The sequence below is a fragment of the Mustelus asterias genome, chromosome 8 (assembly GCF_964213995.1).
Source record: "Mustelus asterias chromosome 8, sMusAst1.hap1.1, whole genome shotgun sequence".
NCBI classification, from domain to species: Eukaryota; Metazoa; Chordata; class Chondrichthyes; order Carcharhiniformes; family Triakidae; genus Mustelus; species Mustelus asterias.
In genome coordinates, this window is record NC_135808.1 from 128189346 (window position 1) to 128333524 (window position 144179).

General features: G+C 45.2%; 1 protein-coding gene across 3 annotated transcripts; it reads left to right on the top strand.

The window, feature by feature from the left end:
* Positions 1–2358: 2358 nt before the first annotated feature.
* On the top strand, positions 2359–79113 carry gipc2 (GIPC PDZ domain containing family, member 2). 3 transcript variants are annotated; one of them, XM_078218949.1, is made up of 6 exons: positions 2359–2728; positions 52062–52247; positions 64706–64886; positions 74632–74744; positions 75324–75405; positions 76851–79113. In XM_078218949.1, exons 1-6 carry the CDS (start codon positions 2657–2659, stop codon positions 77000–77002), a joined length of 786 nt encoding a protein of 261 aa, XP_078075075.1. In that variant the 5' UTR covers positions 2359–2656; the 3' UTR covers positions 77003–79113. The 3 variants fall into 3 exon arrangements, with proteins under 3 accessions (XP_078075075.1, XP_078075077.1, XP_078075076.1); XM_078218951.1 differs by lacking the exon at positions 2359–2728 and adding an exon at positions 49551–49569; XM_078218950.1 differs by lacking the exon at positions 2359–2728 and adding an exon at positions 51877–51933.
* Positions 79114–144179: the final 65066 nt, after the last annotated feature.

Here is a 144179-nt window from a genome sequence, read left to right on the forward strand (position 1 = left end):
CCGTTCACCCTATCTATGCCTTTCATAATTTTATACACCTCTATTAAGTCTCCCCTCATCCTCCGTCTTTCCAGGGAGAACAACCCCAGTTTACCCAATCTCTCCTCATAACTAAGCCCCTCCATACCAGGTAACATCCTGGTAAACCTCCTCTATACTCTCTCCAAAGCCTCCACGTCCTTCTGGTAGTGTGGCGACCAGAACTGGACGCAGTATTCCAGATGCGGCCGAACCAACGTTCTATACATCTGCAACATCAGACCCCAACTTTTATACTCTATGCCCCGTCCTATAAAGGCAAGCATGCCATATGCCTTCTTCACCACCTTCTCCACCTGTGACGTCACCTTCAAGGATCTGTGGACTTGCACACCCAGGTCCCTCTGCGTATCCACACCCTTTATGGTTCTGCCATTTATCGTATAGCTCCTCCCTACATTATTTCTACCAAAATGCATCACTTCGCATTTATCAGGATTGAACTCCATCTGCCATTTCTTTGCCCAAATTTCCAGCCTATCTATATCCTTCTGTAGCTTCTGACAATGCTCCTCACTATCTGCAAGTCCTGCCAATTTTGTGTCGTCCACAAACTTACTGATCACCCCAGTTACACCTTCTTCCAGATCATTTATATAAATCACAAACAGCAGAGCTCACCGGCCTATAATTTCCCGGGTTATCCTTCCTACCCTTCTTAAATAATGGGACCACATTAGCTATCCTCCAATCCTCTGGGACCTCACCTGCGTCCAGTGACGAGACAAAGATTTGCGTCAGAGGCCCAGCGATTTCATCTCTTGTCTCCCTGAGCAGCCTTGGATAGATTCCATCAGGCCCTGGGGATTTGTCAGTCTTTAAATTCTCTAACAAACCTAACACTTCCTCCTTTGTAATGGAGATTTTCTCCAACGGTTCAACACTCCCCTCTGAGACACACCCAGTCAACACATCCCTCTCCTTTGTGAATACCGACGCAAAGTATTCATTTAGGATCTCCCCTACTTCTTTGGGTTCCAAGCATAATTCCCCACTTTTGTCCCTGAGAGGTCCGATTTTTTCCCTGACAACCCTTTTGTTCCTAACGTATGAATAAAATGCCTTGGGATTCTCCTTAATCCAAGAACATTTTGTGACCCCTTTTTGCTCTTCTAATTCCCCGTTTGAGTTCTTTCCTACTTTCTTTGTACTCCTCCCGAGCTCCCTCCGTTTTTAGCTGCCTGGACCTACCATATGCCTCTCTTTTCTTTTTGACCAGTCCCTCAGTTTCCCTGGTTATCCACGGTTCTCGAATCCTACCCTTCCTATCCTTCTTTTTAACAGGCACATGCCTGTCCTGTAGCCCAACAACTGTTCCTTAAAAGACTCCCACATGCCAGATGTGTCTTAAGTTTGCAGTTGGTAGTTTATCCACTGACAATTTCAGGGAAAACACAGTAAGAAGTTTAACAACACCAGGTTAAAGTCCAACAGGTTTATTTGGTAGCAAAAGCCACACAAGCTTTCGAGGCTCTAAGCCCTTCCACATCAATTTCAGGGAAGACAGGCGCTCTTAGCCATGTAATCATTCCATTTAGAATAAAACTTTTATAGTAGTTTTGAATACACTATGCAGAAGACATTTGAAGAAATCTGTTGTAAAGAGAGAACCTGAATATCCCCAAGCAATTCATGTCCCAATTGATGTGCAGTCAAGCAGACAAACAGAGAGGCAGTAAATCAATTACTTGCTTTTTTGGCACTGGTTGAGGGAGGAATGGTGTCTCGATCATCAATACATCCACATGGGATTTTACCTGCCCATCCAAAGAGGAGATCTTGATCTGAAACACAGCACTTCCAATAATTGCAACCTGAATAGTCCATTGTTGAAATGAATCCTGAGGTAGGGATTGAACCAACAATCTAGGCTTTTGCTTCACTGAAATGGTGAGGAATGCTGCACTGTCTCGTAGATGGGACATTGAAACAAGGCCTCGCTGACTCTCTTGTGAGGATGTTGAAGACTTCAGGGAGTATGTGTACACTATTAAGGGCATTCTCATGGTGTCCTGTGTCTTGCCATTTAACTCATTGCTGTTCTTAGGGTGTATATGTACACAAGCTAGCTGCTGAATTTTCTACATTACTACAGTAACTGCACTTCACAAATACTTCATGGGCTGTTTAAAAACTTTGTGAAAGATGCTGCAGTTTGTTCTTTCAGAGTTGGGCTTTATTTCAGACATGGAAATGCTCAGTATGCATAAGTGGAATTTTATTTGGTCAAAACTCCTTTGGGAATACTGATATACGTACATCCTGCATTTCTCTGCCACATGGTTCACTTGAAGAGCTGTCCATGGGCGTATCTCACATCCTCTCTGAATCTGTAACCCCATCTGGCACATTCAGTTAATAATTGTCATTTTCTTTATCCTATTTTTGTTTAACTCAAAGTTTAGGCTCTAGTATTTGTATTAGATTGCAACTTGTTTTGTGCTCTTCCTGTTGAATCGAGCCACGAGTCCCTACATTTGCAGTATAATATTGCTGAAGTTGTCGTCATCGAGGAACAGCTTTTGGTTTTTAAACAAAATTGCTGTCAGTTGATAGTGAGTGGTGCAATTGGGAACTGGCAGATGGAAGGTTTTGTACACCAAAATCAGGCTGCTACATGGACGATGAGGGAAATCCTCTGCATCCTGTTTCTAAGGAAAAGATTTTGTGCCTGGAACTTCGGATAACGGTCAGCTCTTACTACTTAGACTTGAATATTACACTGATCCTGTTTAAGCTTTGTTTGTCCTGCTTGAAAACCTTTTATTGGATTGTAAATGAACAGTGTAATAGCTTTTTCTTGGAGATCTTGTTTTCCAGCTCTTGTCAAATTTTATTGCAAGTTGAGATCTTAAATATTCAGCCCCTTTTCCTTGTGTGCCTTGTATTTCCTTGTACTTTTAATAATTGCAAAGTCCAATCGAGCATGCTCAGGAAAGGAGAAGAAATGCAGATGTAGTGAGTAATGTAGTATTTATATGCTGCCTAGCATCAATATTTAGATAGAGGTTTTGGAATGTGACGCTGCTGACTCACTTCATTCATTCTGGTTGAAGCAAACAGTATAAATGCATTTAAGGGCAAACATTAAGGGTAAGCATTTGGGAGGAAGAAATAGATGGTTATGGTGAGATAGGTTTAGTTAAAAACAGATGGGAGGAATACATGCAAGCGCTTGGACTGTTAGGGCCAAATGGCCTGTTTCTCTGCTGTACATCTTATGCAATCCAATGAGATTCATAGAAAATCATTATGTAGCAATATTAGATAACAATGTTTTTTTTTGCTTTTACTTCCTTGTGGTATTTCATATAAGCCCTAGCTGGATTGGCAGAAAAGACAGTGGCTGGAAAATGCCTTCAAAGAAATAGTATTGCATTCAGTGTCAACATGTATCATTCCCTTGAAGCGGAAAGGTTGGGCAAATAAATCTGGAGCACTCTGGGTCATGAGAGATAGAGCTGAAGATGAAAGTACAATGGAGAATATAGAAGGCTGAATGTAGAAGAGTGAGAGTCCTGTTTGCTTCAGTCTAGGCAAAGACTTCATTTTAAGATATTTCTGCCTGTGCAACTAACTCTGCTAAGCTTAAAAATTGGTTTCCAACTTGCCTATATGTAGAATCAGATGGCTAAAGGTTAGCTAGAAATTGACTGCATTCTTGAAGGGTACACAATGCAGACAAACACATTTTTCATAACAGCAGCTGCAAGGAATGTTTTCCTAGACTGAGAGCGCCTGCAAAAAACGTTTCCAATAATGAGAAAAGAATTGAAATATAGTTTGGATTTTAGTGTGTGTTTTCAGTTTGTTTTTGAAATCTGTTCAATGTGTTCAAGCTCGGTGCAGGGGCTGGCAGTAGAAGCCAGTCTCCCAAGTCCCCTTTCTCTTTTTGCTTCTGTCATGTTAATTTTTTAAAAGTTCTGTTCAATAAAAGAAAACCATTTAAAAACTCATATCAATGCTGTCCCATGGCTGTTCAAATGAATAAATGGACCCAACAAAGGGCCAGAAAAAACTGAAAAGGAACGCATGGAGGGAGCAAGAAAAGAGACTCCCAAGGTCGTCTTTAAACATGTAAATAATGAAGGGATGTTTAAAAGAAAGAGTAGGGCACATTGGAGATAAAAAAGGAGACTTGCATGTGAAGGCAGGAGAAATACTGCAAGTATTAAATGAGTGCTTTGCATCTATCTTTACAAAGGAAGAAGATGCCCCCCTAAATTGAGGTGAGGGGGGGTAACTGGTACCCTTGGGAATTTGTGATTGAGAGGAAGGTGGTGTTTGGCTATTTTTACTTAAAATTGATAAGGTACCACAACTGGATGAAAGGCATCTAAGGATACTGAGGGAGGTGAGCGTGGAAACTGCAGAGGCACTGGTGGTGATCTTCCAGTCTTCCTTAGACATGGGTGGTGCTGGGGAACTGTGAATTTTGCAGCCTTGTTCCAAAAGGGGTGCAAGGGTAATGTCAGGAACTACAGAACAAGCAGTTTGACTTCAATGTTCTTCAGGGAATCGAGGGATATGGACCATATAGAGGCGAGAAAATGTTAGGTTAGAGAGGCATGTGTCGGCACAGACTTGGTGGGCCGAAGGGTCTGTTCCTGTGCTGTACTGTTCTTTGTTAGGAAAATATCTGGAAATGATAGTTTGGGGGAAAATCGGGAGTCACTTTGACAGGTGCAGGATCATTAAGGAAACCCAGCACAGATTTATTAAGGGAAAATCATGCTTAACTAAGTTGCAGGAGTTTTTGAGAAGGTAACAGAGAAGGTTGATAAGGGCACCACTGTTGATGTGGTGTACATTATTTTCAAAAGGCCAATGTAACACAACAGACCTGTGAGCAAAATTTTAACTCATGGAATAAGAAGAAAAGTAGGCACTTGGATAAAAAATTGGCTAAGTGACAGGGGACAGTAGCGATTAATAGTTGTTCTTCAGATTGGAGGAAGATTTGTCGTAGAGTTCCCTGTGGTCAGTGTTGGGACCCTCACTCTTTCTGATGTATATCCATGATGTAGACTCTTGTGTGCAGGTTATGATTTCACAATTTGCAGATGATACGAAGATTGGAAACATTGTTAACAGTGATGAAAGTCTTGAACTTCGAGAGGACATTGACATACAGGTGGATTGGGCAAACGAGTAGTAGATGAATTTTACTTTGAATAAGTGTGAGTTGATTCATTTTGGCAGAAAGAATGTGGAGAGAAAGTATAAAATAAAGGGGGAAACTCTCAAAGGGGTGCAGGAGCAAAGGGACCTCTGTAATTGTACATTTTTGACTTGATTTATTGTCACATGTATTGTGAAAAGTATTGTTTCTTGTGTGCTATACAGACAAAGCATACCGTACGTAGAGAAGGAAAGGAGAGTATATAGAATGTAGTGTTACAGTCATAGCTGGGGTGTAGAGAAAGATCATAAATCATTGAAGGTGGCAAGGCATGTTGAGAGAGCAGTTAATAAAATGTATAGTATCCTAGGTTTTATTAATAAGGGCATATTTTATATGTTTCTATAGATGTAGCTCTTGGGGCTAAATGGATCAAACAATATGGGGGGAAAGTGGGGACAGGCAATTGAGTTGGATGATCAGCCATGATAAATTGCCTCCTTGTATTTTGTATGTTTCTATTGAATACAAGAGTAAGGTGGTCATGTTGAATTTGTATAAGGCACTAGTTAGGCCTCATGCTGCACTGGGTCCAATTCTGGGCACCATTCTTGAAGAAGGATGTGAAGACATTGGCGAGAGTAATGAGGCAATTCACAAGAATGATTCCAGGTATGAAGAATATCAGCTTATGAGGCTAGATTGGAGAGGTTGGATCTGTTTTCCCTGGAGAAAAGTAGGATGAGAGGAGACCTGAGGTATTCATGATGCCGCAGTGTATTTGCAGTATTGCGTGCAGTTCTGGTCACCACATTACCAGAAGGACATGGAAGCTTTGGAGAGAGTGCAAAAAAGGTTCACCAGGATGTTGCCTGGACTCGAGGGTGTTGGCTATGAGGAGAGATTGAATAAACTAGGATTGTTTTTACTGGAAAGATGGAGGCTGAGGGAGAGCTGATAGAAGTCGGCAAAATTATGAGAGGCATAGGCAGGGTGGAGAGTTGGAGGCTTTTTCCTAGGATGGAAGTGTCAATTACAAGGGGGCACAAATTTAAGGTGAGAGGGGAGATGTGCGGAAGAAGTTACTCATGCAGAGAGTGGTGGGTGCCTGGAACGCGCTGCCAGAGGAGGTGATGGAAGCCGGCACATTAGCAATATTTAAGAGGCATCTGGATGGGTACATGAATAAGGAGGGAACAGAGGAATATGATCCAAATACGGGAAGAAGGTTTTTTTTGTTTAGCTCGGGCATCATGATCGACACAAGCTTGGAGGGCTGAAGGGCCTGTTCCTGTCCTGTACTTTGTTTTTTATATGGACAGGGTAAATAGTGAGAAACTGTTCCCTCTAGGAATACATCTACTAAAGGGCACAGATTCAACAAAGGGCAAAACAGTGATGTGAGGAAAATCTTTTTCACCCGGGGAGGGGGTGATTGGAGTCTGGAATGAGTTTCCTGAGAGGGTAGCGAAGACTGGTTCATAGAAATCATAGAAACCCTACAGTGCAGAAGGAGGCCATTCGGCCCATCGAGTCTGCACCGACCACAATCCCAACCAGGCCCTACCTCCACATATTTACCCACTAATCCCGCTAACCTACCCATCTCAGGACTCTAAGGGGCAATTTTTAACCTGGCCATCCTTGGACTGTGGAAGGAAACCGGAGCATCCGGAGGAAACCCACGCAGACACGAGGAGAATGTGCAAACTCCACACAGGCAGTGACCCGAGCCAGGAATCGAACCCAGGACCCTGGAGCTGTGAAGCAGCAGTGCTAACCACTGTGCTCCCGTGCCGCCCCAATCGAGGTATTCAAAAGGGATTTGGATAGCTATCTGAAAAGAAATAATGTGCACGGTTAAATTGATAAGGTGGGGAGTGGGTTTAGGTAGAATGCTCTTTTTCAGAAAACAATGCAGACTTGATGGGCTCAACGGCCTCCTTCTGAACTGTGAAGGTTGAGTTGTTCCTACCTGTGCATTCAAGGGTGGTCAAGGGTTGAGTTTAAAATCCTGTTTTATTTGTGACCTCTGGTTGAACTTGGGTGTACAATTGCTGTCCAACAATGAGGATATTGATGGGTATTTGGCAGCAGTGTCACCAGATTCAAGACCTGGTTAAGGTTACTAATTAAAATACAGGTTCAGTACTTTGCTATTTCAAACAGTGCAAATGCAATGCATCATTGGGTTACTCATTCATTGGCCTCTTGTTTTGAATGTCAACAGTGTTTTTGGATGTCTTTTAATTAGGATGGTGGATGGCTCTCACCTCAGTCAATAATGTTAATGGTTGATCTAGTGAACAGGTCTGTTGACCAAAATGATGTGGGGAAATTGATTTTTGAGTCACCATTCAGACTGCATGTTTTGCATAAAAATGTTTATTCTCTTAGGTTTGTAAGGTTTATTTGAGGTGTTTAAAATTAAATTTATTTTTTCTGGTGGGGGAATCCAAAACAGAACAAGAGTACACCGTCTTAAAATGAGAGGTAGGCCATTATGAATTAAGATCAGGAAGCACTTTACTTTCCCACCCTCTCCAAAAGAAATTACGTCCTCAGACTGTTGGAATTTCCATTACAAATTGCCTGATTTTTTATTAAGGCAATGTTATTAAGGGGTATCAGTCAAGGCAGCATTTGACTGAGTGTGGCACCAAGGATCCCTAAAATAAAAGCCAAGTACTGTAGATGCTGGAAATCTGAAATAAAAACAACTTTAACTCTAAAGAAGAGTTGTGCTGACTCAAAATGTTAACTGTTTCTCTCTCCGCATATGCTGCTCAACCAGATGAGTTTATCCAGCATTTTCTGTTTTAATATCTAGCCCCATTGATTAGGATCAGGGGTCATACTCAGCACAAAGAAAAGTAGTTGTTGGGAGGTCAATCATCTCAGTCCCAGGGGATCGCTGCAGGAGTTTCTCAGAGTCATGTCCGGCTGAACCATCTTAGTTGCTTCATCAACGGCCTTCCTCCATCATAACACGAACATTTGCTGCTGATTGCGCAATGTTCAGTATCATTTGCAACCCCTCAGACATTGAAGCAGTCCGTGTGCATATGCAGCAAGACCTGATGAACATTTCAGGTTTGGGATCATAAGTGAGGGCTGAAGAATAAATGCTGGTCTTGTCACTGATGTTTAATCATCCCGTGAAGGAATAAACAATGAAAGAAGTTAATGTACAGATCAGCCATGATTTAATTGAATGGTAGAACATGCCAAAGAGCCAAATGACTTGCACAAAAACGGAAAATGCTGGAAAATCTCAGCAGCTCTGACAGCATCTGTGGAGAGAGAAATCCAGCATCCGCAGTATTCTGCTTTTATCATAGTGGCTCTATTCCCTCTTCACAGATGCTGTCAGACCTGCTGAGATTTTCCAGCATTTTCCGTTTTTGTTTGGGATTCCAGCATTCAGAGTATTTTGTTTTTATCAGAATGACTTGCATCTGTTTTTATATTCCTATCCTGCAGTTATTTATCTCAGTCATTTTCTATCCCAGTTTGTTTACACAGCCTGGCTCCCATCTAAGTTGTGTGAGCTACCCATATATTTACTCGTGCTTGTGCAATTTTGTTTAACGGCTGTCTCAACCATTGGGCCTGTGATTACCTGTACTTGGTGTTTAACAAGTCTCCAGATGTAACCCACACCTGGACGAACTAAACCTTGCATTGTGCCGCTGGATCCTGGGAATGTCTTGGAAATTTTATATATTCATTGTTCAGTTTTACTGGAATCTTGGTGATTTCACTGCTACTTTTGAGCAATCTGTTTCAAACATTTAGCTTCAGTAATGTTTCAAATTTCCCCTTTCCTCTTGCCACTCCTCTGCACTACCTGCCGTAACATGTATTGCAGCATCTTTGTGGAGACCTGCTTATTTTGGAATAAGTTGCAGATTAAAATCAAATATGCTTGAAATGACTTATCCATTGAAAGCACATCTCTCCTGACTGTCTCAAAAGTGACAATCTTATAGTTCCATGAGGAGCAACCCTACCAAAACTGTCCTAGCTGTTACCTGTACCTCCATTAATTACAGCTGATCTGCAGCACTACCATCCACCTCTTTGCCTGCATAAGTCCTTGCCAACTTTGTCCTTTGAGTTTGATTCTATTTGAATGTAAGTTAGGGTGACCTAGGTGTCATCAATCACAAGTCAGTTTAACACTTTATAAAGTGATCCAAGCAATGAACTTCAAATTATGGTTGAAAACAAAGTCACCGTACTAAATCAAAAAATAATGTTTCCTATATCCCTGACACACACTGCAGTTACTCCGGTGCTCAGTGGTCATGGCCTCGATGGACACTGCATGCCCCTTAGGTAAGGATATCCGGGTGCCTTGGAGGGAAGATGGGTAGCAAGATTGAACTATCCCATTGGTTGCATTCCACTTGGACCCTAATCACACACCACATCGTCAGCAAAAGGCTGGATGACTTTTGTCTTTACGATGGAATCCATCTATGGCTTTGTCCCATTTTTACCTCTGCGAACTTCTCTTAGCTGGCCATTGCTGTTTACTCATCTGACATTTGAAAGTCATTCATAGCTACAGTACCATGATTGACCTTTTTGAGCTTTCTGGCCTCTGGGATGTCTCTTCTCATCCACCACCACATTCCCTTTGTCATGTCCCTCTACAGCCTGCTTTCGAATTTCAGCTGCGGCACAAGTGGATGGCATTGCTGCCTCACAGCGCCAGGAACTTGGGTTTCACAGTAACTTCATTGCAGTGTGAATGTAAGCCGACTTGTGACTAATAAATAAAAATAAATGCCTCGACTGTCACCACCTAACTTGTATTCACCTGGCCCCCCCTTGCACTGTGGAAACTTTTTTCTGTGTGTGAGGAGAGCTCTTGAAACAAATAACTGTAGTCGGGACAAAATCTAGGATTATTCAGAAACCATGTGGCCCCTGGATTCTGACACGATTAGCTGATCTTTTTCTTGTGACATTTCTTTGGTCATGCTTAGAGAATGGATCCGTTCATGAGCCAGGTGTTGAGAGAGAGGAACCGGTTGGATCAGTACAGTTTGTTGTTGCATTAATTGAGTTGAATGTCAGTCTAGAAGCCAAGTTTATTCTGTGAAAATCCTGAAACTGGATAATATTCTCCTGAGGTTATTGATCCCACTTTAGTTCACTTGTTTTTGCCACTTCCTGATGTGCAAATCAGCCTGGCTTATAATATGGAATGGTTTTGGCAACTGTTGCATACGTGTGGAATTGGTGCTAATACGAAGTCTGGACTGAGGATGTTTGCAAAATATCCTGATCCACTGGTAATTGTAACCTCTATGGATGTCTTGGAGGTCAATGATGTGCGATACCATCAGTGTAAACCATTAATTAAAATATTGGGTGACACGCTGAAGGATTTCACTGTCCCTGATGGCAAATGTGGTTTAGTTTATAATATTCAATATCCATTGTAAATAGTTTCTGTTTATTTACTCGATTAAACTTTTCACAATTTTAATCATCTCTAATAAATCCTCCTCTTGGTCTTCTCTGTCTTAAGGGAACCACAGTAAGAAGTCTCACAACACCAGGTTAAAGTCCAACAGGTTTATTTGGTAGCAAATACCATAAGCTTTCGGAGCGCTGCCCCTTCGTCAGATGGAGTGAAAATCTGTTCTCCAACAGTGCACAGAGACACAACATCAAGTTACAGAATACTAATTAGAATGCAAATCTCTACAGCCAGCCAGGTCTTAAAGGTACAGATAATGTGGGTGGAGGGAACATTAAACACAGGTTAAAGAGATGTGTATTGTCTCCAGACAGAACAGCTAGTAAGATTCTGCAAGATCAGGAGGCAAGCTGTGGGGGTTACTGATAATGTGACATAAATCCAACATCCCGGTTTAGGCCGTCCTCATGTGTGCGGAACTTGGCTATCAGTTTCTGCTCAGCGACTCTGCGCTGTCGTGTGTCGTGAAGACCACCTTGGAGAACGCTTACCTGAAGATCCAAGGCTGAATGCCCGTGACTGCTGAAGTGCTCCCCCACAGGAAGAGAACAGTCTTGCCTGGTGATTGTCGAGCGGTGTTCATTCATCCGTTGTCGTAGCGTCTGCATGGTTTCCCCAAAGTACCATGCCTCGGGACATCCTTTCCTGCAGCGTATCAGGTAGACAACGTTGGCCGAGTTGCAAGAGTATGTACCGTGTACCTGGTAGATGGTGTTCTCACGTGAGATGATGGCATCCGTGTCGATGATCCGGCACGTCTTGCAGAGGTTGCTGTGGCAGGGTTGTGTGGTGTCATGGTCACTGTTCTCCTGAAGGCTGGGTAGTTTGCTGCGGACAGTGGTCTGTTTGAGGTTGCGTGGTTGTTTGAAGGCGAGAAGTGGGGGTGTGGGGATGGCCATGGCGAGTTGTTCGTCTTCATCAATGACATGTTGAAGGCTCCGGAGGAGATGCCGTAGCTTCTCCGCTCCGGGGAAGTACTGGACGACGAAGGGTACTCTCTCCACCGTGTCCCGTGTTTGTCTAAGGGAACCACTCAGTTTCTCCATGTCGCTTAAAAATATCATCATTGGAGCCATTTTGATAAGTCTCTTACACTTTCCAAAGCCCTGATGCCAGTTGTGAACTGTGATACCCAGAATTGGTGGCAATACTTCAGCTGGGCTGAACTAGTGTTATATACAGGTTTAGCTTAACTTCCTAGCTTTGGTACGGGTGGCACGGTGACAGTGGATAGCACTGCTACCTCACAGTGCCAGGGACCTGTGTTTGATTCCCGGCTTGGGTCACAGTCTGTGTGGAGTTTGCACATTCTCCCCGTGTCTGCGTGGGTTTCCTCCAGGGTGCTCCGGTTTCCTTCCACGGTCCACGGATGTGCAGGTTAGGTAGATTGGCCATGCTAAATTGCCCCTTACTGTCAGAGGCCCTATTTATAGTGTACAGGTTGTGGTTTGTGACATACCCGCACATGTCCAGATGAAGGTGAATGCATGGGGGGTATGAGGCTGGGGCCTGGGTGTGATTGTGGTCAGTGCGGACTCGATGGGCCAATTGGCGGCCTCCTGCACTGTAGGATTCTATTTTTTAAAAAAAGCCCAAGAGGCGATATCCTTTATTAACCTGTCCTGCCACCTGTAAAGATTTGTTCATGAGCACTTGCAGATCGCTGTGTATTAAAATCATACCACTTAGCATGTATTGTCTTCCTTCATTCTTCCTACCAAACTGCATCACCTCAGGCTTTTCTGCACAATCTACTTAATATTAATATTTAATCTTGGACGATTCATATGAAAAGTGCAGTTCTATTTCTTGATTACACCTTATTTCATCTTGACATTTATTTTCAATACATATTCTCATTTTGCCAGTTTCTCTTTTCAAATGTCTCATAGTCTTCAAGTTTTTTTATTAATTAGGAGATCACTGCAGGAAGCAGGGCTTGGGACCTTTGGTATTTATCATGTATGTATGAATGACTTGGAAATGGGTATAGAGGCAAAGGTTTTCTATGTTTGACAAACATTTAAGCAAATGGACAGGCAGGAAAAGTCCAGCTGCTTCATCCAGCCTGCCTCACATATGACGAGAATCATGAGTAAATACTTATACAATCAACCTACCCAGTGTAAACACTTCCCTGTGGCCATGTAATCTCCCTAGAGGAACAAAGAAAAACTGGAAGGTATCCCAACAAGGCAACAGGCTAATCAAATACTGAGGGCCTGGATAGATTTGGGAGCTGAGTTTGTGGGTATGGTAGATTCTTTTCATTTGAACAAATGCAAAGAGAGTTGGGAAGGACAAACAATGGCAATATAAGCTCAATGGTTTGCTTATATAGCCAATGATATTTGGGAGCTACTGAGAGATACATTACTGCTTCCACAGATTGAATTATGGCTTCAGCAAAGGCAGTACAGAGGATCTCTGGCTGTATCTAAGGTAGTCATGATGTGGAGATGCCGGCGTTGGACTGGGGTAAACACAGTAAGAAGTTTAACAACACCAGGTTAAAGTCCAACAGGTTTATTTGGTAGCAAAAGCATTTTGCTACCAAATAAACCTGTTGGACTTTAACCTGGTGTTGTTAAACTTCTTACTGTATCTAAGGAACAGGAAGGGGTTGAGTTTGTACAGAGTGCTGACCTGGCCTCACCAGGAGTACATTGCCCAGTTCTGATTGCTGTATTATGTGAATGATATCCAAATATTGGAGTATGCAGCAAAGGGCAGCTGAATTGAAAGTGGGGATTAGGCATGAGTTATGAGAAGAAGCTGGAATCTTTTAGGCAGGACAAGATAAGCCTCGGGCGAAATATTCACATCCTACCTAAAAAGCACAGGAAAGACAAATGTCACATGGGAGATTACATTGAGTCAGACTTGTATTCCATGGAAAATATAAGATTAGAGGGTGATTTGATTCAATTTTTTAGAATTTTGAAAGGAATCAATAGGGTAGATTGAGAAATGTTCTTCTGCAGGCTTAAATCAGTGGGACACAACCTTAAAGTTAGAGCCATATCATTTAAGAGAGAACTTGGGAAATATTTTTTTCCTGAGAGGAGTGGTAGTAACGTGGAATGTTTTCCCCACAAAATTTTAAAATCTATTCATGTTTGCTAGCTAAAAGTATTAATAGTTTTGACTGTCCTCTGAGGAAAGATTGAGAAGACTGAGCCTATATTCGCTCGAGTTGAGATGAATGACAGGTTATTACATTGAAACATGCAAAATTCTTAAGGGACAAAAGAGGGTAGACGGGGGGTGGGGGGGGGGGGGGGGGAGTGGTTGGTGTTATAGAAGCAGGTGGGAGACAGTCTTAGCCCTAAAATGAGGGGCTGGCTATTTTAGGCTTGAAATGAGGAGGAATTTCTTCACTGAGGGTAGTGGCTCTTCGCAGTCCTCTGTCCCAGAGGGCTAGGGAAGCTGAATCATTGAGCATGTCCAAGACAGAGATTGATTGATTTCGAGATACTAATGACATGAAGAGATATCAGGAGAGTGTGGGAATTTGGTGTTGAGGTAGACAATGAACCATGATCCAGCTTAATGGCAGAATCGGCTGAAGGGCCTACCCTTGCACCTGCGTTCCTATGTTAAGGGATATAGAGCTAACTGGACTTAAGATCCAGTTGAATAGCAGAACAGGTTTGAGGGCTGGATAGCTTGCTCCCATTCTTATGTCAAGAGTGGTGACTATACGGAATTGATTGCCAAGGCAGTAAGTGAGGTCTGGTTGTATCAACGAATTCAAGAGTTGCATAAGTACAGTATGTGGAAGAAAAATTAATATAGCCATCATAAAGTAATGGTCTCTGGGAATGACCGATGGGAATTCAGTTGTCTTTCCCAATCCTGGGCATTCTTATGTTCCTGTGTCCCTTGGTTTTCTAACTAGTCACTACATGTTCTACAAATAGGGTGGCACAGCGGTTAGTACTGCTGCCTCACAGTGCCTGGGACCCAGTCTATGTGGAGTCACTGTCTATGTGGAGTTTGCATGTTCTCCCCGTGTCTGGGTGCTCCGGTTTCCTCCCACAGTTCAAAGATGTGCGGGTTAAGTGGATTAGCCATGCTAAATTGACCCTAGTGTCAGAGGGATTAGCAGGGTAAACGTGTGGGATTACAGTAATAGGGCCTGTGTGGGATTGTGGTCGGTACAGACTCGAAAGAGTTTCTTTCTGTACTGTAGGGATTCTATGATAAATGCTAGCGTAAGATGGTGTCCTGTGCCAACATGGCCCCCTTATGTGATTCAGTCCCACTCATTCACAATATCAATCCACTGTCTGCCATCTGTTACGTTCCCACTTTTGTTAGTATAAAGGAGCATTAGGTAACCCCAAAGAATAAAGCAGGCACTCGTGGAGCTGTGTCACTCAAAATACCTCAAACTGTTGGTGGTTTCATTATTTGCCAATGTTTGCACAGGCAGGCTAACTATTCCTGCAATTTAAGGCAGTGGGAATGTACTAAATGGTGGGTAGAGCTCAGTGGCTGCATTCTGTGGTTCTGTACACAAGGGCATTTTGATATCGTTTGCTGTAAGCTTGTACAAACATGTAATTAATTTTGAATTGACATGCCATGACGTTCTGCATTCAATCTATACATCTTATTTAAAAATGCAACCCAGTGGTGAGATTGTGGCAGTGCTCAGATTAAAGTTCTGTGTCTGATTGCACAACCTATTAAAATATGAGTTGTATTGCACATTTCACAATTTGAGGTTTTCCCAAAGTGCTTCAGAGCCAATTAAGTGCTTTTTGAAGTATGATAGTGGGTGAAATTTAATATCTGAGCACTTGCTCTAATTTTTAGGTTTTAGCTGATTTCCCCTTCCTAGTTTTAGTGGAAATTTGAGGCTGCTTTTCAAACTAGGTGGACACTCTTCATTTTGGGCCTGAAAGCATGTGTCAACTTGGAGAGGGGCTTAATAGATGAACGCAATCCTGTCCTTCGCTTAAATTCACGTGGATATATTTTCAGCAGGATCACGATCTGGAGAAGAAATCCTTGCTACTTTTTAACCCTATCAGCACAGTTTGTTATGGCACCACACCAGTACTGCATGTAACGCCAATCCTGCACCATAGTTGACACTAAACTTCCCCTAGAAATAGGCTTGCCACTCAGTTGTGTTAAAACTGCTTGCAGTTCTTCAATAAGAGGGTCCTTTATCAGCATTGAGTCAAAAGCTTGGAACTCTAGGTGTTTTCTATAGGCCGCCCAATAGTAACAGAGATGTTGAGTAACAGAGATGTTGAGGAACAGATGGGGAAACAGATCCTGGAGAGATGTAGGAATAACAGAGTTGTCATGATGGGAGATTTTAATTTCCCAAACATAGATTGGAATATCCCTAGGGCTAGGGGTTTGGATGGAGAGGAGTTTGTTAGGTGTGTCCAGGAGAGTTTCCTGACACAGTATGTGGATAAGCCTACTAGAGGAGAGGCTGTACTTGATCTGGTGCTGGCTAATGAACCTGGACAGGTGGAGGATCTCTCGGTGGGTGAGCATCTTGGGGATAGCGATCATAATTCTATCTCCTTCACGATAGCATTGGAAAGAGATAGGATCAGGCAGGCTAGGAAAGTGTTTCTCTGGAGTAAAGGGAAATACAGTGTCATCAGGGAGGAAATTAGACGGGTAAATTGGAAGGAGGCATTCTTGGGGAAATGTACCGAAGGAAAGTGGAGGATTTTCAAGGAATGTTTGTCTGGAGCTCTGCATGACAACGTTGCGATGAGACAGGGGGGTGTTGGTAGGGTACGGGAACCGTGGTGCACGAAGGTTGTGATGAACCTGGTGAATAAGAAAAGAGAGGCGTACAGAAGGTTCAGAGAGCTAGGAGGTGTTAAGGATTTAGAGGAGTATACGGGATGTAGGAAGGAGCTTAAGAAGGAAATTAGGAGAGCGAGAAGGGGTCATGAGAAGGCCTTGGCGGGTAAGATTAAGGAGAATCCCAAGGCTTTCTACAAATATGTCAAGAGTAAAAGGATGAGATGTGAAGGCATAGGACCCTTAAAAGGTGAAGGGGGAAAAGTTTGTGCGGAACCGTTAGAAATGGCGGAGCTGCTTAATGAATACTTTACCTCGGTATTCACGGTGGAAAGGGATCTGGGTGGTTGTACTGCTGGTTTGCGGTGGACAGAAAGGATCGAGCATGTGGACATAAAGAAAGAGGATGTGTTGGAACTATTGAATGGCATCAAGGTTGGTAAGTCGCCGGGACCGGATGGGATGTACCCCAGGTTACTGTGGGAGGCGAGGGAGGAGATTGCGGAGCCTTTGGCGATGATCTTTGCATCGTCGATGGAGACGGGAGAGGTTCCGGAGGATTGGAGGGTTGCAGATGTGGTCCCTATATTCAAGAAAGGGAACAGGGACAGCCCGGGAAATTACCGACCGGTGAGTCTAACCTCAGTGGTTGGTAAGTTGATGGAGAGGATCCTGAGAGACAGGATTTATGATCATCTAGAGAAGTTTAGTATGATCAAAAGTAGTCAGCACGGCTTTGTCAAGGGCAGGTCGTGCCTTACGAGCCTGGTTGAGTTCTTTGAAAATGTGACCAAACACATTGACGAAGGAAGAGCGGTGGATGTGGTCTATATGGACTTCAGCAAGGCGTTCGATAAGGTCCCCCATGCAAGACTTCTTGAGAAAGTGAGAGGGCATGGGATCCAAGGGGCTGTTGCCTTGTGGATCCAGAACTGGCTTGCCTGCAGAAGGCAGAGAGTGGCTGTGGAGGGGTCTTTCTCTGCATGGAGGTCAGTGACCAGTGGAGTGCCCCAGGGATCTGTTCTGGGACCCTTGCTGTTTGTCATTTTCATAAATGACCTGGATGAGGAAGTGGAGGGATGGGTTGGTAAGTTTGCTGACGACACCAAGGTAGGTGGTGTTGTGGATAGTTTGGAGGGATGTCAGAAGTTGCAGCGAGACATAGATAGAATGCAAGACTGGGCGGAGAAGTGGCAGATGGACTTCAACCCGGATAAGTGTGTGGTGATCCATTTTGGCAGATCCAATGGGATGAAGCAGCAGTATAATATGAAGGGTACCATTCTTAGCAGTGTAGAGGATCAGAAGGACCTTGGGGTCCGGGTCCATAGGACTCTTAAATCGGCCTCGCAGGTGGAGGATGCGGTCAAGAAGGCGTACGGCGTACTGGCCTTCATTAATCGAGGGATTGAGTTTAGGAGTCGGGAGATAATGCTGCAGCTTTATAGGACCCTGATTAGACCCCACTTGGAGTACTGCGCGCAGTTCTGGTCACCTCATTACAGGAAAGATGTTGAAGCCATTGAAAGGGTGCAGAGGAGATTTACAAGGATGTTGCCTGGATTGGGGGGCATGCCTTATGAGGATAGGTTGAGGGAGCTTGGTCTCTTCTCCCTGGAGAGACGAAGGATGAGAGGTGACCTGATAGAGGTTTACAAGATGTTGAGAGGTCTGGATAGGGTAGACTCTCAGAGGCTATTTCCAAGGGCTGAAATGGTTGCTACGAGAGGACACAGGTTTAAGGTGCTGGGGGGTAGGTACAGAGGAGATGTCAGGGGTAAGTTTTTCACTCAGAGGGTGGTGGGTGAGTGGAATCGGCTGACGTCGGTGGTGGTGGAGGCAAACTCGTTGGGGTCTTTTAAGAGACTTCTGGATGAGTACATGGGATTTAATGGGATTGAGGGCTATAGATAGGCCTAGAGGTGGGGATGTGATCGGCGCAACTTGTGGGCCGAAGGGCCTGTTTGTGCTGTGGCTTTCTATGTTCTATGTTCTATAACTCTGTACCTGCCAGGATTGTGGAAGTACCTTTTACCAAATGGACTGCATCAGTTCAAGAGCAAGAATCATGACCAACTACTCGAGGGCAACTATAGATGGGCAATATGTTCTGGGCTTGCCAGTGATGCCCATTTACAGAGAATTACTACATAAAAAAGGGTACAACTAATGTTTCTATCTCACAGACTAAACGAGCTCAGTCAGTATAGTCCAGAGCACTTGGTTGCTTCTGCTTTGGTTGTGTTGGCATCACAGAAAATATCCATATTCTGCCAACATTTATATGGTGGTGCTTGTTAAAGCAGAAATGATCTGTTGAGATGAACTTATAAATGAAAATAATACGAACAAGAATAGCTATTTGCTATTTTGACATTAATGTGAGGGTATGATGTCTTACTCGGTGTGATTCTACTGGCTCACCGGAAAGCTTTGATCAAAATACATTTTATTTAACTCTAACAAATGAATTAGCTTAACTTTTTAACAATTGGGAAAACACTTAAGACAAGATACAATTCTTAACTGCTGACCTTTGAGTTCCAATTCAAGCAATATTCCTCTTATAGACTTAAGCCCCCTCTTTAAAATTAGTCAGCAAAACACAGGCTTACTAACTTGTCTCAGGTTAACAGACCTAGAGCTCTCGGAGAGGCCTTTTCAGAGAGAGAGAGAGAGCCACTGTTTCTTTCTGGCAGTCCAGGCAGTATTTCTTCTCTGCAATCTTAGCTCCTCCCATTAACCACATGACTCTATCCCTGTCATTCAACCTAATCAAAACTCTACTGAGACCCTGGGGAAATGTAAGTAAATACAAATTTATTAGCTTAGCTGAAAACAAACACTCCAAGTGTAAAATTAGTTTGTGCTTCCAGCTACCAATTTAAAAGATTTCTTGGACAAATTGGCACCTTGCAAACCAGATCTGAATTCTAAATATACCCCTTACAAGAAACATGACCTGCATGTGTACAGTTTTGGTCCCCTTATTTGAGAAAGGATATACTGGCACTGGAGTGGGTGCAGAGCAGATTCACTAGGTTGGTTCCAGAGTTGAGAGGGTTGGCTTATGAGGAGAGACTGAGTAGACTGGGGCTATACTCATTGGAATTCAGAAGAATGAGGGCAGCTCTTATAGAAACATAAGATTATGAAGGGAATAGATAAGATAGAAACAGGGAGGTTGTTTCCACTGGCAGGTGAAACTAGAACTAAGGGGCATGGCCTCAAAATAAGGGGAAGCAGATTTAGGACTGAGTTGGGGAGGAACTTCTTCACACAAAGGGTTATGAATCTGTGGAATTCCCTGCCCAGTGAAGCAGTTGAGGCTACCTCGTTGAATGTTTTTAAGGCAAGGATAGATAAATGTTTGAACAGTAAAGGAATTAAGGGTTATGGTGAGCGGGCGGATAAGTGGAGCTGAGTCCACGAAAAGATCAGCCATGATTTTATTGAATGGCAGAGCAGGCTCGAGGGGCCAAATGGTCTACTTCTGCTCCTAATTCTTCATGTTCTTGTATATTTCTTAAAGGCACAGTATCATCACACCATGTTACAAGCATGTTATACATTTATTTCTTCAAGGCACAGTATTATCACACCAAAGATTTTGAATTTAATGAAAGGAGTCATGGTGGAAAGGAATGATTGGTGTAGATTTAATTAAGCATTGGGTAGAGGAGCAGCATTTTAAACAAGTTTGTGTTTGTTATCTCATGATTAGCCCAAACTCAGATGTGCAGAAATCTGATATTGTGGATTTTTCGAGTTCCTTTCACACTTGAAATGTAGTTAGCATAACAAGAATTGTGTCCAGCTACCATTACACTTGCCTAAATTATAATTTGAGTGTTATCTTTTTCCTTCTGTACACATCTGTTTGTTAATCTGGCAGCAAGTGTTCTGTTATGTACTGTCACCATTGATGAATCAGCCCATGGCATATGTTAGTGCACCCACCCTCTCCACTGTTAGGCTCCATTCCACCCCATGCAATCCCAGTATGAGTTCTAAGACTTGGTTGAAAACAGTAAGAACCCAAAACTAATTTATTCTGTGGTTTTGCAAAAATTCCTCCATCTTACTTGCAGACACTGATTTCTTTTTTTAAGTACCAGTTCAAAACTCCCTTTTATTAAAGGGATTACTCGGGGGGGGGGGGGGGGGGAGGCTAGAGAAAATTACTTCAGTGCAGGAGAGATAGTATAGGAACGGTGATCCGAATGATCCTTGCGGAGACTCAAACTGCCTGACTTCATTTCCTCATCAAATTCCCTCAATCATAAGATCATAACTTCCTGTTGCCTATTTAAAATTGTGTTTAAAACAGGATTGTTCCCAGAAACCTGCTCTGTTTAGCTTTTTTTAAATAAACTACATGTTTTTAAGTGGCTTAATGGAAGGAAATACCAAAGACTCAACTTGTGTGGATCAATTTTCAATTGTGAATGCCGAGTTCTCGCATGTATAAATAAAATAGCAAGCCATTGCAGGGGTTTGATACCACGTGGAGAAATTACTATTTGTACCCAGTGTGTGTGAAATTGTTAACAATAGGTTGTGTAATTAAATCAGTGAAGCTTTGATAGTTGCCTGATAGTGGTAATCCTATAAGGATATTGACTTCCATCTCCCACCAGTAGACATTACCCTTCTTTTGTTTTTCTGGTCAGAATGATGAACTCCATTATTGAGGGTGCTACTCTGTGCAGATTATTTACTTCATTCATTTCATCATGTAAAAACAAATAATTCTTAGGATATGAGTGTCGCTTGTAAGACTGGAATTTAATACCCCACCCTACTTATTAGGCTTTTCAGATAGCAGTTATGAGCCAACTGGTGTGAGATTGCAGTCATGTAGACAGACTGGATAAATATGAAGGATCCTTTCACAAAGGATATTAGTAAGTCAATTGATTCTCCTAACACGCCCAAGGTTTTGACCTTGAATTTTGTCCTGGTGAAGGACAAAGTAGAAAAAAAGCATTTTTCTGTTTTCACCTTGTAGCTCAGAACATGGAAGAATGATGTCCATGAGCACTGAGCAATCCGACCAACTGGAGTATCTCCTGCTCAGATAAAGGCCCCAAGAAGGCAGTAAGATGAAGTTAGGTGACACTTGCTTGTTTTGTAATGTGTTCAGAGAGATTTAGGCTGTTGAATCTTTCACACTGATCCTGGAATGAACACCAACAGCAGAGTAAAAGCTAACTCAAAGGGGAAAATCCAGGAAAAATGCTTAGCATCGGAGGGGAGGTGCAATGATTTAAGCGATTGAATTTTTTTTTGTGTATCTGAGAGAATGCGATGACACTTGAGAGAGTGTGTGTTAAAGGGCAGATTTCTGGAAAGGTTTTGCCATCATTTGATTTTAATAAGGGACCTTTAATAAGTTGAGCAGTTAGACAGTTACACATGGTCTAAAATCCAAATCTCTTAACTATATTATCAGTTGGAGATATTTAGTGAAAAAGAAAGTGTGCCTTTCCTTTAATCAAGTTTGGGTTATTAAAATAAAATTCACGTCGCCAAAGGGAACAGATTATTTTGTTGCTGCAAGCTTAACCACTGATTGCAAGTTAAAGTTTTTACCTTCACTCCTATGGCTAATAAGAGACGAGTACACATATCCAAAGAGGCTGGAAAGGTATTGATACCGAAACCCAACTGAGTGGCTGTTAAAACAGTCTTCAAAGGAGGCAACTATTTGCGCATCCTTAATTTTTCCAACCTCTTTGGATACTTTAAACGGGCATATTTGTAGTCTCCTTTTGGCAGTTCGATGGACTGGGTTTGTGAATGTGCTCTTAAGTTAAATTGCTTTTGATGAAGGAAGCAAAGGAATCCATTGCCTCTGTTGACAAGCCCCAGGCCAACCCTTGAGCAGACTATAGAAATGAGGTCAACACAGCGAGCTTTTGCATAGAGTTACATTGGGCTGCTTTGGTGCTGCAGACTTCCAGTCCAGCTGCTCCCCGCTAGTGTTTATGCTTCACATGAGCCTCCTCCCATCCCCTCCATCTTGCATTATCAGCATGTTTTTTTCCGATTTCTTTCTCCCTCGTCTTTCTCTGGCTTCCCCTTAAATGCATCTCTGCTCTTTGCCTCAACTGCTACTCCTGGCAACAAGTTCCACATTCTCACCGCTCTGGGAAATACATTCTACCTGCATCGTCGAGTTGTTTCGTTGGTGATTCAGATTTGTGGCCCCTAGCTTTGGAAACATTTGAACCTCTCTACTTTAGCAAAGCCCTTCATAATTTTAAACCTCATTCAGCCTTTAAATTAACTAGATTTCCTAAAATAGTGAGTAATTGTAAAAGACAATAGACTTGGGGATGTCAGTGCGAATCTCTTCAATTGGTTTGTACTGATATTTGTATAAATTCCATGTGAGGTCAGTCAATATGTCATACTGACGGGTTGTCTTTCCATATTTGGGAAAACTGGAATGCTCCGGGTCACTTGAGGGTGGTTACCTTGGTTACAGTTGACAGGAATGGCTAGAATGAGTGTAGCTGTTTAATTTCTAAGCTGTCAGCAACTTTAGGGAAGGATGGCTCTGGTTGAGTTATTTTGCATTTGTAACAAATTCCACATCTCGTATCTGAGGTAACGCATCACATTCTATTTTGGGTAATATATGCACTTTATGCTTGTCAAGGTGAAAGATGTTTGCCTTAGAGAATGGAATTTTTAAAAAATCCGGTTTCTTGAGTACTTCATGTTGGCATCAAGTTTGCATGCGCACACTCTGATATGACCACAGGGTGCAAGGCAAATCTCCTATTCAATTGTATCTCAGTTTAACTGTGAGCAGTTTGGGACCCCTTAGTTAAGGAAAGATATATCTGGTATTGGAGGCAGTCCAGAGGAGGTTTACTAAGTTGATCCCAAGTATGGAGGGATTTTCTTATGAGGAGAGGTTGAGTAGGTTGGACTTGTACTCATCGGAGTTGAGAAGAATGACCTTATTGAAACAGACAGGATTCTCAGGGGGCTTGACAGGGTAGATGCTGAGAGGTTGTTTTTCCTTATGGGAGAGTCTAGGACCAGAGGGCATAATCTCAGAGTAATGGACTGCCTATTTAAGAGATGAGGAGGAATTTCCTCTATAGGGTTGCAGTGGCTGGGTTGTTAGCGATATTCGAGGCTGAGATAGATTTTTAATCAGCAAGGGAATCAAGAGTTATGGGGATAAGGCGGGAAAGTGGAGCTGAGGACTATATCAAATAAGTCATGATCTCATTGAATGGTGGAGCAGACTTGATGGGCTGAATGGCCTACTTCTCCTACATCCTATGATTTTTTACATTTTCTCCACCAGGTTTAGAGCAAGTGTGTATTTGATATCTATGAATTGTCAACTCGGGTTGAGAATTTGTCACTTGTGAAACAGACTAACATACCTAAATGATGACTGTGCCACACCCTTGGTGATTTGGTCAGCTTGAATCATGGTACACCCATTGCAAACCTTAACATATTTAAGCATCTCTTCTGACTGGGAATCTAGAGAAAAGTGTTTGTGTTGATTAATCACATATGTTTTTAAAAAACTACCATCGCTTTTGTATATGTAACTTTGTGTCCAGAGTTTAAAACTGCAAAGTGAGATTCCCACTGAAGCAAAAAGAAGATGCTCCCCTCTTTTTGCCCTCATCTTTGTCTCTTTCTTTCTCCTTCAAGGAATCTTTTTATTGTCTGCAGTTCTTTTAATCTCTGGAGCTGGAGTATTGGTCTCTGGCCCAATTATTTTTCTTTCACTCGGTATAGCAGTGTACAAGAGCAATATAGGCAGAGGGAAATACATAATGGCCACGGAATGGATTAGGGAAGGATAGAATCACTACAGTGCAGAAGGAGGCCATTCAGCGCCTCAAATCAGCACCGACTCTCCAACAGAGCATCCCGCCCATGCCCACCTTCTGCCCTATCCCCACAAGCTTGCGCATCCACCCTACCAATCCTCTGTCCTCCACATCTTGTGACATTAAGGAACAATTTAGCACGGTCGGTCCCCCTAACCCAGACATTTTTGTGACTGTGGGAGGAAACTGGAGCACCCGGAGGAAACCCACGCAGACACGGAGAGAACATGCAAACTCTACACAGTCACCCAAGGCTGGAATTGAACCTGGGTCCTTGGCACTGAGGCAGCAGTGCCACCATGTCGCCCCAAACAATGATGCCCAACATGGGTCATTATGAAAACAGCGAAAGAATTTTTTCAAAGGAAAGCAGCTGGTGAGGCAAGGAAAAAAGGTAGATAAGAAAGCTTGAGGGTGAGTTGCAGAGGTAGTAAATTAATGGGTGTAAGAAGCAAAGGTGCAATCAATAACCCCAACAAACTTCTGTGTTTGCGTCTCAGCAAAAGTGACCTCACCGCGCTAGATATAACCAACATGACCACGATCGGTACAGGGTTGCTGGTGTCCCTTGCCCTTCTCATTCACCATCTTATCAGTACTCCGAAGTGATCTCATCACACAGATGGGCACGAAACATGACCACTGACACATTGGATGCTCCCTTAACTTCCTGTCCTGGCCATGGGGGATAATTGACAACCTCCCAGACAGAAATTGTTTCTCCACTGCGTTGCATTGTGGAAAAGTGGGGCTGAAATTGCCATCATCTTTTCACCAGCTCCTGATATTTGCAAACTTGCTGCTCTCCTCTGGGACTTGGAGTGAAGATGTGGAGATGCCGGCGTTGGACTGGGGTAAACACAGTAAGAAGTTTAACAACACCAGGTTAAAGTCCAACAGGTTTATTTGGTAGCAAAAGCCACACAAAGTGTGGCTTTTGCTACCAAATAAACCTGTTGGGCTTTAACCTGGTGTTGTTAAACTTCTTACTTGGAGTGAAAGCAGCTGCTGAAAAGATTCAACCCACAAAGGACACCCAGGACTGGTGTCAGAATTGATCTTTGCCTCTCACTGGCCCTGCAAACTTTGAACCACTTTGCCTCTCCTATAGTCATTTCTCCATAAGCCCTCCACCTTCATCCTGCTGTCTTGTAACACTTCACTCTTGTTCACTGTGTTGGGTGCATGTATGCCGTACAATTAAGCTCAAGTCCAGCCTTCACTTGGGACAATTAGTTCCTTGACTTAAACCATGAACTTGGCATCTAATATGTCTTTTTCAAGCAAGGTAAGGTTTGACAAGTCTGTACAATCTGGGCCAAATGGCTCGTTTGTGTGTTGTAAATACTGTCTAGTTTGGGTAATTGCCTAAGAATCTAACACCAATGTGTGGATACTTGTTAATTTTATTGGGGAGAGGTGGTTTCTGTTCTCCTGTCCCCCCTGCCAAAGTTCACTTTCTTCCCATGTGGAATCCTGGGTTAGCCAGCGTGTGGAATTGATTCCTGACTTGAGCTGAGCTTTGTGTAGAATCCGGCCTTGCTCTTCACTGCCCATTTGGGGTGCTTCCAAGTAGCAAGTGGCATGCGATGAGATAAAGGACTTTGAAGTAACTGTGAGCTGAATTTGGGGTCATTCTCCCCATGTCTGCATGGGTTTCCTCTGGATGTTCCACCCAGGTTTCCTCCCACAAAGATGTGCAGGTTAGGTTGATTGCCTATGCTAAATTGCCCTTCAGTGTTAGAGGGTCTAGCAGGGTAAATAGATGGGGTTAAAGGGATAGGGCCTGGGTGGGATAGTGATCGGTGCAGACTTGATGGGCCAAATGGCCTCTTCCTGCACTGTGTAAGGGTTCTATGATTCTAACTATTGTTTATTCACTTGCGACCCACAGCTCGGAGCTCGCTGACCATTCTTGTGGCTGCATTTGGTGAGCATCAGTGGGTTTTTGAGGGCATCAAACCTGGTCTCTCTCCACGACCAAGACCTGTATTCACTCACTCACTTTTAACTTCAGGAGTTCCAGGGAAGTGATTTGCGGAAAAACACAGGCATTCTCCCGTACCCCACTGTCTTTCTGGATATGGTCATTCCTGACACCAGAGTACAGAACAAACATCAAATCTGCTATTTTCACCTGTCCCAGTAAAACACGCAGTTAGAAGTATAGAATAGTATCTTTATTTTAATCTTCCTGATGCAACTATGACTCGAGGTGTTAGGTTGGGCGAAGCAGTGACGTGCATTGTAAATGCTTCTGCAATCTCATAGTGCTGCAAGTGTTCCAAGCTTGATCTTGATAGAACCGAATGATATGTAATTGATGAATCATGCCTTTAGTTTCCATTGACCCTTGTAGATAAAATAGGTTGGAAAGCAAAGTGTCATTGTGCAGCTCTGCTGGTACATGTTATCTACAGCGTACCTGAATGGTCTGAGGTGGCTGTTCACTTCTTTGCTGGATATTGGAATGACCAAAATGTTATCGTATTCTGGCATTGAGCACATAATAAAAACTGATGCTTCGGTGCAGTGCTGAGGGGCTTCTGTAGATTGAAGGTGCTGGCTTTGGGATCAAGATGGTAAACTGTATGCCCCCTAAGGGCCATAAGAGATCATGGGTCTTCAAAGGTGGGTGGAAGAGTTCTCCTAGATGCCTGGTCAGTCGTGGTCACCCAATACCTAAAGCCTCTCTGGTCAAAGAACAATACAGCACAGGAACAGGCCCTTCGGCCCTCCAAGCCCGCGCCACTTCCTGGTCCAAACTAGACCATTCTTTTGTATCCCTCCATTCCCACTCCGTTCATGTGGCTATCTAGATAAGTCTTAAACGTTCCGAGTGTATCTGCCTCCACCACCTTGCCCGGCAGCGCATTCCAGGCCCCCACCACCCTCTGTAAAATAAACTATTTGTGGGAGCTTGTGCTCAAATGAGTTGCTGCATTTTAAAAGTTAAAGCAGCAACTATACTTGAGAAAAACCCTTTAATTGGTCTAAAATGCTTTGCATTGTGAAAGGTGATCGAGAAATGTGAATTTATTTCTAGAGGTAATGTATAAAAGGATCTGTCTGCATCATATTATGTTTTTCCTAGTAATCAAGAAATTGGCTGATCATAAGAGTGCACAACACTTTGGGCAGAATTTTCTGATCCCACTTATCGTGGATTTGATGGCTAGCAGGAGTCAAACAGGCGGAAACCCATGGCATAAAATTGTGTCGCAGTTATCGCAGTGATGGTTTAATGGCAAGTTGGTCTTCCTGTCGGCTGGGTGAATTCAATTTGCATTGATTTGCATCTCATGAGTGCTCGTTAAAACAGATGCCTAAAACAGAGAAGGTCTCATCAGACCTTCCTATCTTGCGTCACTCCAGCGTGAAATTACATTGGTCTAAAACCCGATTGCTGAAGTGTGATGTGTACAAGACAGTTCTCAGTTTGTATGAGACTTCAAAGTGAGTGCAACAAAGCCTTTCTGCCATAGTGCTGTGTTTCTCCTGATTCATTGTACACCGCTTTGCCAGGGCAGTTCTGCCATCCATCTCCATGCCGAGCTAGTCTTCATGGATAGCACTATGCTGCTGGACCCCTGGAACCTCCTATCTCACCGTGTTGACTGAGTACAGCACCTGTGGTTGTGGAGTAGAAAGGTTTCCTTGCCTCTGCTGCCAGACACCAGTGTCTATCTGAACAGAACTGTGCTTTGGGACTCGTGCAGCTTCCATCGCAAAGGTCCAAAGTTCGACCAGGGGTGGAATGCGAGCTGAGGCCTGAAGAAGACAAGGGTGGCAATGTGGAAGGAGGGATGGTGGGGGGTGGGGAGTGTGTTGGGCAAAAGGTGATGGCAGGCAGAAGGGCAAGGAGGTGGGTGAAAGCAAGCCATGGAAGGCAGAGAGGGAAGACTGAAACAAGGGAAGATGTGCTGACAAAACTGCAAGGGTAGAAAGTGGGTGGGGGGCAGATCCAAGGCTATCACATCATTGACTGGAAGTTGATGCACAAAGACTCCAGATGTGGTGAGTAGAGGTCCAATTGGGGTATTGGTGCATTGCAGGTGATGGGCTCGGGGTGGGTGGTTGAATTGAGGAATAGACTTATTGAGGCTGCTAGCTTTTCTCCTCTGGGTTGCTCACATCCTGCATGGTCTGGTGAAGATAGGTGGACTGGAGAGAGTGAGATGAGTATGTTGGATTGGCGTTTAAATATGGTGTGGGAACCTTCGAACCTGTTCAGCTGACGGCAGACAGACAAGCCAGCTCTTCACCCGCCCAGAGATCTGGAGGGGATTTGCCTATGTGTAATTAATGAGGTTTAAGGCGCAGAATCTGGCATGTGATTCCACTGTTCTGGCCAGTGGGAAAGGTATGTTAGAGTTGCCCACCACTGCACTCAATCTCAAAATAGGAGAATTCCACCCTTTGTGTTTTGTGGGCTCCTGAGGTGCATTCTGTTCAAATGGTGTGTAAAAGTGTGACCCTGAGGGTCTAAGTATGTCCCTGGCAACAGCACTGGGAATCATCCTCTCCACACCCACAAAATTGGAACGGGGCAAACCAGGGAGTAAGAAATGTAAGCATGAATGGAACTGGATTTTGTGGCCTGGATTGGTGAAGGTTTGTAGGGCAAATACATGTGGATTTTTGGTTACACCGCTTGTTGTTTTGATTTGATTTGATTTATTATTATCACATGTATTAACATAGTGAAAAGTATTGTTTCTTGTGTGTTAACACAGACAAAACATACCGTTCATAGAGAAGGAAAGGAGAGTGCAGAATGTAATGTTATAGTCATAGCTAGGGTATAGAGAAAGAGTAACTTAATGCATGGTAAGTCCAATCAAAAGTCTGACGGCAGCAGGGAAGATGCTGTTCTTGAGTCGGTTGCTATGTGACCTCAGACTTTAGTATCTTTTTCCCAATGGAAAAAGGTGGAAGAGAGAATGTCCGGGTGTGTAGGGTCCTTAATTATGCTGGCTGCTTTGTCGAGGCAGCGGGAAGTGTAGACAGTGTCAATGGATGGGAGGCCTGGTTTGCGTGATGGATTGGGCTACATTCACGACCTTTTGTAGTTCCTTGCGGTTTTGGGCAGAGCAGGAGCCATACCAAGCTGTGATACAACCAGAAAGAATGCTTTCTATGGCGCATCTGTTATGTGAGAATGACAGGGAATCTTAACCAGGTATCTGTGAACGTCCCTTAAGTTGGCTGGTTTTATATGGTAATTTCATGGAGCATGACCATTGATTTTCATGATGTCTGGGTGGGTGTGGGAATCTGGAAACAGATCATCCAGGATTGCTGCTCCTGACTCGAGTGATTCCTGCTGGAAAATCTCAGCATGTTTCGGTCAGAGTGTCTGTGCTACTCAGTTCCTTTGAGCCATGAGGTGGAGGTGCTGGCGTTGGACTAGGGTGGGCACAGTAAGAAGTCTCAACACCAGGTTAAAATCCATCAAGTTTATTTAGAATCACAAGCTTTCGGAGCATTGCTCATCTGATGAAGGAGCAGCGCTCCGAAAGCTTGTGATTCCAAATAAACCTGTTGGACTTTAACCTGGTGTTGTGTCAGTGTTTTAGATATTTAGTTTCCAGGTTTGTTCATAAAGAATGGCCCCTCAGATGAGGTTCTGGAGGGGAGGTGGCATCTATTCTCCAACGAGGATTATATTGCCCAAATGAGAAGGGGGGGAGGGGGAATTAAATAAAGATGCATCAACTCTCCCTGGATGAATTCCCTCCCTCAACTTCTCTCCTGCTGCTCCTTAATAACCCATCTCTTTAACTGTGTCCCAATGCAATGTTGCCTCATGTGGTTCAGTGTCAAAGTTTGTCTGAAGTGTCCTGTGAAGTTCCTTGGGATATTTTACCACGTTAACAGCTCAGTATAAATGATTTTAAGAAAGCGTTGCCCATTATTAAAATGCAAGTGAGTTGAATTGCTAGCTTGTACAAAGATCTTGTCACCTGTGTGGGGAATTTATGCAAATTTCAACGAACTTTTAATATACACTCGCAATAAACATATTAGCCAAATAAAATTTGAATGTGGAAATGCAGGTATCTGTTCTCAAACATGGCAATTTAATGGTACCTTTCATTACATTGCGCAGCAAACAGATGCAGGAGGGAGGTCAACCGTTGAAAAGCTGTCCTATGTCTTGCCTTCCATTGTGGGCAGCAAGTTCTGCATATGCGTATTAAATTCAGCAGGTTCACAAAGGTGTTTGTTAAAAATAAAGTTTTCTTGACCAAGGTTGAAGAGCTGAAAAGTCAACCTGACCTCTGTTTTTGCACAAATGCTGCCTGACCTGCTGAATGTTTCCAGCCATTTATTTTGATTTGATTTCCTTCATATGCAGCATTTTCTTTGCTTGCCTCCAGACCAATGGAATGTTCACCTTCAACTCAAGGTTTATAAAGGGGGACTGCAATGCAGAGGTGGGGTGGAGCAGGGTTTGAAATGTGTATACTTCAATGCCAGGAGTATTCGCAATAAAGTGGGTGAACTTGCAGCGTGGATCAGTACCTGGGACTTCGATGTTGTGGCTATTTCAGAGACATGGATAGAGCAGGGGCAGGAATGGATGCTGCAGGTCCCGGGGTTCAAATGTTTTAGTCGAAGTAGGGAAGGAGGTAGAAGAGGGGGAGGGGTAGCATTATTGGTCAGAGATTGTATCACAGTGTCAGAGAGGAGGTTTGATGAGGACTTATCTGTTGAGGTAGTATGGGCGGAGATTAGAAATAGGAGAGGAGAGGTCACCCTGTTGGGAGTCTTTTATAGACCTCCTAAAAGTTCTAGAGAGGTTGAGGAAAGGATTGCGGAGTCAATCCTGCTTAGGAGTGAAAGTAATAGGGCAATTGTTATGGGGGATTTTAACTTGACTAATATTGACTGGAATTGTTATAGCTCTAGCTCGTTAGAGGGGTCAGTTTTTGTTCAAAGCGTGCAGGAAGGTTTTTTGACTCAGTATGTAGACAGGCCAACTAGAGGTGAGGCTATATTGGATCTGGTGCTGGGAAATGAGCCAGACCAGGTGCTAGACTTGGAAGTTGGTGTGCATTTTGGTGATAGTGACCACAATTCGGTTACGTTCACCTTAGTGATGGAAAGGGATAGGCATGAACCTCGGGCCAGTGGTTTTAGCTGGGGGAAGGGTAATTATGAGGCTATTAGGAGAGAATTAGGAAACATAGGTTGGACTAGGAGATTACAGGGACTGGGAACGTCCGACATGTGGAGTTTTTTCAAGGAGCAGCTACTGCGAGTCTGTGATAGGTATGTCCCTGTCAGGCAAGGAGGAATTGGTAGGGCTAGGGAACCGTGGTGCACCAAAAAAGTTTCTTTGTTGGTTAAAAAGAAAAAGGAGGCTTATGTTCGGATGAGACGTGAGCACTCGGGTAGTGCACTAGAAAGCTTTAGATTGGCTAAGAGGGAGTTGAAGAGCGAGCTTAGAAGGGCTAAAAGGGGACATGAGAAGACTTTGGCGGATAGGGTTAAAGAGAATCCTAAGGCGTTCTATAGGTATGTCAAGAACAGAAGGTTGGTTAGGGCAAGTTTAGGGCCAGTTATAGATGGCAGAGGGAAGTTATGTGTGGAACCGGAGGAGATTGGTGAAGCATTGAACCAATATTTCTCTTCGGTGTTCACGCAAGGGGACATGAATATAGCTGAGGAGGACACTGGGTTGCAAGGGAGTAGAATAGACAGTATTACAGTTGATAAGGAGGATGTGCAGGATATTCTGGAGGGTCTGAAAATAGATAAATCCCCTGGTCCGGATGGGATTTATCCAAGGATTCTCTGGGAGGCAAGAGAAGTGATTGCAGAGCCTCTGGCTCTGATCTTCAGGTCGTCGTTGGCCTCTGGTATAGTACCAGAAGATTGGAGGTTAGCGAATGTTGTCCCATTGTTTAAGAAGGGGAACAGAGACTTCCCCGGGAATTATAGACCGGTGAGTCTCACTTCTGTTGTCGGCAAGATGTTGGAAAAAATTATAAGGGATAGGATTTATAGTTATTTGGAGAGTAATGAATTGATAGGTGATAGTCAGCATGGTTTTGTGGCAGGTAGGTCGTGCCTTACTAACCTTATTGAGTTTTTTGAGAAAGTGACCAAGGAGGTGGATGGGGGCAAGGCAGTGGACGTGGTATATATGGATTTTAGTAAGGCGTTTGATAAGGTTCACCATGGTAGGCTTCTGCAGAAAATGCAGATGTATGGGATTGGGGGTGATCTAGGAAATTGGATCAGGAATTGGCTAGCGGATAGGAAACAGAGGGTGGTGGTTGATAGTAAATATTCATCATGGAGTGCGGTTACAAGTGGTGTACCTCAGGGATCTGTTTTGGGGCCACTGCTGTTTGTAATATTTATTAATGATCTGGATGAGGGTATAGTTGGGTGGATTAGCAAATTTGCTGATGACACCAAAGTCGGTGGTGTGGTAGACAGTGAGGAAGGGTGTCGTAGTTTGCAGGAAGACTTAGACAGGTTGCAAAGTTGGGCCGAGAGGTGGCGGATGGAGTTTAATGCGGAGAAGTGTGAGGTAATTCACTTTGGTAGGAATAACAGATGTGTTGAGTATAGGGCTAACGGGAGGACTTTGAATAGTGTGGAGGAGCAGAGGGATCTAGGTGTATGTGTGCATAGATCCCTGAAAGTTGGGAATCAAGTAGATAAGGTTGTTAAGAAGGCATATGGTGTCTTGGCGTTTATTGGTAGGGGGATTGAATTTAGGAGTCGTAGCGTTATGTTGCAACTGTACACAACTCTGGTGCGGCCGCACTTGGAGTACTGTGTGCAGTTCTGGTCCCCACATTACAGGAAGGATGTGGAGGCTTTGGAGAGGGTGCAGAGGAGGTTTACCAGGATGTTGCCTGGTATGGAGGGGAGATCCTATGAGGAGAGGCTGAGGGATTTGGGATTGTTTTCGCTGGAAAGGCGGCGGCTAAGAGGGGATCTTATTGAAACATATAAGATGATTAGAGGTTTAGATAGGGTGGATAGTGATAGCCTTTTTCCTCTGATGGAGAAATCCAGCACGAGGGGGCATGGCTTTAAATTGAGGGGGGGTAGTTATAGAACCGATGTCAGGGGTAGGTTCTTTACCCAGAGGGTGGTGAGGGATTGGAATGCCCTGCCAGCATCAGTAGTAAATGCGCCTAGTTTGGGGGCGTTTAAGAGATCCGTAGATAGGTTCATGGACGAAAAGAAATTGGTTTAGGTTGGAGGGTCACAGTTTTTTTTTTAACTGGTCGGTGCAACATCGTGGGCCGAAGGGCCTGTTCTGCGCTGTAATGTTCTATGTTCTATGTTCTATGTTCTAAGGAGGAGGAGTGATAATTAAGTTGCGTCAAGCTCTGGTTTGACAGCATCTGGAGAATTTTGTTTGGTTCATGGGCACTGGATCCAAGGAAGAATATATTAGCCTTGGATTAGATGTTGCAAAGCTTCACCAGAATCATACTGGGGCTAAATGGGTTATTTGTGTATAAACTGTGCTTGTATTCCCTTGACAGTAGAAGATTGAGCAGTAATCTAACTGAGATATTGAGATTATTACTGTAATTATAATTGTTCTATGATTAAAGAATTGAATAGGATAGATCGAGGGAAAGGTGGGAGGGAGTTAGGAACAAGGATCTTAAAAAAGCGAGGCTAGTTAGGTGTTATGTCAAGAAACACGCCTACACACACGAGGTGGTGGAAATCCTGACACAATCTGCCACCAAAATGCTGTTGAGACTATGGGGTCAATTGAAAATTTCAAAACTGACATTTTTTGTTAGTTGAGGATGTGAATGGTCCTGGAACTAAGATGGGGTTGAAACACCTGTCAGCCAGGATCTACATAAATGGTTTTCAGGTTTGGGGCTGAAAAGGGCCAGAAGGTAGGTTTTTTTTTGTTCCAAAACTTGACCGCATCAGTTTTGGGAGACGTGCATATCAGGAGCTTGCGTCACCAGTAAAATAAATAGCATCCTACTTGGTGGTAACTTGAATTTGATATCTGCCCTAAGGTTGTAAAGAAAGTGTTTGGGAGTGTCTGTAGTTTGATATCTTTGGGTTAATTTATCTGAAGACTGTAGAAAAATGCCTTAAAATGGTATTATAATCACAATAGTCTACTTCTCCATGTCTAGTCAAAAGCAAAATGTGTAACAAAGCCTTTTGTGCAGTTCTTCATTCTCTCGTTGAGGCAGATTAGATAATGCACAGCTACCAAGAATTTCCATCTGGGTTTCATGTTGCCCTAATGTGGTTGGGTAAATTAATATGTACTTAATACTTTCATTTGGGTGGGGGGTTGTAAACTAAATCTCTAAATCTGTAGTTGAAGTATAATGAAGCTTTATTATATTCCTCTACCTAAAAGCCTTTCCACACTCTCCTTTCTCCCCTTCCCATCTTATTGCCATTTGCCATGCATTTTTTATTTGAGAAAAGGTGCTTCAATAAATAACTGTTGTGTGTGGGGCAATCAAGTTGATTAGGAGTTGCACAGAATGAACAGGGACTGTAACATATTCCACAATGGATATGACAAAACTAAAAGTTTAAAATTTATTTATTAGTCACAAATAAGAACATAGAACAGTACAGCACAGAACAGGCCCTTCGGCCCACGATGTTGTGCCGAGCTTTATCTGAAACCAAGATCAAGCTATCCCACTCCCTATCATCCTGGTGTGCTCCATGTGCCTATCCAATAACCGCTTAAATGTTCCTAAAGTGTCTGACTCCACTATCACTGCAGGCAGTCCATTCCACACCCCAACCGCTCTCTGCGTAAAGAACCTACCTCTGATATCCTTCCTATATCTCCCACCATGAACCCTATAGTTATGCCCCCTTGTATTAGCTCCATCCACCCGAGGAAATAGTCTTTGAACGTTCACTCTATCTATCCCCTTCATCATTTTATAAACCTCTATTAAGTCTCCCCTCAGCCTCCTCCGCTCCAGAGAGAACAGCCCGAGCTCCCTCAACCTTTCCTCATAAGATCTACCCTCCAAACCAGGCAGCATCCTGGTAAATCTCCTCTGCACTCTTTCCAGCGCTTCCACATCCTTCTTATAGTGAGGTGACCAGAACTGCACACAATATTCCAAATGCGGTCTCACCAAGGTCCTGTACAGTTGCAGCATAACCCCATGGCTCTTAAACTCCAACCCCCTGTTAATAAAAGCTAACACACTATAGGCCTTCTTCACAGCTCTATCCACTTGAGTGGCAACCTTTAGAGATCTGTGGATATGGACCCCAAGATCTCTCTGTTCCTCCACAGTCTTCAGAACCCTACCTTTGACCCTGTAATCCTCATTTAAATTAGTCCTACCAAAATGAATCACCTCACATTTATCAGGGTTAAACTCTATTTGCCATTTTTCAGCCCAGCTTTGCATCCTATCTATGTCTCTTTGCAGCCTACAACAGCCCTTCACCTCATCCACTACTCCACCAATCTTGGTGTCATCAGCAAATTTACTGATCCACCCTTCAGCCCCCTCCTCTAAGTCATTAATAAAAATCACAAAGAGCAGAGGACCAAGCACTGATCCCTGCAGCACTCCGCTAGCATCCTGCCTCCAATCCGAAAATTTTCCATCGACCACCACCCTCTGTCTTCGATCAGACAGCCAGTTACCTATCCAATCGGCCAACTTTCCCTCTATCCCACACCTCCTCACTTTCATCATAAGCCGACCATGGGGGACCTTATCAAACGCCTTACTAAAATCCATGTATATGACATCAACTGCCCTACCTTCATCAACACACTTAGTTACCTCCTCAAAAAATTCTATCAAATTTGTGAGGCACGACTTGCCCTTCACGAATCCGTGCTGACTATCCTGGATTAATCCGCATCTTTCTAAATGGTCTTAAATCCCATCTCTAAGGACCTTTTCCATCAATTTACCAACCACCGAAGTAAGACTAACCGGTCTATAATTACCAGGGTCATTTCTATTCCCTTTCTTAAACAGAGGAACAACATTCGCCATTCTCCAGTCCTCTGGCACCATCCCCGTGGACAGCGAGGACCCAAAGATCAAAGCCAAAGGCTCTGCAATCTCATCCCTTGCATCCCAAAGAATCCTAGGATACATTTCATCAGGCCCAGGGGACTTATCGACCTTCAGTTTATTCAAAACTGCCAGGACATCCTCCCTCCGAGCATCTATTTCCTCCAGCCTATTGGCCTGTAACACCTTCTCTTCCTCAAAAACATGGCCCCTCTCCTTGGTGAACACTGAAGAAAAGTATTCATTCATCACCTCGCCTATCTCTACTGACTCCATACACAAGTTCCCACTACTGTCCTTGACCGGCCCTAACCTCACCCTGGTTATTCTTTTATTCCTCACATAAGAGTAAAAAGCCTTGGGGTTTTCCTTGATCCGACCCGCCAAGGACTTCTCATGTCCCCTCCTAGCTCTCCTAAGCCCCTTTTTCAGCCCATTCCTTGCTAACTTGTAACCCTCAATCGAGCCATCTGAACCTTGTTTCCTCATCCCTATATAAGCTTCCCTCTTCCTTTTCACAAGACATTCCACCTCTTTCGTGAACCATGGTTCCCTCACTCGGCCATTTCCTCCCTGCCTGACAGGGACATACCTATCAAGGACATCCAGTATTTGTTCCTTGAAAAAGTTCCACTTTTCATTAGTTCCTTTCTCTGACAGTTTCTGTTCCCAACTTATGCCCCCTAATTCTTGCCTAATTGCATCATCATTACCTCTCCCCCAATTGTAAACCTTGCCCTGCCGTACGGCCCTATCCCTCTCCATTGCAATAACAAAAGACACCGAATTGTGGTCACTATCTCCAAAGTGCTCTCCCACAACCAAATCTAACACTTGGCCTGGTTCATTTCCCAGTACCAAATCCAATGTGGCCTCACCTCTTGTCGGCCTATCCACATATTGTGTCAGGAAACCCTCCTGCACACACTGCACAAAAACTGCCCCATCCGAACTATTTGACCTACAAAGGCTCCAATCAATATTTGGAAAGTTAAAGTCCCCCATGACAACTACCCTGTGACCCCCACACATATCCATAATCTGCTTAGCAATTTCTTCCTCCACATCTCTATTACTATTTGGGGGCCTATAGTAAACTCCTAACAACGTGACCGCTCCTTTCCTATTTCTAACCTCAGCCCATATTACCTCCGTGTGCAGATCCCCCTCGAAGTGTCTTTCCGCAGCCGTTAAACTATCCTTGATTAACAATGCCACTCCTCCACCTCTTTTACCAGCTTCCCTACACTTAGTGAAACATCTATACCCCGGAACGTCCAACAACCATTCCTGTCCTTGTTCTACCCACGTCTCCGTAATGGCCACAACATTGTAGTCCCAAGTACCAATCCACGCCCCAAGTTCATCTACCTTGTTCCGGATGCTCCTTGCATTGAAGTAGACACACTTCAACCCACCTTCCTGTCTACCGGTACCCACCCTTGACCCTGATACCGTCCCCAATACCTCACCACCCTCACTGACTTCTGGACTACAACTCCTTTTCCCACTCCCCAGACAAATTAGTTTAAACCCCCCTGAAGAACCGTAATAAATTTCCCTCCTAGGATATTGGTGCCCCTCTGGTTCAGGTGCACCCCGTCCTGTTTGTACAGGTCCCACCTTCCCCAGAATGTATTCCAATTATCCACGTATCTGAAACCCTCCCCCCTACACCATCCCTGCAACCACATGTTTAACTGCACTCTCTCCCTGTTCCTCAACTCACTATCACGTGGCACCGGCAACGTACCAGAGATGACCACATGTTTTGTCTTGGCTCTCAGCTTCCAGCCCATCTCCAGAAATTCCTGCTTTAAATCCCCATCCCTTCTCTTACCTATGTCATTGGTACCAATGTGTACCACGACTTGTGACTGTTTCCCCTCCCCCTTCAGAATCCAGAAAACACGGTCCGAGACGTCACGGACCTTGGCATCCGGTAGGCAACATACCATCCGTGAGTCTCTTTTTTGCTGCCACAGAACCGCCTATCTATCCCTCTCACTAACGAGTCCCCAATAACTATTGCCCTCCCGCTCTGCCCCTTACCCTCCCGAGCCACAGAGACGGACACAGTGCTGGAGATCCCCTCACTGCGGCTGACCACTGGTATGTCATCCCCCTCAACTGTATCCAAAGCGGAATACTTGTTGCTAAGGGGAATGACCACCGGGGATCCCTGCACTGACTGCTTCCTCCCAGCCCCTCTCACCATTCCTCGGAGTAAGTGTATTCCTAAAGCTTCTGTCTATGGCCACCTCTGCGTCCCTAATGATCCTAAGTTCATCCAACTACAGCTCCAGTTCCCTAACACGGTTTTGGAGGAGCTGCAGATGGGTGCGCGTCCCACAGGTGTAATCAGCAGGGACACTGTCGTCGTCCCTCACCTCAAACATAGTGCAAGAGGAACATAGCACTGCCTGCACACCCATCCCCTCTAGATACCTTGCCAGTACCAGGTAGAAACAGCAAAAATGAATTAAACTCACCCCTGCTCGTCCTTTCTGCCTAAGCCCTGTGAGCCAAAGCCTTATAGCTCACACTCTGCTTCCCACACACTACACTGCCCACTCCCGACGCTGCCCGCTCTATACTGCAGCCTACCTTTTATACTTCGCGCGCTTAAAAAACCCTTCCCAGACTCCTTAGCAGCCCACTTCCAGTTTTCACTTTAAACTTAAAATACTACTGCAAAAGTAAAGGCCAAAAAAAAACACACTCACTAGCTGACTAATTAAATAAATAAACAATTCAATTAATCTCTCACCAGCACTGCTGCCTCCAATCACTCCCTCTCAGCTTGCTCCAGTGGAACAATGAGGCTTATGTTAACACTGCAATGAAGTTACTGTGAAATTCCCTTAGTCATCACACTCCGGCGCCTGTTCGGGTCAATGTACCTAATAAGCACGTCTTTAAGACTGGGAGGAAACCGGGGCACCCGGAGGAAACCCACGCAGACACTGGGAGAGCATGCAAACTCCACACAGACAATGATCCAAGCCAGGAATTGAACCTGGCTCCCTGGTGCTGTGAGGCAGCAATGCTAACCACTGTGCCGCCCCAAATCAGGGCATGAATTAACAAGTGGGATAACAACTGAGGGCCAGTGACAAGAAAATAGTTGATGTAAACTTTTGTGAGCCCAACTTGAGATATTTTTCAAAATTGAAAATATTTGCAATTTATCAGTTTAAGTTTATTTATTAGTGTCACAAGTAGGCGTAGATTAACATTGCAATGACGTTACTGTGGAAAATCTCCAAGTCACTACGCTTTGGTGCCTGTTTGGGTGCACTGAGGGAGAATTTAGCATGGCCAATGCACCTAACCAGGACATTTTTCAGACTGGGAGGAAACCAGAGCACCCGGAGGAAACCCGCGCAGACACGGGGAGAACCTGCAGACTCCGCGCAGACAATGACCCAAGCCGGTGCAGTGAGGCAGCAGTGCTAACCACTGTGCCACCGTGCCGCCAAGGTATCAATGACCTATAACTGAGGATACAATTGAAATATTGACTTGTTTTGTTTGAATTATTAGTTAGATGCATTCTGATTAAACGTAACTGTTTTTAAATGGGGTTATTACAATACCCACCACTTGCAGCACCCATGTTTATCACAAACAGGAATCCGTAACTTTGCCAAGAGGGAGAACATGCTTCACAGCCGAACCAATCGTTTTAAGACGTGCACATTTTTGGTTGCACAGCAATCTTAAAGGTTCTGCACAGTGCATTAATGGGCCGTCCACGATGAAGGGAAAATAGATGGAGCATTTGTGTTGACCATTTGCTATCACCATTGAAGACAATTGCAAAGACACTGTTGACATCACATTAAGTGGACTGGGTGGGCAATTCCATAAACTTTAGCACCTAGTTAAAGTGCTATTTAAGTGTTAACTATTTACTGGGGGATCTGAGATCTGGGTGAATATCTTGTTATGACATCCAGGAACAGCTGAATGAAGCTGCCTGGGGTTTCCACTTTCAATCTGCTACAGTTATTAACAGCTGATGACAATTTCAGTCATCTTCAGCCAGCTGTTTACTAAATACAGCCTGATTGTTAGATCAATTTGATGTGCATTGATTGGAAAAATTCCACTATGTGCAGGTTTTCTTTAGGGTTGTCACTCGCTGCAAGAGGGGGCTGATACTCGCACGAAAACTCTATAAAAGCGGCTTGTGTTTGTTCCCAAAAGGCTTAAAACTGATGAAACAAGAAGATAGGATACAATTTTCGCCTGAAGCAATAGGTGATCTCAATCTGCCTTTCATTGCAGACATGGCATGTCCTGTTTCTCCACTTTCTGGAAGATGGCCAGTTAGTGATTGGTAGTCCATCTTGACAGTGAGTTTACTGGGCATTCTGAATCTCTTGCTGTTAAGATTGCCATCAGTATGAATAAATATTGGGTATTTTTGGAATCCCGTTTTCTTAATGTTCAGATTAATAATTGTGATGAAGTGTGCCCAGGTAGCCCTTTGGTCAAGGGATTCTTGTTCTGGTCCAGCTAACTGGAGCTGAGGCTGAAGCGTGCAACCTCAGAGCACATTCCAGAGCGATTGGAAAAACGCTTCCCTGTTTTGTACATTTTTCTTGCATAGATTAGGAAAAGTTAACTTTCTAGCTGCGAGTTTTTACCATCTGGATAAGAATGGTTCGATTAAGCAGACGCAGCATGGATTCATGAGGGGAAAGTCGTGCTTGACGAACTTGTTGGATTTTTATGAAGATGTGACTAGTGCGGTTGACGGAGGGGAACTGGTGGATGCGGTGTTTTTGGATTTCCAAAAGGCGCTTGATAAGGTGTCTCACAAAAGGTTGCTGAAGAAGATTGGGTCACACGGAGTTGGGGGTAGGGCGTTAGCGTGGATTGGCTATCCGACAGGAAGCAGAGAGTCGAAATCAATGGGTGCTTTTCTGGTTGGCAGATGGTAACTAGTGGCGTTCCGCAGGGATCGGTACTGGGGCCTCAACTATTTACCATTTATATAGATGATCTGGAGGAGGGGACTGAGTATAGGGTAACAAAGTTTGCAGACGACACAAAGATAAGTGGAAAAGTGAATCGTGTGGAGGGTGTAGAAGGTCTGCAGAGAGATTTGGACAGGCTGAGTGAGTGGGCGAGGATCTGGCAGATGGAGTATAACGTTGACAAATGCGAGGTTATTCACTTTGGAAGAAATAATAGCAAATTGGATTATTATCTAAATGGAAAGAAATTACAACATGCTGCTGTGCAGAGGGACCTGGGGGTCCTTGTGCATGAGACGCAAAAACCCAGTCTGCAGGTGCAACAGGTGATCAAGAAGGCAAGTGGGATGTTGGCCTATATCGCAAGGGGGATAGAATATAAAAGCAGAGCTGTCTTGCTGCATCTGTACAGGGCATTGGTGAGGCCGCAGCTGGAATACTGTGTGCAGTATTGGTCCCCTTATTTGCGGAAGGATATATTGGCCTTGGAGGGAGTGCAGAGAAGGTTCACCAGGTTGATACCAGAGATATGGGGTGTTGATTGAGGAGAGACTGAGCAGATTGGGTTTGTAGTCGTTGGAATTTAGAAGGCTGAGGGGGGATCTTCTAGAGACCTATAAGATAATGAAGGGGCTGGATAGGGTAGAGGTGAAGAGATTCTTTCCACTTAGAAAGGAAGCTAGAACTGGAGGGCACAGCCTCAAAATAAAGGGGGGTCAGTTTAGGACAGAGTTGAGGAGGAACTTCTTCTCTCAGAGGGTGGTGAATCTCTGGAATTCTCTGCCCACTGAAGTGGTGGAGGCTACCTCGTTGAATATGTTAAAATCACGGATAGATGGATTCCTGATCGGTAAGGGAATTAGGGGTTATAGGGATCAGGCGGGTAAGTGGAACTGATCCACTTCAGATCAGCCATGATCTTATTGAATGGTGGGGCAGGCTCGAGGGGCTAGATGGCCTACTCCTGCTCCTATTTCTTATGTTATGTTCTTTTCTGGTACATGTGCTAGAAAGAAGACAAATGTGCATTTTGACTGTCTCCAGAGTGTTTGTGTTAGATGGTTATGCAAGCAAAAAGGCAACCAATGTTACAAATACAGCAAGGCTGCATAAGCATGCAAATGAACAAATGACTTAATGTCTTACTTTTGATTACTTTTTTTTTGAGTTGTACCACAGGATATCTCTGTTTGATATCCTATCTGAAAGATTGCATCTATCTGCACTGCCTGGAAGTATGAGCCTAGATTGTGTGTCAAAGTCCATAACAGGGCTTTAACTTTGATCTAAAATGAGCGCGTCATCATCCGAACCAAGGTGACGATCCCAACCCTTGTGTTTTCTCTTAGCCTATGGTTTGATGCCATGTCATTTGATTTATTCCTCAGTGACCATACAGATTTGGTTGTTTTGTACTGTGGCGGAAATTCATGCATCATCATGATGCTGTGCTGTGAACAAGCATTGAACCTGTGGATAATCATCTGTAGTAATGGAGGGATGACCAAACATTCATGTGTAGTTGTGAGTTTTAAAGTTTGTAAATTGCACTTATTGCACAATTGAAATCTTGAAAACGCGAAGGAAGATGAATGCAATGTAATAATCAGCAAGTTTATTAAGCTGACTGACCAGCCTGTGAAGTGGAGCTTCAGCTCGAGTCGTCAAGGAAATATTTGAATCATTTGAGAGACGGATGGATGATATGACGGGCTAATGCTATGTGTTCTCTCAATGTTATGGCTTTCATAGAATCCCTACAGTGCAGAAGGAGGCCATTGGGCCCATCGAGTCTGCACCTACCACAATCCCACCCAGGCACCATTTCCGTAATCCCACATATTTATCCTGCTAATCCCCCTGACACGAGGGTCATTTTAGCATGGCCAATCAGCCCAACCCGCACACCTTTGGACTGTGGGAGGAAACCGGAGCACTTGAAGGAAATCCTCGCAGACAAGGGGCGAACGTGAAAACTCCACACAGTGACCCGAGGCCGGAATTGAACTTGGGTCCCTGGCGCTATGAGGCAGCAGTGCTGACCACTGTGCTGCATGTTTGGATGGGTCAAATGGCTTTCCTCATTCTGTGATCAGTCTCTGATCTTCCAGTCAACCATAGAAACATGGCATGTTGACTTGGGTAATATACCAAGAATATGATGTGCTTTTGAGTTGTAGCAAATTTTCTTGTTGTTGAACTTCATTACTTTAGGAATGGTGCGCATTCCTGAAGTGTGAACTTCAGCATTATTTTTAAACTAGCAGCAGGTCTTGATAAAGGAGCAAAAGCTATTAAGTCCTAGGTGATGAATATGATAGGAACGCAGTGATTTCTTTCGGATGGATTTTTACAGGTTGTGTGATGTAGAATTGAACATTTTTCCATTTAGATAATTTGCCTTTCTGTTTTTCTTTCAGCCAAAATGGATAACCTCACATTTATCCACATTAAACTCCATCTGCCAAATTTTGGCCATTCTCCTAGCCTATCTATATCCATCTGTAAAATCTTTATCTCCTCTTCACTGCCTGCTTTTCCACTTTTTTTATATCACCAAATTTTGCTACGTTACAATCTGTCCCTGCTTGCAGATCATTTATATAGATTGTAAACAGTTGAGGTCCGAGGACTGACCCCTGCTAGTTGCGTTTTGCCAGCCAGTGAAGGACCCATTTATCCCAACCCTCTACTTTTTGGCAGTCAGTCAATCCTCAATCCAATCTAGTACTCTACCCACAATCCAAAGCTCTGCAACAGGTCATCCAGACTCAAAATGTTGGCTCTATTTTGTCTCCTCCAGCATTTTTCTAAGTTGGTTGTTGATGGAATAGCTTTTGCACTGAGGTACATGTTCTGACTATCCAGACGTTTCTCTGTTTGCTATCTTACTACTGTTTGCATTAATATCGCATATTTCACAAATATTTGCATGCACTTGTCTACCTTTCCTGAATCTTATTTGGGCATCTAACTTCATCGTCATTCTGCTGCGTAGGCAATTTTGCACACTGCTCTCACGAAGCAATATCTGCATCAGTGCCTCTTCTGATATTCTACCCTTCAAATAGTTCCTGGACTTGACTTGCTACAACTGTCTCTAAATCTGGACAAATGTTGGCTCCACCTTCCTTCCTTCAGTTGTCCCACGGTATCACTGACTTGAATTCTGGACTTGCCCTTCAGGTTTCCATGTGTCCTACATAACGGGACACCCAAAGTTCTGCTTCAAAGATGTTTACAAGTGTGTTTACTGTACTTGGGAGTCACTAGCGGATGACACAGGAAAATGGTGACACCTTCTGTGGTTTCAAGTGCACAACCAGTGGCCTGGCAACAGGCATCAATGCCGAAAACAATAACAATGGCTAGCTTCACGTATGGTACTTGTGGCAGAACTTGCGCCTCAAGGTTTATCCTCTTCGACCATCAGCAAAGGTGCACCATGTGAAGATGCCTAAAGTGAAATGGATTCAGTTGCTTTGTGTCCATCATCCTTTGTAGATGCAAGAATGTTAGAAAATTAGGCTTTGGAGTTTTCAGCATCCATTCACATGTACGTTTTTGTTGTCGCTCCAGACTGGGACCCATTACACTATTTCCACTTTCTTCTGTGTTTATACTTTCTTTACCCTTCCTAGCCCACTCTCTCTTATCATGGGGCTTTTCACTTTTCTCCTCTCAGATACTCTGTCCTCCCTAATGCCTCCCCAACCCTTTAGTGTGCCTCATTTTCCCTTGGCCTGATCCAGGTTCGACTCCATCTTAAGTGCACAGCTTCCCTCAATGCCCCTTAGAGTTTTCCTGCGGGGCCCATTGAGACACTTGATGCTCCCTCATTACTAGCAACCACCCAACTGCCCCATCCCACTCCAGCTGAACTGCTTGCCCACTGTGCCCCTGGGTGATAATCTTGTCCATCTCCCTATACAACATGCCCCTCCCACTGGTGATCCTTTGGACTCTGCTGACATGCCCCTCTCTTTATCACGCTCCACAATTTCTGTTCACTTATGAACAAGGGCCTCGTCATCAATAAAATTATTATGTATAATTGCAAACATCATGATCTTGGGGCGATGACATCTTCTCCATAAATGAAGCCTCCCAGATTAGAACGTGCTGGAAGAATTTGTCCCAGACTTTTTGGCAGTAGGTCATGAACGTTGAATCTGTTCCTTGTTCCACCGATGTCTGACCCGCTGAGCATCTCTGAGCATCATGTTTTTGTATTAGAACATCACACAGTTACTAAGTTTCTAAATTTTTAAGGTTAACTTGAACTATGTGACAACAGAAACAAACGACAACAAACTGATCAAAACTAATCGGTTAAATATAAACGCAAATAGTGGATGTGTTGAAAAAAGCTTTTAGCTTAATGCGGGACCAGTATCTGCACTGAAGGAGAGAGAACTCTATATAATAAATAACAAAGCCAAGGTTGACAAAAGAAATGAGATAACAAACCTGAAAGAAGGACATGATAAGAGTACAGAGAATAGTGTAGATACAGCGGACTGGGAGCTGTATCTTGTACAATATGTAACTTTAAAAATGTGAAGAGTTGCAAAATGGAATATGAAAAGAAAGCTGAGAAGGATTAAAAGATTCACTCAGTTTTTCTATTTCCTTGAGAGGAAGTCAAGTATAATCTGGGTTCTTTAAAGACATACTTGTAGGATTGTAACTGAAAATAAGGAAATGTCAGATTTGTTGAATCGCGACTTTCCTCTTTCACAGAGGAAAAGGATCATGTCCCTGACGTTCGAGGGAAACTAACACAAGAACTTGACAAAGTTAACAAAAGCAAGAAAACAGTTTGAGAAAAAAATGGCTGTATGAAAGACTGGCACATGCCCAGAAACTGATAAAAGGATAGAATAAAGGAGGCTGGTACGTTAGCTGTGATTCTCCGTGGTTGTGTCACTTCAGATTAGCAAATTGCAAATGTAGCTCCATTGAATAAGGAGGTGAGTGAGACATCCAAGAAATTATGGACCTGTTTGTCTCCACATCTTTTGTGACTCTGGAATCTAGGACAAGGGGACATAATCTTAATGTCACAGACCATTCAAGAGAGAATTTAGGAAACATTTCTTCAGTTCGAGTGGTAGAAGTGTGAGTTCTATAAAAAGCAGTAGGTGTTAGCTAGTTACAATTGAGATTGATAGATTTTTTGCTAGCCAAAGGTATGAAAGTATATTGAGTTATGTCACTTGAATGGATGATGAATGATGATATAGCCGTGAATACAAAGAACAATACAGCACAGGAACAGGCCCTTCGGCCCTCCAAGCCCGTGCCGCTCCCTGGTCCAAACTAGACCATTCTTTTGTATCCCTCCATTCCCACTCTGTTCATATGGCTATCTAGATAAGTCTTAAACGTTCCCAGTGTGTCCGCCTTCACCACCTTGCCTGGCAGCGCATTCCAGGCCCCCACCACCCTCTGTGTCAAATATGTCCTTCTGATATCCGTGTTAAACCTCCCCCCCTTCACCTTGAACCTATGACCCCTCGTGAACGTCACCACCGACCTGGGCAAAAACTTCCCACCGTTCACCCTATCTATGCCTTTCATAATTTTATACACCTCATATTAAGTCTCCCCTCATCCTCCGTCTTTCCAGGGAGAACAACCCCAGTTTACCCAATCTCTCCTCATAACTAAGCCCCTCCATACCAGGCAACATCCTGGTAAACCTCCTCTGTACTCTCTCCAAAGCCTCCACGTCCTTCTGGTAGTGCGGCGACCAGAACTGGGCGCAGTATTCCAGATGCGGCCGAACCAACGTTCTATACATCTGCAACATCAGACCCCAACTTTTATACTCTATGCCCCGTCCTATAAAGGCAAGCATGCCATATGCCTTCTTCACCACCTTCTCCACCTGTGACGTCACCTTCAAGGATCTGTGGACTTGCACACCCAGGTCCCTCTGCGTATCTACACCCTTTATGGTTCTGCCATTTATCGTATAGCTCCTCCCTACATTATTTCTACCAAAATGCATCACTTCGCATTTATCAGGATTGAACTCCATCTGCCATTTCTTTGCCCAAATTTCCAGCCTATCTATATCCTTCTGTAGCTTCTGACAATGCTCCTCACTATCTGCAAGTCCTGTCAATTTTGTGTCGTCCGCAAACTTACTGATCACCCCAGTTACACCTTCTTCCAGATCGTTTATATAAATCACAAACAGCAGAGGTCCCAATACAGAGCCCTGCGGAACACCACTAGTCACAGGCCTCCAGCCAGAAAAAGACCCTTCCACTACCACCCTCTGTCTTCTGTGACCAAGCCAGTTCTCCACCCATCTAGCCACCTCCCCCTTTATCCCATGAGATCCAACCTTTTTCACCAGCCTACCATGAGGGACTTTGTCAAACGCTTTACTAAAGTCCATATAGACGACATCCACGGCCCTTCCCTTGTCAACCATTCTGGTCACTTCAAAAAACTCCACCAGGTTAGTGAGGCATGACCTCCCTCTCACAAAACCATGTTGACTATCGTTAATGAGTTTATTCCTTTCTAAATGCGCATACATCCTATCTCTAAGAATCTTCTCCAACAACTTCCCCACCACGGACGTCAAGCTCACCGGCCTATAATTACCCGGGTTATCCTTCCTACCCTTCTTAAATAACGGGACCACATTAGCTATCCTCCAATCCTCTGGGAGCTCACCTGCGTCCAGTGATGAGACAAAGATTTGCATCAGAGGCCCAGCGATTTCATCTCTCGTCTCCCTGAGCAGCCTTGGATAGATTCCATCAGGCCCTGGGGATTTGTCAGTCTTTATATCCTCTAACAAACCTAACACTTCCTCCCTTGTAATGGAGATTTTCTCCAACGGTTCAACACTCCCCTCCGAGACACTCCCAGTCAACACATCCCTCTCCTTTGTGAATAACGACGCAAAGTATTCATTTAGGATCTCCCCAACTTCTTTGGGCTCCAAGAATAGTGGAATAGGCTCGAGGGGCTGAAGATTCCGGTGAGTAACCTGCAGACCAAGGCCCATGATGCAGATGTTATCGAAGTTGAGGTAAACAAAAAGTGGTTATTCCTTTGCCAGTCTGCAGCAACCTATGCCTCCTAAATCTCGCCTAATCGCATCATAATTTCCTTTCCCCCAGCTATAACTCTTGCCCTTCGGTATATACCTATCCCTTTCCATCGCTAAGGTAAACGTAATCGAATTGTGGTCACTATCACCAAAGTGCTCACCTACCTCCAAATCTAACACCTGGCCTGGTTCGTTACCCAGTACCAAATCCAATGTGGCCTCGCCTCTTGTTGGTCTATCTACATACTGTGTCAGGAAGCCTTCCTGCACACATTGGACAAAAACTGACCCCTCTAAAGTACTCAAACTATAACTTATCCAGTCAATATTTGTAAAGTTCAAGTCCCCCATAACAACTACCCCGTTACTTTCGCTCCTATCCAGAATTGGTATTTATCGGCAGTGAGAATCGGTATTAATCGGCCTTTGTCAGCCCCCATGACGGGCCTCTCTGTGCGAGGGCAACACTGACTGAAATCACTTGTCACCAAATGACTCATTGCTGTTGTGTTAAACATGGATGAATAGATCAAGACTTTATAATGCACAAAACCAAAGATGACTCCATGTGGGAGAGGATCAGTCTTTGGTCAGTGGAGAGTGCTCTCGCCTCTGAACAGAGGATTATTGACCCAGGCCCCATTCCAGGGACGTAAGCATGCAGTCTAGGCTGCCACTCCAGGGTAGTACTTTGGGAGTGCTACACTATCCGAGGTGCCTTTTTTTTTTTAGAGGCCTCGTCTGCCCTTTTGAATGGTCAAGGCACTATTTCGAGAGAACGGAAGAGTTCTCTCCCATGTCCTGGCTGATATTTATCCTTCAAGCAACACGAATGAAAACAGGAGTATCTGGTCATTATCGTGTGGCTCTCTGTGCAAATTAATTGTGTACAAGTTAGCTGCCATCTTTTTACGCATAATGCAATCACCATTCTTCAGAGGTAGCTCTGAATCACTTGGGGATTTCCTGAGGTTCTAAAAAGTGCTGTGTAAATTTCTGTGTCTCGATCGTTGTGGATGCAGCCCTCAGTAGGTTTGGAATCTTTCTGGCCAATAAAAGAAATTCTATACCAGACAACATGGAACTATTCCGTTAGCTGCCTGACGCATGCCCCGTCATTCTGAATTATGGTCAGCATTACGAGCTATGCGATTGGTATGAGTTTACATTTTGAAGTAGTGTATAAATATTGCTAGCAGTGATGTGTGTGTCTGGGCTAATTTATGTTCAGCACAAGTCTCTGGTATGTCAATTTCTGCACGTCGGGTTTATTCTTTGGGCAGCATTTACACACTCTGCTTATCTGGTTAGACCTGCAGAGCCACAGTAATGTGGTTGACTCATAACTGCCCTCTGAAACGGCCTAGCAAGCCACTCAGTTCAAGGGCAATTAGGGATGGGCGATAAATGCTGGCGGCATCCACATTCCAGGAAAGAATAAAGAAAAATAAAATATGAAAGTGGCCAAGTCTGGGATCCAAAGCAGCTCACTGTAAACTTAATTAGATGAAATTTACCAAACCATCAGGCAAATGTAACTGCGATGAATTAGTCACTGTAGACATTTTCATTGCTTCCGGGGAAGGTGAGGGGTCCTTCCCACCTTAAATCTGCTCCCCATTTTATCCTGTTTGTCCAGAATTATTCTCTCCACTTCAGTTAACCGATGTAAATAAAGAGCAGTGGGAGGAAGCTCAAGCGAGGCATACACACTGGCATGAACCAAACATTGGAATGATTTCACTTCTGACAGTGCGCACCTCCTCAGTACTTCACTGGAGGGTCAGACTCAGTTTGTGTGTTTAAATTCTGGAGTAGCACTTGAACTCCGAGCATTCAGCCTCTGAGGCAAATGTGGGCAGCACGATGGCACAGTGGTTAGCACTACTGCCTCACAGCTCCAGGGACCCGGGTTCAATTCCGGCCTCGGGTCACTGTCTGTATGGAGTTTGCACGTTCTCTCCGTGTCTGTGGGTTTGCTCCGGGGTGTTCTGGTTTCCTCCCACAGTCCAAAGATGTGTGGGTTAGGTGGATTGGCCATATTAAATTGCCCCTTAGTGTCCCGGAATGTGTAGGTCAGGGGGATGAGTGGGGTTGTGGGGATAGGGCTTGGGGTGGGTTTGTTGTCGGTGCAGACTTGATGGGCCAAATGGCCTCCTTCTGCACTGTTTCTATGATTCTGTGCCACTCTGAGGCTCCGTTAAATCAATACTATTGTGCTATCTCTTGTTTGATAATTTATCACCTCAACTAGTTGTCATCATCCTAAATACCTCAGGTGTTCTGGTCAGTGACAAAATCAAATTGGGGAAGATTCATTTTGAAAGGAAGAGCAAGGAGAGGCGATATTAAATAAAGGTTACAATTCTTAAGGAAATGCAGGAGCAAAGGGACCTTGAGATCTATGTGTACAAATCATTGCAGGTGGCCAGACCATTTGAGAAGGTGATGCATAAGGCATTTGGGATCCTGGACTTGCGTCATAGCAGCATAGAGTGGGGAGCAAGGTGGGAATATGGAACTGAAGCCACAATCAGATCAACCATGATCTTATTGAATAGCGGAGCAGACTTGAGTTGCAGAATAGCTGACCCCTCTTCGTTCTTTTCTAAAAGGTGTATGAAATACTGGTTTGGCCTCAACTGGAGTATTGCGTCCAGTTCTGGATACATTGGCATTAAAGAGAGTGCAGGAATGATTTATGTGAATGGTTCAGGGTGAGGGAGTTCCGTTATCTAGATAGATTGGAGAAGCTGAGCTGTTTTCCTTTGAGAAGGGAAGATTAAGAGGAAACTTGATAGAGACATTCAAAATCATGAGGGGCTGAACAAAGAAAGATGGAGAGACGGGGATGAGGATTCAAAATGAATCCTCCCGAATTTCTTTCCATTAAAAGAAACATCAAGAACCAGAGGACACCAATTTAAGATGAAAGTAAATTACTGTGGATGCTGGAAGCTGAAACCAAAAGAGAAAATGCTGGAAAATCTCAGCAGGTCTGGCAGCATCTGTAAGGAGAGAAAAGAACTGACGTTTCGAGTCCAGATGACCTTTGTCAAACTCTCTCCAATTTAAGATGATTGACAAGAAAAGCAAAGGCAACCTGAGACATTGTTTATCCAGTGAGTGGTTCCAACGTAGCATGCACTGCCCGAGGTGTAATGCAGGCTGCCTGAATTGAGGCGTTCAAAAGAAAATGAGAGAATTATCTGAAAAGGAAAAACTATTTCAGGACAATGGGAAAAGGGCAGGGGAGTGGGGTTAATTGAGTTGCTTGTGCAAAGAGCTTACATGATCACGACGGACTGAACAGCCTCCTGGCACCACGCCACATGAGATATTAGGAAACCTGACCATAATCTTCGTTATAAAGGTAGGCGATACGAGCTGCTCGTAAGAGAGAAGGTGGAATGGTTTAGTGAGGGAATTCCAGATCTTGCCACCTAGAGGGCTAAAAACACCATCAGCAATGGTGGGATGAAGGAATTGGGCAATGCACGAGTTGAAAAGGCTGAATGGGTTGGAATTTGTTTTGTGACTTTCCATAAATTCTGTAAATAGTCAGCTTGTGAGTGACCGGTGTCATCCTGTCTGATCGATTCCCCTGTTTTCCTATATTCACCGTCGATGTTTTTTCTTGCACACAGATTCTATTCTGCACATTGAATACGCACAGAATTGACATGGAAAAGCTCCTTGGGGGACAGATTGGCTTGGAAGATTTCATTTTTGCGCACACAAAAGGTCTGAAGAAAGAAGTTGATGTGTTTAAAGCGGAGGATGCTCTGGGGTTAACTATAACTGACAACGGGGCAGGATTCGCTTTCATCAAAGTAAGTTTCAATCCTATGTCTGTGCAAGTGGAGAAAATGGCACTTGGGTTTGCAACCGAAATATTGCCAAATTGTTGCAGCCTTTTCCCTGTTGGTTTCTGTTGTTTTTGCCTGATTAAAGCAAATGCAAATTTTACCACTGTTGTTAGCAATGTAATTAGCGAAGTTGAAACTGTTTTTCCACTTTCATTTTCTATAATTGTTGAATAATTCTGTGATCTTTGAAAAGAATGTGAGGATGCTGTCATATGCAAATTATACACCATCCTGACTTGGACATATATCATTGCTCCCTCATTGTTGCTGGGTCAAATCCTGGAAGTTCCCTCACAGCAGCGTGGAAATGGCTTCATTATACAGTCTGAATTGTTCAAGAAGATGGTTCATCACACCACCTTAAACCTGACGAGGGATGGGAAATAGATTTGGGTATTGCTGGTGGCACCCATATCTAGGGAATCCAACTTAAAAATGGATGAAATTAGGCAGTGTTGATCCTACTGTAGAACTTGCACAGGCACATGATGCCAATAGTGTTCTCTTTCTGTAATTCCTGTCGGTGTATCACCCGCATTCATTGATAAGGTTATTAGTTTGGTTTGATAATCAATCATCTCAGTCCCAGGAGATCACTGCAGGAGTTCTCAGGGCAGTGTCCTAGGCCCGACCACCTTCAGCTGCTTCATCAATAACGTTCCATCCTAAGGCCAGAAGCCGGGAAGTTCACTGTACCATTTGCAACTTCTCAGATACTGAAGCAGTCCATGTCCGAATGCAGCAAGACCTGGACAAGAGCCAGGTCTGGACTGACAAGTAACACTCCTGCTGCACAGGTACCAGATAATGATCATAAAGTTTATACGTTTATTTATTAGGCTTACATTAGGCTTACATGATAACACTGCAATTAAGTTGCTGTGAAAATCCTCTAGTTGTCACACTCTGGCGCCTGTTCAAGTACACAGAGAATTTAACATGGCCAATTAACTTAACCCACATGTCTTTCAGAGTGTGGGAGGAAACCGGAGCACCCGGAGGAAACCCACACAGCCACGGGGAGAAAATGCAGACTCCACACAGACAGTGACCCAAGCCAGAAATCGAACCCAGGTCCCTGGCACCGTGAGGCAGCAGTGCTAACCACTGTGCCACCGTGTTACATCAACAAGAGAGAATCTAACCATTGCCCCTTGACCTTTAGTGGCATTACCATTGCTGAATCCCCCACTATCAGAATCCTGAGGGTTACCATTGACCAGAAAATGAACAGGACTAGTTAGATAAATATTTTGACCACAAGAACAGGTCAGAGGCTAGGAATCCTACGGCAAGTAACTCCCCAAGGCCTGTCCGCCATTTACAAGGCATAAGTCAAAAGTGTGATGGAATGCTCTCTGCTAACCTGGATGGGTGCAGCTCCAACAACAACACAAGAAGCTCGACACCATCCAATATAAAGCAGCCCACTTGATTGGCACTCCATTCACTCCCCCCCCCCCCCCCCCCCCCCAGCACCGACGCACAATGGCAGCAATGTGTACCATCTACAAGATGCATTGTGGGAACCTGCCAAGGCTCCTTCGATAGCACCTTCCAAACCCACAACTGCTACCATCTGGAAAGACAAAGGCAGTAGATAGAAGGAAACACCGGCACTTGGAAGCTCCCTCCAAGTCGCCCACCATCCTAACTTGGAAATAAATCCCCGTTCCTTCACTGTCGCTAGGTCAAAATTCTGGAACTTCGCTCACAGCACTGTGGGTGTACCAGCACCACATTGAGTTGAAGGAGGCAGCTCACCACCACCACCTCAAGGGAAATTGGGGATGGGCAATAATGCCGGCCTAGCCAGCGACGCCCACATCCCATAAATGAATTTTTAAAATCCCCACTCAGTAAAATGGTTAGTCTTTTTTAAACGGTCTTTACAAAGTTTAAGTACTGCAGACCCTGGTGTGCTGGGAGCAAAGGAGCGTAAAAGCCTATTCCACGTGTATATATTTGACGTTTTACCGATTTGCATTCAGATCCACCCTGAGGTGACAGTGATAAGTAAACATTACGATCTTGGGAAGGCTGTTTGCGTGCTTTGTACTTGTGCAAAGGTCAGAGAACTTTATTTAGCTTAATGGTGGTAACTCAATGCCAAGCAAATCTGTACGGCAGCGCCTTTCCTGGTTGGATATAGAGTCATTTTTACTGCATGATGCCCTGGACTAGAAAGTTCTCTGGGTTTAGCTGTCTACGGCGCAGCTTAGATTACTCATTAACTTTTGTAACCACTGCATTTCAGAAATGTAAGCTATGAAGCTAAGAAAGTTTGAGATTGTATGGGAATCTCGGAGTGAAGATGAGAACATTTTTTTTTTAAATGTAGTGAGTTCAGGTAATCGGGAATGTGCTGCCTAAAATTATAGTGGGAGCACAGTCAATAGTAGCACAGTGGTTAGCACTGCTGCTTCACAGCGCCAGGGACCCGGGTTTGATTCCTGCTTGTGTCACTGTGTCTGGAGTTTGCACGTTCTCCTCGTGTCTGCGTGGGTTTCCTCCGGGTGCTCAGGTTTCCTCCCACATTCTGAAAGACGTGCTGGTTAGGTGCATTGGCCCGAACAGGCGCCGGACTGTGGCGACTAGGGGTATTTCACAGTAACTTCATTGCAGTGTTAATGTAAGTCTTACTTGTGACTAATAAATAAACTTTAACTTCAGTGACTTTAAAAAGGAATTAGATAAAGACTTTCAAATTGGAAGTTTACAAGGCTACAGGGAAAGAGTAAGGGAGACTCGTTGCATAGCTCTTTCACAGAGCTGGCACAAGCACGATGGGCTGAATGGCCACCTCCAGTGCTATACTTTTCTATGATAAAACTAAAATTTAAAAGGCCGGTATTTGATGTAGATGGAAAATACATTTTCATTGTGCTAATGGATTGGGGATAAACTAATACTCAGTTCCAAATGAAGGAACTGGAAATGAAATGTTGGTTTCCGACAACTGGCCTGGAGCGGAAGGGAAGCGTCAAAAGGGTTGGGTGTGGGTATGTATGTTTCCAAAGGCAGCCTACAAAGTAAAAAAAAACGCCAGCCAGGAGGTCATTGTGCAGTGCTTATTCTGTCAACAATGTTGGCAAAGGGGAGGAAGTCATTACTGCTCTGTGTTTGCCCTGGGTAATGACCTTTTTTGTGTCCTTTAGTTAGAACAATAATTTTGCTACCTAAGTTAAGTAGTCGAATGGATTAGGGTGTTGGAGGATGCATGTTGTTAGTTTCCAGAGTAACTGAGAAGGTTCACAGAATTATAGGTAGATATTCACAAATTTATTAAGCATATGAAAACCACTGGACAAAGATGCACTTCACAAACAGCACTTAAGAATCTACATGTTTCCAGTGAAATCACCGCAGGGGAGGTCTCGGTGAATTCAGAGGTCTTTCCCTTTTTGGCAATCACTTTCCAGGTTGTTTCTTCACAATCCTGTTCTGTTTTAATATTACATAATGTTCCTTTTGTCAATGACTTCAATTTCACTCAGCAGTGTCTATCAATCCTGAATTTGAACTTGGTTACAGAACTACCAAAGTCCTTCTAACACTTATGTGCATTTTTTACTTCCCTAACACATTGAACTGTATACCTTTTGACAGGTGTCATCTTTCAGGACACCCTATGTATATAGTTGTTCATGTCAATACAGCCTCTGAAACTGTCATAACTCATGTCCCTCAAGTTAAAATTCGAATGATTTGGACAATGGCATTCCATCCAGGTGCCCACTTGTGCCGCCCTCCCTCAGTTTCACACAATCTCAGCAGAGGCGGCAGGGAGACTTCATTGAGGGGCATTCTGGGAGAAGTCACTGCAGTCACCCTGACTGTAGAGTGGGCAGAGGAAAAGCCCCTCCAGAGACAAACAGGAGAAGAACATCCAGTAGAGACGGCAGAGAGATTTCACCGAAGATTAGCAGTCAGTGACGAGTGGAGTTCCACAGGGATCTGTGCTAGGACAGCATGTGCCAGTGAGGCTAGAAATAGGAAGATAGTACAGCTCAACCTGTGGCTATACAATTGGTGTAGGAGGGAGGGTTTCAGATATCTGGACCATTGCGATCTCTTCGGGGCAGGTGGGACCTGTACAAGAGGGACGGGTCGCATCTAAACTGGAAGGGCATAAATGTTCTGGCCAGGAGGTTTGTTCGTGTCACACGGGAGGATTTAAATTGGTTTGGCAGGGGGATGGGAACCAAAGCAAAGGTGAATTAACTGAAAGGAAACCAGAGAGTAGGGCCAGTAAGACTCAGAAAGAGCAGGCAAGGTGTGGTTGCTAATCAAAGAGGGTCTGGTGGACTCAAGTGCATTTGTTTCAATGAGAGAAGTGTAACAGGTAAGGCAGATGAACTTAGAGCTTGGATTAATACTTGGAACTATGATGTTGTTGCTATTATAGAGACAAGGACAGGATTGACAGCTTAAGGTTCCAGGATCCAGATGTTTCAGGCGGCATAGAGGGGGATGTAAAAGGGGTGGGGGAGTTGCACTAGTTAAGGAGAATATCACAGCTGTACTGCGGGAGGCACCTTGGAGGGCTCACACAGCGAAGCAATATGGGTAGAGCTCAGGAATAGGAAGGGTGTAGTCACAATGTTGAGGGTTTACTATAGGCTGCCCAACTGCCAGTGGGAGATAGAGGAACAGATATGTAGGCAGATTCTGGCAAGGTGTAAATGTAACAGGGTTGTTCTGGTGGGAGATTTTAACTTCCCCTATATTGACTGGGACTCACTTAGTGCTGGGGCAGAGTTTGTAAGGAGCATCCAGGAGGGCTTCTTGAAACAGAATGTACATAGTCCAACTAGGGATGGGGCCGTACTGGACCTGGTATTGGGGAATAAGCCCGGCCAGGTGGTCGACGTTTCCGTATGGGAGCAGTTCGGGAACAGTGACCACAATTCAGTAAGCTTTAAGGTACTGATAAAGATAAGTGTAGTCCTCAAGCTAAGGTGCTGAATTGGGGAAAGGCTAATTACAGCAATATTAGGCAGGAACTGAAGAATGTAGTTTGGGGGCAGATGTTTGAGGGCAAATCAACATCTGTCATGTGGGAGGCTTTCAAGTGCAAGTTGATAGGGATTCAGGACCGGCACATTCCTGTAAGGACAAAGGATAAGCTTGGCAAGTTTTGGGAACCTTGGATAACGAGAGATATTGTGAGCCTAGTCAAAGAAAAAAAGGAAGCGTTTGTCAAGGCGAGGAGGCTGGGAACACATGAAACAAGTGTGGAATACAAGGAAAATAGAAAGAAACTTAAGCAATGTGTAAGGAGGGCTAAAAGGGATCACGAAAAGTCATTGGCCAGCAGGATTAAGGAAAATCCCAAGGCTTTTAATATAATGAGCAAGAGGGTAGCCAGGGAGAGGGTTGGTCCACTCGAGGACAAGGGAGGGAATCTATGCGTGGAGCCAGAGGAAATGGGCGAGGTATTAAATGAGTACTTTGCGTCAGTATTCACCAAAGAGAAGGACTTGGTGGATGATGAGTCTGGGAAAGGGTGTGTAGATAGTTTGAGTCATGTTGAGATCAAAAAGGAGGAGTATTGGGGTTCTTGAGAAGCATGAAGGTAGACAAGTCCCCAGGGCCTGATGGGATATACTCCAGACTACTGAGAAAGGCGAGGGATGAAATTGCTGGGGCCTTGAGAGAAATCTTTGCATCCTCACTGGCCATGGGGAGGTCCCAAAGGATTGGAGAATAGCCAATGTTGTTCCTTTGTTTAAGAAGGGTAGCAAGAATAATCCAGGTAATTACAGGCAGGTGAGCCTTACGTCAGTGGTAGGGAAATTATTGGAGAGGATTCTTCGAGACAGGATTTACTCCCACTTGGAAATAAGTGGACGTATTAGTGAGAGACAACATGGTTTTGTGAAGGGGAGGTCGTGTCTCACTAACTTGATCGAGTTTTTCAAGGAAGTGACGAAGATGATTGATGAGGGTAGGGCAGTGGATGTTGTCTACATGGACTTCAGTAAGGCCTTTGACAAGGTCCCTCATGGCAGACTGGTGCAGAAGGTGAAGTCGCATGGGATCAGAGGTAAGGTGGATATAGAACTGGCTCAGTCATAGAAGTAGTCTGTTTTGCTACCAAATAAACCTGTTGGACTTTAACCTGGTGTTGTGAGACTTCTTACTCGGTCATAGAAGACAGAAGGTAGCAGTGGAAGGGTGCGTTTCTGAATGGAGGGCTGTGACCAAGTGGCGTTTCTCAGGGATCAGTGCTGGGATCTTTGCTGTTTGTAATATATATAAATGATTTGGAGGAAAATGTAACTGGTTTGATTAGTGCGTTTGCGGCCAACACAAAGGTTGGTGTATTTGCGGATGGTGATGAGGACCATCGGAGGATACAGCAGGATATAGACCGGTTGAAGACTTGGGTGGAGAGATGGCTGATGGAGTTTAATCCGGACAAATGTGAGGTAATGCATTTTGGAAGGCCTAATACAGTTAGGAAATATACAGTAAATGGCAGAACCCTTAAGAGTATTGATAGGCAGAGGGGTTTGGGTGTACAGGTACACAGATCACAAAGTGGCAACACCGGTGGAGAAGTCAGGAAGGCAGACGGCATGCTTGCCTTCATCGGCCGGGGCATTGAGTTTAAAAATTGGCAAGTCATGTTGCAGCTTTATAGAACCTTAGTTAGGCTGCATTTGGAATATAGTATTCAATTCTGGTTGCCACACTACCAGAAGGATGTGAAGGCTTTGGAGAGGGTACAGAAAAGATTTACCAGGATGTTGCCTGGTATGGAGGGCATTAGCGATGAGGAGAGGTTGGAGAATCTTGGTTTGTTCTCACTGGAACAATGGAGGTTGAGGGGCGACCTGATAGAAGTCCATAAGATTATGAGGGGCATGGACAGAGTGGGTAGAAGCTTTTCCCAACGTGGAAGAGTCAATTACTAGGGGGCATAGGTTTAAGGTGCAGGGGTTTAAAGGAGATGTATGAGGCAGGTTTTTTTACACAGAGGGTGGTGGGTGCCTGGAACTTGTTGCCGAGGGGAGGTACTGGAAGCAGATACGATAGTGACTTTTAAGGGGCGTCTTGACAAATACATGAATAGGTTGGGAATGAAGGGATATGGTCCCCAGAAGGGTAGGGGGTTTTAGTTCAGTCGGACAGCATAATCAGTGCAGGCTTGGAGGGCCGAAGGGCCTGTTCCTGTGCTGTAATTTTCTTTGACCCCAACCGTTCACATTATATATTAATGATTTGGAAGAGGCAACTGAATGTATTATCTCCAAATTTACAGATGATACAATGTTGGGTGGGAGGGTGAGCTGTGAGAAGGATGCAGAGATGTTTCAGCGTGATTTGGATAGGCTGTGTGTGTGGGCATCTGCATGGTGGATTCAGTATAATGTGGATAAATGTGAGGTTATCCACTTTGGTAGCAATAATAGGAAGACAGATTATTACTTGAATGGGTGTAAATTGAGAGAGGTGGATACTCAACGAGACCGTGGAGTCCTCAATCATCAGTTGCTAAAAGCAAATGCTCAGGTACAGCAAGCGATAAAGAGGGCAAATGGTATCTTGGCCTTCATAGCGAGAGGATTTGAGGATCGGGATGTTTTGCTGCAGTTGGTGAGGCCGCACCTGGAGTATGGTGTGCAGTTTTGGTGTCCTTATCTGAGAAAGGATGTCTTGGCTACAGAGGGAGTACAGCGAAGGTTTACCTGTCTGATTCCTGGGATGGCAGGTCTGTTATATGAGGAGAGACTAAGTCGGTTAGGATTATATTCACTAGAGTTTACAAGAGTGAGAGGGGATCTTAGAGAAACTGAAAATTCTAACAGGGTTGGACAGGGTAGATTCAGAATAAATGTTCGCAATGGTGGGGGAGTCCAGAATCAGGGGTCATAGTTTGAGGATAAGGGGTTAACCTTTTAGAACTGAGGTGAGGAAACATTTCTTCGTCCAGAAGAATGGTAGTGAATGTGTGGAATTCACTACCACAGAAAGTAGTTGAGGCCAAAACGTTGTGTGATTTCAAGGAGAAATTGGATATAGTTCTTAGGGCTAAAGTGGCCAAGGGATATGAGGGGAAGGCGGGATCAGGACATTGAATTCGATGATCAGCCATGGTCAAAATGAATGGCGGAGCAGGCTCGAAGGGCCAAATGGCCTACTCCTGCTTCTAGTTTCTATGTTTCTATCTCGATTGACGTTGGGAAGGTTGGACACGAATCTGCGTTGTTTGGTTGAGCACTGTTGGACCCTTCAGCCGGCCCTACTATCTGCTTGTTCTGCATCTTTCATGGGGAGATGATGGCCTAGTGGTGTTATCGCTTGACTATTAATCCAGGGGCTCAGCTAATGTTCTGGGGACCCCGGGTTCGAATCCCGCCACCCCAGATGGTAGAATTTGAATTCAATGAAAAATATCTGGAATTAAGAATCTACTGATGACCATGAAACCATTGTCGATTGTCGCAAAAACCCATCTGGTTCACTAATGTCCTTTAGGGAAAGAAATCTGCCGTCCTTACCTGGTCTGGCCTACATGTGACTCCAGAGCCACAGCAATGTGGTTGACTCTCAACTGCCCTCCAAGGGCAACTAGGGATGGGTAATAAATGCTGGCCGGCCAGCGACACCCATGTCCAACAAATGAATTTTAAAAATCACTAGTTGCCTGTCGGGTTGGGTCAGTGAGTTGGATAGATAGAGAAATAGGGGGAATTTTAAACTCCTACCAAGGTAATGCCTGAATGCAAATTGATGAAATTGTGTATTATTGTTTGTTGGGGCCTGTCCACAGTGATAACATTGTGAAGATGTACTGCATTGCCATCTAGTGGCAGTGAGAGGCCATGTGCAGACTATTGTACAGCCATCTCTCAGCTGGCACTTCAAATGCATTCCTAAAAAAAAGTGCAAAATGAAAACATGCAGAAAACAAGAATGAGTAGATTAGGATCCTGACCTCCAATTTTTATATTAAAAACCTATTGGCTTCCATGAACCTAACTGGCCAAAAATCCTGTCCACGATGTTGATGGTGGAGTTTCACCGATGGTAGTATCATGGGGAGATGGTTAGATTATCTCTTGTATAGAATGTATGGCACAGGAATAGGATAGCCAGTATTTATGTTACCCTTGAGCTTCTTCCCATTTTTCCTCTAAATCCATTATCTTAACCCTTTATTCCCTTCTAATATGCTCGTCTAGTTTTGTCCTATAAATGTCTTGTCGAGTTTTGTCCTCGCACTGCTGCCTCACAGCACCAGGGAGCCTGGGTTTGATTCTCAGCTGGGGTCACTGTCTGTGCAGAGTCTGCATGTTCTCCCCGTGTCCTTTAAATACCTATACTCATCACTTCTGCCACCCGAGTGGTAGAACCCGAAGGCACAACCTCCGAGTGAAGGGACGCTCCTTTAAAACTGAGATGAGGAGGAATTTCTTCAGCCAGAGGGTGGTGAATCTGTGGAACTCTTTGCAGTAGAAGGCTCTGGAGGCCAGGTCACTGAGTGTCTTTAAGACAGAGATAGATAGGTTCTTGATCAATAAGGGGATCAAGGGTTACGGGGAGCAGGCAGGAGAATGGGGGTGAGAATCATATCAGCCATGATTGAATGGCGGAGCAGACTCTGGGCCAAATGGTCTAATTCTGCTCTGATATCTTATGGTAACTAGTTCCACATCCTCAGCACTCTGGATATTTTTCAAGTTTCTGTTGGAGATGCTCATTGCCTGGTTCTTGTGTCTTGCGAATATTACCATCCCAGCCTGAATATTGTCCAGGTTTAGCTGCATGCACTCAGAGACTTGCTCCAGAATCTGAAGAGTTATCAATGAGTTACCAATACACCATGTAATCATTAGTGAACATCCTGCTCCTAATCCCCTTTCCTCGAGGGATGGTCATTGAAACAGCTGAAGATGGTTTGTTTCGGAAGATTGTTTTGGAAGATGTTTTGGTTTCAGATAAAGCTCGGCACAACATCGTGGGCCGAAGGGCCTGTTCTGTGCTGTACTGTTCTATGTTCTATGGTTGAACCGAGGATGGTGTTCTAGGGCTGAGATGATTGCAGTCTGACAACCACAATAATTTTATTTTGTGCTGGGTATGACTCCAACCAGTGGAGATTGCTTCTCCAATTCCTGGAATCCTGGAAGGAGGCCACCTGTATTTGGTCCTTTCAGGATGCACCGGCTCTCCGTAGGGTTGATTTACTGAATGCCACTTTCCTGAACTTCTCCAATCCATCTGCATCGTTGAAGTTCCTCAGCACTGGGGCCATTCTTGTCAATCTTTTCTGCATCTCTCTAATGCCTTCAAATCTTTCCTCAAATGTGACACTCAGAACTGGACTCTTCACTTCAGTTGAGGCCGACCCAATGTTTGCGATGTATAACTGCCCTGCTTTTATATTCTGTGCCTATATAAGTGAAGCCGTGGATATTATATTCCTTATTAGCCAGTCTCTCCGCCTGTCCTGCCACCTACAATGATTTATACTCAAAAACATACAGGCTCCTCTGTTTCTACGCTCCCTTTCGAATTGTACCCTGTATTCTATGTTTGTCCTACCAAATTGAATTACTTCATGCCTCCCTGCATTTAATTTGTGTCACTGGCCTGCCCATTTCACCAACATGTCTACGTCCTTTTGAAGTTCTACACACACTTCTCTCCGTTTACAATGCTTTTAAGTTTTATAAATGTTGAAATTGTGTCCTGTACACCAGGACCTAGGTCATTAATGTATCAGGAAGTGCAAGGGTCCCAACACTGAGCCATGGCAAACACCATGACAAACCTTCCTCCAGTTCATAAAACATCCATTAACCAGTACTATTTCCTGTCACTCGAGCTAATTTTGTATCCGTGCTGTTACTGTCCCTTTTACTCCATGACCTATAACTTTGACTGCATATCTGTTTTGTGGCACTTTATCAAATGCCTTCTGATCACCCCATCAAGACATTATCGTCAACAATCATCTCTGTTCCCTCATCAAAAATCTCAAAGCCAGTAATTCCATGCTGGCTTTTAATAATTAATGCACATTTGCCCAAGCGGCTATTAATTTTAATTCTAAATTGTTTCCAGAAGTTTCCTCACCACCGAGGTTAAACTGACTTGCCTTAGTTATTGGGCTCATCTTCAAATGCGTTTTTGAGCAAGAGTGTGCTCCTCTAATTCTGGCCTCTTGTGCATGTCCAGTTTTAGTTGCTCCATTATTGGTGGTTGTGCTTGCAGTTGCCTAGGCCCCAAGTGCTGGAATATTCTTCTCCACCTCTCCAGGGTCAGCGGACAAATTAGACCTTGCAAGGTCACAAGAAGTCCTGATAAGCAAAGACAAGTGAAGGGATCAAGAAAGGTTGTCCCCATTTAATATTACTTTACCTTATTGCCCTTCTGTAGAATTCCTACAGTACACAAGGAGGCCATTCGGCCCATCGAGTCTGTACCAACCTCAATCCCACCCAGGCCCTATCCCCATAACTCCATGCTTTTACCCAAGCTCGTCCCCCTGACACTGAGGGGCAATTTAGCATGGCCAATCCACCCAGCCCGCACATCTTTGGACTGGGAGGAAACTGGAGCACCCGGAGGAAACCCACGCAGACATGGGGAGAACGCGCAAACTCCACACACACTGACCCAAACCAGGAATCGATCCCGGGCCTGTGGTGCTGAGAGACAGCAGTGCTAACCACTGTGCCGCCATGCTGTCCTAGGATCCTGGGTTGAACAATTGCTGGCGTCAGAGAGAGTGGAAAAATAATAGAGTTTGATTGGAGGAGCAGTGAGCGTGGGAGAGACAGAATCTATGAAGTGTTGCCCCTTCAGTCACAGATTGTCTCTTCCGCTTGCTGCTCCAATTCTTCCAATCACTCTTATTTCCCTCCCACTCTTGCTGCCCGTTCTGAGACACAATTAAGTGGAGCAGCGAGGGAGGGTACCTGTTTGGAGAAGCGGGAGCTGTGAGCATGGTTGAGACAGGAGAAAAGATATTAAATGTGGCTCTGCCTTGCCATGAGAAAATCAGAAAGAAAACATGGTACACTGGGCAGTACTTCCATCAGCCAAGGCATCAGGCAGAACATCAACATCATCAATAATCAACCATCATGTTGCCTTCCTAGCCTGAAGATTTCATAGAAAATTATTCCAACTGAAAATAATGCATCCTTATTGAAGACAACAACTTGGTGGAGCGATGGAAGTTGGAGTTACACAAGAGGCTTTCATTGGAGGAGCATAGATATCGCAGAGGGTTGTATTTATCATGAAGGAATAACAAAAATGTAGCAGATTTATTGGGTCTGTTAGCACCCATAAAGCTGCGTTTTTGGTGCAGACTTTTGGAAATAAGTTCTTGCTGCTTTTCCCTCGCTGTGTTTGAGCATGTTCTCACTCTCTCTCTCTCTTTTTGTCTCCTTTTCCAGCGCATTAAAGAGAACAGCATCATCGATCGAGTTAAAGTAATCCTCATTGGCGATCACATTGAATCGATCAATGGTCAGGGTGTGGTAGGTTGTCGACACTATGAAGTGGCCAAGATGCTGAAAGAGTTGCCGAAAGGCCAAACATTCACAATGAAACTGGTAGAAACTACAAAAGCATTTGGTAAGTAAAAGTAAAGTATAAAGTTTATTTATAAAGTTTACTTATTAGTCACAAGTAGGTTTACATTAACACTACAATGAAGTTACTGTGAAAAATCCCCCAGTCGTCACATTCTGCCGCCTGTTCGGGTACACTGAGGGAGAATTTTGCATGGCCAATCCTCCTAACTATTATAGAGCATCTTCCTATTTTCAATCTATATTCTGAGTCTTTAGCGGGTATGAGCAAGCGTGGGTGATGTCATTGGTAATGCGGGCATTCGTGGGCTTAAGTCTTACCATGAGGGACCTGTGTTAACTAGCTGCCTCCAGTTCTGAGTCCATGTTTACTGTATTTTGATATTTTTGGAAGTTGACTTATCACAATGCGTTTGACAACCCTTTTGTGGCCAAGTTACAGCATTTTTTTGATGATGAGGAGAAAATGGCAAACTAAAAGGAAAAGAAAAATCCGAGGTTCAGCATGGCACTATGACGATTTGCAGAGTAAGCCGCTAGTTTGCAACGTGAGCAGCGGTCGAAGGTTCTGATTGGCGGGTTTGAGAGTCCACCGACAAAGAAGTTAACATCATGACTATGTTCAGGACTGTCAGTGAGTTTGTGCAAGAGAATGGGGACTGGACTGAATATGTGCAACGGTTGGATGCTCTTTGTTGGCAAGTAGATGCCTAAAAGCACTCAATTCCTCTGTGTTTGGGGTGAAGACTTAGAAGCTTGTGAAGAATTTGGCAACCCCACGGAAATTGGGAGTGTTCTATCCCCCCAATCCTGTCCTACCTCTCTTTGCCCATTTAACCTGATCTGAAATAATATGCCAACTTTACTTGTTAGTAATCTGTCTTCAGTGGCCTATCAATGTAGAATAACGTTAAAATGTTTAAAAAGATCGCAGCTGTAATAATAGAAAGCTTAGCCCTTAGCAGCATAAAGTGTTGTGAAGCATTTACAAATTAATTTCCAGATTGAGTTGTTTGCTGAGGAGCTGTGGTTGGAAACACTTCCAAGTGTCTCGTTAAATGTATTTTCAGAAGATTTTAAACATATGGTGATCTGGCATAGAATGTAACTTAACATGACCATTTTGAGCCAACCCCCCCACAGCGCACGCGTGCATGCACACACACATAGCAACTTTTTCCATTGCCTAATTTAACATGGATCTAATCTGTCTAAAACTTGAAAGATTTGCACTTAAAAGAGAACAGATGACAAGAAACAGCTGTTAAATCTCAGCAGGTCTGACAGCGTCTGTGAAAATAGAATAGTGCTAATGTTTAGCATCTATATGACTTCCAACGTTTTCTGTTTTTGTTTGACTCCAGCATCCACAGTAATTCGCTTTTTTAAAATTGACTTGCTGGAAAGCTATGAATTAGCCTTTAATGTGGTTTAATTAGGGATTTGGCAGATTACAACATCTTCCAGTAAATGCGTATAAATTCAGTGTTGCCTGGCAAGACGTGTTAGGCATTGAAGTTTCTTCGATATACCAGGTGGCTATTTTGTTGAATCAGGTGTGTCTGTTGGACTTGTATCCTGTCATACTGCAGTGGTCTACTGTGAATAAAATTGTAGAATGGGGATGTAATTAACAAATGGATTCTGATATCACTGAATGAGATTGTGTATTTTGGTGTGAAAAAATGAGGCGGCCCCATATTTGGGACGAGTGTAAATATATAGAGGTGCAAAAATAGGGCGGCATGGTGTCATGGTGGTTAGTCCTGCTGCCTCACAGCACCAGGGACCCGGGTTCGATTCTGGCCTTGGGTAACTGTCTGTGTGGAGTTTGCGTGGGTTTCTATGCCAGATTCTATGCCAGATCACCATATGTTTAAAATCTTCTGAAAATACATTTAACGAGACACTTGGAAGTGTTTCCAACCACAGCTCCTCAGCAAACAACTCAATCTGGAAATTAATTTGTAAATGCTTCACAACACTTTATGCTGCTAAGGGCTAAGCTTTCTATTATTACAGCTGTCTGCGTGGGTTTCTTTAATTTAACTAGTTAGTTAATTTCATCTTTGGGTAATTTGTCCTGTTTCCAAAAGAGCAGAGAGAGGATGTTGGGAGACAGTGGGCAGGAGGCAAGTGCACGTATTGCTGCATTCTGTAAATAAATGAACTCTCAAAAAAAAATTTGTATCTAATTTCATATTTCATTCACCGTGTGGCTTGGGGTCTTTTTTATCATACATGACCTTTTCTCGTACGTGATCATAAGGGCAGCATGGTGGTACAATGGTTAGCATTGCTGCTTCACAGCACCAGGGACTTGAATTCGATTCCAGTCTTGGGTGACCGTACGTGCGGAGTTTGCAAGTTCTTCCTGTGTCTGTGTGGGTTTCCACCGGGTGCTCCGGTTTCCTCGCATAGTCCAAAGATGTGCGGGCTAGGTGGATTGGCCATGTTAAATTGACCCTTGGCGACCATAGATGTGTAGGTTAGGTGGATTAGCCAAGCTAATTGTGTGGGTTTATGGGGATAGGACAGCGGACTGGGACTGGGCAAGATGCTCTTTCGGACAGTCGGTGCAGACTGAAAGGGATGAATGGCTTCATTCTCTACTGTAGGGATTCCATGGAAAAGATCTAATCACCCATTAGAGATTCAATTTAATACAGTCATTTGAAAAGCACTTGAGAGGAAACTGGATAGACACGAGAAAGGAATGAGAGATAATGCTGATGACATCAGATGCAGAAGGGTGGGGGGAGGAGCAGATACGCTGATATACACTAGTTGAGCCAAATGACTTGTTTCTGTGCTGCAGTCTCAGTATAGTTCGTGACTGATCCATAACTGCAGATATTAGAAAAAAATGACTTCAGTTTTAGACTTGGAAGAATGATTTGCAGGACAGTCTCTGAGCAAGCCGGAAGTGATGGAATCCGAGAGGGAGCCTGAAGTCATCATCACCAAGGGAGACCATGTGAAGATAGAGGGAGTGATAGCTGAAGAGTTTCAGAAGAATTAGAGTTTGCAGGATTTGGATAGCTAAAGAGTCAACCTCTCGAGGAGCTGAGGTTTAAGTGAGAAATCGGAGGCTATGTTCTGGGTGATTCATGAATTTGGGTGGAATATTTGGTGCTGCACTACCTTAATTTTAGGCTGATTTGAGTTTGAAATATAAACCGAAAATACTGAAAAGTCCATTCAAAGGTCTGACAGCAGCAGCGAAGAAGCTGTTCTTGAGTCGGTTGGTCCATGGCAATGAGGACATAGTAAGGTCTATCTTAATGCAGGTTGCCTAGGGTTCAGACCAGGAGGGGAGAGATGTACCTCTTGCCATTCCCAAGCTGCTTGTTGGTGAGTAGGGTGTTCAGTTAATCTGAACCTGCTGTCAAAATGTTCCACGTTAGAAACCAGTAACAGGGATGTTGAGGAGCAGATAGGGAAACAGATCCTGGAGAGATGCAGTAATAACAGGGTTATCGATATGGGAGACTTTAATTTCCCAAACATCGATTGGAATATCTCTAGGGTAAGGGGTTTGGATGGGGAGGACTTTGTCAGGTGTGTTCAGGAGGGTTTCCTGACACAGCATGTGGATAAGCCTACAAGAGGAGAGGCTGTACTCGATCTGGTACTGGCAAATTGTGCCTCCTGGACTTGCACAATTTCACAAGCTGTACTGTCTGGAGACAATACACATCTCTTTAACCTGTGTTGAATGCTCCCTCCACCCACATTGTCTATACATTTAAGACCTGGCTGGCTGTAGAGATTTGCATTCTAATCAGTATTCTGTAATTTGATTTCTGTCTCTGTGCCCTGTTTGAGAACAGAGACCACTCCATCTGACGAAGGAGCATTGCTCCGAAAGCTTATGGTATTTGCTACCAAATAAACCTGTTGGATTTAACCTGGTGTTGTGAGACTTCTTACTGTGCTTACCCCAGTCCAACGCCGGCATCTCCACATCTTGCTTGCAGAAGGCAGAGAGAGTGGTTGTAGATGGGTCTTTTTCTGAATGGAGGTCGGTCACCAGTGGAGTGCCCCAGGGATCTGTTCTGGGACCCTTGCTGTTTGTCATTTTCATAAATGACCTGGATGAGGAAGTGGAGGGATGGGTTGGTAAGTTTGCCGACAACACGAAGGTTGGTGGTGTTGTGGATAGTTTGGAGGGATGTCAGAAGCTGCAGCATGACATAAGATGCAAGACTGGGCGGAGAAGTGGCAGATGGACTTCAACCCGGATAAATGTGTAGTTGTCCATTTTGGCAGCTCAAATGGGATGAAGGAGTATAATATCAAGGGTAAGACTCTTAGTAGTGTAGAGGATCAGAAGGACCTTGGGGTCCGGGTCCATAGGACTCTTAAATCGGCCTCACAGGTAGAGGAGGTGGTTAAGAAGGCGTATGGTGTGCTGGCCTTCATCAGTCGATGGATTGAGTTGAGTCGGGAGATAAAGATGCAGCTATATAAGACCCTCGTCAGACCCCACTTGGAGTACTGTGCTCAGTTCGGGTCGCCTCATTACAGGAGGGATGTGGAAATGATTGAAAGGGTGCCGAGAAGATTTACAAAGATGTTGCCTGGATTGGTTGGCATGCCTTATGAGGATAGGTTGAGGGAGCTTGGTCTTTTCTCCTTAGAGAGACGAAGGATGAGAGGTGACCTGATAGAGATGTACAAGATGTTGAGAGGTCTGGATAGGGTGGATTAGAAACATAGAAACATAGAAAAACTACAGCACAAAACAGGCCCTTTGGCCCCACAAGTTGTGCCGAACATATCCCTACCTTTTAGGCCTACCTATAACCCTCCATCCTATTAAGTCCCATGTACTCATCCAGGAGTCTCTTAAAAGACCCTATTGAGTTTGCCTCCACCACCACTGACGGCAGCCGATTCCACTCGCCCACCACCCTCCATGTGAAAAACTTCCCCCTAACATTTCCCCTGAACCTACCCCCCAGCACCTGAAACCTGTGTCCTCTCGTAGCAGCCATTTCCACCCTGGGAAAAAGCCTCCGAGAGTCCACCCGATCTATGCCTCTCAACATCATATATACCTGTATTAGGTCTCCTCTCATGCTACATCTCTCCAAGGAGAAAAGACCGAGCTCCCTCAGCCTATCCTCATAAGGCATGCCACTCAATCCAGGCAACATCCTTGTAAATCTCCTCTGCACCCTTTCAATCTTTTCCACATCCTTCCTGTAATGAGGCGACCAGAGCTGAGCACAGTACTCCAAGTGGGGTCTGACGAGGGTCTTATATAGCTGCATCGTTATCCCCGGACTCCTAAACTCAATCCCTCGATTGATAAAGGCCAGCACACCATACGCCTTCTTAACCACCTCCTCCACCTGCGGGGCCGATTTTAGAGTCCTATGGACCCGGACCCCAAGGTCCTTCTGATCCTCTACAGTACTAAGAGTCTTTCCCTTTATATTGTACTCCTTCATCTCATTTGACCTGCCAAAATGGACCACTACGCATTTATCTGGGTTGAAGTCCATCTGCCACTTCTCCGCCCAGTCTTGCATCCTATCTATGTCCCTCTGTAACTTCTGACATCCCTCCAGACTATCCACAACCCCACCAACCTTCGTGTCGTCGGCAAACTTACCAACCCATCCCTCCATTTCCTCATCCAGGTCATTTATGAAAATGACGAACAGCAAGGGTCCCAGAACAGATCCCTGGGGCACACCACTGGTGACCGACCTCCATTTAGAAAAAGACCCATCTATACCCACACTCTGCCTCCTTTGGGCAAACCAGTTCTGGATCCACAGGGCAGCAGCCCGTTGGATCCCATGTCCTCTCACTTTTTCTAGAAGCCTTGCATGGGGTCCTTATCGAACGCCTTGCTAAAATCGATATAAACCACATCTGCCGCTTTCCCTTCGTCAATGTGTTTAGTCACATTTTCGAAGAACTCCACCAGGCTTGTAAGGCACGATCTGCCCTTGACAAAGCCATGCTGAGTATTCTTGAGCATACTAAACCTTTCTAAATGCTCATACATCTTGTCCCTCAGGATCTTCTCCATCAGTTTACCAACCACTGAAGTTAGACTCACCGGTCGGTAATTTCCTGAGCTATCCCTATTCCCCTTCTTGAAAATAGGAACCACATCTGCAATCCTCCGGCACCTCTCTCGTCTCCATCGACGACGCAAAGATCGTCGCCAGAGGCTCTGCAATCTCTTCCCTCGCCTCCCACAGTAACCTGGGGTACATCCCATCCGGACCCGGCGACTTATCTATCTTGATGCCATTCAAAGATTCCAGCACAACCTCTTTGTTAAAGTCCACATACTCAATCCTTTCAGTCCACCGCAAGCCCGCAGTACATCCACCCAGGTCCTTCTCCTCTGTGAAAACCGAGGCAAAATACTCATTAAGCACCTCTGCCATTTCTACTGGTTCCGTACAGACTTTCCCGCCTTCACCTTTTATAGGCCCTATTCCTTCACGTCTCATCCTTTTACTCTTCGCATATTTATAGAACGCCTTAGGGTTTTCCTTAATCCTACCTGCCAAGGCCTTCTCGTGACCCCTTCTGGCTCTCCTAATTTCCTCCTTTAGTCCCTTCTTACAAGCCGCATACTCATCTAGATCCCTATCTCCGCCAAGCTCTCTGAACCTTTTGTATGCATTCCTTTTCTTCTTGACCAGGTCCCGCACAGCTTTCGTGCACCACGGTTCCTTTAACCTACCAACTCCTCCCTGTCTGCTCGGAACGTTGTCCTGTAGAACTCTAGACAGACATTCCTTGAAAAACTGCCACCTCTCTTCAGTACATTTCCCCGAGAATACCTCCTTCCAATTTACTCCTCTAATTTGCTGCCTTATGTCTTCATATTTCCCCTTACTCCATATAAACGCTTTCCTAGCTTGCCTGATCCTCTCTTTTTGCAATGCAAACCTAAAGGAGATAGAGTTATGATCGCTATCCCCAAGATGCTCTCCCACTGAGAGATCTGACACCTGTCCAGGTTCATTGGTCAGTATCGGATCAAGTACATTCTCGGAGGCTTTTTCCCAGGGCTGAAATGGCTGCTACGAGAGGACACAGTTTTCAGGTGCTGGGGAGTAGGTGCAGAGGAGATGTCAGGGGCAAGTCTTTCACTCGGTGGTGGGTGAGTGGAATCGGCTGCCGTCAGTGGTGGTGGCGGCAAACTCGATAGGGTCTTTTAAGAGACTTCTGGATGAGTACATGGGACTTAATAGGATTGAGGGTTATAGGTAAGCCTATATATAAGCCTAGGTAGGTAGGGACATGACCGGTGCAACTTGTGGGCCGAAGGGCCTGTTTGTGCTGTATTGTTTCTATGTTCTAAACCACCAACTGATTGCAAGCCTGCAGCTCACAAAGGAAACAGTGGCTGAGGTTAGACAAGAGTGATATACAATGAACAATATACCAGCCCATCTGGGATTGATTTGTTTGTCTGCTTTCACACATGCTGTGAATGATGGTGTGCTCTTCTCCTTATTCATACATCAGCAATAAACTGCACAAATCTGATTTAACGGTGACTGCCGTGTGGTTCTGTAGGTGGCACTTTCTTGTCTGAATCTATTCCACAGATTTGCGAATACAATCCAGGCTGACACTCCCAGTGTCGTCCTGTCAGAAATCCTTTCTTTTGGATGAAACTTTAAACCAAGGCCCGTTTACCCTCTGAGGTGTACAGAATAAAACTTGGAATTTTTCTTGATGTTCGGGACAATATTTTATCCTTCGATCAAATCACTTTAAGAAAAGCATTATGCATTTGTTATCATAGTTATGGAACTTGTTCTTCAGTGCAAGCAGTACTGATATGTGATGGCCCTCAAACCTGACCACTTGGTGGTGCTATGCAGAATGATTTGCCAGTTCCAATTCTCTCTCCTATTTGATTCACCAGGTGAGTATTCTGTTAGTAAAGGGAATCGAGGAGAGTCATGAGACAAGAAATTCATAAGATATTGTAGGTTAGCAATGTCAGATTCTCTGATCACGAGCCTGTGGCATATCTTGAGATATTTCACTACATTTAAAGTTGTTATGAATGCAGGTTGTAATAAAATTGGAACAACAATCCAGTGGTTCAAAACGCACTGTGGCACTTTTTTGCCGTTGAAATCACTGAGTCTAGAAGATCTTCCAGTTTTGGTGAAAGGTCACAGGCCAGAACCATTAATTTGGTTTGTCTGTAGATATTGTCTGAGGCTGAGTGTTTCCAACATTTTCTGTTCATGCCTCAGAATTTGAGCATAAATCAAAGTATAACTGCACTTTCACACATCTCTCACTGCCTAACACAATATTCTGCCCAAATCTATGGAACTCTTTGGAACTTCTGTGGAACTCATTGCCGCAGAAGGCTGTGGAGGCCAGCTCACTGAGTGTCTTTAAGACAGAGGTAGGTTCTTGATTAATGAGGGGATCAGGGGTCATGGGGAAAAGGCAGGAGAATGGGGATGAGAAAAATATCAGCCATGATTGAATGGCGGAGCAGACTTGATGGGTCGAGTGGCCTAATTCTGCTCCTATGTCTTATGGATCACCCAAAACATAGTTTCTCTATCTCTTGTTTTTTGCTTGTAGCTCAGAACCCTCCTGACAATCCGAGATTGACACAGCTGTGCATTCAGAGGCATTACGCTATCATCCCCCACTGCCTTCAAATGTCCTCTATTTGTGACGACGGCTTCAGTCTCCCTGCCCTGAATTCCATCATGTCCTCCCTGTTCAATCAAATAAAAATTCAGATTTGGAAGAAAGTGATGTATTTCCAATATCTTCAGTGAAAGACCAGGCACAATCTACACTTCATTATATTGTGTATATAGAACTGAAACAGACTATTTTGCCTGTCTGATCCATGCTGTGCCTATGCTCCTGCTTCTATCCCTTTTCTTCTAATCTTAGCATAATCTTTTATTCTTTTCTTCCTCACACGCTTACTGAACTTCCCCTTGAATGTTTCCGTGCTCTTAAACTATACTACTCCTTGTGGTGGCAAACTCCACATTCTCACCATTTTCTGGAGAAAGACCTTTCTCGATTTCTTGTGGGATTTATTAGTGATTATCTTAAATTTGTGGTTCTAGTTTTCATCTCCCCTTTGCCTCTAGCCCCCCCTCTCAAAAGTGTAAACAACTTCTCTACATCAATCTTATGAGAACCTTTCATAATGAAGTACTGGATTAGATCACCGTTCAGCCATCTCACTTTGATGGCATAATTTGGCCAGACATTTCTGACAGATGATCTAAGGTGGCGTAATAATGCAGGTCTGCCGTATCCATTCTTTCTGGCCATTTCTCAGTCACTCGTGATTTTGTTCTGTGGAAATTGGTTGCTATTTCACCCTATATTTCAGTGACTTGTAATAACTTGGCTTTCATAGAATCATAGAATCCTACAGTGACAGTGACCTCAAAGCCGGTAATTGAACCCGGGTCCCAGGGCGCTGTGAGGCAGCAGTGCTAACCACTAGGCCATCGTGCGGCCTTTGAAGCATTTTGGGCTGCTTTAAGGATGTGGAAGGCCCTATCTAAATGTGATTTTTTTTTCTGTCACTGTTCTGTCTTTCCCTTTCTATGCTACACAAAACCTTTTGAGGGTGTTACGATTTGACATTATGTAAGATGTGATGAGTAGATGAATGAAGAGCTGTGACCAGTTCTTGCTGTAGTTTAGGAAATGTAACTTGCGTTAAAAGTTGTATTTGCCCCATTTTGTGACATTTGGAGATATTATCGGTGAATTTAGCTTTCTTTCCTTTTTCTCAGAAAGCATTGAGCCAAGATCACGAGGAGGAAGACCTGGTGGTGACAACAAAATTGGCACAGGGAGGGGTACACTACGATTGCGTTCAAAGGGACCTGCAACTGTTGAAGAATTGGTAAGTGCTACAGAGCTGAATAAGTTCCTGAACAGGATCTAAAAATTTAGACTAAAAGCAGAAGATGTTGGAAAGGCCCAGCAGATCCGGCAACATCTTTGGAGAGGGAAACAGACTTAATATTTTGAGTCCGTGTGATTCCCGAAGGTGATATGGAATCGAAGTTTAAAGTTTATTTATTCATGTTACAAGTAGGCTTACATTAACACTGCAATGAAGTTACTGTAAAAATACCCTGGTTGCCACAGTCGACGCCTGTTCGGGTACACCTGAGGGAGAATTTAGCATGGCCAATGCACCTAACCAATGCACCCTTGGACTGTGGGAGGAAACCGGAGCACCTGGAGGAAACGCACGCAGACACGGGGAGAATGTGCAGACTCCGAACAGACAGTGACCCAAGCCAGGAATCGAACCTGGGTCCCTGTCGCTGTGAGGCAGCAGTGTTAACCACTTTGGTTGTCCTTGACTAGTTGTATCATTATAATGTGAAGATCTCTGGTTATTTATGATAAATTTGTTGATCGCCTTGCAGTTCGTTGTTAACTAACTTTTATACTTGAACTGTTTTATCAACAGCCCACTGAATTTGAAGAGAAGGCAATCAGCAAAGTCGATGACCTATTAGAAAGTTACATGGGTATAAGGGACACAGAACTAGGTGAGTTTATTATTTTTTGCAAGCATGATATTTGGATTTATAGAATTTTATCCAAAGTGCTTCTTTCTCATGGCTGCCTGTACAATATGCTCTTCAAACTCCCTTCAGGATTTCAGGGCAAAAGTGTGAAATTCCTTGTGCCCTATGTCCACTTGGTGTGGGAACACCTAGCAGTACAAATTTTCTGCTTAGAAATTGGATTATTTAAGGCACATAATGAACTGTCTAAACAAAGAGAGAATGAAGAGTCCTTTAACTTTCCCAGCTCCTTTGTAAATTTGTCCTGAAATTCATGTGAAGATTGTCACCCGATTTCATATCTGGCCCGTCAGTGACTAAGATTACCCTAACTTTTGATCATTGATTGAAATGAAAATGGCCTTTAAATGAAAATGGCCTTGTAAGTAGCCCCATAATAAACAGCATATTGGATAGGAGAGAAATATTCAGAAATTAGCCAAGTATTCTATGCATCTTTATCGAACTGCTTGTTTGGTGGCTTGAATTGTTAAGCAACACTGGGAAAGATTACCATAGTAAGAAGTCTCACAATACCAGGTTACCATTCACAAGGGTGCGGCCCTCTAGAAGAATGATCTTTCAATTATGAATGAGTTTAGTGTTGGGAAACACCACAAATGGAAACATTTTTGCATTGAGCCTGAGGGTCAGAAATATACGATACTCACCAATAAATTCAATAGAGAGTTCGGGAGAAACCTCCTTCCCCAGGGAGTGGTGAGAATGTGGAATTCGTCACCACAAAGGAGTAGTTGAGGTGAAAATCATAGCCGCTTTGGAGGGAAAGCTAGATAACTACACAAGGAAGGACATAGGTTGGAAAAAGTAGATTGGGAGGAGGTTTGTGTGGAGCTTAAAATACCAGTATAGACCAGATGGGCTGATTGTTTGGACAGGAATGAATTGCTTGACCACTACAGAGAGTATTAAGGGTCAGACGTCCTCTGCATTCCCAAGAGCTTTAGTTTTGGAACAGTCTGACAATCATGCCAGCAGTGCAGGCTCCTCTATAACCATCTCTGGATGTTTTATCCCACTGGCAGGTTAGACCTCTCGAGCTGGGGCACTGTCAGGTCAGAGTGGTTCTGGGAGACCTGAACCTTGTGCTCGAATGGCTTCAGGGTAAGCACTCAGAGCAAAGCCCTCTGTTCATCATCACTTAACCACCCCTCCTCTAACCGGCAAGTCAATATTTCTTCACGTGGTCTCACCTGGAAGGAGCTCTGAGGGAAGCACTTGTACTTCATCAGTGTCTGCTACCAAAAGTGGGTTTAGTGGCATCGTCGTTGTCTGAATCCTGAAGGGCATAGCTGCCAGATTGAGTCTGCATCCCGAGCCAACATCTTGTGAAGTAGCACGGACATTTTATACAACCGCTTAAAAGTGCTACAATGCAAATTGTTAATCTGTACTTTTTTCCCCAGCTTCGACCATGGTTGAGGTTGGAAAGGACAAGAAAAATCCCGATGAATTTGCTGTCGCACTTGATGAAGCTCTTGGAGACTTTGCTTTTCCGGACGAGTTTGTCTTTGACATTTGGGGAGCGATAGGCGATGCTAAGAAGGGAAGACTTTAGTGCCAACACTTCTATAGGGATCTTTGGGCGGTGGAGCTGTTTCCTTTTCGATGTCAAATGGACAATTAACATTGTAGCCTGAAAATGGAATTAGTTTTAATTGAAATGATTGAATCAACCCTGTGACTTCTGACCATTTGTGCTACTGCAGCCTAGTTTTATCGAGTGCTTTTGGTTTTATAAACTCTGAACAAGAGGATGGTAATCATAAATGTAAGGCCATGTAAAGACACAGCCAATGAAATTGAGCACCCCCCGACACAGCCAAATTGAGCATCCCCCATCCCCCACCCCATCCCCAAATATAGGTTGTTAGGGAAGAGAAAATGGTAGAGTTGCCTTGATCAGCCCTGGCACTTTTTCCAGGAGTGTGAACGACTTGAGCAATTTGCCACCTCTATTTCTCCACGATGTCTGCTGGAGGGCAGCATTTGATGGAAATATAAAGGAAAGTGAGTGGGGTTGAGGGATCAAAATGTTCTCCTCCCTGTTAGGAACTGAGAAGCACTTAGAACCTGATTGACCATTTGCCAAATTGCCAATGGGTAGAGTGTAATAAGGGAGCAGGGAAGATTTTAATTCAATATCCACGTCACCCGAACAGTTAAGCAACAGATGCTGTTCCTCAAAATTGGATTGTGTAAAAGGGAGCCTTTGAAATTTATGGCACTCTGGTTTAGTGCCGGTGGTAGTAATTTGAGTGATGAATGAAGGGTATTGTACGCTACAGCACATTGCCTGTGTTACAGTTCCCTGTTGCAATGAGTAAGGATGGCAATAACATCGACCATAGCTGTATAAATTATATTGGACCAAAGATTTTCTAAAGAATATTTGCACGCTCCAATTGCTCAATCTAAATAGGGTTTTTGGGCCTAATATATCTTGAGTCAAAATATACATAATTTCAAACCAAAAAGTGTTTTTATAACTACTATGGGTTTTTATGAAAACTTAAATTTATGTACCACAGTGTGCCTAATGCCATGCCACAGTGTTTTATAACTAAATTACTAATTTGAAATGTGGTACTAGGATGTCACCTAATCAGAAGTTTGCTAGGGTTTTAATTTTAAATGTAGAACCAATACTTCCTAATTTGAGTTCATTTAATCTGTAAATACACGTTGCCTATTGTCTTGTGTGAATGCAAGTTGGAGTTTACTGCAATGGTTCAGCTTCTCTTTAACCTGGGACAATGTCCTTTGTCTGGCAGCTGTTCCCCAGTCCCCAACTTCCATTCACTTGAAAACATTTCGCTAATCCCAGTGATACAGAGCGCTTGGGAAACTAGCCAGAACTACTTAGAAGAATCATTATTATATAAATTGTTTGGTGAGTCGAGCTATATCATTATTTCACCCCCCCCCCCACCACTGTTTAGAGCATTGCATTTTTCAATGCAGTACATAACCAGATTTAATTGAGATTGCACCATACATTGGATGTCTATCATCTTCAGCATTTATTTATTTAAGTTTTTTTGTTGTGCATCAGGGTGGATTTGTTAATGTTGCTATACTTTTCAATGGGATATAGGTGCTTAATCCATTTTGTATTGCTATAACTATACAATTGCTTCACTTAAACACTTACCTCAGAAACCTTTCCCAGTGGGTCATTCAACCTTAGTGTGCCTTGAGTCTCGCCAGATCCTAAATAAAGTTAAAAACCAACGTTTCTATTAATTTGTATCTTGAGCTGCTGATGCCAGCAGATTCTTTTGGGTGTTTAGGGCCATGCACAGCAAGAAATTTGAGCACAAACATGGCTTGACTTGCTCGGAGGTTGCTTATGGATCACCGCTTGAACGCCTCTGTTCTATGGGACCGGTTTTTCTTTGAAATTCACCAAATTTCTTCTGCACTTTCATTTCCAGAGGCAATAAAGAAAAGAAATAACATTAAGCATTATTCATAAAGGGTGATGCACATTGGAAAATAGACATTCTGCCATAATTGTACTTCAAAATGCCAGTATGGGTTATAATGACTACTTTGCCTAAAACAATGCATCTGTGTGAACTACTGAAAATTAGAAGTGAGATCTACACTACATCAGGTGAAAGCCTTCTGTAAAGATTGTTTTCTATTAAAGATTTTTTGAGAAACGCTCGTGTTGAAAGTATTGTGATGAATGGAACAGGCATGCTGCTGTCAGGTATACTTCCGTCTTATTTTTGCTTTTAATCCCCTTGTCTCGCATTTATCGTTTTCCACATTCATCACAGTGGATGTTCATTCCAGGGGAATAAGATCTTCCAGCATTAGGCACTCCCAGGTCAGCAATAGTACAGTGCAGAGTAAAGTCTGCTCTCTTCCTCCCCAGTAATGTGCCTCAGTTCCATATTTGCACTTCCACCAGCATTGATGTGCCATGTTTCTCATTGCTGTTTTAATGTCAAATTGGGTCAGCTTTGTCCATGGGCCTGTTACAACGATGGAATGAGTTGAGACCACCCAACCTCATGCTTTGTAGACCTCTCTTGGTCCATCATTTTGGATTTGATTCAAATATCCGAGATTGAAGACCAGTACCCAATCTACTGCATCACCTCATGCCCTCATCCTTTCTAAAGAGAGCTTATACTTGTATGGTGCTTTTCATGTTATGAAGCACCTCCCTGTTGCTGAAGCGCAGTCACTGACATGTCTGCAAATGTGACATTACAGCTAGCTCAAACAAACACCCACAATCACTAGGATAAGTGACCAGACAATATGCTGAGGTGGTTGAAGGATAAATGTTGGTTGGATTATAGTCGGCCTAAAGATTATTTTGAGGATTTCTTTCTACAAGCTGAAGTATCCGTTATCCGTGATTGCAAGTTGCACAGTTGGTTGGAGATTTTTCCTGTAAAATTAATGAAGTGGAGGGAAATTCACTGAGATGTTTGAGTTTTATTAATGTAGTTACCTTACTGAATCCAGTTAAGTTGGAGCAAAACAATCGCCAGTAAGTGTTAATTCATCTGCAGCGATCCTACATTTGAGTGTAACACATTTAAGCATGAGTTTACTCTTTAGCCTGTTAGCATCTTGGCAATGTAAGACAACAGGCCATTCAAGTGGTCAATACAAAATGGAAAGCTAGATACACTTTATAAGGTGTGGGGAGTAGGTACAGAGGAGATAAAAACATAGAAAACTACAGCACAAAACAGGCCCTTCGGCCCCACAAGTTGTGCCGAACATATCCCTACCTTCTAGGCCTACCTATAACCCTCCATCCTATTAAGTCCCATGTACTCATCCAGGAGTCTCTTAAAAGACCCTATTGAGTTTGCCTCCACCACCACTGATGGCAGCCGATTCCACTCGCCCACCACCCTGTGTGAAAAACTTCCCCCTAACATTTCCCCTGTACCTACACCCCAGCACCTTAAACCTGTGTCCTCTCGTAGCAGCCATTTCCACCCTGGGAAAAAGCCTCCGAGAGTACACCCGATCTATGCCTCTCAACATCTTATACACCTCTATTAGGTCTCCTCTCATCCTACGTCTCTCCAAGGAGAAAAGACCGAGCTCCCTCAGCCTATCCTCATAAGGCATGCCACTCAATCCAGGCAACATCCTTGTAAATCTCCTCTGCACCCTTTCAATTTTTTCCACATCCTTCCTGTAATGAGGTGACCAGAACTGAGCACAGTACTCCAAGTGGGGTCTGACGGTATTATATAGCTGCATTATTATCCCCGCACTCCTAAACTCAATCCCTCGATTGATAAAGGCCAGCACACCATACGCCTTCTTAACCACCTCCTCCACCTGCGGGGCCGATTTTAGAGTCCTATGGACCCGGACACCAAGGTCCTTCTGATCCTCTACAGTACTAAGAGTCTTTCCCTTTATATTGTACTCCTTCATCCCATTTGACCTGCCAAAATGGACCACTACGCATTTATCTGGGTTGAAGTCCATCTGCCACTTCTCTGCCCAGTCTTGCATCCTATCTATGTCCCTCTGTAACCTCTGACATCCCTCCAGACTATCCACAACACCACCAACCTTCGTGTCTTCGGCAAACTTACCAACCCATCCCTCCAGTTTCTCATCCAGGTCATTTATGAAAATGACGAACAGCAAGGGTCCCAGAACAGATCCCTGGGGCACACCACTGGTGACCGACCTCCATTTAGAAAAAGACCCATCTATACGCACTCTCTGCCTCCTTTGGGCAAGCCAGTTCTGCATCCAGATGTCAGGGGTAAGTGTTTCACTCGGAGGGTGGTGGGTGAGTGGAATCGGCTGCCATCAGTGGTGGTGGAGGCAAACTCGATAGGGTCTTTTAAGAGACTTCTGGATGAGTACATGGAACTTAATAGGATTGAGGGTTATAGATAAGCCTATATATAAGCCTTGGTAGGTAGGGACATGACCGGCGCAACTTGTGGGCCGAAGGGCCTGTTTGTGCTGTTTTTTTCTATCTACTATGTTAATGTTGTAAGAAATTCCATTCCTTCCCTCTTGCACCAGGAATTACAAGAACAAAATGTACACAACATGGTTGACTCAATCTCAGATTAATTTGTTTATTGGACTCTTTGAATTCCCCCAGCATAAACTCCTCTGTGATTTGGTCGGAATTGACAACACTACCTCACAGTACAAATCCCAATAAAAGGTTGGCAGAGATTTACAAAATACTTCAATGCAAATCCATTTACCATTTGACTGGAACTTAGACAGCTGGTTGCTACGGGTGTTGTGTAGGCCTGGATGTGAAGGTGACCGGTCTCGCTCATCTTCCTGCCGACAATGTTCACTATGATGATTTATATCTCACTATCACAGGCACAGTTCTTTTTGATTTGATTTATTGTCACATGTATCAACATAGTAAAAATACTGTTTCTTGCGCGCTATACAGATAAAGCATACTGTACATAGAGAAGGAAACAGAGTGCAGAATGTAGTGTTACAGTCATAGCTAGGGTGTAGTGAAAGATCAACTTAGTTCAAGGTAGGTCCATTCAAAAGTCTGACAGCAGCAGGGAAGAAGCTGTTCTTGAGTCAGTTGGTACGTGACCTCAGACTTTTGTATCTTTTTCCTGGAGGAAGAAGGTGGAAGAGAGAATGCCCGGGGTGCGTGGGGTCCTTAATTATGCTGGCTGCTTTGCTGAGGCAGTGGGAAGTGTAGACAGAGTCAATGGATGGGAGGCTGGTTTATGTAATGGATTGGGCTACATTCACGATCAGCCATGATCTTATTGAATGGCGAGGCAGGCTAGATGGCCTACTCCTGCTCCTATTTCTTATGTTCTTATGTTTATGTTCTTATGATATACCTATCAATGCCAAGCAGAAAATAAAAAAAACATTGTGACACTATTACAACTGGTGCCAACATTATATGAAAACCTTTCTTGCATTTACCAAGTTAAATGTCAAATCTAAACACCAAAATTAGCTTACTGTAAAACATGCTTGTAATTGCAAGACGTGAATTTAGAACATAGAACATAGAAAAGCTACAGCACAAACAGGCCCTTCGGCCCACAAGTTGCACCGAACATATCCCTACCTACTAGGCTTACCTATAACCCTCTCTTACTAACTTCCATGAACTTACCCAAAAGTTTCTTAAAAGACCCTATTGAATCCGCCTCCACCACCACTACCAGCAGCCGATTCCACGCACCCACCACCCTCTGAGTGAAAAACTTACCCCTAACATCTCCTCTGTACCTACTCCCCAGCACCCTAAACCTGTGACCTCTTGTGGCAACCGTTTCAGCCTGGGTAAAAGTCTCTGAGAATCCACTCTATCAATACCCCTTAACATCATATACACCTCTATCAGGTCACCTCTCATCCTCCGCCTCTCCAAGGAGAAAAGACCTAGCTCTCTCAACCTATCCTCATAAGGCATGCCACCTAATCCAGGCAACATCCTTGTAAATCTCCTCTGCACCCCTTCTATGGCTTCCGCATCCTTTATGTAATGAGGCAACCAGAACTGGGCACAGTACTCCAGGTGGGGTCTGACCAGGGTCCTATACAGCTACAGCATTATCTCCCGATTTCTAAACTCAATTCCTCTATTGATGAAGGCCAGTATTCCATACGCCGCCTTAACCACAGCCTCCACTTGCGACGCTGCTTTAATTTCACAATCTTTTGTCATTCATTTGCTCTCCTTTAGCGACACATAGTTTGGATTGGCATCATTTTGTGTTACAATCTGTTATGTTTCCTGCTGTGTGCCAAATGAGAGCAATATATTTAATGTTAGAAAGTGACTACATACTTTACAAAGATTGTTTTGGGCACAGGTTGGAGATAGTATCAACACAAAGCTTTACTGCCACAATTAGATTGAAATATTTCTCCTTGACTGTTTATGATGCCTAAATGCAACAGACTGTCACTATTATGCCACACACTATCTTAATTGTAAGAAGTCCAACAGGTTTATTTAGAATCGTGAGCTTTCGGAGCGCTGCTCCTTCATTAGGCGACTCCACTTACCTGATGAAGGAGCAGCACTCCGAAAACTTGTGATTCCAAATGAACCTCATAGAAGAATCATAGAATCCGTACAGTGCAAGAGGAGGCCATTCGGCCCATCAAGTCTGCACTGAGCACAATCCCACCCAGGCCCTATCCCCATCACCCCACATATTTGCCCTGCTAACCCCCTGACACTTAAGATCAATTTATCATGGCCAATCAACCTAACCAGCACATCTTTGGACTGTAGGAGGAAACTGGAGGAAACCCACGCAGACTTGGGGAGAATGTGCAAACTCCACACCCACAGTGACCCGAGGCTGGAATTGAACCCGGGTCCTTGGTGCTGAGAGGCAGCAGTGCTAACCACTGTGCCACCCCTATTTCAAGTCCCCTGTTGGATTTTAACCTGGTGTTGTGAGACCTCTTACTGTTCCCACCCCAGTCCAATGCCAGCATTTCCAAATCACAATCTTAATTGCGAACTGGATTCTCCATTGCTTCATGGAGGTAGATTAAGACCACAGTGTTCAGCAGATATTTGAAATTAAGTGCTCCGTACGTAAAATTAACCTTGTATGTGCGATAACTTGCATCAAAATTACACACACATTAAAAAAATGAATGTATACTGTATTTGAGGAGAAATTAGGCTGGGTGCAGGTGCAAACTTGTATAGATTTTCCTGGTTGTAGCTTGTTGTAAAAATAACAGACCAAGACTCCCAAATGGCAGAGGAACTGCCGCAGCCTCTCCATTGAGGATTTGGCCATCTCGCCCAGCATCACTTTCTGATGGCAACCAGAGATCCAACATGCAGCAAGGCACTGCTTTCGGTCCTCTCCCAACACCCTTCCCCCACTGCGAGATCAACCACGGTGTGAGCACACATTGGGGCCGCCGCTTCCACAGCAGCAACCTTGGCCAGCAACCTTGGCCAGCCCCATGAACTGCGGCACTCCCAACACAAACTGCAGGCGTCACTCCCTTTCACCTTTCAAATACTCCTTTGGAGATAAGTTTCTGTGTTGTAAGAAATAACCAGCGTGACTGCATCCCCCGTTGAAGGGGTCCTGCAGAGATAGTTGGGGCTTGTCAGGTGGCTTGATGCAAGGGCACATACACGGGAGTGCCGGTGGGCACGGCACACTTGCACTTTCTCACAGCACATCAGTGTGCCGTGGCACAACAGTCATGAACCACTGGTTTACACAACAGAAAACGTGATCCACTCTCCCGCTGAGGGATATCTGACTCCAAGGATGACTGAGGTATGAATGTTCCTTTAACTCCTGGCAGGAGCTAATTGTGCTATAGAATGGCAGTTACCCTGTGTTGATGATAATGGCGTGCTCAGTCTCTTGATAAGCCAGAGTTTTGATTAGCTCACTCCTCTGTAAAAGTTAACCCCTTAACTGTGTGGTTCACTTGTGTGTGGTTTTGAGGTTTAGCTATTTGATTTGATTTATTGTCACATGTATTAGCATACAATGGAAAGTATTGTTTCTTACGCACCATTTGATGAGATTTGATTTATTATTGTCACATGTATTAACATACAGTGAAAAGTATTGTTTCTTGCGCGCTATACAGACAAAATATTCCATTCATAGAGAAGGAAACGAGAGAGTGCAGAAGGTAGTGTTACAGTCATAGCTAGGGTGCAGAGAAAGATCAACTTAATGCAAGCTAAGTCCATTCAAAAGTCTGACACCAGCAGGGAAGAAGCTGTTCTTGAGTCGGTTGGTACATGACCCCAGACTTTTGTATCTTTTTCTCGATGGAAGAAGGTGGAAGAGAGAATGTCCGGGGTGCTAAGGGTCCTTAGTTAAGCTGGCTGCTTTGCCGAGGCGGCAGGAAGTGTAGACAGAGTCAATGGATGGGAGGCTGGTTTGCATGATGGATTGGGCTACATTCACGACCTTTTGCAGTTCCTTGCGGTCTTGGGCAGAGCAGGAGCCATACCAAGCTGTGATACAACCAGAAAGAATGCTTTCTATAGTGCATCTGTAAAAGTTGGTGAGAGTTGAAGCTGACAGGCCAAATTTCCTTAGTCTTCTGAGAAAGTAGAGGCGTTGGTGGGCTTTCTTAATTATAGTGTCGGCATGGGCAGCACAGAGCACAGTGTTCATAGAGAAAGAAAGGAGAGGGTGCAGAATGTAGTATTACCGTCATAGCCAGTCATAGCTAGGGTCTAGAGAAAGATCAACTTAATGCAGGTAGGTCCATTCAAACGTCTGATGGCAGCAGGGAAGAAGCTGTTCTTGAGTCGGTTGGTACGTGACCTCAGACTGTTGTATCTTTTTCCTGATGGAAGAAGGTGGAAGAGAGAATGTTCGGGGTGTTTGGGGTCCTTAATAATGGTAGCTGCTTTGCCGAGACAGCGGGAAGTATAGACAGAGTCAGACCACATGAAGGATTGGGCTACATTCACGACCTTTTGTAGTTTCTTGCGGTCTTGATATTCTTACAGGTCACTTGCAAAGAGTGGAAAAGGGAAAGAAAATAGACTTAATTCTTGGCAGATGCTCCTTCAATACTTCAATGCTTAAAATATGAGTGCGCACATCACAGCATGGATTAAATTAAGACCCATTGCCATGTGGAGATACTTTACACAATGTCTGACTCAGTTCTGGGACTTTGTTGGACCCCTCTCAGTTGGAGGGGGATCTGCTAGCCTGGAGCCTTCAAAGTGGGGTCTGTATTTTCCTGGATATAGTTCAGCTGCAGTTTTCTCTCTTCCATTTCTGATTCATGCTGACTTGACATGCTGACAGGGTGTGTGTTGATTGCCTCCTTGGCAAGGTTGGGAAGGAGGTGGGGAGGATGTGTAGAGAAAGATTAAACCTTCACTTTGTCTTGCATATACTCCTCAAAGCTATCCTCATTTAGACCCATGGTTGTAATTTTATATTTGGAGGAATTGAGAGGGGGCTTTGAAAGGGCGGGGGAGGTAGTCAGGAGCCAAGATGAGTCAGCCAAAACGGTGATGGCTAAGCAAGACTCCGTGGTATTGAGATAGAGGGAACAGAATCTTAGGGATGATGCATTTCATGGAGGATGCAACCTGGCCAAGAGGGCATGGTAACAGTAAAGGTGACTAAGGAATAAATGAGAAATTCAACAGCAGCGGCGCGGTGGCACAGTGGTTAGCACTGCTACCTCACAGCGCCAGGGACCCGGTTCAATTCCAGCCTCGGGTCACTGTCTATGTGGAGTCTGCACATTCTCCCCATGTCTGTGTGGGTTTCCTCCGGGTGCTCCGGTTTCCTCCTGCTGTCCAAAGATGTGCGGGCTAGGTTGATTGGCCATAGTAAATTGCCCCACAGTATCAGGGGGATTAGCAGGGTAAATACATGGGATTAGGGGGATAGGGCATGGGTGGGATTGTGGTGGGCGCAGGCTCGATGGGCCAAATGGCCTCCTTCTGCACTGGAGGGAATCTATGATTCTATGAAATAGACTGATTTGATTTATTATTGTCACATGTATTAGTATACAGTGAAAAATATTGTTTCTTGCATGCCATACAGACAAAGCATACTGTTCATAGAGAAGGAAACGAGAGAGTGCAGAATGTCGTGTTAAATTCATAGCTAGGGTGTAGAGAAAGATCAACTTAATGCAAGGTAGGATAGAGACCTACAGAAGTGGAAGTAGGCAGCTATTGTGATAAGACTGAGTTTCAATAAACATTAATCGGCCCATAACTTGCGTCTAGCAGCGGAAAGCCATGGGCTGCCAAAAATAGTTAAGTTCTTTGCGTACTTATTTAAATTGAAACATTGCAATACAACTCCCGATGGGAGCAGCAGTCTTCGGCCTTCAACAGGACAATCTCCACAGGTCCCAGCGCAGCAGGTCTTTAATCCCCATCATGACGGGGGCCAAACTGAGAGTGCCCATTCAGGTCCAGTTTGGAAAAAGCAGTTCTACAGTGAAGATTCAGCAGAAGGATTCCCTGCTATTGCAAAGATACGTTGATTTTTAAAAGTTTTTTGTTGCTTTTTTTTTGAAGAAGTTAATCCTGGCTCATTTAAAGTGTAATTTTTAATTTTATTTTTATGATTGAAGATGAGTATTATTTAATATGTGTAAATGGACATAGGTTTTGTTATTTGTCTTAAGTCTGTGAAACTCCTATTTAAATCTGCATTATGTTATTATATATCTTTATGTGTGGCATGCGTGTAAGTGTTTGCTGCAATTTAGAATATGGAAACTGAAAATGTGATTGGGGAGAAGAGAGACCAGAACTTCTCAGACCACGATTTGGAGACCTTATTGCAAGAGGTTGAACAATGGAGAGTTCACATTTTGGGCCGTGGAAAATCTAAGGGCGGGATTTTATGGCCTCACTCATCCCGAAACCATAGAATCCCGCCCAAGGCCAACAGACTCTGCCCCATTCTCTGCCCCTCACCCATTCCGATTCCCGCGGGCGGTAAAATTCCAGCCTAAATGTGTTTATCATTAGTATTCTTCTGCCTTGGTTACTTCATTTATGATGATCTCATATTTAGCTGTTACATTTTGATGTTTCAATAAAGCATTTGTATAATTTCACATTTAAAAGTTTTGTTTTAATGTTTCAATGAAACATTAGTAATATTTTGTAAAGTTTAATGGAAAGCATTTATTGACCAAAATGATGTTATAAATACAAAACTTGATACCATGTTAACATTTAACTAAACATTTTAGCAGTTGCACTGTGACATTTCATTTAATCGCTTCATCTTTTCAAAATTCTTGCAATAAGTGAGAGGGCATGGGATCCAACGGGCTGCTGCCCGGTGGATCCAGAACTGGCTTGCCCAAAGGAGGCAGAGAGTGGGTATAGATGTGTCTTTTTCTAAGTGGAGGTCGGTCACCAGTGGTGTGCCCCAGGGATCTGTTCTGGGACCCTTGCTGTTTGTCATTTTCATAAATGACCTGGATGAGGAAGCGGAGGGATGGGTTGGTAAGTTTGCCGAAGACACGAAGGTTGGTGGGGTTGTGGATAGTCTGGAGGGATGTCAGAAGTTACAGAGGGACATAGATAGGATGCAAGACTGGGCGGAGAAGTGGCAGATGGACTTCAACCCAGATAAATGCGTCGTGGTCCATTTTGGCAGGTCAAATGAGATGAAGGAGTACAATATAAAGGGAAAGACTCTTAGTACTGTAGAGGATCAGAAGGACCTTGGGGTCCGGGTCCATAGGACTCTGAAATCTGCCCCGCAGGTGGTGATTAAGAAGGCGTATGGTGTGCTGGCCTTTATCAATCGAGGGATTGAGTTTAGGAGTCCGGGGATAATGATGCAGCTATATAAGACCCTCGTCAGACCCCACTTGGAGTACTGTGCTAGTTCTGGTCGCCTCACTATAGGAAGGATGTGGAAAAGATTGAAAGGGTGCAGAGGAGATTTACAAGGATGTTGCCTGGATTGAGTGGCATGCCTTATGAGGATAGGCTGAGGGGGCTCGGTCTTTTCTCCTTAGAGAGACGAAGGATGAGAGGAGACCTAATAGAGGTGTATAAGATGTTGAGAGGCATAGATCGGGTGGACTCTCAGAGGCTTTTTCCCAGGGTGGAAATGGCTGCTACGAGAGGACACAGGTTTAGGGTGCTGGGGGGGTAGGTACAGGGGAGATGTTAGGGGTAAGTTTTTCACACAGGGTGGTGGGCGAGTGGAATTGGCTGCCGTCAGTTGTGGTGGAGGCGAACTCAATCGGGTCTTTTAAGAGACTCCTGGATGAGTACATGGAGCGTAATAGGATGGAGGGTTATAGGTAGGTCTAGAAGGTCGGGATGTGTTCGGCACAACTTGTGGGCTGAAGGGCCTGTTTGTGCTGTAGTTTTTCTATGTTTCTATGTTTCTAAAACATATTTTTGCTCTTTAACACATGACCAATAAAATATATTTTTTATTTTAACATAATGGTTCTGTTATCTGTGTCAACAAGGGAGTGAGGGAGGAATGAATGGATCTGAGATGGGGTAAAGAGGGAAGGGGAAGGGTTTAGATATACTCATTGTACAGTTTACACGTACCCTGACTCTTCTCTCATGATTTCTGCGCCTAGGTCGAAGCCTCAAAAGGAACTCCAGTTAAGAAGCCAGGCTATAAGTGTGATGTACCAGTGGTGGTGGAACATGGTGGATAGTGTGGAGGGATGTCAGAAGTTACAGAGGGACATAGATAGGATGCAAGACTGGGCGGAGAAGTGGCAGATGGACTTCAACCCAGATAAATGCGTAGTGGTCCATTTTGGCAGGTCAAATGGGATGAAGGAGTACAATATAAAGGGAAAGACTCTTAGTACTGCAGAGGATCAGAAGGACCTTGGGGTCCGGGTCCATAGGACTCTAAAATCAGCCCCACAGGTGGAGGAGGTGGTTAAGGTGGCGTATGGTGTGCTGGCCTTTATCAATCGAGGGATTGAGTTTAGGAGTCCGGGGATAATGATGCAGCTATATAAGACCCTCGTCAGACCCCACTTGGAGTACTGTGCTCAGTTCTGGTCGCCTCATTACAGGAAGGATGTGGAAAAGATTGAAAGGGTGCAGAGGAGATTTACAAGGATGTTGCCTGGATTGAGTGGCATGCCTTATGAGGATAGGCTGAGGGGGCTCGGTCTTTTCTCCTTGGAGAGACGTAGGATGAGAGGAGACCTAATAGTTTCTATGTTTCTATGACTCCAGATTTTCAATCTGCACTGGATTCTGCAATACCTATCGGAGAGAAAGTTCATATCAGCTTGTATATATCATCTCAAGGAATACACTTTCTTAAAGCATTAGAAATAGCCAAGTTGCATACTTCCCACTGTAAATGTAGAACTCATTTCACCCTATATCTTAAGGCTTCTAAGGATTAACAGGGAGACTCTTAAAATTGGTATAAACATTGCTTAAGATACATTGCAAAATCCAAATTTTTGATTTGATTTGATTTATTATTGTCACATGTATTAATATACAGTGAAAAGTATTGTTTCTTGCACACTATACAGACAAAGCATACCGTTCATAGAGAAGGAAACGAGTAAGTGCAGAATATAGTGTTACAGTCATAGATAGGGTATAGAGAAAGATCAACTTAGTGCAAGGTAGGTCCATTCAAAAGTCTGACAGCAGCAGGGAAGAAGCTGTTCTTGAGCTGGTTGGTACGTGAACTCAGACTTTTTTATCTTTTTCCGGATGGGAGAAGGTGGAAGAGAGAATGTCCGGGGTGCGTGGGGGCCTTAATTATGCTGATTGCTTTGCTGAGGCAGCGGGAAGTATAGACAGAGTCAATGGATGGGAGGCTGGTTTGCATGTTGGATTGGGCCACATGCACGACCTTTTGTAGTTCCTTGCGGTCTTGGGAACAGCAGGAGCCAGACCAAGCTGTGATACAACCAGAAAGAATGCTGTCTGTGGTGCATCTGTAAAAGTTGGTGAAAGTCGTAGCTGACATGCCGGATTTCCTTCGTCTTCTGAAAAAGTAGGTTGGCGGACTTCAGCAGGAGCTTATTACAGACACTAACAAATACCTTATTTCATATGAACGTAATATAAAAAAAAAAGTAACCTTTTACTGGAATTAGCAGTAGGTCATGACAAAATTGGGGAAAAAAATAAATCCGTCACTTTCTGTGCATTACATATATTTTAAACATTTTTAAAACACATTTACAAAGAAATTAATCCACCCAAAGAATATTTTCTACCGCTACTCATTGTGACTAGAGAAGAAAGAAAGTGTTCAGATAAATAAGTGTAAATACATTCCTATCGTCGGGGCAAGTGAGGGAAGTTATGGAGAGACTGCAGCGCAGAGCTTCTATCCTGACAGCTTTCAAAAGCAAATCAGAGGATTAAACTAGGTGCCCTTTCAGCGTGCATGTTTGAAATGACTTCAGCCAGGCTAATGAGGTTGGCTTGCTAGAGGATGAACTACCTGATGAGTCCTACCTTTTGGTCTGATGTTCTAAGTTTCCTTTCGACTTTATTTTTGGTTCGGGCTGTTCCCCTTCTTTTTAGGGAGCTGCCCCTTTTAATTTGTCCCTAAGTTAATTTGAGTTTGTTTACTTGGTTGGTGTGAAAAGAAATACCTGATGAGTCCTAATTGATGGTTAAGTCAGGGAACCTTATGCTCCTTATTTAAAGCAGGTGTGTCAGACCCCCAGCCTGCATTCAGCAGAGAGCAACTGGAGAGCTGGCTGTGTACAGATGTACAGTGTAAATAAAGTAACTTGGTGACGGGACTTTTCACCTCCGTGGAATTATTACAATGTCCATGGGTCCGGACTACCGTATTTTTCTGAAACGCATGTGCACCGCATGATCCACTCAAATCGGGATTTGGGCCGAAGCTTATGGGCCATCATTTTTCTTTCCAAAATGCTGACTATACTGGAACAGGATGGCTGGGACACAGCCAGTTCAATACTATTGTTGGAATATTATCAGGGCCCGTAGCCTTTGCATTATCCACTGCCTTCAGCTATTTCCTGATATCGCGTGTAGTGAGTCTTGATGCCATTATTCCAGGGAGTTTTTAAAAATTCATTCATGGGATGTGGGCAGACAAACATTTATTGTCCATTCCTAGCTGCCCTTGAGAAGGTGGTGATGAGCTGCTTTTGTGAGCTGCTGAAGGCCCTCGGAGAATAGCAGGAACACAGAAGAATCAAAGCGAGTTCCTGAAGGCTGTGGCAGAAGTTGGTTTAATCCTAAGAGGGGCTAGGACTAACAGCCCATAATAAGGGGATTGTTGTGTTGAAGCGAAAGTGGGCTGTCGAGGTTTTTATGTTTTTACTGAAATAAGTTAGTTGTACTTGTTTAACTCTTAGAATCATAGAATCCTACAGTGCAGAAGGAGGCCATTCGGCCCATCGAGTCTTCACCAACTCCAATCCCACCCAGGGCCCTATTCCCATAACCTCGGGCATTTACCCTGCTAGTCTCCCTGACACTAAGGGACAATTGAGCATAGCCAATCCACCTAACCCGCACATCTTGGAGTGTGGGAGGAAACTGGAACACCTGGAAGAAACCCACGCAGACATGAGGAGAATGTGCAAAATTCCACACAGACAGTGACCTGAGGCTTGGAGTCGAACCCAGGTCCCTGGCACTGTGAGGCAGCAGTGCTAACCACTGTGCCACCATGCTGCCCCTTGTATAGTGAAGGTCTTTGGTTAAAACATGAAATCTTGTGATATAATTCTTTCAGTTAATAACCAGGCATTAATGACAGATGTTGTTGTGTTTTATTTCTCTATGCAAGCAATGAAAGCCAGATTTATAATAGCCCAGACGCTAAATGACATGAACCACACCTAACTTTAGTACTCTGAATTTCACATTCCAGCAGCTCCTTTGGCCCAGAAGTCTGCATGTATTATGGGATTACTCAGATGAGAAGCCAAGATTCCATCATATGCCATTTTGTTTTGACTTCAGACTCAATTATGGCTACCTTTTTAGAAAGAATTAGTGACTCAAAATGTGCTTCCAACTAGAAGGGTAAGTATGGCTAAAATTGCAAATCCCAGTCCATCAAGTTACAAGAAAAAGATACTTTACTTTTATATAGCACCTTAAGTGACCAGAAGATGTCCCAATTTGCTTTCCAGCAATTAAATACTTTTCAAACAAAGTCACTGCAGTGTAGTCCAAAGATGTGCAGGTTAGGTGAGTTGGCCATGGCAAATTGCCCATTAGTGTCAGGGGGATTAGCTAGGTAAATGTGTGGGGTTACAGCATGAGGAAGACACTTCCTCAGTGTTATTAAGCAGGGAGATCCATGGATTTGACCCAATGACGATGAAGGAACAGCTGATATATTTCCAAATATAGGTCAAGTGTCACTTTGAGATGGTGGTGTTCCCATGCATCTCTTGTCCTTGTCCTCCTAGGTGGAAGTGGTCGTGGATTTGGAACATGCTGCCGAAGGAGCCTCGGCACGTTGCTGTGGTGCATCTTGTGCACAGTAAACATTGCGGTCACTGTGCGCCAGTGACAGCTCCTGAACTGGATGATTCAGATTTACAGAGTCCTCAATAAGAAATGGAAATAACGAAGTTTTCCTTGGATGCAAAACTAACCAGAGTCAGTGCTACATTTCTCTATATGTTCCAGTTATTCTGAACTCAGCCAAGTTTGAGACTGCAAACATAATCATTCTCTTTAGAAGTCATGTTATTAATGTGAAGTTTAGTTTCAGGAATGTAATGATTTTTAAAACACAGCTACCATTGTATAAGGGTTTTGACTGATGGAATGAAATAGGTAATTAGCGGTGACTAACAACGATTGGGAAAGAGATTGTTTCAGGGAAGCCAAGTCCACTGGACGTTCAGTCAAGTGGAATTATCCTTTTTACTGATAATTCCGTCAGAGCAGATCAAAGTGTAGAAATTGTTGCCCGTCTCACCGACAGGAACTGGGCACTGGGAATGATCGCTGTATTTAAATGATAAAACCTGGCCTGTGGTCCACAATGGGGCTTGGGCATATCCCGGCAGGCTGCCAACACTAGTTGAGCAAGGCAGCTCACCAGGAAGGGGGATTGTGATTATGGGTCCGCCAGCCTTCACGTAGGTCCGTGGAGTGTGTCTTCAGCCCCCTACTATACTCCTTATACACTATGTATTCCCCTCCAACTCGATTTTCAAGTTTGCTCATGACAACACCGTAGTGCGTCGGATCTGAAACAATGACGAGACAGAGTGCAGGAATGAGATAGAGAATCTGGTGAACTGGTGCAGCAACAATAATCTCTCCCTCAATGTCAACAAAACAAAGGAGATTGTCACCGACTTCAGGAAGCGTAAAGGAGAACATGCCCCTGTCTACATCAATGGGGACGAAGTAGAAAGGGCCGAGAGCTTCAGGTTTTTAGGTGTCCAGATCACCAATAACCTGTCCTGGTCCCTCCATGCTGACACGATAGTTAAGAAAACCCACCAACGCCTCCTTTCTCAGAAGACTAAGGAAATTTGGCATGTCAGCTATGACTCTCACCAACTTTTACAGATGCATCATAGAAAGCATTCTTTCTGGTTGTACCACAGCTTGGTCTGGCTCCTGCTCTGCCCAAGACCACAAGAAACTACAAAAGGTCGTGAATGAAGCCGAGTCCATCACTCAAACCAGCCTCCCACGCATTGACTCTGTCTACACTTCCCGCTGCCTCGGGAAAAGCAGCCAGCATAATTAAGGACCCCACACACCCCGGACATTCTCTCTTCCACCTTCTTCCGTCGGGAAAAAGATGCAAAAGTCTGAGGCCACGTACCAACCGACTCAAGAACAGCTTCTTCCCTGCTGCCATCAGTCTTTTGAATGGACCTACCTCGCACTAAGTTGACCTTTCTCTACACCCTAGCTATGATTGTAACACTACATTCTGCACTCTCTCGTTTCCTTCTCTATGATATGCTTTGTATAGCATAAGAAACAATACTTTTCATTGTATACTGATACATGTGATGATGATAAATCAAATCCAATCAAAGATAGGGGATTGATAGGGTGGGGAGGGCTGCTGGGGTGGGGGTGGGGGTGGTTGGGAGGGAGAGAAAATGATCCGAAGAGAGGTGGAGTGATTGTGGTTGGGGGGGGCGTCATGGTGAATAGAAGAGGGGGAGGGAAGCGTTTAAGAGGGAAGTGGAATGACCAGGACAGTGGGGGTGTAATCAGGAAAAGTGGGAAAAGGCTACAAAAGCATGAGGACACGTACCAACTGACTCCAGAACAGCTTCTTCCCTGCTGCCATCAGACTTTTGAATGGACCTACTTTATGTTAAATTGATCTTTCTCTACACGCTAGCTATGACTGTGACACTACATTCTGCACTGTCTCCTTTCCTTCTCTATGAACGGTATGCTTTGTATAGCGCGCAAGAAGCAATACTTTTCATTGTATCCTAATGCATGTGAAATAATAAATCAAATCAAATCAAGACGGTGACAGTGCATTCAGGAGATTGGGGTGTGATTGGGAGGGGGCGGGAAATGATTGGGAAAGAAGGCCGCAATTTGTAGACGACGGAAAACCATGAGGAGAAGGGGGTATGATACATTGGGTTGATGGGGAAAGTTTGGGAGTGACTGGTGGGAGGAGCGACATGCATAGGCAAAGGGGCTAAATGTCTGATTCAGGCATTTGTGGCCTCTTTGCAACCTTTACCAAAATTGTGGAGCATGAGATTTAGCCTCCCAGGTCGTATTGAGGGGTTAGACTGACAAACAGGCATTGTGCTTACAACCACACTTTTGAAGTGAGCCATAGAACCATAGAATCCCTGCAGTGCAGAAGGAGGCCATTTGGCCTGTCGAGTCTGTACTGACTCTCTGAAAGAGCACCTTACCCCAGCCCACCTCCCTGCCCTGTTCCCCGTAATCCCACGCATTTATCCTGGCCAATCCACCTAACCTACACATCTTGGAACACATAGGGGCAATTTAGCATGGCCAATCCACCTAATCTACACATCTTTGGACTGTAGGAGGAGATCGGAGCACCAGGAGGTAACTGATGCAGACACAGGGAGAACGTTCAAACTCCACACAGACCCAAGGCTGGAATGGAAGCAGTACTGAAGGCATGTTTGCCAGAATTAGCTGCGTCCCTTGCCAAGCTGGTTCAGGACAGCTACTAAACTGAAATCTACCCAGCAACGTGGTATGTCCTGTCCACAAAAAGCAAAACAAATCGAATCCAGCCAACGACCGCCCCCCCTAACACACTGTCAATCAGCAGCAGAGTGCTGTGAAGCAACAGTGCTAACCACTGTGCCACCGTGCCAATTGTGAGAAGAATCTCAAACACGAACATGCAATTATTCCTGTTAATTTCTTATTTGTTCCTTCTCAATATGGCTGAGTGAATTTTAAAATCATTATTCAGGTACAAATAATAATAATCCCAATTTTCCCTCACAGGTAGATATCAAAGAGCCCAAAGCATAATTTCAAAGTGGAGCAGGGAAGTTCTCCCCAGTGTCCTCGCCAATGTTTATCTTTCAACCAATATGACAAAAACAGATTATATAAGAACATAAGAACTAGGAGCAGGAGTAGGCCAAATGGCCCCTTGAGCCTGCTCCGCCATTCAATAAGATCATGGCTGATCTTTTCATGGACTCAGCTCCACTTACCTGCCCGTTCACCATAACCCTTAATTCATTTACTGTTCAAAAATTTATCTATCCTTGCCTTAAAAACATTCAATGAGGTAGCCTCAACTGCTTCACTGGGCAGGGAATTCCACAGATTCACAACCCTTTGGGTGAAGAAGTTCCTCCTCAACTCTGTCCTAAATCTGCTCCCCGTTATTTTGAGGCCATGCCCTCGAGTTCTAGTTTCACCCACCAGTGGAAACAACTTCACTGCTTCTATCTTTTCTATTCCCTTCATAATCTTATATGTTTCTATAAGATTTCCCCTCATTCTTCTGAATTCCAATGAGTATAGCCCCAGTCCACTCAGTCTCTCCTCATAAGCCAACCCTCTCAACTCTGGAATCAACCTAGTGAATCTCCTCTGCACCCCCTCTAGTGCCAGTACATCCTTTCTCAAGTAAGGAGACAAAATTGTTCACAGTACTCCAAGTGTGGCCTCACCAGCACCTTATACAGCTGCAACATAACCTCGCTTTTTAAAACTCCATCCCTCTCGCAATGAAGGACAAAATTCCACTTGCCTTCTTAATTACCTGCTGCACCTGCAAACCAATTCCTTGAGATTCCTGCACAAGGACACCCAGGTCCCTCTGCACAGCAGCATGCTGCAATTTTTTACCATTTAAATAATAGTCCATTTTGCTGTTATTCCTACCAAAATGAATGACCTCACATTTACCAACATTGTACTCCATCTGCCAGACCCTCGCCCACTCACTTAGACTAACTATATCCATTTGCAGACTTTCAGTATCCTCTGCACACTTTGCTCTGCCACTCATCTTAGTATCATCTGCAAATTTTAACACACTACACTTGGCCCCCAACTCCAAATCATCTATGTAAATCATAAACAATTGCGGTCCCAACACTGGTCCCTGAGGCACACCACTAGTCACTGATCGCCAACCAGAAAACACCCGTTCAGCCCCACTCTTTGCTTTCTGTTAGTTAATCAATCCTCTATCCATGCTAATACATTACCCATAACACCGTGCACCTTTATCTTATGCAGCAGTCTTTGGTGCGGCACCTTGTCAAATGCCTTCTGGAAATCCAGCTACACCACATACACAGGTTCCCTATTGTCCACTGCACATGTAATGTTCTCAAAGAATTCCACCAAATTAGTCAAACATGACCTGCCCTTCATGAACTCATGCTGCGTTTTACCAATGGGACAATTTATATCCACTTGTCTCGCTATTTCTTCCTTGATGATAGATTGAAGCATTCTATTGTATTGGGGTTGTGAGTGCATTGGGGTTGTGAGTGCATTGGAGTTGTGAGTGCATTGGGGTTGTGAGTGTATTGGGGTTGTGAGTGTATTGGGGTTGTGAGTGTATTGGGGTTGTGAGTGTATTGAGGATGTGAGTGTATTGGGGTTGTGAGTTATTGGGGTTGTGAGTGTATTGGGGTTGTGAGTGTATTGGGGTTGTGAGTGTATTGGGGTTGTGAGTGTATTGGGGATGTGAGTGTATTGGGGTTGTGAGTGTATTGGGGTTGTGAGTGTATTGGGGTTGTGAGTGTATTGGGTTTGAGAGTGTATTGGGGTTGTGAGTGTATTGGGGTTGTGAGTGTATTGGAGTTGTGACTGTATTGGGGTTGTGAGTGTATTGGGGTTGTGAGTGTATTGGGGTTGTGAGTGTATTGGGTTTGAGAGTGTATTGGGTTTGAGAGTGTATTGGGGTTGTGAGTGTATTGGGGTTGTGAGTGTATTGGAGTTGTGAGTGTATTGGGGTGTGAGTGTATTGGAGTTGTGACTGTATTGGGGTTGTGACTGTATTGGGGTTGTGAGTGTATTGGGGTTGTGAGTGTATTGGGGTTGTGAGTGTATTGGGGTTGTGAGTGTATTGGAGTTGTGAGTGTATTGGGGATGTGAGTGTATTGGGGTTGTGAGTGTATTGGAGTTGTGAGTGTATTGGGTTTGAGAGTGTATTGGGGTTGTGAGTGTATTGGGGTTGTGAGTGTATTGGGTTTGTGAGTGTATTGGGGTTGTGAGTGTATTGGAGTTGTGAGTGCATTGGAGTTGTGAGTGTATTGGGGTTGTGAGTGAATTGGGGTTGTGAGTGCATTGGAGTTGTGAGTGTATTGGGGTTGTGAGTGTATTGGGGTTGTGAGTGCATTGGGGTTGTGAGTGCATTGGGGTTGTGAGTGTATTGGGGTTGTGAGTGTATTGGGGTTGTGAGTGTATTGGAGTTGTGAGTTATTGGGGTTGTGAGTGCATTGGAGTTGTGAGTGTATTGGGGTTGTGAGTGTATTGGGGTTGTGAGTGTATTGGGGTTGTGAGTGTATTGGGGTTGTGAGTGTATTGGAGTTGTGAGTGTATTGAGGTTGTGAGTGTATTGAGGTTGTGAGTGTATTGGAGTTGTGAGTGCATTGGGGTTGTGAGTGCATTGGGGTTGTGAGTGTATTGGGGTTGTGAGTGTATTGGGGTTGTGAGTGCATTGGGGTTGTGAGTGCATTGGGGTTGTGAGTGCATTGGGGTTGTGAGTGCATTGGGGTTGTGAGTGCATTGGGGTTGTGAGTGTATTGGAGTTGTGAGTGTATTGGAGTTGTGAGTGCATTGGAGTTGTGAGTGTATTGGGGTTGTGAGTGCATTGGGGTTGTGAGTGCATTGGAGTTGTGAGTGCATTGGGGTTGTGAGTGCATTGGGGTTGTGAGTGCATTGGGGTTGTGAGTGTATTGGGGTTGTGAGTGCATTGGAGTTGTGAGTGCATTGGAGTTGTGAGTGCATTGGGGTTGTGAGTGCATTGGGGTTGTGAGTGCATTGGGGTTGTGAGTGCATTGGGGTTGTGAGTGCATTGGTGTTGTGAGTGCATTGGGGTTGTGAGTGTATTGGAGTTGTGAGTGCATTGGAGTTGTGAGTGCATTGGAGTTGTGAGTGTATTGGGGTATGAGTACAAAGAACAAAGAACAATACAGCACAGGAACAGGCCCTTCGGCCCTCCAAGCCCGTGCCGCTCCCTGGTCCAAACTAGACCATTCTTTTGTATCCCTCCATTCCCACTCCGTTCATATGGCTATCTAGATAAGTCTTAAACGTTCCCAGTGTGCCCGCCTCCACCACCTTGCCTGGCAGCGCATTCCAGGCCCCCACCACCCTCTGTGTAAAATATGTCCTTCTGATATCTGTGTTAAACCTCCCCGCCTTCACCTTGAACCTATGACCCCTCGTGAACGTCACCACCGACCTGGGGAAAAGCTTCCCACCGTTCACCCTATCTATGCCTTTCATAATTTTATACACCTCTATTAAGTCTCCCCTCATCCTCCAGGGAGAACAACCCCAGTTTACCCAATCTCTCCTCATAACTAAGCCCCTCCATACCAGGCAACATCCTGGTAAAACTCCTCTGTACTCTCTCCAAAGCCTCCACGTCCTTCTGGTAGTGTGGCGACCAGAACTGGGCGCAGTATTCCAAATGCGGCCGAACCAACGTTCTATACATCTGCAACTTCAGACCCCAACTTTTATACTCTATACCCCGTCCTATAAAGGCAAGCATGCCATATGCCTTCTTCACCACCTTCTCCACCTGTGACGTCACCTTCAAGGATCTGTGGACTTGCACACCCAGGTCCCTCTGCGTTTCTACACCCTTTATGGTTCTGCCATTTATCGTATAGCTCCTCCCTACATTATTTCTACCAAAATGCATCATTTCGCATTTATCAGGATTGAACTCCATCTGCCATTTCTTTGCCCAAATTTCCAGCCTATCTATATCCTTCTGTAGTTTCTGACAATGCTCCTCACTATCTGCAAGTCCTGCCAATTTTGTGTCGTCCGCAAACTTACTGATCACCCCAGTTATACCTTCTTCCAGATCGTTTATATAAATCACAAACAGCAGAGGTCCCAATACAGAGCTCTGCGGAACACCACTAGTCACAGGCCTCCAGCCGGAAAAAGACCCTTCCACTACCACCCTCTGTCTTCTGTGACCAAGCCAGTTCTCCACCCATCTAGTCACCTCCCCCTTTATCCCATGAGATCCAACCTTTTTCACCAGCCTACCATGAGGGACTTTGTCAAACGCTTTACTAAAGTCCATATAGACGACATCCACGGCCCTTCCCTCGTCAACCATTTTGGTCACTTCTTCAAAAAACTCCACCAGGTTAGTGAGGCATGACCTCCCTCTCACAAAACCATGCTGACTATCGTTAATGAGTTTATTCCTTTCTAAATGTGCATACATCCTATCTCTAAGAATCTTCTCCAACAACTTCCCCACCACGGACGTCAAGCTCACCGGCCTATAATTACCCGGGTTATCCTTCCTACCCTTCTTAAATAACGGGACCACATTAGCTATCCTCCAATCCTCTGGGACCTCACCCGCGTCCAGTGACGAGACAAAGATTTGCGTCAGAGGCCCAGCGATTTCATCTCTCGTCTCCCTGAGCAGCCTTGGATAGATTCCATCAGGCCCTGGGGATTTGTCAGTCTTTACATTCTCTAACAAACCTAGCACTTCCTCCCTTGTAATGGAGATTTTCTCCAACGGTTCAACACTCCCCTCCGAGACACACCCAGTCAACACATCCCTCTCCTTTGTGAATACCGGCGCAAAGTATTCACTTCGGATCTCCCCTACTTCTTTGGACTCTAAGCATAATTCCCCACTTTTGTCCCTGAGAGGTCCGATTTTTTTCCCTGACAACCCTTTTGTTCCTAACGTATGAATAAAATGCCTTGGGATTCTCCTTAATCCTGTCTGCCAAGGACATTTCGTGACCCCTTTTTGCCCTTCTAATCCCCCATTTGAGTTCTTTCCTACTTCCTTTGTACTCCTCCAGACCTCCCTCCGTTTTTAGCTGCCTGGACCTAACATACGCCTTTCTTTTCTTTTTGACCAGTCCCTCAATTTCCCTGGTTATCCACGGTTCTCGAATCCTACCCTTCCTATCCTTCTTTTTTACAGGCACATGCCTGTCCTGCAGCCCTAACAACTGTTCCTTAAAAGACTCCCACATGCCAGATGTGGATTTACCCTCAAACAGCCTCTCCCAATCAAGAGCTGCCAATTTCTGCCTAATCCCACTAAAGTTAGCCTTCCCCCAATCCAACACCTTATCCTTGGGACACCACTCATCCTTTTCCATCACTATCCTAAACCTAACAGAATTGTGGTCACTATTTGCTACATGTTCCCCTACCGAAACTTTGAAGACCTGACCGGGCTCATTCCCCAGTACTAGGTCCAGTATAGCCCCCTCTCTAGTCGGGCTATCTACATATTGTTCCAAAGAACCCTACTGTACGCATTTTACAATTCCTCCCCATTCAGAGTCCCAGCTCTCAGCGATTTCCAGTCTATACCAGGGAAATTGAAGTCTCCCACGACAACAACCTTATTTTTCCTGCACCTATCCAGTATCTCCTGACATATCCGTTCTTCCACTTCCCTTGGGCTGTTGGGGGGCCTGTAGTATACCCCCAACATAGTGACTGCGCCCTTCCTGTTTCTAAGCTCCACCCAGAGTGACTCGTTACACGACCCCTCTGAATTGTCCTCCCTCTGCACCGCTGTAATATGCTCTCCAACTAATACTGCTACTCCCCCACCTCTTTTGGCCCCTCCTCTGTCTCGCCTAAAACACTTGTACCCCAGAATATTCAGCTGCCAGTCCTGTCCCTCTTTCAACCAAGTCTCTGTCACCGCAACCACATCCAAATTCCTCATGAGCATTAAGGCCCTAAGTTCGTCTGTCTTACCTGCTACGCTCCTTGCATTGAAGTATAAGCACTCCAGACCTCCAGGCCCAGTGAGGTCATCTTCCCCCAGAGTGCTCTTCTTCTTTGCCAGCCTTGTCCCAGCCCCAAGCTCGTCCCCAGCCTCTACCCTTGTGGACCTAATATTTTGATCCCCACCCCCCTGCCATACTAGTTTAAACCCCCCCGAACTGCAAAACTCCCAGCCAGGATATTCGTGCCCTTCCAACTTAGTTGTGACCCGTCCTTCTTGTACAGGTGCCATCCTCTCCTGAAAACTTCCCATTGATCTAGGAAAATGAAGCCCTCCCTCCTGGACCAGTCCTTTAGCCAAGCATTCAATTGTACTAACTCCCTATTCTTAGCCTCACTGGCACGAGGCATTGGGAGCAGCCCAGAGATGGCCACCCTGGAGGCCCTACTTTTTAGTCTATTTCCCAACTCCCTGAATTGCTCTCGTAGGATCCCCCTGCTCTTCCTATCTATGTCATTTGCACCAATGTGTACAATGACATCCGTTTCTTTATCTTCCCCTTTTAAGATGCCTCCTATCCGCTCGGTGACATCCATTACCCCAGCACCAGGTCGGCAGACTACCATCCTGGAGTCCAGTTCGCACCCACAGAATCGCCTGTCCGTGCCTCTAACCGACGCATCCCCCACCACTATTGCTCTCCTAACCCCTCTCTTTCCTTTCCAGGCCACAGAGCCTGACTCTGTGCCAGTGACCTGGTCACTGTGGCTTACCCCTGAAGAGTCATCCTCCTCCACACTATCCAAAACAATATACTTGTTTTGGAGTGGGACAACCACAGGTGACCCCTCCACTAATTGCTCACTCCCCTCCCCTCTCACACCTGTCGCCGAGCCCTTCCTATTATGAGAGACAGCCACTGGAATACTCTCTGGTACGTTACCCTTCTGACCTTTACTCCTCCTAACTGTGACCCACGTGTCTTCCTCCCGATGCCCCGGTGTAACTAGTTCCCTATAACTCATGTCAATTATTCTCTCATTCTCCCTGACTAGACCAAGGTCAGCAATCTGCAGCTCCAGTTCCGTGACGCGGTCCCTCAGGAGCTGCAGTTCCACGCACCTGGCACAAATGTGGTCCTCCGGGAGGCTAGGTGTTTCCAGGAACTCCCACATCCGGAAGCACCGAACTGGCCTATCCCTCATAGTTACCCTTATCCTATATAGGTTTGGATAAAAATAACTTACCTTGCCTCGCCCTGTTCCCCCGAAGTCCTGTGAGCCAAAGCCCTGACAGCTTTCACTCAGTTTCCCACTCACTACACTGCCCGCTCCCGACGCTGCCCGCTGTATACTGCAGCCAACCTTTTATACTTCGCGCGCTTAAAAAACCCTTCCCAGACTCCTTAGCAGCCCACTTCCGGTTTTCACTTTAAACTTAAGAAAAATACTACTGCAAAAGTAAAGGCCAAAAAAAACACACACACTAGCTGACTAATTAAATAAATAAATAATTCAATCAATCTCTCACCAGCACTCCTGCCTCTAATCACGCCCTCTCTGCTTGCTCCAGTGGAACAATGAGTTTGTGAGTGTATTGAGGTTGTGAGTGTATTGGGGTTGTGTGTATTGGGGTTGTGAGTGTATTGGGGTTGTGAGTGTATTGGGGTTGTGAGTGTATTGGGGTTGTGAGTGTATTGAGGTTGTGAGTGTATTGGGGTTGTGAGTGTATTGGAGTTGTGAGTGTATTGGGGTTGTGAGTGTATTGGGGTTGTGAGTGTATTGAGTTTGTGAGTGTATTGGAGTTGTGAGTGTATTGGAGTTGTGAGTGTATTGGAGTTGTGAGTGTATTGGAGTTGTGAGTGTATTGGGGTTGTGAGTGTATTGGGGTTGTGAGTGTATTGAGTTTGTGAGTGTATTGGGGTTGTGAGTGTATTGAGTTTGTGAGTGTATTGGAGTTGTGAGTGTATTGGGGTTGTGAGTGTATTGGGGTTGTGAGTGTATTGGGGTTGTGTGTATTGGAGTTCTGAGTGTATTGGAGTTCTGAGTGTATTGGGGTTGTGAGTGTATTGGGGTTGTGAGTGTATTGGGGTTGTGAGTGTATTGAGGTTGTGAGTGTATTGGGGTTGTGAGTGTATTGAGGATGTGAGTGTATTGGGGTTGTGAGTGTATTGGGGTTGTGAGTGTATTGAGGATGTGAGTGTATTGGGGTTGTGAGTGTATTGAGGATGTGAGTGTATTGGGGTTGTGAGTGTATTGGGGTTGTGAGTGTATTGGGGTTGTGAGTGTATTGGGGTTGTGAGTTATTGGGGTTGTGAGTGTATTGGGGTTGTGAGTGTATTGAGGATGTGAGCGTATTGGGGTTGTGAGCGTATTGGGGTTGTGAGTGTATTGGGGTTGTGAGTGTATTGGGGTTGTGAGTGTATTGGGGTTGTGAGTGTATTGGGGTTGTGAATGTATTGGGCTTGTGAGTGTATTGAGGTTGTGAGTGTATTGGGCTTGTGAGTGTATTGAGGTTGTGAGTGTATTGGGCTTGTGAGTTATTGGGGTTGTGAGTGTATTGGGCTTGTGAGTGTATTGAGGTTGTGAGTGTATTGGGCTTGTGAGTGTATTGAGGTTGTGAGTGTATTGAGGTTGTGAGTGTATTGGGGTTGTGAGTGCATTGAGGTTGTGAGTGTATTGGGGTTGTGAGTGTATTGAGGATGTGAGTGTATTGGGGATGTGAGTGTATTGGGGATGTGAGTGTATTGGAGTTGTGAGTGTATTGGGGTTGTGAGTGTATTGGGGTTGTGAGTGTATTGAGGTTGTCAGTGTATTGGGGTTGTGAGTGTATTGGGGTTGTGAGTGTATTGAGGATGTGAGTGTATTGGGGTTGTGAGTGTATTGGGGTTGTGAGTGTATTGGGGTTGTGTGTATTGGGGTTGTGAGTGTATTGGGGTTGTGAGTGTATTGGAGCTGTGAGTGTATTGGGGTTGTGAGTGTATTGGGGTTGTGAGTGTATTGGGGTTGTGAGTGTATTGAGTTTGTGAGTGTATTGGAGTTGTGAGTGTATTGGAGTTGTGAGTGTATTGGAGTTGTGAGTGTATTGGAGTTGTGAGTGTATTGGAGTTGTGAGTGTATTGGGGTTGTGAGTGTATTGGGGTTGTGAGTGTATTGAGTTTGTGAGTGTATTGGGGTTGTGAGTGTATTGAGTTTGTGAGTGTATTGGGGTTGTGAGTGTATTGGGGTTGTGAGTGTATTGGGGTTGTGAGTGTATTGGGGTTGTGAGTGTATTGGGGTTGTGTGTATTGGAGTTCTGAGTGTATTGGGGTTGTGAGTGTATTGGGGTTGTGAGTGTATTGGGGTTGTGAGTGTATTGGGGTTGTGAGTGTATTGGGGTTGTGAGTGTATTGAGGATGTGAGTGTATTGGGGTTGTGAGTGTATTGGGGTTGTGAGTGTATTGGGGTTGTGAGTGTATTGGGGTTGTGAGTGTATTGAGGATGTGAGTGTATTGGGGTTGTGAGTGTATTGAGGATGTGAGTGTATTGGGGTTGTGAGTGTATTGGGGTTGTGAGTGTATTGGGGTTGTGAGTGTATTGGGGTTGTGAGTGTATTGGGGTTGTGAGTTATTGGGGTTGTGAGTGTATTGGGGTTGTGAGTGTATTGAGGATGTGAGCGTATTGGGGTTGTGAGTGTATTGGGGTTGTGAGTGTATTGGGGTTGTGAGTGTATTGAGGATGTGAGTGTATTGGGGATGTGAGTGTATTGGAGTTGTGAGTGTATTGGGGTTGTGAGTGTATTGGGGTTGTGAGTGTATTGAGGTTGTCAGTGTATTGGGGTTGTGAGTGTATTGGGGTTGTGAGTGTATTGAGGATGTGAGTGTATTGGGGTTGTGAGTGTATTGGGGTTGTGAGTGTATTGGGGTTGTGTGTATTGGGGTTGTGAGTGTATTGGGGTTGTGAGTGTATTGGAGTTGTGAGTGTATTGGGGTTGTGAGTGTATTGGGGTTGTGAGTGTATTGGGGTTGTGAGTGTATTGAGTTTGTGAGTGTATTGGAGTTGTGAGTGTATTGGAGTTGTGAGTGTATTGGAGTTGTGAGTGTATTGGAGTTGTGAGTGTATTGGAGTTGTGAGTGTATTGGGGTTGTGAGTTTATTGGGGTTGTGAGTGTATTGAGTTTGTGAGTGTATTGGGGTTGTGAGTGTATTGAGTTTGTGAGTGTATTGGAGTTGTGAGTGTATTGGGGTTGTGAGTGTATTGGGGTTGTGAGTGTATTGGGGTTGTGAGTGTATTGGGGTTGTGTGTATTGGAGTTCTGAGTGTATTGGGGTTGTGAGTGTATTGGGGTTGTGAGTGTATTGGGGTTGTGAGTGTATTGGGGTTGTGAGTGTATTGGGGTTGTGAGTGTATTGAGGATGTGAGTGTATTGGGGTTGTGAGTGTATTGGGGTTGTGAGTGTATTGGGGTTGTGAGTGTATTGAGGATGTGAGTGTATTGGGGTTGTGAGTGTATTGAGGATGTGAGTGTATTGGGGTTGTGAGTGTATTGGGGTTGTGAGTGTATTGGGGTTGTGAGTGTATTGGGGTTGTGAGTTATTGGGGTTGTGAGTGTATTGGGGTTGTGAGTGTATTGAGGATGTGAGCGTATTGGGGTTGTGAGTGTATTGGGGTTGTGAGTGTATTGGGGTTGTGAGTGTATTGGGGTTGTGAGTGTATTGGGGTTGTGAGTGTATTGGGGTTGTGAGTGTATTGGGGTTGTGAGTGTATTGGGGTTGTGAATGTATTGGGCTTGTGAGTGTATTGAGGTTGTGAGTGTATTGGGCTTGTGAGTGTATTGAGGTTGTGAGTGTATTGGGCTTGTGAGTTATTGGGGTTGTGAGTGTATTGGGCTTGTGAGTGTATTGAGGTTGTGAGTGTATTGGGCTTGTGAGTGTATTGAGGTTGTGAGTGTATTGGGGTTGTGAGTGTATTGAGGTTGTGAGTGTATTGGGGTTGTGAGTGTATTGAGGATGTGAGTGTATTGGGGTTGTGAGTGTATTGAGGTTGTGAGTGTATTGGGGTTGTGAGTGTATTGAGGATGTGAGTGTATTGGGGATGTGAGTGTATTGGAGTTGTGAGTGTATTGGGGTTGTGAGTGTATTGGGGTTGTGAGTGTATTGAGGTTGTCAGTGTATTGGGGTTGTGAGTGTATTGGGGTTGTGAGTGTATTGAGGATGTGAGTGTATTGGGGTTGTGAGTGTATTGGGGTTGTGAGTGTATTGGGGTTGTGAGTGTATTGGGGTTGTGTGTATTGGGGTTGTGAGTGTATTGGGGTTGTGAGTGTATTGGGGTTGTGAGTGTATTGGAGTTGTGAGTGTATTGGGGTTGTGAGTGTATTGGGGTTGTGAGTGTATTGGGGTTGTGAGTGTATTGGGGTTGTGAGTGCATTGGGGTTGTGAGTGCATTGGGGTTGTGAATGTATTGGGGTTGTGAGTGTATTGGGGTTGTGAATGTATTGGGCTTGTGAGTGTATTGAGGTTGTGAGTGTATTGGGCTTGTGAGTGTATTGAGGTTGTGAGTGTATTGGGCTTGTGAGTGTATTGGGCTTGTGAGTGTATTGGGCTTGTGAGTGTATTGAGGTTGTGAGTGTATTGGGCTTGTGAGTGTATTGAGGTTGTGAGTGTATTGGGGTTGTGAGTGTATTGAGGTTGTGAGTGTATTGGGGTTGTGAGTGTATTGAGGATGTGAGTGTATTGAGGATGTGAGTGTATTGGGGATGTGAGTGTATTGGAGTTGTGAGTGTATTGGAGTTGTGAGTGTATTGGGGTTGTGAGTGTATTGGGGTTGTGAGTGTATTGGAGTTGTGAGTGTATTGTGGTTGTGAGTGTATTGGGGTTGTGAATCTATTGAGGTTGTGAGTCTATTGAGTTTGTGAGTGTATTGGAGTTGTGAGTGTATTGGAGTTGTGAGTGTATTGGAGTTGTGAGTGTATTGGAGTTGTGAGTGTATTGGAGTTGTGAGTGTATTGAGGTTGTGAGTGTATTGGGGTTGTGAGTTTATTAAGTTTGTGAGTGTATTGGGGTTGTGAGTGTATTGGGGTTAGAATCAAAGAATCCCTACAGTGCATAAGGAGGCCATTCAGCCCAACGACCCTGCACTGACAAGAATCCCATCCTATCCCCATAACTCCACATAGTTACCCTGCTGGTCCCCCTGACACTCAGGGAGAATTTACCATGGCCAATCAACCTAACCTGCACATCGTTGGATTGTGGGAGGAAACCGGAGCACCCGGAGGAAGCCCACGCAGACACAGCGAGGACATGCAAACTCCACAGTAAGCGACCCGAGTTGTGAGTTTATTGAGTTTGTGAGTGTATTGGAGTTGTGAATGTATTGGAGTTGTGAGTGTATTGGGGTTGTGAGTGTATTGGGGTTGTGAATGTATTGGAGTTGTGAGTGTATTGGGGTTGTGAGTGTATTGGGGTTGTGAGTGTATTGGGGTTGTGAGTGTATTGGAGTTGTGAGTGTATTGGGGTTGTGAATGTATTGGAGTTGTGAGTGTATTGGGGTTGTGAGTGTATTGGGGTTGTGAGTGTATTGGAGTTGTGAGTGTATTGGGGTTGTGAATGTATTGGAGTTGTGAGTGTATTGGGGTTGTGAGTGTATTGGGGTTGTGAGTGTATTGGGGTTTTGAGTGTTTTGGGGTTGTGAGTGTATTGGGGTTGTGAGTGTATTGGGGTTTTGAGTGTATTGGGGTTTTGAGTGTTTTGGGGTTGTGAGTGTATTGGGGTTGTGAGTGTATTGGGGTTGTGAGTGTATTGGGAATGTGACTGTATTGGGGTTGTGATTATGAACATGAGAACATAAGAACTAAGAGCAGGAGTAGGCCATCTGGCCCTTCTAGCCTGCTCCGCCATTCAATAAGATCATGGCCGATCTTTTCGTGGACTCAGCTCCACTTACCCGCCTGCTCACCATAACCCTTGATTCCTTTACTGTTGAAAAATCTATCTATCCTTGCCTCAAAAACATTCAATGAGGTTGCCTCAAATACTTCACTGGGCAGGATTAAATTGTTGTTTTTGGGTCTTTGTAGTTACTCAAATTGACTGCCACATTTCCTACATGACAGTGTGAGGACAATTCAAAAATACTTCATTGACAGTGAATTGCTTTGGCATGCCTTGAGGTTGTGAAGGATGCTATATAAATACACAACTTTAAAAAAAAATTGTCAATTATGTCAGAATCCTTTGAATGTCGGATCATTGACTCGTTCGACTTTGCGCAGCTTTTTCTGATTGGCCATAGGATGCGAGTGTCACTGGGAAGATAAGCATTTTATTGCCATTGGGAATGTGAATGAGACCTTCACAGCGCTTTGCTGCTGATTGACAGCTTGCTAGAGGGACAGCAGTTGGCTGGATTCTATTTGCTTTGCTTTTTGTGGGCAGGACATACCACATTGCTGGATAGATTCCAGTTTAGTAGCTGTCCTGAACCAGCTTGGTGAGGGACACAGCTAATTCTGGCAAACATGCCTTCAGTTCCACAGCTGGTATTCTGTCAGAGCCCATAGCTTTTGCCGTATCCAATGTCTTCAGCCAGCTCCTGATATCAGGTGGTATCAGGTAGCCAGCCCTCCAGGCCTGGCTTGCTATCTCCAGGGAGTGAAGATCAATCTCCAGGATACTGCTGCGTGGAGAGACATCATCGGGACATTAGAAAGACATTATTTGTGTTTGCCTTTTGTTTGACATTCCTCTTCATTCCTAAATGAATACTTTGCATCGGTATTCAGAAAGGAGAGGGACTTGTTGACTGGGAGTGTCTCGGAGGGAGGTGTTGACCCGTTAGAGAGAATCTCCATTACAAGGGAGGAAGTGTTAGGTTTTTTAGATAACATTAAAACTGACAAATCCCCAGGGCCTGATGGCATCTATCCTAGACTGCTCAGGGAGACGAGAGATGTAATTGCTGGGCCTCTGACGGAAATCTTTGTCTCTTCATTGGACACAGGTGTGGTCACTGAGGATTGGAGGATAGCGAATGTGGTACCGTTATTTAAGAAGGGTAGCAGGGATAACCTGGGTAATTATAGGCCAGTGAGCTTGACGTCCGTGGTAGGGAAGTTGTTGGAGAGGATTCTTAGAGACAGGATGTATGCGCATTTAGAACGGAACAATCTCATTAGTGACAGACAGCATGGTTTAGTAAGAGGGAGGTCGTGCCTTACAAATTTGGTGGAGTTTTTTGAGGAAGTGACAAAAACGGTTGACAAAGGAAGGACCGTGGATGTCGTCTATATGGATTTCAGTAAGGCATTTGACAGAGTCCCTCATGGCAGGTTGGTTAAGAAGGTTAAGGCTCATGGGATACAAGGAGAGGTGGCTAGATGGGTAGAAAACTGGCTTGGCCACAGGAGACAGAGGGTAGCAGTCGAAGGGTCTTTTTCCGGCTGGAGGTCTGTGACCAGTGGTGTTCCGCAGGGCTCTGTACTGGGACCTCTGCTATTTGTGATATATATAAATGATTTGGAAGAAGGTGTAGCTGGTGTTATCAGCAAGTTTGCGGATGACACGAAGGTGGCTGAACTTGTGGATAGCGATGAACATTGTCGGACAATACAGCAGGATATAGATAGGCTGGAAAATTGGGCAGGGAAATGGCAGATGGAATTTAATCCAGATAAATGCGAAGTGATGCATTTTGGAAGAACTAATGTAGGGGGGAGTAATACAATAAATGGCAGAGCCATCAAGAGTATAGAAACACAGAGGGACCTAGGTGTGCAAGTCCACATATCCTTGAAGATGGCAGCACAGGTGGAGAAGGTGGTGAAGAAGGCATATGGTATGCTTGCATTTATAGGATGGGGTATAGAGTATAAAAGCTGGAGTCTGATGATGCAGCTGTATAGAATGCTGGTTAGGCCACATTTGGAGTACTGCGTCCAGTTCTGGTCGCCGCACTACCAGAAGGACGTGGAGGCGTTAGATAGAGTGCAGAGAAGGTTTACCAGGATGTTGCCTGGTATGGAGGGTCTTAGCTATGAGGAGAGATTGGGTAAACTGGGCTTGTTCTCCCTGGAAAGATGGAGAATGAGGGGAGACCTAATAGAGATGTACAAAATTATGAAGGGTATAGATAGGGTGAACAGTGGGAAGCTTTTTCCCAGGTCGGAGGTGACGATCACGAGGGGTCACGGGCTCAAGATGAGAGGGGCGAGGTATAACTCAGATATCAGAGGGACGTTTTTAACACAGAGAGTGGTGGGAGCCTGGAATGCGCTGCCAAGTAGGGTGGTGGAGACAGGCACACTGGCATCGTTTAAGACTGGATAGTCACATGAGCAGCCTGGGAATGGAGGGATACAAACGAATGGTCTAGTTGGACCAAAGAGCGGCACAGACTTGGAGGGCCGAAGGGCCTGTTTCCTGTGCTGTACTGTTCTTTGTTCTTTGTTCTTTGTTCACCAGATGTAAAAATATTGAAAATGGGAAGGCAGTCGGTGCTGATGGTCAAACACCGTCCGATTGAATGCTGAGTCTTTTTGCTTTCCAATTGGTGTAGGACCTATAAAATGTGAAGGTGAGAAAGTATGAACAGAACCGGAAGAAATAGCAGAGGTGCTCAATGAATATTTTACCTCGGTATTCACGGTGGAAAAAGACCTGGGTGGTTGTACTCCAGGATTGAGGCGGACTGAAAAGATTGAATGTGTGGACATTAAGGAAGAGGATGTGTTGGATATTTTGAATAGCATCAAGATAGATAAGTCGCCGGGACCGGATGGGATGTACCCCAGGTTACTGTGGGAGGCGAGGGAAGAGATTGCAGAGCCTCTGGCGATGATCTTTGCATCGTGGATGGAGACGGGAGAGGTTCCGGAGGATTGGAGGATTGCGGATGTGGTTCCCATATTCAAGAAAGGGAATAGGGATAGCCCAGGTAATTACCAACCGGTGAGTCTAACCTCAGTGGTTGGTAAGATGTTGGAGAAGATCCTGAGGGACAGGATTTATGAACATTTAGAGAGTTTTAGTATGCTCAAAAGTAGTCAGCATGGCTTTGTCAAAGGCAAATCGTGCCTTACGAGCCTGGTGGAGTTCTTTGAAAATGTGACTCAACACATTTGACGAAGGAAAAGCGGTAGATGTGGTTTACATGGACTTCAGCAAGGTGTTCGATAAGGTCCGCCATGCAAGACTTCTCGAGAAAGTGAGAGGGCATGGGATCCAAGAGGCTGTTGCCTTGTGGATCCAGAACTGGCTTGCCTACAGAAGGCAGAGAGTGGTTGTAGATGGGTCTTTTTCTGAATGGAGGTCGGTCACCAGTGGAGTGCCCCAGGGATCTGTTCTGGGACCCTTGCTGTTTGTCATTTTCATAAATGACCTGGATGAGGAAGTGGAGGGATGGGTTGGTAAGTTTGCCGATGACACGAAGGTTGGTGGGGTTGTGGATAGTCTGGAGGGATGTCAGAAGCTGCAGCGTGACATAGATAGGATGCAAGACTGGGCAGAGAAGTGGCAGGTGGACGTCAACCTGTACAAATGTGCAGTGGTCCATTTTGGCAGATCAAATGGGATGAAGGAGTATAATATCAAGGGTAAGACTCTTAGCAGTGTCGAGGATCAGAAGGACCTTGGGGTCCGGGTCCATAGGACTCTTAAATTGGCCTCACAGGTAGAGGAGGTGGTTAAGAAGGTGTATGGTGTGCTGGCCTTCATCAATCGAGGGATTGAGTTTAGGAGTCGGGAGATAATGATGCAGCTTTATAAGACCCTCGTCAGACCCCACTTAGAGTACTGTGCTCAGTTCGGGTCGCCTCATTACAGGAGGGATGTGGAAATGATTGAAAGGGTGCAGAAAAGATTTACAAGGGATGTTGCCTGGATTGGTTGGCATGCCTTATGAGGATAGGTTGAGGGAGCTCGGTCTTTTCTCCTTGGAGAGACGAAGGATGAGAGGTGACCTGATAGAGGTGTACAAGATGTTGAGAGGTATAGATCGGGTGGATTCTCGGAGGCTTTTTCCCAGGGCTGAAATGGCTGCTACGAGAGGACACAGGTTTAAGGTGCTGGGGAGTAGGTACAGAGGAGATGTCAGGGGTAAGTTTTTCACTCGGAGGGTGGTGGGTGAGTGGAATCGGCTGCCGTCAGTGGTGGTGGAGCCAAACTCGATAGGGTCTTTTAAGAGACTTCTGGATGAGTACATGGGACTTAATAGGATTGAGGGTTATAGGTAAGCCTATATATAAGCCTAAGTAGGTAGGGACATGACCGGCGCAACTTGTGGGCCGAAGGGCCTGTTTGTGTTGTATTTTTTCTATGTTCTATGAAGGCAGTGCATCACATGGACTGATATGGTGGTTGACTATGGCTGGAACGTGGGGGGAAGGTCATGTGATGAAATGTCCAGGAATTACACTTGGCAACCCTTGATGTGGTGCTGGGTTGCTCAGGGGGCAGTCTGCTTCATGCTCATCTCCAGTTCTTCACTAATATTTGCATAATCAGAAAAGTGAAGGTGAAATTTGTGAGAATATAGTGCAGTCTGAAGCAAAGAAAAAGTCCATCAACGAATCAAGGTCCATCTCTATCAATAACACATTCTGATTTGATTTGATTTGATTTGATTTGATTTATTATTGTCACATCTATTAGTATCTACAGTGAAAAGTATTGTTTCTTGCGTGCTATACAGACAAAGCATACCGTTCATAGAGAAGGAAAGGAGAGGGTGTAGAATGTGGTGTATCAGTCATAGCTAGGGTGTAGAGAAAGATCAACTTGAGATAAGGTAGGTCCATCCAAAAGTCTGACAGCAGCAGGGAAGAAGCTGTTCTGACTGGATAAAAGCAAATTACTGCGGATGCTGGAATCTGAAACCAAAAGAGAAAATGCTGGAAAATCTCAGTGGGTCTGGCAGCATCTGTAAGGAGAGAAAAGAGCTGACGTTTCGAGTCCAGCTGACTTTGACCCTTTCACAAAAGGTCATCTGGACTCGAAACGTCAGCACTTTTCTCTCCTTACAGATGCTGCCAGACCCGCTGAGATTTTCCAGCATTTTCTCTTTTGGTTTAAGAAACTGTTCTTAAGTCGGTTGGTACATGACCTCAGACTTTTGTATCTTTTTCCTGATGGAAGAAGGTGGAAGAGCGAATGTCCGGGGTGCGTGGGGTCCTTGATTATGCTGGCTGCTTTTCCGAGGCAGCAAGAAGTGTAGACAGAGTCAATGGATGGGAGGCTGGTTTGCGTGATGGACTGGGCTTTGTTCACAACACTTTGTAGTTTCTTGCAGTCTTGGGCAGAACAGGAGACATACCAAGTTGTGGTACAACCAGAAAGAATGCTTTCTGTGGTGCATCTGCAAAAGTTGGTGAGAGTTGTAGCAGACATGCTGAATTTCCTTCGCCTTCTGAGAAAGTAGAGGTGTTGGTAGGCTTTCTTAACTATAGTGTCGGCATGGAGGGACCAGGACAGGCTTTTGGTGATCTGGACACCTCAAAACATGAAACTCTTGACCATTCCCACTTCATCCCTGTTGATGTGGACAGGGCAGGTCCTCCATTATGCTTCCTGAAGTCGATGACTATCGCTTTTGTTTGACTGACATTGAGGAGCATTCTCATGTTTCAGTTTGAAATCATTTACCAAGTGCAGGTGGCACTAGCACAGCTGATGGACCAGCCCTAGTTGCCCTGGAAAGCTGAGGATTGTGAAGTGTCAGCCATGTTAGTGTATTCATAGACTCATAACGTTTACAGCACATTCTGTCTGTGCTGGTCCACAAAGATCAACCTACACTAATCCCATTTTCCAGCGCTTGGTCCATAGCCCTGGAGGTTATGGCAGTGCAAATGAATATCTAAGTACTTCTTAACCGTTCCAAGGCTTTCTGACTCTGTCTCACCCTTTCAGACAGAGTTCCAGATTCCCACCACCCTCTGGGTGAAAAACTTTCTCCTCAACTCCCCTCTTAACCTTCTATCTCTTACCTTCAATCAAATCCCCCCGGTTATTGACCCCTCTACGAATGGAAAAATGCCTTCATATCCATCCTACCCATGCGCCTTATAATCCTCTGCACTTCTATGAGGTCCTCTGCACCTTCGCTGCTCCAAGGAAAACAGCCCCAGTCTATCCAATCTTTCCTCATAGCTCAGACCTCCAGTCCAGGCAGCATCCTGGTGAATCTCCTCTTCATCCTCTCCAGTGCAATCACATCCTTCCCATAATGTGGTGACCAGAACTGCACACAGTACTCCAGCTATCGCCTAACCAGTATTTTGTCTAGTTCCAGCATGACCTCCCTGTTCTTGTATTCTTTGCCTCGGCTAATAAAGGTAAGTATCCCATATGCCTTCTTAACCACCTTATCGACCTGTCCTGCCATCTTCAGGGACCTGTGGATATGCACCCCAATGTCACCGCTGATCTTCAGTACTTTCCATGGTCTTACCATTTATAGTGAAATCCTTTGCCTTATTAGCCCTCTGCAAGTGCACTTTTCTGGGGAACGGGAGACACAAGTAGATCAGACAGGCAAACGCACCAACACAAAAGTCGGTCATTCCAGTTCCTCACTCCTGTCCTGCCATTTAATGAGATTTAGGCTGGCAAAGTTCGACATAGTGGACGGGATCTTACAGCCTCACTCGTCCTGAAACTGTAAAATCCCGTCTGAGGTCAATGGACCTTCCCATTATCCGCCCCTTCCCCGCTCCGATTCCCGTGGCGGGCGGGGTGGTAAAATTCTGGCGAGTAACTGTAAAAGAGTGCCATGACCCCTCCAAGGAAGGTTCTGGGAAGGGGGTGGCGGGGAACTGAATTGACTTTGCTTATTGTCAACATGTGCGAGCTTGTGGTTTTAAAATGTTTCGTTCCAGGCCTCATCAGCAAGGAAATGCTTTCTTTCTCGAGTCTCCAAACTGTAAAGCAATTGGTGGGGTGTGGCGCGTGTGTATCTGAGATGTCCTGAGATTCGCAGGATCTCCACCCACGGCCATTGTTACGAGAGCTTGCTCATCGATGGAAAATTCCTTTTGGGAGTCATGCACGAACAGTCATTCCACTGTTCCTGGAACCAGCGCTCCAGAATACTTGAACTATTTTGCCTGACATATCAATCACAAAGGTTTTATCTTTCCCACATGTGCACTCTTAATCCAGCAGCACATTCTGCTTTCCAGATGCATAGTGCAGGGACAATTGTTTGGAAAGAGTGCACTTGATTTTATCTTTCACAATTTCAGTCTGGCTCAAAGCAGTTTACAGTTTAAGCACAGCTGAAATGTGCAGCCAATTTGCACACAACACAACAAGCTGTCATAAATAGCACCGAGGTATTGACCATGATATCTGGTTGAGTGACGCTGCTTGGTGTTGGTCAGGACACCAGTAAGAACTCCCTAGCTCTTTTTCCAAATTCCGCCATGGTGCCTTTTGAGAATACTGAAAGGCTGGATAGAGAGGACATGGAGAAGATGCTTCCATTAGTGGGAGAGACTAAGATCCGAGGGCACAGCCTCAGAGTAAAGGGATGACCCTTTAGAACCGGAATTTCTTCAGTCAGAGGGTAGTGAATCTGCGGAATTCATTGACACAGAAAGCTGTGGAGGCCAGGTCACTGAGTGTATTTAAGACAGAGATGGATAGGTTCTTGATGGGTAAGGGGATCAAAGGTTACGGGGAAAAGGCGGGAGAATGGGGTTGAGAAACATGCCAGCCATGATCGAATGGCGAAGTTGATCTTATGGGCCAAATGACCTAATTCTGCTCCGATATCTTATGGAATCCATTTGAGAGTGCAGACACGGCCCTAGTTTGACATCTCACCTGAAGGACAGCACTTTCACCAGTGCAGCACTCCCTCAGTATTGCAAAATAGTGTAAAGAATGTGGAGTGGGACGTGAAACCTCCTATCTCGGGGGTGAGAGTGTTACCCATTGATTGATGACTGCATAGCCAGCTTGAACAATTTTTCCGTATCTCCAAAGTTCTTCCACAAGCTTCAATGTTGATCATTGAGGTGGTGTCCCCATTCCTTTTCTTTTACACTTCCTTTTCACAGAAGCTGGGAAATTTGATCCTATATGTTTATAAAAACAAAATACTGCAGATGCTGGAAATCCGAAACAAAAACAGAAAATGGCGGATATACTCAGAAGGTCTGGCAGCATCTGTGAAGAGAGAAACTGAGTTTGATTTGATTTATTGTCACATGTAATGGGCTATAGTGAAAAGTATTGTTTCTTACACACTATACAGACAGAGTACATAGAGGAGAAGGAAAGGATAGGGTGCAGAATATAGTGTTACAATCATAACTCGGGTGCAGAGAAAGATCAGCTTAATATATGGTAATATATATGGTAATATATATAATATAAGGTCTGATGGCAGAAGGGAAGAAGCTGTTCTTGAGTCGGTTGGTATATGATCTCAGACTTTGGTATCTTTTTCCTGACAGAAGAAAGTGGAAAAGGAAACACCCGGGGGTGCGTGGGGTCCTTGATTACACTGGCTGCTTTTCTGAAGCAGTGGGAAGGGTGGACAGAATCAATGGGTGGGAGGCTGGTTTGCGTGATGGACTGGACTATGTTCACAATCCTTTGTAGTTTCTTGCAGTCTTGGTCAGGGCAAGAGCCATACCAAGCTGTGATACATCTGGAAAGGATGCTTTCTACGGTGCATCTATAAAAATTGGTGAGAGTTGTGGGACATGGGCGGCACTGGCTGGGTCAGCATTTATTGCCCATTCCCCTAATTGCCCTTGGACTGAATGGCTTGCTAGGCCATTTCAGAGATCAGTTGCAAGTCAACCACATTGCTGTGGATCTGGAATCACATATAGGCCAGACCAGGTAAGGGCGGCAGATTTCCTTCTCGAAAGGACATTAATGAACCACATGGGTATTTCCGACAATCGACAACGGTCATCAGTCGATTCTTAATTCCAGATATTTTTTATTGAATTCAAATTCCACCATCTGCTATGGCGGGATTCGAACCCGAGTCCCAGAACATTAGCTGAGTTTCTCGATTAATAGTCTAGCAAAAATACCACTAGGCCATCGCCTCCCCATAATGTGCTAATAGCTGTTGAAGAGTTTGATGATTAAATATTAATCATTCTAAATGTTCTTTCCCCTCACAATGGTGTGTGTACTATTCCAGTGTACACATGCTCTGAAAACTGGGACAAAGCGATATCCCTGCCATTCCCTCACTTTCCAGCAGGTGGCCTCTTACAGCACTTGACACCTTGACCCCCGCCTTCACTCAGCTTCTCATGGCCAACGCGTGTCTATTTTTGGTTCATTTTCTCCCGTTCTCCTTCTTATCATTTCCAATCTCCCTGCTGGTGGCTTTTCAAGATTTATCCTGGCTTTCACTTACGTTTTCGGCCTCATGATTGCAAAATGCTTCTCATCAGTTTGAAACTTGGCCTAATTCCCCCAGTGAGCTATCGCACAAAACTCTTGTCGACTGCGTGATACATCTCCCTTTCAACTTCAAGCTTCCCGAGTTTATTCGGTGATCGGGGGGAATGAGGATTAAGAGAAGCTAATCCCGGCTGATTACTCAAAATTGATCCATTGTCCATTCTTCCGATTAACAACAGGCTCAGGAACTCACATCCTTTCGCAGTTCCTTTTCCAAGGACACTTACTCTTGCAAGACCCGCACCATTAAGACACTGTCCCATCAGCATTAAATACTAAGTACAGGAACTGCATACAGTCTTTGCCTTGCTGGAGCCCATTGGATCGATAGATCATAGAAACCCTACAGTGCAGAAGGAGGCCATTCGGCCCATCGAGTCTGCACCGACCACAATCCCACCCCACATATTTACCCGCTAATCCCTCTAACCTACGCATCCCAGGACTCTAAGGGGCAATTTTTAACCTGGCCAATCAACCTAACCCACACATCTTTGGACTGTGGGAGGAAACCGGAGCACCCGGAGGGAAACCCACGCAGACACGAGAAGAATGTGTAAACTCCACACAGACAGTGACCCGAGCCGGGAATCGAACCCGGGACCCTGGAGCTGTGAAGCAGCAGTGCTAACCACTGTGCTACCGTGCCGCCCTGTTAAGGAAATGACATTAACTGGAAGAAGGCAGAAAGGAAGCAGCAATTTGGCAACCTAATGCTGATTCCGATGATTGGGGTCTAAGTGCAGTATTGGTGCCAGTTTTATTCGATAACTGCTGCTTGAAGCAATGATGTGGAGATGCCGGCGTTGGACTGGGGTAAGCACAGTAAGAAGTCTCACAACACCAGGTTAAAGTCCAACACGTTTATTTGGTAGCACAAGCCACAAGCTTTCAGAGTGCTGCTCCTTCATCAGGTGAGTGGGAGTTGTGTTCACAAACAGGGCATATAAAGACACAAACTCAATTTACAAAATAATGGTTGGACTCGCATTCCAACCATTATTTTGTAAATTGAGTTTTCTGTCTTTATATGCCCTGTTTGTGAACACAACTCCCACTCACCTGATGAAGGAGCAGCGCTCTGAAAGCTTGTGGCTTGTGCTACCAAATAAACGTGTTGGACTTTAACCCGGTGTTGTGAGACTTCTTACTGTGCTTGAAGCAAGCACAGGCTTCATTCATCAGTGAAACAAGGCTCTGAGACCAACAATGTTATAGTTCAGGTCAGAAACTCCAAAGTGTTCTATGAATCCCACCTGGATCATACGTTTTTCACCTTGAATTTGTCTGGGATAAGCATGATAGGTTTCACTTCAGGTATGATTCAAGTGACCCACTAGGGAGCTTTTATCAAACACAGTTTATTTAAGAATATAGTTAATATGCATGGTAAGAAAATTAGCAAGAACTTTTATCAATTACAAATAAGAAACAAACAATCGTGATAGTGTATAGCCCTTAACAAAGATCTCTACAATGTTCCAATTAAACCAATCCCATAGACAAAAGGTCCTTTTCGCAGGTTTATCACAGCATAGACTAATGCTCACGTGATACTGGAAATTGAGTCCTCTAGTTGATGTCTGCAGTTCTCTGGATTCCCTTCGAACAGTTTGAAGACAGGACAGCTTCCCAAAACACCAGGGAGACTCTGGTCCAGCCTCCAACAACAGTGGATTTTCATCCTTCAGGAAAACAAGATCTCGTTTGATCTAACGCTTCATCTTAGCCAAAAGGCCGAGATGGCATCGAAAAGTTGCATCAGGTGAAGACTGGGTGGTATGATGGCACAGTGGGTAGCACTGCTGCCTCACAGCGCCAGGGAACTGGGTTTGATTCCGACCTTGGGTCACTGTCTGTGTGGAGTTTGCAAGTTCTCCATGTGTCTGTGTGGGTTTCTTCCGGGTGCTCTGGTTGCCTCCCACAGTCCAAAGATGTGCAGGTTAGGTGGGACGGCCATGCTAAATTGCCCCTTCGTGTCCCAAGATGTGTTGGTTAGGTGGATTAGCCATGGGAAATGTGTAGGTTTATGAGATGGAGCAGGGGAGCGGGGCGGGGGGGGGGGGGGGTCGGGGTGAGATAGTCTGTCAGAGAGTTGATGCAGACTCGATGGATCAGATGTGATGACCACACTGTGGGGGTGGAGGGGTATAGATCGGTAGCCACTGAAACTCCCAGATGGTTAGGGACATGGGTGGAAAGTTCCCTGGTACTGTCCCCTGGCACCCTGGCACTGGCACCCTGGCAGTATCAATCTGGCACTGTCCCCTGGCTCTGCCCACTCAACCTGTGGTCACCCTGATACCTGCGTGATGTGGGGGAGAGGGGGGGGACCCGGACATTTAGTGATGAACGGAGGTTGCCTCTCTGTTGTCAAGGGTTGGGGATGTTCCCCATGTCTGCGGGGCTCTGGGGAACATATGGTTCATTAATCGTTGGGGTAGGGATTACAGGCAAGGGGAACTTCAATTTTGCTTTGAGATTGGGGCACCCTTTAAAACATATTCCCCGCTCTCTGAGCAGCCGGTCTTGACGCCACCTCCAGGTCCTGCACATCTGTTTCATGGTGCAAATCACCCCAACATTCAAGTGGAAATACTCGCCCTCACGCACCATATATATAAGCAGAAGCACCACATGTACACACAACCTCTCCGAGACTCGTACTGTGCAGCACTCGGTAACAGCCCACAGGACACTGAGCCGTCCTGACTGAATTTCCTCCCTTGAGCTGATGAAGCCAATTGGATCAATCCCTCTCCCAAATTGTGATCAGCGAAATCAGTGCACAGAAACCATAGAAACCACAAAAACGTTACAGCACAGAAAAAGGAGGCCATTTGGCCCATCTCGTCCATGCCAGCCCGAGGACACCCAGGTTCCCTTTCTAATTCCACCGTCCGCCACCAGGCCCATAGCTCTGTAGCGTACAGCACTTACGGTGCAGATCCAGGTGCTTTTTAAAGAGTTTAAGATCTCTGCCTCCACCACCAACTCGGGCAGCGGATTCCTGACACCCACAACCCTCTGTGTGAAAAACGTTCTTCCTCATGTTCCCTCTGCACCTACGGCCACTTAAATTAAATGTATGTCTCCTGGTTCTAGAATTCTCCACCAAGGGAAACAATTTTATCCCATCCACCTTATCTCTTCTCCTCAGAATTTTGCACACCTCTATCGAGTTACCCTTCAGCCTTCTTTGTTCCAGGGATAATAACCTCAACCTATCCAATCTCTCCTCATAGCCACGCTTTTCCAATCCTGGCAACATTGTTGTAAAATCATAGAATTCCTACAGTGCAGAAGGAGGCCATTCTGTCAAGTCAGCACCGACCACAATTCCACCCAGGCCCTACCCCGTCACCCTATGCATTTACCCTAGCTAGTTCCCCTGGCACTAAAGGGTAATCTAGCATGGCCAATCCAAGCAGACACGGGGAGAATGTGCAAGCTCCACACAGACAGTGACCCAAGCCGGGAATCGAACTCAGGTCCCTGGCGCTGTGAGGCAGCAGTGCTAACCACTGTGCCACCATGCCGCCCAAAACCTCCTGTGTACTCTCTCCAGAGAAACCTCCTGTGTACTCTCTCCAGAGCAATTATGTCCTTCCTATGGTGACCAGAACTGCACACAATATTCTAGTTGTGGCCTCATAAAGTGTTTTACGATCGGGGACAAAACCTTGTCCCTTCTACTCTGGGTGGAACTGCTGGTGAGCTGTTTAATTTTTTTAGTGGCATTATTACATTTTAAACTTGAATAGTTAATAGATTCCTGCAATCAATTGAGGGCAGTCCGTTCCTCAGCCTCTGGCTAACAGCTGGAATGAGCTGTTGGAGAAGGTTCACCCTGCCAGCAACTTTGAAACATCTGCTTGGATGATGGATCAGTAAAAGTTAAAAATTTCAGACTGACTTATTTAAGTGATATGTGATAGTTAAAGGATAGTAAAGATTGAGAAACATTATTTTTCTTGATTAAGCTGAAATGTTTGACCCCTTCCATCTCAATCAATTTAAAACATGTGTTGGTGACACAGTTGGAGAATGGTGGAGAATGTTCTCATTAAGTTGAACAAAGAACAAACAACAAAGAAAATTACAGCACAGGAACAGGCCCTTCGGGCCTCCAAGCCTGCACCAACCATGCTGCCCGACTGAACTAAAGCCCCCTACCTTTCCGGGGACCATATCCCTCCATTCCCATCCTATTCATGTATTTGTCCAGATGCCCCTTAAAACTGACTATCGTATCTGCTTCCACTTCCCGGCAGCGAGTTCCTCTGTGTAAAAACCTTGCCTCGTACATCTCCTTTAAACCTTGCCCCAAATAAAGAATACTACTTCTCTCGTTTAACATGCAATAAAGTTGGCCTCAGTACCTCTGGAGTGGGTAACGGGGGTGGGGTGGGCCAATCATATGGCTTGGGAAGGTTCTAGCAACAGGGTTGGCAGGACTGATGTATGAGATTGACTAGGTTAGGATTGTTTTTGCTGGAGTTCAGACGAATGAGGGGGGGGATCTCATAGAGACTTATAAAATTCTAACAGGACTAGACAGGGTAGATGCAGGGAGGATGTTCCCAATGGTGGGGGAGTCCAGAACCAGGGGTCACAGTCTGAGGATTCGGGGTAGACCATTTAGGACGGAGGTGAGGAGACATTTCTTCACCCAAAGAGTGGTGAGCCTGTGGAATCCATTACCACAGGAAGTAGTTGATGCCAAAACATTGAATGTATTCAAGAGGCAGCTGGATATAGCACTTGGGGCAAATGGGATCAAAGGTTATGGGGAGAAAGCAGGATTTGGCTATTGAGTTGGACGATCAGCCATGATCGTGATGAATGGCAGAACAGGCTCGAAGGGCCAAATGGCCTCCTCCTATCTTCTATGTTTCTATGTGATAGTAATAGATCTGAGCCAGAGCTGGGGGACTTTTGTCCAGTGACCATTCTACTGCATTAGCCAGCACCAAAGCACAGTTTTTTGCCCTAACCCCTGTGTGGAATTGTTGTATGTTCCGGATTCTTTCAGGAGGACAGGATATCCCATTAGCGGCAGCAATGTTAGCGGCTAGTCAGCTGTTTACACTGATTCAGCGGCTCTACAAGTGTGGCTTGCCATGGACCGCCAGTCCATGAGGGTCTTCGAGGTGGTCTGCAGGCTGGTCCTGACGAGCAAACCGCACGGCCGAAGCCGAAGGAGAGGGATGGGCCGGAACCATCACCCACTAGGTCACATGATCAGACTGGCTCCCACGGTCATGACATATGTTTACTTTTATTTATTAGTGTCACAAGTAAGCTGACATTAACACTACAATGAAGTTACTGTGAAAATCCCCTAGTCGCCACACTCCGGTGCCTGTTCGGGTACAGTGAGGGATAATTTAGCGTGGCCAATGCACCCAACCAGCACATCTTTCAGACTGTGGGAGGAAACTGGAGCACCCGGAGGAAACCCACACAGACACGAGGAGAATGTGCTGACTCCACACAGACAGCACATGGCTTGGCTTGGAATCGAACCTGTGTCCCTGACGCTGTGAGGTAGCAGTGCCAACCACTGTGCCACCGTGCCGCCCAGTGAATCTTCATAAAGATGAGCGGGGGGAGGTGATGGCCTAGTTGTATTTTCGCGAGACTATTAATCCTGAAATTCAGCTAATGTTCTGGGGACCCGGGTTCGAATCCCCCCACGGCAAGTGGTGGAATTTGAATTCAATAAAAAATATCTGGAATTAAGAATCTACTGATGACCATGGAACCATTGTTGATTATTGGAAAAACCCATCTGGTTCACTAATGTCCTTTAGAGAAGGAAATCTGCCACCCTTACCTGGTCTGGCCGACATGTGACTCCAGAGCCACAGCAATGTGGTTGACTCTCAACTGCCCTCGGGCAACTAGGGATGGGCAATAAATGCTGGCCAGCCAGCGATGCCCATGTTCCACAAATGAATAAAAAAAAGCAACAATGTCGCTTTATAAGCAAGATTTAGGTCGCTGTTGATTTTGTTTGATTAATATGTATGTAACTGAAGTTAAGTTTCTCAGAAGAAGGGTATGATATGATTTTATAGAATGTATTCTTTTGTAGCATCAACATCTACACTTTTGTCTCTGGCATGAATCAATAATTTACGATGTGGAGATGCCGGTGTTGGACTGGGGTGGGCACAGTAAGAGGCCTCACAACACCTGGTTAAAGTCCAATAGGTTTATTTGGAATCACGAGCTTTCGGAGCGCTGCCCCTTCATCACCTGATGCAGGAGCAGTTCTCCGAAAGCTCGTGCTACCAAATAAACCTGTTGGGCTTTAACCTGGTGTTGTGAGACCTCTTACTGTGCTCAATAATTTACTTAAGATATTAAAACCGCTCATAAATTTATTAAATTTAGTTTATCTATTAGTCACAAGTAAGGCTTCCATTAATACTGAAATGAACTTACTGTGAAATTCCCCTATTCACCACAGTCCAGCGCCTGTTCGGGTCAATGCGCCTAACCAGCACTTCTTTCAGACTGTGAGAGGAAACCGGAGCACCCGGAGGAAACCCACACAGACACGGGGAGAATGCACAAACTCCACACAGACAGTGACCCAAGCCGGGAATCGAACCCAGGTCCCTGACGCTGTGAAGCAGCAGTGCTAACCACTGTGCTACCGTGCATTTAGTAGCAAAAAGGAAGTGCAGTATTTATAATTTCCATAAGTTTCCATGAATTCTGATAATTTTTTCGGGGGTGGTAAACTTGACCAGTTGGGTGGGGTACATAGAACATAGAACAGTACAGCACAGAACAGGCCCTTCGGCCCACGATGTTGTGCTGAGCTTTATCTGAAACCAAGATCAAGCTATCCCACTCCCTATCACCCTGGTATTCTCCATGTGCCTATCCAATAACCGCTTAAATGTTCCTAAAGTGTCTGACTCCACCATCACTGCAGACAGTCCATTCCACGCCCCAACCACTCTCTGAGTAAAGAACCTACCTCGGACATCCTTCCTATATCTCTCACCATGAACCCTATAGTTATGCCCCCTTGTAATAGCTCCATCCACCCGAGGAAATAGTCTTTGAACGTTCACTCTATCTATCCCCTTCATCATTTTATAGAACATAGAACATAGAAAGCCACAGCACAAACAGGCCCTTCGGCCCACAAGTTGCGCCGATCACATCCCCACCTCTAGGCCTATCTATAGCCCTCAATCCCATTAAATCCCATGTACTCATCCAGAAGTCTCTTAAAAGACCCCAACGAGTTTGCCTCCACCACCACCGACGTCAGCCGATTCCACCGATTCCACCTTCAACCTTTACTAAGTCTCCCCTCAACCTCCTCCGCTCCAGAGAGAACAGCCCTAGCTCCCTCAACCTTTCCTCATAAGACCTACCCTCCAAACCAGGCAGCATCCTGGTAAATCTCCTTTGCACTCTTTCCAGTGCTTCCACATCCTTCTTATAGTGAGGTGACCAGAACTGCACACAATATTCCAAATGTGGTCTCACCAAGGTCCTGTACAGTTGCAGCATAACCCCACGGCTCTTAAACTCCAACCCCCTGTTAATAAAAGGGTAAGGGTGGTAGGTGGTCACTGGGGTCTTTTGCCCTGCCTCAGTGACCCGTGGATATGCAAGGATTGGACCAGTCCATCATGCAACCCAAGGATTGCACCAAAACGTGACAGGCTGTGTCCACCTTGTCAGCTGGCAGTCACAAAAGGACATTCTTCTTGTTACTGTTGGAATTCTGCGTAGCATCTGCATTAGTTTAGGCTATTGGCTTTCTCCCTGGAGCATACAGAAGCTTAAGGGGTGTTCACACTTATCCATGCTGAATTACATGTCTTTTGTCCAGCAACCCGTCTACATCCTCTTGGAGACGATTGCGTTCTTCCCCACTGCGTTGGCAGTTGTGTTTTGGAAAATGGGTTTAAGGCATCTTTGCGTATTTTGTGTGTGTTGGCACCTCTTGAATGTTCCCTGGTTCACAGTTCACAATGTACTTTTTGTGTGTGCTACCTTTCTTGCTACACGTCAGAGCAAAATGCTGTAAATTTGCAGGAAACATTCCCGTTGACATTTAGTGAGAGATGATTTACTGGAGATTATTAAGCAGTGAATGTTTCCATCCAACAAACTGTGGTTCTACTGCAGCCAGCTCTGAACTCCTCCCTGAGAGGTGAATTTAGATCAATGTATAATTGAATGAATCATGGCTTATTTTCTCCCTCATGTTTGTGTGTTAGGTATCCTCACTATTTGCATTTGTATAGCATATTTGAAAACTTCAAGACATCATAGAATCCCTACAGTGCAGAAGGTGACCATTCGGCCCATTGAGGCTGCACCGGCCACATTCCCAACTAGCCCTATCCCCATAAACCAACGTATTTACCCTGCAAATCCCCCTGACACTCAGGGGCAATTTAGCATGGCGAATCCACCTAACCTGTACACTTTTGAACTGTGGGAGGAAACCGGAGCACCCGGAGGAAACCCACGCAGACACGGGGAGAATGTGCGAACTCCACACAGACAGTGACCCAAGCCGGAATTGAACCTGAGTCCCAGGTGCTGTGAGGCAGCAGTGCTAACCACTGAGCCAACGCCCCGTAATTATTTTCTTCTTCTCGAGTTCTCTGCCCAAAGGCAGGTCTGACCCACAGTGCCACAACCTCACCATGGGGAGGGCAAGGAGGCAGGTCCTGAGTCCACCTGAGCTGGAATGGGGATCAAGCCCCTTCCTGTTGGCACCAATGTCATCCACACTGGTCACCTGACTCCACAAGGATCCCACATTGCTGTGGCAACATGCACTTCTACATGCATGTTGTAGCCTGGTGTTATGGATAGTGACAGTAGAGTCTGCAGATGATGGCTGACCAGGAGTCTCTCCCACTCTCACCACTTGTCACTGGCACATGTTGGAAGGATTTATAGGCTGAACCCAGCCCGTTTGACCACGTTATGCACTTCCCTTCCTTGGCCATTGAGTCATGTAATCATAAAATCATACAATGCAGAAGAGGCCCTTTGGCCCATCAAGTCTGCACCAACATGTGAGAAACACCTGAACTCGCACCTAATCCCATCGATCAGCACTTGGCCCATAGCCTTGAATGTTATGAGATGCCTGATGCACCATTGATTATGCAAAGACTCGTTGTTGCTAAATAACAGGCTTTTATTAACAAAGAACTGGAGCACTCCCAAACCGATAGCTAATCCGGACTGAGGCAAAAGGGGCGGAGAGCAGCCACCTTTATACCCCGAGAAGGGCGGAGCCCCGGATTGAGGCAGCAGGAGCGTGCCCAGGCATATCCCATATACAGACAGTATTACAGTGGTTCACCACATTCACCCCCTGTTTAAAAAAAGTTCGGCGGGGGCGAGGTAGTGGAACGACAGTCGCAAGTTATTGATTCAAGTTACAAGTTCAGTCTCTCCGGGGGCTTGATCTGCCGCTGCGACCGCCGCAGTGTCGGCCGTGGTGCCGGTTCAGGAGGCCGTGGTGATGGGTCAGACGCCAGTCCATAACCGATGAAGCCGTCTGTAGCGCCTTCAGACTGCCGGGTGTGTGGAGGCTGCCCCTGGGGCTCAGGCGTGCCGTACACGGGGGCTAGATGAGCGTGCTGCGACTCTGGTGCATCATGGACAACGTTGGGAGCTGGGGGTGAGGGGCCGTGGGACGTAGTGCCTGCGGGTGCCAGGTCGCGAATGGAGACCGTGTCCTCCCGCCCGTTGTGATACGCCACGTAGGCGGATTAGGGGTTGGCGTGGAGGAGTTGGACCATTTCGACCAGGGGGTCTGATTTATGGGTCCGCACGTGCTTCCGGAGGAGGACAGGGCCTGGGGGTCGTCAGCCACGATGGTAGTGAGGTCCCCGAGGAGGACTTCCTGGGGAAAACAAACATGGAAGACCCTTAGACCGGAGAGCTAATAAAACGGTCTTCCAGACTGACGCATTCTCCCTCTCCACCTGTCCGTTCCCCCTGGGGTTGTAGCTGGTGGTCCTACTCGAGGCTATGCCTTTGGAGAGTAGGTACTGGCGCAGCTCGTCACTCAAAAAGAGGAACCCCGGTCACTATGAATATAGCTGGGGAAACCAAACAGAGTGAAGAGGCTGTGCAGGGCCCTGACAACCGTGGCTGAGGTCATATCTGGGCAGGGAATAGCGAAGGGGAACCGCGAATACTCGTCGATGACGTTGAGGAAGTATGTGTTGCGGTCAGAAGAGGGGAGGGGGCCTTTGAAGTCAACGCTCAGGCGTTCGAAAGGGCGGGTGGCTTTGATGAGGTGCGCTCTGTCCGGCCGATAGAAGTGCAGCTTGCACTCCGCGCAGACTTGGCAGTGGCAGGTTACAGACCTGACTTCCTCGATGGAGTAGGGCAGGTTCCGGGCCTTGATGAAGTGGAAGAACCTGGGAACCCCCGGATGGCAGAGGTCATCGTGGAGAGTCTGAAACCAGTCTAGGTTCGCGCTGGCACAGGTCCCCCGGGACAGGGCATCTGGGGGCTCAGTGAGCTTCCCAGGCCGGTATAAAATGTCGTAATTGTAGGTGGAGAGCTCGATCCTCCACCTCAAAATCTTATCGTTCTTGATTTTGCCCCGCTGCGCGTTACTGAACATAAAGGCAACGGACGTTGGTCCGTGAGCAGGGTGAACCGTTTGCCGGCTAAGTAGTGGCGCCAGTGTCGCACAGCCTCCACGATGGCTTGTGCCTCTTTTTTGACAGAGGAGTGTCAACTTTCAGGGCCCTGGAGGGTGCGCGAGAAGAAGGCCACGGGTCTGCCCGCCTGGTTAAGAGTGGCGGCTGGGGCAAAATCAGACGCATCGCTCTCCACCTGGAATGGGGTGGATTTGTCTACAGCGTGTATCGTGGCCTTCGCGATATCCGCTTTGATGCGGTCAAAGGCCAGCCGAGCCTCCACCACTAGGGGAAAAGATGTGGATTTGATGAGCGGACGGGCTTTGTCCGCATAATTGGGGACCCACTGGGCATAGTATGAGAAGAAGCCTAGGCATCTCCTCAGTGCTTTAAGGGGAAGTTGCAGGAGGGGACGCATGCGGTCGGGATCGGGGCCGATGACCCCGTTCTCCACAACACAACCAAGTATGGCGAGACGGTGTGTGCGGAATACACGCTTCTCCTTATTATAGGTCAGGTTGAGGAGTGCCGCAGTGTGGAGGAATTTTTGGAGGTTGGCGTCGTGGTCCTGCTGATCATGGCCGCAGATGGTGACATTATCCAGGTACGGGAAGGTGGCCCGCAGCCCGTTCTGGTTCACCATTCGGTCCATCTCACGCTGGAAAACCGAGACCCTGTTGGTGACGCCGAAGGGGACCCAAAGGAAGTGATAGAGACGGCCATCCGCCTCGAAGGCAGTGTATTGGTGGTCTTCCGGGCGGATAGGGAGCTGGTGGTATGCAGACTTCAAATCAATGGTGGAGGACATCCGATATTGTGCAATCTGATTGACCATGTCAGAGATGCGGGGAAGGGGATACGCGTCCAGCTGCGTGTATTGGTTAACGGTCTGACTGTAGTCGATAACCATGCAATGTTTCTCCCCAGTCTTAACAACCACCACTTGGGCTCTCCAGGGGCTGGTACTGGCATCAATGATCCCCTCCCCAGGAGGCGTCTCACCTCGGACTTAATAAACGCTCTATCTCCAGCGCTGTACCGTCAGCTTTTGGTGGCAATGGGCTTGCAGTCGGGGCTGAGGTGTTCAAAGAGCGAGGGAGGGGCGAATTTAAGGGTCGAGAGACCACAGGTGTTGCGCGGTGGCTGGTCTAATAGCTGTGGATTTTGGACGGAGATTGGGGGAAAAGGCCCATTATACACCATGGTGATGCTCCCAAGGTGACAGATGAAATCTAGCCCCAATAGTACGGCAGCGCAGAGCTGTGGCAGCACGAGGAGCCTGCACTTCTCGTACACCGTGCCCCATACAGTCAGAGTTGCCACACAGTAGCCGAGGACATTCACTGACTGGGACGTCGAAGCCATGGAGATTGATTGCTGCATTGGCAGTACTGGCAGTGCGTAGCGACTCACCGTGTTAGGGTGGATAAAACTCTCTGTACTCCCACTGTCAAATAAGCAGTTAGTAGTGTGGCCGTTTACCTTGATGTCCATCATAGACCAGGCGAGTTGGTGAGGCCTGGACTGGTCCAACGCGACCGAGGCCACCGTCGGATTAGACAAGGAGCCGTGCGCGGTGGACGGTTCCCGAAATGGCGGCCCGCGTGACTCGCATGCGGCTGACGTCATCCAAGATGGCGGCCCCCGTGGGTCGTATGCGGCTGATGGCGTCCAAAATGGCAGCTCCTGCAGATCACACGTGGCCGATGGCGTTGAAGACGGTGCCTCCTGCGGATCGCACGCGGTGCTGGTGGGCCTGGAGGCCGATTTTGCCCTGCAAACTTTCAGGTAATGGCCCTTCTTACCGCAGCCGGAGCAGGTCGCGTCTTTCGCCGGGCAGCGTCGTCATGGGTGCTTCTCCAGGCTGCAAAAATAGCACCTCGGGCCTCCGGAGACTGCCGCAGTGGATAGTTCGGTGTTGGGACGGGGCGTGGCATAGGTTTGCAGCCCTCCCGGGTACAGAGATGGCTGTGGCCGCGGTGTCCATGGTGCGCCCTCGTGGTCGGGGGTGTAGGCCTCGAGGTTCCGGAAAGCCACCTCCAGCGAGCCGGCAAGCTCCACAGTTTTCTGCAGGTCCATCCCACCTTGTTCCAGCAGACGCTGCCGGATATCGGTTGACCTGATGCCCGCGACAAAGGCATCTCTGATCAGGTCGTCGGCATTTTGGCCTTGCAGTTGCAGGCTCTGCCGAGTGGACGCAGTGCGCACAGGAATTGCTCAGTCGATTCCCCGGGCTGCTGTCTGCGAGTGGCCAGCAGATGTCTGGCGTAGACCTCATTCGGCTGCCGGTTGTACTGGCTCTTGAGGAGATTGATTGTCTCCTGGTAAGTTTCAGCGTCTCGGATCATCGCGAAGACGTGAGCGCTGACGCGGGCGTGGAGCACGTGTAGTTTGTCGATGTTGGTTACGACGGCGGCGGAGGAGGAGGCGATGAAGGTCTCGAAGCAGCGCAGCCAGTGATCAAAACAGTTTGAGGCCCCAACAGCCTGGGGGTCCAAGTCCAATTTATCAGGTTTTAAGAGTTGCTCCATCCCAAAATTTTCGTTCATAAAATTGATGCACCATTGATTACGCAAAAACTCGTTGCGAAATAACAGGCTTTTATTAACAAAGAACTGGAGCACTCCCGAACCGATAGCTAATCCGAACTGAGGCAAAAGGGGCGGAGAGCTGTCGCCTTTATACCCAGAGAAGGGCGGAGCCCCGGATTGAGGCAGCAGGGGCGTGTCCAGGCATATCACACAAACAGACAACTACAGTGGTTCACCACAATGCCAAGTATTCATCCAGGTACTTTTTAAAGGATGTGAGGCAACCCGCCTCCACCACCCTCCCAGGCAGCACATTCTAGACCCTCACCACCCTCTGGGTAAAAAGGTTTTTCCCTCACATCACCCTAAGCCTCCTGCCCCTCACCTCGAACCTGTGTTCATGACTGACCCTTCAACTAAAGGAAACAACTACTCCTTATCCACTCTGTCTCTATCCCTCATAATCTTGAACACCTCAATCAGGTCACCCCTCAGTCATCTCTGCTCCAATGAAAACAACCCAAGCCTATCCAACCTCTCATCATAATTTAAATGTTCTATCCCAGGCAGCATCCTGGTGAACCCCCTCTTCACCCCCTCCAGTGCAATCACATCTGAAGTTCTGGGACTTGAACCCAGAGAACCTGTCTCAGAGGCAGGGACATGAACTACACAAAAGTGCTCAACCAGTGCTATAATGTAGGAAATCTGATAGTCAGTAAGCTCTTAGGAAGTAGATGGCGCGAGATAATCTGTTATTGATGAAAACAAAAGCAAAATACCGCAGATGCTGGAATCTGAAACAAAAACAGAAAATGCTGGAAAATCTCAGCAGGTCCGACAGCATCTGTGGAGAGAGAATAGAGCCAACGTTTCGATTCTGGATGACCCTTCATCAGAGCTGAGAGCAAAGAGAATCAGCAGAGATTTATACTATGAGGGTGAGGGGGAGAGCTGTAATGGGACAAAGGGAATGTAAATGAGGATGAGGAAGGCTGGGAGAGGCGCTAAAAGTGTCCATTAAGAGATCAGAATGTGTGAATGGCAGAACAGAGGTACGGACGGTTAAGGCAGTTGCCCTGAAGGGGGGTCAGGGGAGGGGGGGGGGGGGGCGGGAGGCAAGAAGGAGAGCGGGAATGGAGAAGAGGAAAAGTGGAAGTGAGAAAGAAGGATGATAAAAATGGATGAATGAGATGAAAAGAAGAAACAGAATGAAATAAAATAAATGGAAATGGGGTGAAGTGTGGAGGCTCTGAAATTGTTAAACTCAGTGTTCAGTATGGAAGGTTGTAAAGTGCCCAATCGGAAGATGCAATGCTGTTCCTCCACTTTGCATTGGGGTTCGTTAGAATGTTGCAAAAGGCCAAGGATAACATGTTGTGGAGTCATAGAGGTTTACAGCATGGAAACAGGCCCTTCGGCCCAACTTGTCCATGCCGCCCCTTTTTTTTAACCACTAAGCTACTCCCAATTGCCCACGTTTGGCCCATATCCCTCTATACCCATCTCACCACCACAATCTCACAACACCAGGTTAAAGTCCAACAGGTTTATTTGTTTTCATGAGCTTTTGGAGCGCTGCTCCTTCACCAGGTGAGTGGTAGGGATTCTATGATTCTATGATCTGTGATTTTGGCTGGGATTTTATGGTGATGGGAGCACAAAAACCCCGGAGAAAATGAGAATCGCACTGGCAAGTTCTTGCGACGTGATCGTCCTCACTTCCCTGGGGTTCAGACCCAGGAAGGTCGGGAACCTCATTTCAATACATTTTTGTATCATTAGCGGGTTTCCCCGCTGTATCGCTCCCCCACATTCAAAGTTCCTCCTGCCTGGTGTCACATTGGCGATTCGTACTACGGGTGACGAGAACCCGCTGGGGGTTGGGGGGTGGTAGCGGGGGGGGGGGGGGGGGGGGGTGGTGCAAGGGTAAGTACAGCCCCCAGGAGGGAGATGGACATACTTCGACACTGCTCTCTGATACTGTGATGTGGAGATGCCGGCGTTGGACTGGGGTGGGCACAGTAAAAATTCTCACTACACCAGGTTAAAGTCCAACGGGCTTATTTAAAATCACGAGCTTTCGGAGCACTGCTCCTTCCTCAGGTGAGTCTAATACTGCCTCCTGGCACCAGAGGGGCAGTGCCAGGGGTCAGTGCCAGGACAGAGCCAGGGGAAGCTTCATCAGAGTAAGTCCATTGGGTGGACGTGGGAGAGGGGGGGGGGGGCGGTTTCCCCTTGTGCGTGGGCAGGTATTGGGGGAGGAGGAGTCCTCTGTGTCCATGGGGGCAACGGGGAAGCTCTGATGCTAATTTTAGAGCTGTTAGATTGGTCCCCAATCTCTGGAAGGCCAGCAGACTGCACATCATTTCTCCGTGGATAAATAGACTAAGTTCAGCCAGATGTTACAGCTGCCTCCTTGATCACTGCATTTCGCTCATTTTGATGGCTTTGACTTGTCAAACATCACTGGAGAGATTAATCGTTTTGTGATGTGGAATGAATCATAGACGTTTACAACATATTTGGCTCTAAGCAAGAACAATCCAAAACTAATCCCCTGCTCTTACCAAAAAATTATACAGTCACAGAGCAGCTACAGCACAGAAATAAGTCAGTTGGCTCATCATTGAAAGAGCAACTCACCTGGTCTCATTCTTTTGACTTTCCCCATCATAGAAACTAGAAGCAGGAGGAGGCCATTTGGCCCTTCGAGCCTGCTCCACCATTCATCTTGATCGTGGCTGATTATCGAATTCAATATCCTGATCCCCCCTTCTCCGAATATCCTTTGCTCCCTTTAACCCCAAGAGCTATATCTAATTTCTTCTTGAAATCACACAACGTTTTGGCCTCAACTACATTCTGTGGCAGTGAATTCCACACATTCACCACTCTCTGGGTGAAGAAATTTCTCCTCACCTCAGTCCTAAAAGGTTTACCCCTTATCCTCAAAATATGACCCCTAGTTCTGGACTCCCCCACCATTGGGAACACTCTTTATGAATCTACCCTGTCTAATCCTGTTAGAATTCTATAAGTTTCGATGAGATCCCCTCTCACTCTTCTAAACTCCAGTGAATATAATCATAACCGACTTAGTCTATCCTCATATGACAGATCTGCCATCCCAGGAATCAGCCTGGTAAACCTTTGCAATATTCCCTCTATAGCAAGGACATCCTTCCTCAGATAAGGACACCAAAACTGCACACCATACTCCAGATGTGGCCTCACCAACACCCTATACAATTGCAGCAAAACATCCCTATCCCTATACTCAAATCCTCTCGCTATGATGGCCATTTGCCTTCTTTACTGCCTGCTGTACCTGCGCGCTTACTTTCAACGACTGATGCACGAGGACACCAAGGTCTCGCTGAGTATCCACCTCTCTCAATTTACACCCATTCAAGTAATAATCTGTCTTCCTATTATTGCTACCAAGGTGGATAACCTCACACTTATCCACATTTTACTGCATCTGCCATGCAGATGCCCACACACTCAGCCTGCACAAATCACGCTGAAGCATCTCTGTATCCTCCTCACAGCTCACCCTCCTGCCCAACTTTGTATCATCTGCAAATTTGGAGATAATGCATTCAGTTCCTCCTTCCAAATCATTAATATATAATGCGAACAATTGAGGTCCTAGCACAGATCCCTGTAGAACCCCACTAGTCACTGACTTGCCAATCAGAAAAAGACACATTTATGCCAACTCTTTGCTTCCTATCTGATAACCAGCTTTCTATCCTTTTCAAGAAATTACCAGCAATCCCATGTGCTTTAACTTTACATAGTAGTCTGTTATGTGAGACCTTGTCGAAAGCCTTCTGAAAGTCTAAATAAACCACATCCACTGGTTCTCCTCGGTCAACTCTACTCGTTACATCCTCAAAAAATTCCAATAGATTCATCAAGCATGATTTTCCTTTTGTAAATCCATGCTGCCTTTGTCTGATTACAGCACTGCCTTCCAAATGCTGATTCTAGCCACTTCCCAGTGTGGAAGTTAGGTTCACTGGTTTATAGTTCCCTGTTTTCTCTCTACCTCCCTTTTTGAATAGTGGGCTTGCATTAGCCACCCTCCAATCTGTAGGAACTATTCCAGAGTCCAAAGAATTTTGGAAAATAACCACCAATGGATCTACTATTTCCAGGGCCACTTCCTTAAGTACTCTGGGATGAAGATTTTCAGGACTTGGAGATTTATCCACCCTCAATCCCATCAATTTTCCCAAAACCATTTCTCTACTATTGCTGTTTTCCTTCAGCTCCTCACTAAATGATGTTTCTCTCAGCACTTCTGGTACAGTATTCATGTTTTCCTTTGTGAAGACTGAAGCAAGATACAAACTTAATTCCTCAGCCATTTCTTTATTCCCTGTTATGAATCCTCCCATTTCTGCATGTAAGTTTTTGCCAATCTTTTTCTCTTTATATATCTAGAGAAACTTTTACAGTCAGTTTTATGTTCCCCACCATTTTACTTTCATACTCTATTTTTCCCTTCTTAATCAATCTCTTGGTCCTCCTTTGCTGAATTTTAAACTGCTCCCAATCCTCAGGCCTATTGCTTTTTCTTGCCAATTTGTATGCTTCTTTCTTGAATCTGACACAATCTCTAATTTCCTTTGTAAGACATGGTTTGGCCACAATTCCCTTACCACTCTTGTGTCAAACAGGAATACTCTGGCGCCTGTTTGGTTACACTGAGGGAGAATTTAGCATGGCCAATGCTCCTAACCAGCACATCTTTCGGACTGTGGGAGGAAACCGGAGCACCCGGAGGAAACCCATGCAGACATGGGGAGAATGTGCAGACTCCGCACAGACAGTGACCCAAGCCGGGAATTGAACCCGGGACCCTGGCACTGTGAGGCAGCAGTGCTAATCACTGTGCCACCATGCCACCCTCTGTGCCCTAATTGATGAGAAGTACCGTCCGCGATGGCGACACGGGACACAGCTGAAACCTTTGACAAGATCCCTCATGGCAGTCTGGTACAGAAGGTGAAGTCGCATGGGATCAGAGGTGAGCTGGCAAGGTGGATACAGAACTGGCTCGGTCAAAGAAAACAGAGGGTAGCAGTGGAAGGGTGTGTTTCTGAATGGAGGGCTGTGACAAGTGGTGTTCCTCAGGGATCAGTGCTGGGACTTTTGCTGTTTGTAATATATATAAATGATTTGGAGGAAAATGTAACTGGTTGATTAGTAAGTTTGCAGACGACACAAAGGTTGGTGGATTTGCGGATAGCGATGAGGACCATCAGAGGATGCAGCAGGATATAGATCGGTTGGAGACTTGGCCGGAGAGATGGCAGATGGAGTTTAATCCAGACAAATGTGAGGTAATGCATTTTGGAAGGTCTAACACAGATGGGAAATATATAGTCAATGGCAGAACGCTTAAGAGTATTGATAGGCAAAGGGATCTGGGTGTACAGGTACACAGGTCACTGAAAGTGGCAATGCAGGTGGAGAAGGTAGTCAAGAAGGCATACGGCATGCTTGCCTTCATCGGCTGGGGCATTGAGTTTAAAAATTGGCAAGTCATGTTGCAGCTTTATAGAACCTTAGTTCGTTCGCATTTGGAATATAGTGTTCAATTCTGGTTGCCACACTACCAGAAGGATGTGGAGGCTTTGGAGAGGGTACAGAAAAGATTTACCAGGATGTTGCCTGGTATGGAGGGCATTAGCTATGAGGAGAGGTTGGAGAAACTTGGTTTGTTCTCACCTGAACAACGGAGGTTGAGGGGAGACCTGATAGAAGTCTACAAGATTATGAGAGGCATGGACAGAGTGGATAGTCAGAAGATTTTTCCCAGGGTGGAAGAGTCAATTATTAGGGGGCATTGGTTTAAGTGCAAGGAGCAAGGTTTAAAGGAGATGTACGAGGCAGATTTTTTTACACAGAGGGTGGTGGGTGTCTGGAACTCGCTGCCGGGGGAGGTAGTGGAAGCAGATACGATAGTAACTTTTAAGGGGCGTCTTGACAAATACGTGAATAGGATGGGAATAGAGGGATATGGTCCCCGGAAGGGTAGGGGTTTTCAGTTCAATCGGGCAGCATGGTCGGTGCAGGCTTGGAGGGCCGAAGGACCTGTTCCTGTGCTGTAATTTCCTTTGTTCCTTGTTCTTTGTTCATATCCTAATGAGCACTCCAGCAATAATGAAATTGTCCCAGAGGATGGATAATCTTGTAGAACAGGGACCATCATAGCTTCTGTAGCCACATTACTGATAATAGGGTTAATTTGGGTTTAGAACATAGAACATAGAACATAGAAAGCCACAGCACAAACAGGCCCTTCGGCCCACAAGTTGCGCTGATCATATCCCTACCTCTAGGCCTATCTATAGCCCTCAATCCCATTAAATCCCATGTACTCATCCAGAAGTCTCTTAAAAGACCCCAACGAGTTTGCCTCCACCACCACCGACGTCAGCCGATTCCACTCACCCACCACCCTCTGAGTGAAAAACTTACCCCTGACATCTCCTCTGTACCTACCCCCCAGCACCTTAAACCTGTGTCCTCTCGTAGCAACCATTTCAGCCCTTGGAAATAGCCTCTGAGAGTCTACCCTATCCAGACCTCTCAACATCTTGTAAACCTCTATCAGGTCACCTCTCATCCTTCGTCTCTCCAGGGAGAAGAGACCAAGCTCCCTCAACCTATCCTCATAAGGCATGCCCCCCAATCCAGGCAACATCCTTGTAAATCTCCTCTGCACCCTTTCAATGGCTTCAACATCTTTCCTGTAATGAGGTGACCAGAACTGCGCGCAGTACTCCAAGTGGGGTCTAACCAGGGTCCTATAAAGCTGCAGCATTATCTCCCGACTCCTAAACTCAATCCCTCGATTAATGAAGGCTAGTACGCCGTACGCCTTCTTGACCGCATCCTCCACCTGCGAGGCCGATTTAAGAGTCCTATGGACCCGGACCCCAAGGTCCTTCTGATCCTCTACACTGCTAAGAATGGTACCCTTCATATTATACTGCTGCTTCATCCCATTGGATCTGCCAAAATGGATCACCACACACTTATCCGGGTTGAGGTCCATCTGCCACTTCTCCGCCCAGTCTTGCATTCTATCTATGTCTCGCTGCAACTTCTGACATCCCTCCAAACTATCCACAACACCACCTACCTTGGTGTCGTCAGCAAACTTACCAACCCATCCCTTCACTTCCTCATCCAGGTCATTTATGAAAATGACAAACAGCAAGGGTCCCAGAACAGATCCCTGGGGCACTCCACTGGTCACTGACCTCCATGCAGAGAAAGACTCCTCCACAGCCACTCTCTGCCTTCTGCAGGCAAGCCAGTTCTGGATCCACAAGGCAACAGCCCCTTGGATCCCATGCCCTCTCACTTTCTCAAGAAGTCTTGCATGGAGGACCTTATCGAACGCCTTGCTGAAGTCCATATAGACCACATCCACTGCTCTTCCTTCGTCAATGTGTTTGGTCACATTTTCAAAGAACTCAACCAGGCTCGTAAGGCACGACCTGCCCTTGACAAAGCCGTGCTGACTACTTTTGATCATACTAAACTTCTCTAGATGATCATAAATCCTGTCTCTCAGGATCCTCTCCATCAACTTACCAACCACTGAGGTTAGACTCACCGGTCGGTAATTTCCCGGGCTGTCCCTGTTCCCTTTCTTGAATATAGGGACCACATCTGCAATCCTCCAATCCTCCGGAACCTCTCCCGTCTCCATCGACGATGCAAAGATCATCGCCAAAGGCTCCGCAATCTCCTCCCTCGCCTCCCACAGTAACCTGGGGTACATCCCATCCGGTCCCGGCGACTTACCAACCTTGATGCCATTCAATAGTTCCAACACATCCTCTTTCTTTATGTCCACATGCTCGATCCTTTCTGTCCACCGCAAACCAGCAGTACAACCACCCAGATCCCTTTCCACCGTGAATACCGAGGTAAAGTATTCATTAAGCAGCTCCGCCATTTCTAACGGTTCCGCACAAACTTTTCCCCCTTCACCTTTTAAGGGTCCTATGCCTTCACATCTCATCCTTTTACTCTTGACATATTTGTAGAAAGCCTTGGGATTCTCCTTAATCTTACCCGCCAAGGTCTTCTCATGACCCCTTCTCGCTCTCCTAATTTCCTTCTTAAGCTCCTTCCTACATCCCGTATACTCCTCTAAATCCTTAACACCTCCTAGCTCTCTGAACCTTCTGTACGCCTCTCTTTTCTTATTCACCAGGTTCATCACAACCTTCGTGCACCACGGTTCCCGTACCCTACCAACACCCCCCTGTCTCATCGGAACGTTGTCATGCAGAGCTCCAGACAAACATTCCTTGAAAATCCTCCACTTTCCTTCGGTACTTTTCCCCAAGAATGCCTCCTTCCAATTTACCCGTCTAATTTCCTCCCTGATGACACTGTATTTCCCTTTACTCCAGAGAAACACTTTCCTAGCCTGCCTGATCCTATCTCTTTCCAATGCTATCGTGAAGGAGATAGAATTATGATCGCTATCCCCAAGATGCTCACCCACCGAGAGATCCTCCACCTGTCCAGGTTCATTAGCCAGCACCAGATCAAGTACAGCCTCTCCTCTAGTAGGCTTATCCACATACTGTGTCAGGAAACTCTCCTGGACACACCTAACAAACTCCTCTCCATCCAAACCCCTAGCCCTAGGGATATTCCAATCTATGTTTGGGAAATTAAAATCTCCCATCACGACAACTCTGTTATTCCTACATCTCTCCAGGATCTGTTTCCCCATCTGCTCCTCAACATCTCTGTTACTATTGGGCGGCCTATAGAAAACACCCAGCAAAGTTACCGACCCCTTCCTGTTCCTAACCTCCACCCACAGAGACTCCGTAGTCAATCCCTCCACGGCGTCCACCTTCTCTACAGCCGTGACACTATCCCTGATCAACAGTGCCACTCCCCCCCCTCTCTTGCCTCCCTCCCTGTCCTTCCTGAAACATCTAAAACCCGGCACCTGAAGCACCCAGTCCTGTCCCTGAGACATCCAAGTCTCCGTAATGGCCACCACATCACAACTCGAAGCAGCAATCCACGCTCTAAGCTCATCCACTTTATTCACTACACTCCTGGCATTAAAATAGACACATCTCAGACCTTCAGCCTGAGCACTTCCCTTCTCCATCACTCGTCTAACCTCCCTCTTACCCTGTCTACGTTCCTTATCTATTTGCGAGCTAACCTCCTCGCTCTCAGTCCCCTCATTTCGATTCCCTCCCCCCAACCTTTCTAGTTTAAAGTCTCTCCAGTAGCCTTAGCCAACCTTCCCGCCAGGATATTGGTCCCCCTGGGATTCAAGTGCCACCCGTCTTTTTTAAACAGGTCACACCTGCCCCTAAAGAGGTCCCAATGATCCAAGTACCCAAATCCTTGTCCCTTGCTCCAGTCCCTCAGCCACGCATTCATTCTCCACCGATTCCTGTTCTCACTCTCCCGCGGCACAGGCAGCAATCCCGAGATTACTACCTTTGCATTCCTCTTTCTCAGCTGTCTACCTAACTCCCTATATTCTCTTTTCATGACCCCTTCCCTCTTCCTACCTATGTCAGCAGTACCTATATGCATCACGACCTTCGGCTCCTCTCCCTCCCCCAGACAAGCTATTAGATTCGGCCAGATTGTGGCACCGGGAAATCGGGGTAATATTAGAATAGAAGAAATAGATACGATTTAGTTAACGTGATACTAACTCAAGTGCCTCAGAGCACTTTGTTTGTGTTTACAGAAGACATATGAAGATGTCCGGAGAACTTCAGTCAACAGAACATAAGAACCAACAATCAAATCCCAAGACGGATTGTTAAACTCCAGACTTGAAATTTAACGGGACGTAATTGCGGCGTGGTCCTGTAAATGAATTTTTATCTTTTTTAACATCGGCCAGCAGCCGGGAGAGATGAAAGAGAATACTGAGACTGTCAGTTGATAATTATCAAAATGATTGCAAACTTTTCTGTTGTTTTGTTGTTGAATTTATTATGTTTGATACAGACAGTCCATTGGGAATTGTATATGAATATTTATCTATGTATGGCATTCACTTATGCTAGAACAGCCGATAATATCTAAATGTTGGGTATGCTCACACACTCCTATACTGGATACCTCTCCATCCAGTGCCTCTGCCATGGTCAAATTGTGTGGGATCAACTTACTCGGTCTTTTGGAGATCATAAGATTATGAGAGGCAAGGACAGAGTGGATGGTCAGAAGCTTTTTCCCAGGGTGGAAGAGTCAATTACTAGGGGGCACAGGTTTAAGGTGCGAGGGGCAAGGTTTAAAGGAGATGTATGAGGCAGGTTTTTTACACGGAGGGTGGTGGTTGCCTGGAACTCACTGCCAGGGGAGGTAGTGGAAGCAGATACGATAATGACTTTTAAGGGGCATCTGGACAAATACATGAATAGGATGGGAATAGAGGGGCATGGACCCCGGAAGGGGAGGGGGTTTTAGTTCAGTCGGGGCAGCATGGTCGGTGCAGGCTTGGAGGGCTGAAGGGTCTGTTCCTGTGCTGTAATTTTCTTTGATTTTTGTTCATAAGGTAGTAGCAACGGGTTTTCCTAGAGATTGTGATAGAGTAGACTATTATAGAAATAGATCTTGAAGAGATTGGCCATGTCGCATGAATAGATACTCACCTGTTTTCAATACATCCAATCCAGCACCCAGCCTTATTTTAAATGAAGCAGAATCGAAACCGAAAGGGACATTGTGTGTTGAGAATAAAAAAGGTTCTGGAGGAGACTTGGGCACCAGTAAGTGTCAACACTCAGTAGACTTAACCAGTCGGGTTTGTCTGAAACCACAGAGTAATGATCAATCTTGCAATATTCCATATTGTTTCAAGGGGGACCACATTTATCCAACACTTAATGGCACATATTGGATTTGTGGGAAGAAGGCATATCCATGGCTACCTATCGGATGGAAAGGGTCGTGTTACCTTGGATATGTAGTCCCATATATTTATCATTCTTTCCAGCTCCCGTCTGGAAGAAATAGATGTGGCCTTGTGGGATTAGATATCTGCCTTGGTATAATTGTGTCCCCGTATGCTGATGTGAGATTATCAATCGAGATTGAAGCCATTATCCTGACTTTGGAACAGCTTGCTAATGATACCACTACAGCCCGTATGGAGATTAGAGGTGAGATGTACACAGTTGTGCTATAGAATCGAATGGCTTCATCTTGGCAGCTGCGCTTTGATTGGATCAAAGTGTTGCACGTAGACACCTGACACTTCAGAGAACATAACCAATTTGGTCACACACATTCGAAAAGAGGTCGAGAAACTTAAACAACCAGCATCCCTTTCTTTGTGGGGCTGGACAACTGGCGGGATGGGTTCTCTGGGGACAAACATAGTGCAAGGGGTAGTGTTCTTCTTCATTATTATTCTAATGTTCATTGTAATTGTACAAATGTTTAAATGCTGCTGTGCATTAGGAGCAAAGTCCATTTGCAGCAACAGTGGCATCGATCCAGGTGGACAAAGAGATGTCTTTATTACCAGGGTATGAGAATGTGTACTGTCAGACACCTATCTGATGACATACATGCGATGATATTACTTTTCCTTATGATTTTTTAACATTAGTGGGGATTATGATCTTAATGCAGTATTAGTAATGATGATTAAGGTAAAGAGGAAAGGAATCAAGAAGCTAATCACCTTTAAGAACATTAGATACCTTTCATTTACTGGCCTATTATTGGGCTAGCCAATGGCCGGACGGGGGGAATTGCAAGTGGAACCCCTAATGGGGTGGTAAGATTTTTAAACCATTCGACATTAAGGCACTGACAGTGTGATGAACCATAGATGGTTACCACTATGGGTACTTGTACATATGTTACTCTTGTTACTGTTGGGGTTAGGGTTGGGGTGTTCCACCTGTTATTATTGTTAATGTGGTACACTCCGTTCGGCTCCGCCTTCTTACAGGGGTATAAAGGTCACTGCTACTTCCTAGCAGTCTTTAGTCTGGGATAATATTGTTAAGTAGTGTGCTCCTATAAAAGCCTTTATTCCCGGGTACGTTCTAGCCTCCCGTGTGAATTAATCGCGCATCAATTTTATTCACGACAAATACTGAAAATTTTGGTCGAACAAAATGGAGCAGATGCTAAAGCCCGATCGGCTGACCTTGGATCCGCGTGCCGCTGGGGCGTCGAACACTTTCGACCATTGGTTGAAGTGCTTCGAGGATT

Bases quoted from the DNA above. Each gene is read 5' to 3' on its own strand.
- gipc2 (XM_078218949.1), top strand. From the start codon at position 2,657: ATGGACGATGAGGGAAATCCTCTGCATCCTGTTTCTAAGGAAAAGATT. The intron at 52,248-64,705 runs GTAAGTTTCAAT...CTCCTTTTCCAG, and splicing joins CAGGATTCGCTTTCATCAAA to CGCATTAAAGAGAACAGCAT. The intron at 64,887-74,631 runs GTAAGTAAAAGT...CCTTTTTCTCAG, and splicing joins AGAAACTACAAAAGCATTTG to AAAGCATTGAGCCAAGATCA.